We start from the raw sequence: 144,179 nt of genomic DNA, 5'->3' as shown, positions 1-144,179 counted from the left end.
AGTGATCCAGATATACAGAGGTCAATGAGAGTTAGATACCCTATTGACAGATTGAGATATGATGGAGATAAAGCCTATCATTATACATACATGGTAAAAGCAATACATGAGATTGAGTCCACTTGCTTTGACCAGGCAATTAAAAATAAGAAATGAAAAGATGCCATGGATGAGGAGATAACAGCATTGGATGCAAATGCAACATGGGAGTTAGTGCCTTTGACTAAGAACAAAAAGAAGACAATTGGATGTAAGTGGGGCGTATAAAGTCAAGCACAATGCTGATGGTTCAGTGAGCAGGTACAAGGCGAGGTTGATTACCAAGGACTATGCACAGACTTATGGCATAGACTATGAGGAGACATTCAGTCCGGTTTGCAAGAATGACAATCGAGAGAGCTGTCATTGCTATGACTGCAACGAAGAGTTGGCCTTTACATCAAATGGATATAAAGAATGCTTTCTTGCATGGTGATTTGCAAGAAGTGTACATGATGTAGCCACCAGATTATAAGTGATGCACATCCAGATTTTGTGTGCAGGTTACGCAAAGCCTTGTATTGCTTGAAATAGACACCCAGAGCATGGTCAACCAAGATCGAGGAGTATCTTAATACCTTTGGATTTCAGATATCTAATGTAAATTTTTCTTTATATGTGAAAAAGACAGATAGAGAGATCATGCTATTAGTCACCTATGTGGATGACTTGATTATCACTGGTGATAGTGATGCAGACATACATGATGTCAGGATGCTTTTGAAGCAGAAATTTATGATGAAGTATTTAGGTAAGCTATGGTATTTCTTGGACATAGAGGTGGTGAGATCACCTCATGGCATTTTGCTATTGCAGAGGCAATATGGCTTGGACATGTTGTCCAAGTATGATACGACAGGCTATAAGCCTATTTTAGTGCCATTGGAGCATAACACAAAGCTTTCCGCAGATACAAGTGAGCTTTTAGAGGACCCCACTACATAAAGGTGCATAGTGGGTAGTTTGATCTACATGACCATTACAAGGCCAGACTTGAGCTATGTTGTTGGAATTGTGAGTTAGTTTATGCAGGCCCCTAAGAAGCCACATAGATGCGGCTAGACAGATCCTTAAGTACATAAAGTCCATAATTGATTATGGACTTTTCAAAGGCTGGTACAGAGATACAGTTGCATGGGTACACAGATGCTGATTAGATTAGTAGTATTATAGACAGGAGATCTACCAGTAGTTTTATGTTCTCATTTGAGAGTGCTGCTGTGCGTTGGAGCAGTAAGAAGCAACCAACAGTTACCTTGTCGAGTACAGAGACAGAGTACAGGGATACTGCTATGACAACTTGTGAGGTAGCTTGGTTTCAGAAGCTACTTGACATGGGAGAGCCCATGGATAGGACAGTTGTTTTATATTATGACAACATGAGCAACATACAATTGACTAATAATATAATGTATCATGCTAGAAATCAGCACATTGAGGTACATTATCACTTTGTGAGGAAGAAGGTTCTAACAAGAGATGTAGATCTGATATATGTCAACACAAAGGATCAAGTAGCTAACATCTTTACACAAAGGCATTGGACATAGAGAAGCTCCAAAGGTTTAAGAGCTTACTTGGAGTCAAGTGTGTGGAGTTAAGCTCGAGGAGGAGTGTTGAGATATCGAGCTTAACTAGTGCTACAACGGACATTGATGAGCCGCCTGGGTGATAGCTTCCACATGTACACCACTGACATGATTAGTGAGATTATGAATGATATTCAGCCAGTGAAATGATAGGATGCATGATAGCCATTTTCGATTACTAGAGACTAGCATAGTTATAGCGCTAGCTCATTTAGTCGAGTTCACATTATGGATCAACCCTTGCATGTTGTAATAGTTGAGTACTAATCTATATAGTGTGTACTCTTATCTTTATGTTATGTTGGTTGAGTAGAAAAGATAGAAGAAAATTCAGCTATCCATCTCTCTTGTGTCTTACTCTCTCTTGTGTGTTTTTTACTTGCTAGGGTTTGAAGCTATCCCTCTCTCCCACATTCTCTTTATGCATAAAGACTCCGTATATAGTACATGTTACATAAGACTTCATGGATTAAGCTCTTATTACATAAGACTTATTAAACCTTATAGATAAGGCCCTTATGCTTAAGCCTTATGTATAAGGATTTAATGCATGATGGATTCATACATGAAGCAACTATACATTATGACTCTATATATAAAGCCTTTACGTATAATGCATCTATATATAAAGCTTTGAGGCTTAATTATTAATCCTCTATGCATACAACTTAAACATAATATTTAAGCCTTATAGATAAGCCTTATGTATAGAGACTTTATGCATAATGCATCTATGCATAAAGCTTTGAGACTTAAGCATTAAGCCTCTATGCATAAAGCTTAAACATAATATTTAAGCTTTATATATAAGCTTAAGCATAAGGACATTATGCATGAAACCTTATGCAACATATCTTATGACCATGCATGAAGCCTTTATGCATAAAAGCTTATTATAGAAAGCCTATATACTTAAAGCTTTATGCATAAAGAATTATTTCATTAAGACTTATGCATGGAGACTTTATGTATAAAGCTTTGAGATGTAAGCATTAAGCCTCTATGCATAAGGCTTAAGCTACAAGCATAAGGAATTTAATTAGGACTTAAACATAAGAACTTATTGCATTGTGCCTTATGCATAAAGCCTCTATACATAAAGACTTATTGCATGAAGCCTTATATATAAAGACTTAAACATAAGGCTTTATGCATGGGCTTAATGAATAAGACTTATGCTTAAAGCTTAATGCATATGACTTATGCATTAAGCTTATGCATAAGCTATATAATTAAAGCTTAATAAATAAATCATATAAATAAAGCTTATGCATAAAGTTTAATGCATAAGCCATATACATAAAGCTTTATACATAAGCCATATGCTTAAAGCTTAATATATAAACCATATGTATAAAGCTTAATTCATAAGCCATATCATTAGGACCTCAATGGAGTCTTCTTAGGCCCTTTTATTTGACAGTTTAAAGGAGTCAAACCTTTTCTCTTAAGAAGAAACGTTTTCTAATTTGAAGCTTCAGTCTTACCTTATAGTGTTTTATGTCAGTCTCATAACATTTCCTCCCCCTTGAAAGAATCTTTTTCGTCCTCGAAAACAAACTCAAGAAACCTTTTCTTCAGTGTAGCCACTCAACTTGGAATAAGTTCTCTTTTTTTTTGGACCAATAATAGTTATATATTTATATCAATAGAAAATGATCAAGTACACAAGATGACAAAAGACAAGTTATCTTTTATAACTTTCATTTATACAAACATTTCCTTTAGTAGAAGAATATTACTTCCTCATTCATGTGTTCTTAAACTCTCTTTTTACGAGAGAGTATATTTTTCTTTTAAAAATACCTACTGTCCATATAAGTGTCATTACACCATATAGATTTGACATAGTGTTGAACTTTAAGTTATCCTTAGAATAATGAGATTGCTCTAAGATGAATATTTTGTTTTGGTTGATGCTAAACATAAGGACAAACAAATATAGTTATGTCCACCAACTTTGCATGTGTCATTGATCAAAGGCTTATATGCAATTAATGACTTTTCATTGCTCTTTTTTACTTCTCGAGTGTTATGATCACTCAAAAGCTTTACTTAGTTACCATTAACCTTTTTCCTAGTGCATATTTATATACATTAACTAGAACCAATCTTACGGATAACTTCCTTTCCGTGAGAAAAAATTCCCAAATAAGATTATTTTAGTACCTTTTAGTACCTTACGTATTAGTTGACCGACCTTGCATACCATAAAGAATGAAGAGTAAAGTAACCATTTACTTCCTTGGCTAATTCCTTTTACTTCTCAACCGTCGACTCAATCAATAAATTCTTTTAGATGAGACAACTTCAACCTTACTCGGTCAACTCCTTTTGATTACTTGTACATTGACATAGCACAGATAACTAAGCGTCCCATTCCGCTTAGTTACATCCAAGTACCTTAAGTAACCGATTATTAACACTAGACCCTGTCTTTTAAAAGTTTGGACGTCCTTGAATTTGGATCTAAGTAATAACTTCTTTTTCGTTACACTTTAATAAGTGAAACAATGTCCGCATAGACATTTATTTTTATTTGTAGACCTTTTCAAGCAACTTATTTGCTTGATAACTTTTTATGCATATATGGAAACAATTATAAGGTTTCTTGTATCATGTCTACCATTATGAAGTTCATAACCACTTGTAATAATGTCTCTTTAATATAATCAACTTTTCTTTTCACAAATGAATACATGTCATTACTTTCTTTTACAATCACATACTCACATCTTTATGATGTGACCGAAGCAAAACACCACTTTATTATATCACCACCATGAGAATTTATAGTCTTCATCTTTTCCAAGGATTTAAACTCTTATTTATGGATAGATAGGCCTATTTTACCAGATATTAACTATATTTACGAAACATTAATGATCTTTTTCACTTTTGATTCTTCTTTAAGTGATTCCTTCGAACCACTATCTTTTTAAGTGATATCCTTTTATCACTAACAACAATCGCATTTTCTTATCTGAGAGTTCTCTTTTAATCAAGGAATTTTAAACTACTTGATAACTAGAGTCATTAGCACACTTTTCTTTCAAGTGAGCCAATAACTCACTTTTTAGTTGAGTTAAACTCAACTCAATTATCATGGGTGCTTAACTTAGAGTATCTATCCCCCACGACCTTAAATTTTATATCTCTATATCTAATTTAAAAATAAAACTCTTGTAAGATTTCAATCCATCTAACCTTCCTATCTTTTAACTCTTTTTGGAGTACTTAACCATTTAAGACTTTCATGGTCAAACAAACTTCTGATTGACATTATACAAATAATAACGCCACTTTTTAAAAGAATGCACAATTACAAATAGTTCTATTTCATAAGTTGAATAATTACTTTAAGCTTTGTTCAACTTTTACTTTCAAATAATTTATTTTTCTTCTATAATTGAAATACTTTTCTAAAGTGCTCAATATGTTCTTGTTCATTGTGACTAAAGACTAATATATCATCAATAAAAACCATCATAGATTTTTCTAAATATAAAAGTAATGAGAGCATTAGTTAGATCAAAAGGCACAACTAAAAACTCAAAGTACCCAAAAGATATCTTAAATACTATTTTTGACAAATGTTCAATTTTGACTGTTACTTGATGATATCTAGACTTTAAATCTATCTTAGTAAAATTTCAACACCTTTGAATTAATCATACAACTCATCTATCTTAAAAATAAATTAAATTTTTTTATTTATTGTGATTGAATTTAATACACAATAATATATGCACAAGCACATATATATGCATCTTTTTTCTTCACCAATAATATTGTTAAAATCTAGAGAGACTTCCTTGACCTAATAAAGCCTTATTCTAAATATTAAACCAACTTCTTATATTCTTATTAAACTTGTTCTAAGATGACTTACTAATTGGCTTTGAGTCCTTTAAAACTTATATGAAATGATCTATCCCTCTATCTGGAGATAAATCTTTTAATAATGTTTTCGAAAAAACATCTTTAAATGCTTCTAATAAATTGTCCAAAGAAGAATTAACTACTTCACAAATACTTGAATCAAACTTTTCACAATGATTTTTAAAACGAGACATTGCATAACATAAAAACATTTATTTTACTCCATTATCTTTATGAAGCTTTTAGAGCTCAATATTACATATCAAAAGAGAAGACGATACATTGTGCTCTCCTTGCAATGTAATAAAATTTTCTTTATGCTTAAATGTTAGTATATTATACATAGTTTCTTAAAATATTTTTTTTCAATGAAAATAATTTAAGTGTGCATTCCTTTAAGGTTATCATTACCATTCCCAGTAAGTTCTTGTCCTTGAGACTTAAGACAATTTCTTTTATCATATCCCAACTTAATACAAGAGAAACAAAGTTTTTCTTTAACTACTCTCTCAAAATCTTACTTTTTTAGAAACTTACTAAGATTGAATTTATACTTTTTAAGAGGTTCTTCCTTTTAAAAAAAACTTTTTTTTTTGAGAGTCAATTTTCTTTATGAGACTTATATAAAATTTGTTTATCATTTTCTTTACGATTACCATTACCTATAATATCATTTTCTTTACGATTACCATTACCTATAATATCATCAAAAAATTTTATAAATCTTATAGTCTCATCTAAGTTTCTTGGCTCTTTGGAACGAACTTCCTTCTTGTAGTCTCTCTTTAGGCCTCTAATGAAATCTCTTCTTTTTTGAAAATTCTCTATTTCCTTAAGCTTGAAAAAAATTTCTCTGTAACAAGCTATATGTTGAGTAAGATTTAAATTCTTTTATTTCATAAAATAATTATCCCACTCCTTCTAATTTTGATCTTCTTCATTTTCAAGAAGATATTTCTTTAAGAATAATTCCTCAAATGAATCCCAAGAATCAGATACTTCTCTGGCTTCTACTAATCTCATCCACCACTTATAAGCTTTGCCTTGTAAGAATAAGCTAGCTTCAATTGGGTGGTTATGATCAAGAATATTTCTTAAAAGATACAAATCTCACTATTTTTATTAAAAAATATAAACCACATCTTAATTTCTCTTCTTCTCTTCTCTGCTAAAAGTGGATACCTTTAAATCTTTAAATACTATACCTTAGTCTCTAGTTTTGAGACGGTCTTCAACTATGACTCCATTCAATCCTTTTTCTAGAATTTTTTTCTCTTCCTTCATCAATGTTTTTAGATATTTCTTTTACTCCCAATCATTTTCCTCCTTCCATCAAGGAGCTAGAAAGACTCATCATTTTCTCGAATTTATTCTCTATATTAGAGATTTTTTCTTTCATTTCTATATCCTTATACTCATTAAGATCTAAATCTTGCATATCTATTTCATTTGTTTTTGTAATATCCTTTTTTATATGGAAAGAGGACATTGAATTTTTTTCCTTCTTCCCATTTTCATTCTTCTCACCTTGTGAAAACATTTTCTCTAATAATAAGAAAAATGAAAAGTTTCTTACAAAACAAAAAATTACAAAAACACAACGATCTTAATTGAATAATTATGAATTATCTCTAATGATGTAAAGAACAATTTCGTTGATTCTTCCTTGTTGATATTAACTTCAATGATTCTTCAAGATTGTCATGTACTCCACTTGCTTCATGTAAAATCTTCAAACTATGACTAATTTATTAGACAAGAGATATACTCAATCAATTAGACAAGAGATATGCCCAATGTAACTCTAATACCAATGTGATGCTTCTTACATCAATAGCTTGAGGACTTGTTAAGACTAAAACTTTGATTCTCCATCCAACCATATCCCAAATGAACCATAAACACCTGGTTATATAAACCTAGGTGATGCATAACCTTCCAACTTCAACCTCTTGATCTTTCAATGACTAGACATGACCCTTTTACTATCCAATGCCTGCTCAACTCCCCTTAGAAGAGGGCACTTACTTCTGTAACCTTTGGGCTTCTCTTATGCAACATTTACATCCCTTTCCCATTGAACTTAGTGCCTTTTAATCGTTCCTTTAAGTATTTCAAATTTTAAATCCCTTGAACTTTATTTTATAAAATTTTTACGTATAAATAATATTTTCTAGTCTTATCTTGTAGTATTTTTTGATGTATAAGATCTTAGTCCATGAAGCCTTTATGCTTAAGCTTTATGCATAAGATGTTATTACATGAAGTCTTATGCATAAAGATTACCTCTATGCATAAAAGTTAATACATAAGGCTTATGTGTAAAGTTTAATGCATTATGGCTTAAGCTTATGCACACATTGAGAACTCTATGTTCTCTTTATGGATTATGCATAGACTATACATAATGTCTAAAGCTTTACACTTATGCATATAAATTAATACATAAAACTTTGTGCTTTTACATATGACTCAATTCATAAAGCCATATGCATAAATTATATTAACATATATATTTTCTTATACTTGTAGATTGTCTTTGCAACATAAACTCAACTTCACAACACATTACCTACTTATCTTCTCCTCAAGATAAGTATACTTGTCTTTCATAGTTCATTTCTTTACTTATTTATAATGCATGCCTGGATGCTTGGAAGTATTCTATTTCATTATACATAAAACATAAAGCTTATGCAATAAACTGAAAGCTTTTACATCTATAAATTATAACTTCATGCATGAAATCTTTATGCGCAAGAACTTATTATATAAAGCCTTTATGCTTAAGCTTTATCCATAAAGACTTATTGCATGAAGCCTTATGCATAAAGCTTAATAGATAAAGATTATGAATAGAAGCTTTATACTTAAAGCTTATGCATAAAACTTAATGCATTATGACTTAAGCTTATACGTACATTGAGAGCTCTATCTTCTCTTTATGCATTATGCATAGACTATATATAATACCTATAGCTTTATGCTCATGCATATGGATTAATGCATAAAACTTTGTGCTTTTGTATATAACTCAATAATGCTTTTCAGTTTATGCATCCATCAATGCTTAGTAAATGTAATATATTTGTACAAGTTTATTTTTAATAGCTAAACTCGAAACATTAATAACGATAATCAATAACATATTATTGCTACTCACATAACACAACAATGAAAATACATTTAACACTGCTCTTCGTAGAAAATAATATATCACAAATCTTATTCGCGATAACAAGTGCACTCAAGACGACATGAACAAAGCATAACACGTGCACTCAAGACATATAATAAATGTGCGACTATTGACATTGCTATGCATGTTATTGTATACGCACTTGTTTACTGCTATTGTAGCTGCACCGCTAATAGCCACGTAAATATTCTTTTCTATATAAAGATTCTTTTAAATTTACATGACTCTTGATGTGACTGTGCTCTTTGTTTATTGTAGTGTAATCTTTCATTATCTTAATAAGTCAAATCCATTTTCTACTACACCTTGCTACATATCCTCAAGTACAAAATCCTAAAAACTCATATGTAAGAATTTTAACTTTTTGCAATCACTGCTTCAATTCACACCTTCTTGCCTGTTGGATAAATGTAATCCCAACTCCTTAGTCCAATTTAATGTGTGGTGGTTAGACTACTGGTCAGTGGGGTTGGTGTAAAGCCTACAAATGATTGGTGCATATGGTTCATGTAACTCATGCAACTAAAAATAGGGTAGAGGGATCTCTAAATAAGATACAAGTCGTGATCAAGTGATTATGTAAGTTTGATTCACGCCGAATCATAATTAGTGTCTTCTTGTGTTAATCTCAAAGCAATTTTTTGCATATACTAGTTTTTGTCTCTCATGTTCATGATATTTTGTACAAGCTTTGATCCACCTTGAGTATGTCTTGATCAATATCCATAGTTGAATTATCATATCCAACATTTGATATCAAAGCATGATCCAATTAGGTTTAGTTTATTAGCAAAAACCCTAATCTTTCTCTTAATCACCATAGCTTGTTTTTCTCCGTTTGGACAGCATACTATAGATTGTCTCCATGCTTGCATCTGAGGTGATTATACCTCAATATTTTGATGTAGGCTTCTTGCTTTGCTCCCACGCAAGCTCTAAAACGAAGATCATAGGCGAATTTTGTTGCATCTTCACGAATTTGTCATCACCATCAAAACCGACTGTTTTTTGCTAATCGAGTTCATTCGGTGCCGTCTCTATGAATTAGTCTAATTCCTCTTAGGTGCTTCAAGTCTATCATGTAAGGATTCAATATATCAAATCTTGTAGTATTTGGTCCACAGGAGCTGCTGTACGAAGCGTTTTTTCAATCGCATGTTTTTTGCTTCTCTTGCTCCAACGACATGGTGCTTGTTATTTTGATCTATATTGATGATATTATTATTATTTACACTTAAATCATCTATATGAGCAAGTTATCAACATCAAGCATCATATTGCATCATCATGAGCTCTAAATTTCTCGACAAATTGAACGGAACTAGGTTTCATACTTGGCAAATCAAGGTGAAGGGCTACCTCATAAAGAAAAATATGTGGAGTACGGTCTAGCCACTTCCTGAAGATGAAGCAAGTATTTCTGCTACAGTTACAAAGCTACAACGGCTGCACTTCAAGTAAAAGATGAGCAAGCACTTGGTATTATCATTACTGCTTTAGAAGATGATTTTATTCATTATCTTGATAATGTTGAGTCAGCTATGGAAGCTTGAAAATTATTAGAACGTACTTTTAGTGTAAAGACAAAGCATTCCAAGATCAGTTTGAAGATGCAACTCTTTGATCTAACCATGGAGAGTAATAAAAATTTAACAACTGTGATTAACAAGTTGAAAAGCTTAATGACACAATTGATTTATGTTAAGCCTCCTATTCCTGAAGAGGATGCTATTGCTATATTGCTTAAAAGTTTACCTTCAAACTTGAGGCAAATTGTGATAGTACTTAAAGAGAAGGAGCCAGTCTCTTCTTTGAAAAGTATTATAAATTCTTTGCAGGAAGAAGACAAGAAGATTACAAAGGATGTGATAGATCCTTATGCATATACTATTACTTCGACATCGACAGCAAAGAAGAAGTGTACTATTTGTGGTCGTACAAATCATCTTACTAAGGATTGTTTCTCCAAAGACGAATCATCTATATGCAAAGTGCTACCAGAGAGATCAAAAGCTACCAAAGGCACATGTGGTTGAAGAAGTCAACCAAGAGGAAGAAACAAATCTTTGTTCTAGTCTTAGTATAAAAGATGTAGATGATGATTATGCTTTTTAAATTATGTCATGTATGTGGTTGAGTCAAGACTTATGTTGTTCCAACTTGACGAGTTGTAGAGGAGAGTACACCACCCGATGTTGTTGTTAAGGGGAGACTCTTATTGTGTCAAGGAGGTATGTTAGACTTGTTCATGTTCTTGTAAGAAGTTGGTCTTAAGGAGAGATTTTTGGATAAATGTAATCCCAACTCCTTAGTCCAATTTAATGTGTGGTGGTTAGACTAGTGGTCAGTGATTGGTGTAAAGCCTACAAATGGTTGGTGCATATGGTTCATGCAGCTCATGCAACTAAAAATAAGATAGAGGGGTCTCTAAATAAGGTACAAGTCGTGATCAAGTGATTATGTAAGTTTGGTTTATACCTAATCATAATTAGTATCTTCTTGTGTTAATCTCAAAACAATTTTTTGCATATACCAGTTTTTGTCCCTCATGTTCATGATGTTTTATACAAGCTTTGATCCACCTTGAGTATGTCTTGATCAATATTCATAGTTGAATTATCATATCCAACATTACCTAATTCTTCTATAATCTCTTGAATATCTAGGCTAAACCTAATTCAATCTTTGAGGTTACTTCTTCTGATTTGAGAATCTTTTTATTCTCAAGTGCCTGAAGATCCCTACTCATACCAAGTGGCTAACCATCCAAGGTATCCAACTTAATAACAAGCTCTTAACCCTTTAGGTCAAGTCAATCATCCTAAACCCTAAAACTCGAAAACATGATAAAAAGACATGCATTTTACAACCAAGACGCTTTTCTTGAAAGCTCAATAGCCTTAGAAAGAAGAAGTGTATGTATATTTTTAGAGGCTACCATGGCAATATCATTCCGATGGCATCCATAGTTGACATTACATCAAGAGACTACAATCGAAAATATATCATTCCATAGCCATCCATAGCTGACATAAAATATTGCTCGTCTTTACCTAAAAGTTGGAGCAAGGTTACTCATCTTCGACAAGATTGCTTAACATTAGCCACAAGGTGGCGAGATGAGGCAAGGTTGCTCATTTTGACCGAGTGATCGAACAAGGTGGGGTGAAAGATCTCTATGTATCCAAAGTAAGGCAATGCTTATATAAGCATTGCTAGGCAATGCTTATATAACATGGGGTGTTTTCAAAGTTCATAGATGGAAGGCGAGACAATGTTGCTAGTGAGAACAAAGGTCCATGGGCTCGCTACAAGCAATAGGGGTGTTTCCAAAGTGCACTTAATTTGAAAGATTTATAAAGCTTTTATAAATTAAACATGTACAGCGAAATAAATGGAAAAATAAAAAAAAGACGTACTTGGGGCTGGCAAACTCGAAGAGCTTGCCGGTAGCGGAGAAGATGATCAAGGCGAGTTGGGCGTCGCAGAGGACGGAGAGCTCGTACGCCTTCTTGAGGAGGCCGTTCCGGCGCTTGGAAAATGTAACCTGCCTGCTGGTAGTGTTCTCAATCCTCCGTATCTGGATTTTCCCACGCGTGTTGAGTTTTCCGGCATTCCTCTGAACCGTCACGTTATTGGGCGCGGCGCCACAATGATCCTCCTCATCGTCGCTGCTGGTCTGCTCCGCCTGAGGCGGCTCCTCATGATCATCATCGTCATCATCAGGATGGCTGTTGATATCAGGCTGATGGGTGCTCGGGATATCATTGTGCGCAATGGTGAGTGCTGCTTGGACTTTCTCGTTGCAGGTGGCCATTCGACTGTGATAGAATCAATGGAGGGTCAAAGTCCGCCGCTGATCGCCTTGAAGTGGGACTCTGACAAAACCAAGGTGAAATTTGTAAGACAGGTTAAGCCAGAAAGTTACAACAAGCCACGCAGAGATAGAGAGATGATTAAGGTGAGAGACCTCCACATTGATAACCCTAGAAAATTTAATTTACACGATAACGAGAGAGAGAGAGAGAGAGAGAGAGAGAGAGAGAGAGAGAGAGAGGGGCAGGGGGGGGGGCGGGGGGTTGTTCACAAAGACGAGACCTCCACGATTACCCTGGAAAGACTGATTATCAAGAGACGTGTGCGTGCGTGTGCGTGAGAGAGAGAGAGAGAGAGAGGGAGAGAGAGGTTCAACCACGAAAATGCAGTTTATAGTTAGCAAATAGAGAAAGACAGAGAGAGAGAGAGAGAGGGGAGACCTCGTCGCTGTAACCAATATGCAGATCAAAGAGCCAAACCTGTCTGAGAGAGAGAAAGAAAGAGAGAGATCAGAGCGCTCGTCGCTGTGACCAAGGTACAGGATCAGCTCCAGATCATGAGTATAAGAAGCAGATGATATATAACGGGGACATACACATTAATCGGTTAATCGGTATGCTATAGAGAGAGAGACACGAAGACAGAGGGATCTAGTCGCTGTGACCAAAGTGAAGACTTATGAGACAAACCAGAGCGAGAGAGAGAGAGAGAGAGAGAGAGAGACCTCGTTGCTGTGACGAAGAGACGACAGATTAATCAGCAAGTTACAAAGAGAGAGAGAGCGAGGGAGGGAGGGAGGGAGGGAGGGAGGGAGCTGTACACGCGGGGTCAAATCGAGAAAAGCGCCTTCCTTGCTTGCTTAGCCTTACGCTCGACATGATCGATCATACACACGCACAAAAAGGAAACCCTATTTACCAAAGTATTAAATTGTGTGGTTTTTTTTTGTAGTGGGTTTTATTTTTTGTATGTTTGTGTGGGTTTTCTTTTTTTTTTGGTTGGGGAGACCACGTGATGTTTCCCTTAGCTGTCCAATCAGCGGAGACTTTCCGGGCTCCGAAAATGCCACCTTTCCCCTCTGGCGTCAATGTGAACCCAGGTGCCCGCTCCTGATTGGCCGGCCTGTACCTGTACAGCGCGGTAACACCTTTAGTATAGGGTGGCCTTAACGTACCGGTACCTTTGATTTCAAATTTGTGAGGGGGTTGAAACATTAGCACGGCATCCTTCCGCTTCCTGGACACGACCACGCGTTTGATTTTGGGCCACGCCCCCATGGAGTCATAGAGTGTGTGCTTCTCTATCACCCAAAAAAAAAAAAGTTTGAAAAGAAATGAAAAGAGAAACCATTGGACCTTAATGTCTCGACCATTGTCATACCTTCCAAAGCATCTCAAGTTACTGAATCTCACAAACATTAATTTTTCCCTTTATAATTAACCTCAATGTTCACATGGATGGACCATGTGGCAAATGTTCTACTTAGTTTTGTGAAGACATAATTGGCTCCTTCTACAAGAATATCCTCTTAAGTAAACCTCCAACATTTAATAATCCAGCTAGCCTTTTGTCTAACAATCAAAGAACAAACTCCTTGGTAGAATGATAAGAATGTGTAAGTTAAACAAACCTATATCATTTGTTTTTATAGTCTCTATATTTGTTAACAATTCAATCTTATGGTTTCAAGACAAAAAGATACGACAAAAAGATGATGGCATCCACCATAGTATTTCATGCCTCAAAATACAAAGCCAATTTTTTAAATATTGAGAAACATCACCTTATAACCAAATTTTACAATCATAAAAGGGTTTATCGTCATCATGGCTAGCTTTCCCATTAATATTCAAGATGGAAAGCCTTAATAAGTGTGAAGGAGTTCCTTTTTTAGGTTTTACAATCACATTATTAATACTTTATTTTATGAATGTGAAATCATCTTTAGAGTCACCTTATTGGATTTCCTTAGCTTGTGAAAAGTTTCCTTCTTGTCATTCTCCCAGGAGCGTGTCACTCGTGAACCATGTTTGCCCTACGTGCCCTCTCCTCTCATCTAGCAGGCACACTCTGCGTCACTCATCACAAGCACCCTAGGATAGGGTTAAGCAAGAAATTAGCAAGAGGGTTTACACAATTGCAACACTCAATTATGAAAATGGGAGGGTCCTTGTATTATAAAAGAATTTGATAAATATACTAGGTGTTCACACTCACTCAGATTGTGTCCTTCACTATGAGTGCCCATGACATAGTTTGTCTCATATAGATGGCCTCATACAATTAAAATGGAAGTTCTCATAATACATTCTAAATATACTAGGTGTTCACACTCACTCAGATTGTGTCCACCACTATGAGTGCCCATGACATAGTTTGTCTCATATAGATGGCCTCATACAATTAAAATGGAAGTTCTTATGATACATTCTAAAGCTATAGTGCTCTGAAATTACATGCAAGCACATTGCCACATGCTCTGGAAGAGGGAGCTATAGACACAACTCCTTGACCATCTCACCGGCGCCCATCCTTCCTTGTTGTGGACATCATAGTGTATTTTCTTAGTGCTCTTATCTTTTAGTGTGCCTATCTTTACTAGTTGTGTTGGCAACCATGTTAACTAAATCTCTCTCTCTCTCTCTCTCTCTCTCTCTCTCTCTCTCTCTCTCATGATAGTGTGTTTTTCGAGAACCTTGTTTTTGCCATTGTGGAATTATAACATCAAGGGGCTCATCTTGAATAGCTAGAGAGAGAATATCTCTTTAACATTATTTTAAAAAACATCAGAATCATAATTAGGCAATTTATTGTAAGGAATGATCATTATAATTAGGTCATGCTCAAGGGCTTTTAATTCTCTCTCTCTCTCTCTCTCTCTCTCTCTCTCTCTCTCTCTCTCTCTCTCTCTCTCTCTCTCAAAATCCTTGAGCATGGCTTACCACATCCTTAAAGCAAGTCCCTTTGCCTTTTGTCCTAGTTTTCCACAGGAGTAGCTCAACCACCATGAGAGAACCATTCATTGCTATGGTAACCTTGCAACTAGAACCTTGAAACTAGGCGTTCATGGACAAAAAGGCATAATCAATGAAAATGATGCACTAATAGCACTACACTCATGAAGCATGGATATGTGTATATAATACGTAATAACAATGGAAGATTAATCTCTTGGTGATGTGAGCATACATGGAACATAAACTTGAGGCTACACTTTAAGCATAAAGCTTGCAAGCATTACTTCTTGTGGGAACCAATTCATCAAGTTTTAGAGGCACTACATGGTGGCTTTCTCTCTTGTTTTCCCATTCGATTTCCCTTACATGTTTTTATAAATGCATCAAGTTTTTAATGCACTATGTAGTGGCTTTCTCTCTTTCTTTCCCATGAGGTTTCCATTACAAATTCTTGCCGATTTTCATTTTGAATGTTTCTTTGTTCTTTAAGTTGTATTACCCTTTCATTTGAGTGTCTTTCAACACATGATTGTAATCCTGTGTGTGTGTGTGTGTGTGCGCGCGTGTGTGACCTTATAGTTAGTTGAATGACATGAATGTTGAAAGGATAAACATACATTTACAAAGAGTGAAAATAAACTAAGTGCATAATTTACCCATATATTTTCACTTTTTTTGTGCTAGCATGTCTCTACAAGAAAAAATCTATTAGTTTCCTCCTTTTTTCTTTCTCTTCAAATTAGCTGTATTTATCTCCACAAATAAATTAAGCGCTCTCTCTCTCTCTCTCTCTCTCTCTCTCTCTCTCTCTCTCTCTCTCTCTCTCTCTCTCTCTCTCTCTCTCTCTCTCTCTCTCTCTCTCTCTCTCTCTTTGCACCAGCCCCCCTGCCCTCTTGCTCTCTCTCTGCGCCTCCCTCTCTCTCTCTCTCTGTGCCTCCCCTCCTCCTGCCCCCGCCGCCAACCCCTCGCTCTCTCTGCTGCGCATACCCCTTTGCCCACTACACCCCCCCTCTTTGCTGCGCCTCTTGCCCTCTCTGCCCGCCAGCCCTTGTGCCCCCCCTCCTCTCTTGCCTGCCAGCCCATTGCCTCCTCTCCTCTCTCTCTCCCGCCTGTCCTCTTAGCCCCCACCTCCCCCCCTCTTCTCTACCTTTCACCTGTCCTGTGAGCCCCCGCCTCCCCCCTTTGCTCGCTACCCCTCTACCTATTACACCCCCCCTTTTTGCTGCACCTCATGCCCCCGCCTGCACACCTGACACCACCTGTGCATTCTCCCGCCCTTGCCTGCACACGCAACCCCGCCATTACCCTACGCTGAATATTTTCTTTACATGCCTTGACCCCCCTCCTGCCTGCTGCTGCTGTTTCGTGCTACGCGCAAGTGTCATGGATTAAATTCCAGTCCATTGGATGTGGGAAGTACTGCAAAAAGTCATGGCCAAGACCAGAGTTAAAGAGGAGCTTGTGAAGGTGGAGGACAAGCTCAGCACAATTATCAAAGAAAACAAGAAGATGGTCAACTCTTCTGTTACCGTAATCATAAACCGCCTCTCCAAACTCAAGAAGGGATTTGACAAAATCCAAGAGCTCGAAGAGAGAACATCCAGGCAAGAGGCTGAGATTTCAGCCCTAAAGGAGGAAGTAGTGAAGGCCAAATTGTATGCTAAAAGTCAAGCGGCTGAAATCTCAGCCCTCAAAAAGGAGTTGGAAGCCATGCAAGCTTGAGGATGGAAAATTTCAGCCCTCCTTAATTGAAGAGCTGAATACCATCAAGGAACAAATGAGGATCACTCGAGAGAGGAGGAGGAGCAACATAAAGAGAAGACATCTTCATGGGTGGAGGTGATCACAGAGACACAAAAGAAGATGGACGAGGCGGAGAAATGGATCGAGGTTGCCAAGAAAGGGAAAGGTAAAGAATGTTGAAATATACAAGTGAATAGGGTGTGTGTGGGAACAAGCTCTTGGATAGAGGCTGTAAAAGAGGAGATGTAATTGTGAAAGAACCTGTGAAAAGGTTAGAAGAATCTACTGGGAGAGAATAATGGGTAGCATGAGAGAATTTAGGAGTGTGGAGATATTCTGGGAGATATTCAGGGAAAAGAGAAGAGGTGGAGAGAATCAGGCAAAAGGTGGAGATATTCTGGGAGTGAATCATCGAGAAATCAATGGGATTAGATGCTTGATGTAAACACTATAAATTGAGGCATAGCCCTAATGAGAATTTGCTGGTTTTTGAGTATCCATGCCTACATTAATCTATGTGCTAATTATTCACTAATTACGTCTTAATCACTTGCTAATCACTTTGTTAATTATGTTGATTCTAGTGTTTGATCCACCATAGCTCATCATTTAGCTCAAATTTCAACATGGTATCAGAGCCATGCCTAGAATCAACCAGATTTATGAGCCTATTAGTGAATTAATCAGGATTAGTAGGTAATTAGCAAAAAATCAAGTTTTTTAGTGAGTTTTCACTCTTCCCCTTCACCCCCAGCCAGTGGAGGACTCTATTCTCCATGCACAGTCAACATTAGGTCACAAACTTCTAGCTTAAGCTAGCCAACACCCCTGGCTACCAGCCCATCTACTCCACGCAGCAAACCGCCAAAACGGAAGAAGCGAAAATCAACGTTTGAACCGGCGCGTTTTTTTCTCAAGAAAACTGCAGATTTCTCTTTGCTCCAATCAAATTACTTCAATTCCTCCTAGCCCAAGGGGTAATCAAGCATGCTCTACAAGCTGGTGAAGACAGAAATCAATTTCATCAAGTCTACAGTGAGATCCAAGCTCTTCATCAAATCTGCAGGTGACTTTGGTAAAACAGAGATTAAGCTTTCATTATTTGGTCAAATCTTGTGTTTCTTGGCTTAATCCTCTACTAGACTCATTGCTATTGATGCCTTTAAAAGCATTTGAGCTCATTTGAAGTGGAAGGCACCAGATCTGAACTCCCCGCATACTCTGTTTTCTGCACACAAACCAGAGCATTAATTTGCTAATCAGTGATTAATCAGTGCTAATCACTGTACTTTGGTGCAATTGAGGGTTCAAATTAACCATTAAGTATCTGATACAGATCCCTATAACTTCAGATTTCAAATCGGAGTTGGTTTGATATCCCAACCATCCCGTACAAATTGGTTACCCTTAATTTAGTGTAATTTCTGGGAAAATTGTGCTGATAAAATTGTGAAAATCATCATTTTGCATTTAACCCTTAGTTAATGCCTGTAAATCTCACAAGTCACTATTAGGTAATTTGGGAAAAATCTCACATTTTGGGAATCAATTACTCCATATAGTTTTGGACATATCTTAAACATACTAACTCCAAATTTGTCGGAGATCATAGATTTAGATTCTACTCTTCAAGATCTTTCCGATGATATGTCACTTGAGGGGGTTTTGACAAACTTTTGGACAAGTTCACCCTGCTCCCATTTTTCAAATGGGAATGGGATTTTTTCCAAATTATCTAATATGGAGTTTCACTCAAATTCAAGATTATTCACAGCCAGAGTTGCATTTGGAATGTGCATGAAAATGAATGCTATACGCATTATGTATTGGGCACATTGCATCAGTGTAAAAATGGGAACAGACACTGCCCTTGTCCAGATTAAGGCAAGAGGTAAGACCTCCCGCATAAATTTGGGTTTGCATTGCATAATGACAAAAGATAAACATAAAAAGCCCAAAGGAACTGTCAGCAAAACATTGAAACATGTTGCTCACATAGAGCAAAATGACCTGACGGACGAGCTCATGGCCCCAGCCATGAAAGAAGAAGAATATCTCTTCCCAAGAAGAGGATCCACACCAAGAAGAAGATCTGAAGGAAGACATGGACACGAGAAGAGAAGCTGCCAACAAGAAGAGAAGCTGCCCCAAGAAGACTGAAAGAAGAGACGGACGCGTGGAGAGATGCTGCCACGAGAAGAAGACTGAAGACAAGAGAAGATGTGAGGCTCCAAAGAGTGTGGAGCCATGTGAAAATCTCTGAGAGAGAGAGAGAGAGAGAGACCCCACAACCCAATGTAACCTGCCCCAATAAAGTAAAACCACCTCTGAGCCACCGATGATGTAGGCCACGTGGTAGATGTATGTGTGGGCACTTTAGTCAAGGTCGCGGGCAACTATAGTAAGCCTTGGACACATAGAGAGAGAGAGTGTCAAGGACTATGGGTTTAGGGATCTGAGGCACTCGTCGTCGCAGGCTATCAAGTAAGAGAGAAACTTGATATAGGGTCCAGGTGTGCTAAGGTAACTTGAGGGGAGGAGTAGACACTGGTCGCGGACTGCCAAGTAAGGGGAGGCAAACTTGGTATAGGGTCTAGGTGTTCTACGAGTATTCACTTGAGGGGAGGTGTTGAAATATACAAGTGAATAGGGTGTGTGTGGGAACAAGGTCTTGGATAGAGGCTGTAAAAGAGGAGATGTAATTGTGAAAGAACCTGTGAAAAGGTTAGAAGAATCTACTGGGAGAGAATAATGGGTAGCATGAGAGAATTTAGGAGTGTGGAGATATTCTGGGAGATATTCAGGGAAAAGAGAAGAGGTGGAGAGAATCAAGCAAAAGGTGGAGATATTTTGGGAGTGAATCATGGAGAAATCAACGGGATTAGATGCTTGATGTAAACACTATAAATTGAGGCATAGCCCTAATGAGAATTTGCTGGTTTTTGAGTATCCATGCCTACATTAATCTATGTGCTAATTATTCACTAATTCAGCTTAATCACTTGCTAATCACTTTGTTAATTATGTTGATTCTAGTGTTTGATCCACCATAGCTCATCATTTAGCTCAAATTTCAACAAAGAATCGCCACCCATCCCCACTCCCACCATCATCAACATGACCCTTGAAGAGAGGAGCAAAGGAGGAAGACCCGGGCCTTACATGTACGAGTGTCCGGTCTAAAAGACCGTGATGATGCGGAAGGGGAAACCAAGGAGCTCTTCTCTATGATGGGCATTGAATCCACCCACACAAAGGCATGGAGAGTGGGAAAGAAGAGAGAAGGTAGTGGCGAATCTTCTAAGGAGAGAGCACTTATCATTCGTTTCCCCTCCATGGAAGCGAAGGACTTCTTGAGTGAAGAGATGTCCTACACTCAAGAAGACGGGAATATTTCTTGGAGACGACCTCACACTCTCGCAGCTTGCCCACATGAAAGAAGTTATGCCCGAGATAAGGGCAGCCCGAGAGAAAGGGAAAGTGGGCTTCTATAGAGATGGTAGAGTGGTGATTATGGAGAGGCAGTCTTCATTACGGCGCGAGACCTATGGGACTACACTCAAAGTTGCTACTTGGAATTGTAATGGATCTCTACGCCTTGATGTCAAAAACGGCTAGAAAAGGGCTGTTTGTTAATCCAAGGATTAAGAAATTGTCCAATTGTGAATTGACACGTATACAAAAGTATGGCATTCTTGTCTCCTCCAAATGTCTTCTTAACGGTTCTATTTTAGTGGCGAACGGCTAAAACGGCTAAATTTAGACGTTTACGATGGCTAACATTAAAGTTTGGGTCCAAAATAGTGACATCTTGTTCCATTTTTTATTTCAAAAAATCAAGCATTAAGATACGAAATCCTCTTTTCAGGCCTTGAAAACAACGCTATTAATGACAAAACATCAGACGTCTACTTTTCGCCTTCCTTTCATTTTGGCATATGGTTTATTCTTTCTTCTTTGCACTTTCAAAAGATTCACTATTCAAAAGATTCACTATTCAAAAGATTTACTATTTTTCTCTTATCTGTGACCTTCTATGGCGTCCTCACGTCGTCCTTCTCATAATATAACTTCTTGTGATTTTCATAACACGAGAGAAGATGGTGTTTGGAAACCCATGTCTTTTCGTGTGAATGATTGGGTAACAATGCTTCCCTCTTGCAAAGGTGCCCACAGGGTGAAAAGAACCAAGCGAAATGAAGTGAAATCCCATTGGAAAGGTCGTGTTCTTGCATTCAAAGTGACCGACAATGGCTGGCTTGCAAAAGTTCAACATGTCTACATGGCCAAAGACATGGTGTTGAACTTGGATGAACATCCAATTCTCCATTCTTACTGTAATTCAACAAACCTTTATCTATTTGACACAACACAATATTTCTCTTTCTGATATATTTGTTGTTTGTTTCATTTCAGTTATCTTTCCGTCAACAGCTGTGGAGTGGCAGCCTGTTGAGAGCTTAAGTGGCACATTCAAGGCAATTCACAAGGGGATTGCAGATGTCATGTACGCAGACAAACCACCTTCATTTTACAAATCAGTGGATTTATTTGTGTATTTTGCAGAATACAGGGTTCCATCAAGAGAAGGTGTTCATGGAGAATTGTATGACATACCTATTCCCACAATAATGTCACTAGAATGGGAAGTTCCTGATCCAAATACCATAACAAGCTTCAAATCCAAAATCAAAGATGATATTCTTAAAGCAATGTCTCCTGGAAGGATTTCAAGAAGGATTAAACTTCAATGGTTCTTGCCTATACATGTCTTTGTGGCATGTTTCAAAACAATGGAATTGGAGAGGACAAGAACGATGTGGCTTAATAGAAGACTATCTCTGACTGATCTGGACACTGTACTTGGAGAAGGATGGAGTACCAAGGAAACTTTTCATATGGGGGACAATATCAGTTGTAGAGTAAGCCCAAATTCTTTGTCCATCTCATACCAACTGTGTCGCCAATCCTTAGTTTTGGGCTATGACTATAGGAGATGGAAAAGCAAGCTTGGTAGTTGGGTCCCTTTGGACTCTGAAGAGAATTGTCCAGAGTTTGAATTTAACATCATAGTCCATCCATTCATAGATCCTAGGAAACTCATAGTAACATCAAACTAGCGACTACAACATGTTAGAGAGTCGCTTGAGTTTCTGGATGAAATATCACCTGAATATAGATTCAAAGTAGATGATATTGTTATCCGTACAAGGATGGAGAGTGTAACCTCATGCATCACATGTCTCCCCCCAAAAAAAGTTGTATTTGAGCCACTTGCAAGGGCAAGTTTGTATAGTTGAAAAGGATAATGTAATCAATATATTCTGTTAGATTTCGTCTCGTCTTCTTCACAAAATTGGTTAACAAATTGTTCGCGACACAAAACAAGGTTTAATAGATTGATATCAAATTATTGATACAGAATTTTACAGAAAATTAACCCAAAAAGGGTGTGTTCATATGGACAAAATGAACAAAACAAAATCGAAAATGTGGAATCACTCTGCAAAATCAACTTTCCTTTTGGCATGAGATGACCCTGCATCTTTAGAGAATCTTTCTCTCTTCTGTTTGCTTCGATCAAATTTTGCTGATTGAGATTCAAGTTCTGGAGTTTTCAGCACTTGAGGTGTTGGAGAGGAAGACTTTAGAGTGGATTCCCCTAATGGTGGTAAGTTGGGCTCCTCTTTGAGACCTTCACGTGTTGCCGAGGGAGATTTGGCAGTGGGGTCTGGTTTTGGAGAAGGTTCTTTGGAGGTTGGCCTTGGAGACTTGGCAGTCTTCTTGGGGAACATGAACAAGAAATTTAATGGAGAGCCAACATTTGCCCTCTTACTACCTTTGTTGGACAAACGACGCTTCTGAATTTTAAATTTCACTGGTGAGTGAAAAGGAAGACCTTTAGCAGCACTCCTCTCTTTGACAGGGGTCTTCTCTTTGATAGGTGTCTTCTCTTGAGCTGGAGAAGAGCTCTTCTCTTTGGTAGGAGGACTAGGGATCTTCTCTTTGATAGGTGTCTCCCCTTGAGCTGGTGAAGAGCTCATCTCTTTGGCAGGAGGGCTAGGGGTCTTCTCTTTAGCAAGTGGGCTAGGGCTCTTCTCTTTAACAGGAGGGGTAGGGATCTTCTCTGTAGCCTGAGGGATCTTTAATTTAGAATGTCTCTTCTCTTTAGAATGGCTCTTTTTCCCCTTGGAAGACTTGCTCTTGGAAGGGCTCTTCTTTCTCTTCTTCTTCTCTTTGGCAGAGGTCTTTTCCTTCTTGAATGAGTCATCCTTGTCTTTGCTTTCCTTCTTCTCCCTTTTCCTTTTCTTTGAAGTTGTATCCTTGGCTCCAGGTGGAAAGGGAGAATCAGGATCATATGGATTGATGGATCTGCTCAAAACCATGGACACTGCCTTCTCCCTTACCCAACTTACCCAAGAATCTGAATACTCATGCAACTAAGACAAAAGAAAATAAGAAAGTAAGAAAACAGGTCACTCAATGTATTCACTAAATCAATCAATGGTTTTTATTCATGAACTTACAGGAAGTGTTGTCATTCTGAATCTTGACTCAAGAAATCTCCAAGCATTAGCAAGAACCATCCATCCACAAGATGTTGAGTCTTTCTGCAAGGGAACTTCCTGATTGAAGTACTTAAAATCTTCAAGTTTGTAGTCTACATAGGTAGAGGCTAGAAAACTCAAGATAAGTTTGGCAGCACTGCAAACATAAAATTTTGAGGATCAACCAAATAATTGAAATCATGCAAGAAATTTGAGGGTCAACACATGGCAAAATTGATTCTTACATTTTACTTCTCCCATGGATGGATGCCAAAGAGTTCATAAAGATCACATCTCTATCCAATAGATTGATAATAATAAGACTCCAATGGCCTCTGTGATAATATGAGTACTGAAATTAGTAATGAATACTGTCATGTCTATAATAGGCAAAAGGTAATTGAGAATGAGTCTTACACTTCAACATAAGGGTACACAATGTAATTGCAGGTAAGCATATCAAAGTTTTTGAGAAAACTTGCAAGATCCCCTTGCCTATTGAAAAGGCACTGTGTAACAAGGGGATCAAGAATTGTCACTTGCACAGCCATTGATTCATGAAGATCCCTCATAAGACATCTGGATACACAAACAAAACATGTCAACAAAATATGGTTCCTGGGAAATTCATCAAGAAAACAAAAGCAAATCCCTACAAACCTCAGGCAGATGAAGAGGACTGTGTCAGATATCTCAATATTAGGATTCACAAGCATGCTTGTGTCCTCAGGGGCAATGTCACAATACACCTCATCCACTCCAGGCATGGACACATCTACTATCATTTGACCTGTCACATTCTTATAAAGCTCTGAATTGGATGAATGGAGAATCTCAGCTTGCTGAGAAAGAAGTGCATCCTCTGAAATTTTCTCTTGCTCTCTCTCCATTAGGAACTCAATGGAGTCTTCTTGGGCCCTTTTATTTGGCAGTTTAAGGGAGTCAAACCTTTTCTCTTAAGAAGAAACGTTTTCTAATTTGAAGCTTCAAAACGGCTACTTTATTCGAATTTGAATTTTGGAGGGAAAATGGAATTTAAAATCTAGCGGATAAAACCATATCATGTAACATATCTATGGAAAGCTCTTGATGCGTAGATCACGGATCTGTAATCTCCGCTCAAATCGGAGCTTGCATGTAGAAGTTATGGAGGTCCGAAAATTGTAAAATTGCCCCCTCCCCTTTTTGGGGAAAAAAGTGCACCCTTTGACCACTCTTACACCTCTCTTACAAACCATTGGTTTTTGCTTACATGGCGGGCTCCTATTTGTCAAAAAGTTAAACGTTTCCATAATCTCATGGCAAATTAAAGGGCCCAAGAAGACTCCATTGAGTTCCTAATGTTTTTCAACTTCTTCTTTGATATCCTGAGCTTTTCTTGTATCATAAGGATGAGAAATATCTTCAATAACAACAGACTGCTTGGGTTGCCTTGCTGGAGGGATATTAAGAATTTCAAAAGCTCTCATATCTTGACTTGGAATAGGCTCCAAAGCTTTGTCAAACTTATATCTAAGTCTGGACACCAGCACAAAATCTTTGCTCATAAGAGTGATCCTATGAGCAAATGCAGCAGCAATGTAGCCATCATTCATAAAGTCGATTAAAAAATCTTCAGCAGCCTCTTGAAGACACATGAGGGCCTGGGTTTCCCATCGAACTTTCTGAAGATATGTGTTTCTCATTTTACCAACCAACCTTTCTGATATGTCCCTGACAACCCGTGTAAATGGCAGTCGAGGGATGAGGAGACTTGTAGATTTCTGTGCTGCTCTTATCTCTCTTAAGGACTTCACCTGATAATTCAATCTCTTTCTTGCTGTCGCCCTCGCACGAGGCTTTGGAAGGGGCTTTTCCTGTTCGGAAGGTCCTGGCTTGTCTTCAGCTTTTTCAGTCTCCAATGGTGGGTAAACTTTCCTTGCAGTCTGCTTCGTCCTTGCCATTGAAGCTAGAAAAGGAGACCAGATCAAGCAATTTGTATTATAGGACAAAAAAAAGAAGTAGCCCGAACGAAGCGATATAGGGAATCCAAAGATTATGGAAGGTGATAATCGCTTGATTCGGGCACGAAATAAAAAAAAGAAAAATCCCGAACGAAGCGATGATGAGAATCCTAGAGGTTCGGATGTGTGTTATCGCTTGATGCGGGCAGGATTTAATGAAAAATTGAAGACCCGAACGAAGCGATGAGGAGAATCCTAGAGGTTTCGGATGTATGTTATCGCTTGATGCGGGCAGGATTATTTGAAAACTTGAAGACCCGAACGAAGCGATGAGGGAAATCCTAGTGAATCGGATGTGTGTAATCGCTTGATGCGGGCAGGAACGAAGCGATGCGGAGAATGCAAGGATCTCAGATGTTCGTTATCGCTTGATTCGGGTAGGGAATTGAGAAAACGCTTGATATGGGAAAAGTGGGGTTGAGAAACAAAAGGTAGCCTGGTTTCGCTTGATACAGTGACGGAGAAAAAAATGAATATTTTTAACAATATTAAGTTTTTATACCTCGGATATGTCGTACAAAGTACTATTGAGTACACGTGGTATGTAATCATTACTGCCACGTGGCATAAACGGTCACTATTTAATGTCTTTTAGTCACGCGCTTTTAAATTTTTTCCCCAGTTTTGGACCACTCATTTGCGTCAGATCAAGCTGTGCACCGTTTTCTCTTCCACCAAACCCTATTTTGCAAAAATCAAAATTAATTTCGAGACCTTGGAATTGTCAAAGCCCGCACCAAGCGATAGAGTCATTCCAATTTTTTTGGACCTTTCATTTTCGCTTGGTTCTGGCACATCAGAATTTTTCAGGCATTTTTCTCAAATATCTCAATGAGTAAAGGTGTTGCGGGTCGACATGAGCTTGTTGAAGAAAGCCCAAGTGAGAAACTCTTGAATGCTATTTTGCAAGATGGTCATGATATGAAGGTATACTTTGATGCAGTGGAGATTTTCAATCCAAGGTTTTCTCTTTCAGATGTTTTGTTGAAGCTCAAGGACATTCTTGAAGATGAGTACAACCAATTTGAAATGTCAATTCAAGCTCATTGTTTTCGTATCGGAGACCATGATTTTTGTCACCTTACAGATTTTACACAGCTATCTGTGGTGGAGAAAGCCAAAGTAACAAAGAGGTTCAGTAGATTTTCAAATAGAACTTCTTTCACATGCCCTTCATCCATTTCTTGTCCTATCCATAAAAAACATTGCAACCTTGTCCCCAAGGATGTCTCCTTTCTTTTCTTCCTATTTTTGAAAGCAGAAATACAGGATAAAGAGCAATAACCAGAAATTGATGCAGAGAATGAGGAAGAAAACTTAATTGTCACCACAGTTTCAAAGTTAGAGAAATGTGAAATTTTAGAAGAGGAAGAAATTGATGTTCAAGCTGAGGAGAGAGAAAGTGCAAATCTTGATGTTGCAGAATTTAGGGCTTCCACTATTACTGAAGAGCCTTCAGAGGTAGCAAGTATATCTGAATCCTCTGTTACTCTTCCAAACCTTCCTTTCTTTTATATCAATGAGAAAGATTTTATTCCTCTTTCCTATCTTCAATGTCTCTTCAATATCAGAGAAGACTACTGTATTGCAGCAATTTCAGAAGCTTGTGAAGTGGCCAAAGACTTTATTGATACAGAAGTAGAGCCAAAGGAAGAGTTTTTGGCACTTGATTTGCAAACATCTGACAACTCATTTATCCCTGCTACTACTGATGCACTTGCCTTGTGCCTTAAAAAAATGGAAGAGGGGAAACCTTCCTTGAGTGATGAGGATTTTGAGGACAGGCTAATTGAGTTAGGTATTGAGTCTTTTGGCAGAGATTTCAAGCTTCAGGCAGATTCTGATAAAGTGGAAAGGGTTGGCTCTTGCAACTTGATGAAAGACAAAGTAGTAATTGAGGATGAGTTGCAGAAGGTAGCTTCCATTTAATCCTTTGTTAAATGTTATTGTGATTGTAATTTTTTTTAATTGAGGTTTTTGTCTTGCATATTGAATTGCTTGATAAGGATGATTTTCTGGGAAGAGCTAGAGGCACCAGAGTGAAATCTACAGAAACAAGGTCAAGAAGGCCTTCATCTGCTCTCATGCACTACTTGCCTACATTGGATAAGGCTGTGTTTTGTGCATTCCACATGAACTTCTCTGAAGATGCTGAGTTGCCAATATTTGCCTTCAAGGTGTTGTCAAGGTTTATGGGATATACTCCCCTTCAAATAAATGCTAACAAGGTTTTGCTTCTAGAGAGAGCTGCTGCTCTTAGAATCTTTGGATATGCTGCAGGTTTCAATGCCTCAAGAGCAGGATACTTTCTTTGCTACTCTAGCTATGCAGCTGCAGCTGAGGTGTCAGATATCAATCTCCTTGGAGGTTATAGAAGGAGAAAATTTTTGAGATACAGAGGTGACATGCCAAGTAGTCCCAAGAGAATCAAATACTAATGTACACAATATTTTGCAAGGACCAACTTTATTTCAGCAAAACTTTTTGTTAGAGGTACAAATGTGTTAGTAATCATTAGTCTCTTTCTTGAGGTGTTGGTGTAGTTTCAGATTGCTGGGTCTTTGATCTCATCCTTTGTAATTGCCTCCTGTAGAACCAATTGAATAATTCGTTTAGTGCATTGCTTCTTCTTTGTCCACCTCCTCCTCTTCGGGTACATCTAAAAAAGGAAGTTCTCGCTTGATAATGAGACTTTTCCATTCCTTGTGTATTCCATGTTGCAAGTGGTCCTTCTGTAGCAAAATATGGTCCATGCAAGTAAAGAATATGCTACAAAGAAAATTTTTGTTAGTACATTTAAGAAATTTCAAGTAATAAGTCTGGACACACCAATTTATAACTGTTTTGATAAGTCTGAATACTCACCAAGTAATAAGTTATGTCTTTTTCTCCCCAGGCATCTGTGATAGCTTTGATCAAAAGCTTTATTGCGTTTTTGAAATCATCTGCATAAGTATTTGAACCAACTTGTCGTCTAAGGACTTTGAAAAAATTGTCGAGTTTTTTCCAAACTTCCATACGTTTGTTGGCTACATCTGGTCTACTTTTGACATTTGTGGTGATGACACATAGCTGTTTCCAACAGTTCCACATTGCGTTGACTTGTTTGGTGTCATGGTTGCTCAAAAATCTTCTCGCTTTTGCTCCTCCCATTGAAACATCTTGCAGAACATCACCTGTACCTCCAGAAAGAACAGGATCTTTTTTAAGATGCACTTCCCCACCATGAAAACCCATTTGAGAGAGCAAGGCTTCGCACTTTTCTATGCACTCATCTGCAAGTTTAGTCGGCTTAATAGAATATGCATAGTCCAGATGAAGTCTGAGCAATTTGTCCAAGATTCTTATCTCTGCATGCAGTGTACATATATGCACATTTTTCAAATGTATTGGTAGAATTGGATCCCATATTTTAACAGAAGTTGGATAATCGACAACATTCACATTATTTCTGGATGGTGGTTTTCCAATCTCATTTTCTGCAAGCCATTCTTTTGTCCCTGTGCTTGCCATGCAATAAAGACATGGATATTTGGTATTTGCTCCTCCACATACACCAAACATACACTTCAACGCCTTGAGGTCGGCACTCAAATGCCATTCCACAATGAAATCACCTATGTCATCAACATGAAGGTGTTCACCTGTATTCTGGCTCTGAATAACTGAAGGAATGTCTGTTTTTGAGAAGAGCCACTTTAATGTTTCATGACTCTCTACTGGTACCTGAGCTGATCCAATCCACCATAGCTCCATTTCTGATTGAGTTTTGTGGTATGGAGAATCAAGCTTACCCTGACTATAGTCCAATGCTTTATTCATTAGGGATATAGATATTCTTTCCATTTTTTGACACTTTTGGATTTGAGCTTCATCTAATTTTAAAACAAATACAAGTTTTCCTTCACAATCTATTTCTCTTATGTTGTAATATCTCACCATAAAAGATTGGACTTTTCTAATGTTCATCCAAATATTATTATAAACGTTGTATTCAAAAGATGATTTTTTTTTGTCTCTCATATGGCATTGTTCCCTCAATATGGAAATACTCTCCGAAATGTTTAGAAATTTCCTCATTTAACATAGTTCTATATTTTCCAACATTGTGAGGTCTAGGCAACCCAAAAGCTTTGATTTTGTAATACTTAAGGACCCTGAACCAGGTTTTAGAGATGGCTCTGTATCCCTTTCTACTCACTCCCACTGTGTCACAAACTTCTTGCATTTGGGAAGGCTGGACTAATAAGTCCATATCTTTTAATAGATGTTGAAAGACCAGTTTTTTTTGAGTTTGATTTTCAGGAAGTTCTAAAAGTTTCAAGATATCCGACCTATTCATAAGCTCATTCAAAAATCTCACCCTTTCCTGAGCATTAGACATGTCAAATCCTAGAAGGTTAGTAACATGATCTCTTACAAGTTTTAACCTTTTTTTTCTTTGTCCAGATCTCTCTGTTAAGTTAACTACACCCCGCATTCGTTTTACTCGTGCTCTTAATCCTATTGGAGTTTCTTTTAAGGATTTCAATTGATCATTTTCTTGTTTCAAAGACACTATTTCGTTTTCAAGTTCTAAAATTTTTGTTGCATTCAAAGATGAAGTATTTTGAAGATATGTAGTATATTCTGCATAATTAATATGTGATTGAGATAGTCTTGAACTATAACCAAGTAAGCCATCCTCCCCATCACCAACAAATCTAATCAAATCATGTGGTGTGTGAAAAGAAGGATACCTTCCTGTTTTGGGATCCGGTGGATATAGACTTCCATCTGTCCATAGGTCAATATGCTTCTTTCCTTCGTTGCGAAGATGTTGAGCTTCATTTGCACATGATAGGGATCTTTGGTAGACACTCCATGTAGTTGCATACTCTTGGTTGAGCTTGATGTTCAAATGAAACTTACGATTAGATGTATCACTCATTACTAACCGAGCAAAAAGTATAAGCAGAGCTATTAGATCATGAGAGACACAGAAGAATGAGAATGAGATGTAGCTTGTGAAATTTTTAGAGAAGCAGAGGAGTGAAATTTTTTTGGAGAATGGATAAGAGCGCGTTTGGAGAGAATGGTCATTTTGCCGCGTAGTCACTGAAAGAGGACAAATTTCGAGACGAGCCATTAAAGAGTAGCATGAAAACGATCTATTTTTTAAGATTTTAAAATATGCACTTAGATACGTATTCAATCAGATAGATACGCTTTAAATACCCAAAACGGCTAAATTTGGAGCCGTTTTAACCGTCAACATTCTACTAATTAGCAAGTTAGCGAAATTCCTTACACAGCCCATTTTGAGACGTTTTTGGCCCTAATGTACAGCTTATACATAACCCTGATCAATATAAGGAGATCTTGGAATGGACACATGAGGGTATTGGTGGAATCCATGCATCAGTACTACTTGTGTGCGACATATAACTCAGGATGGGCAATGATGGCCTACCATGCATGCGGATACTGAAAAATTTGTTCGTAACTATGCTTCATGTCATATTCAACAGCCAATTCATAATGTCACATTATTCCAAATTTCAACTACACCAAGTTGAAGTAAGTATATTGTGGACTATCTTCAGCATGGTAATACTGATCAAAAAATTCCTAAACATCGAAAGCATGCTATTGAAGTTGAAGCGACAAACTATATGCTGATAGAGGGCCAACTCTACAAGAGGGGCAAGGATGGCAACTTACGCATGTGTGTATGTGAAGCTGACTACTTGAAAATCTTCACTCATGCACATGCAGGTGTTGGGGGTGGACACTTTTCGGGCAATACCACAGCTAAGTTGATTAGGTGGTCTGGGCTTTGGTGGCCAACCTTACAAATGGATGCCGAAGAATATGTGAAACGTTGTGATGATTGTCAAAGGACCAAGCCTCCCATCACAAAGGACAATATGCCATTGCGGCCTAGGTTAAGCACACGTGCGTTTGCCAAATGGGATATTGATTTTTTTGGTCCCATTAAACCTCCAGCTCGTCACACGCATGCCGAATATATTATAGTCGCAACTGACTATTTGACCAAATGGGTAGAGACAAAGGCTACAGTCAAAAATGATGCAAGAATCACACCAAGTTCTTGTATGAGTACGTGTTTACACGCTATGGCTTACCTATTGAAATCGTTAGTGATCAAGGTGTGCACTTTGTGAATGAGGTCATAGAGTTTTTACTTCAAGAATTTCTGGTAATTCACAAGCGTTCTGCACCCTATCATCCCCAGACCAATGGTCAAGCTGAGAGTACTAACAAGATTCTCTGCATAGCACTCACAAAGATTGTTGAGGGACATAAGACTGATTGGGAGCAAAAGTTGCACTCAGTTCTTTAGGCATATAGAATAGCCTATAAAACATCTCTGAACACAACCCCATTTGAGCTTGCTTTTGGGCTAGATGCAATTCTTCCCATTGAATTTCTTCTACCTACTCTACGAGTGACTAAACAATTAGACTGGACTGATCATGAGCTTTCTCAAAGCATTGATGAATTGGAAAAGCTTGATGAGACCCGCTTGTTGGCGGTAATGGGGATGTATGCCGAAAAGAGGAGACAAAAGCGATGGTATGATAAAAAAGTAACAACTGGCCGATTCAAAAAAGAAAACCTTGTGCTCTTGTACACACTTAAGAAGCATAAGAGAAAGCTCAAGAAACGTGGCCTAGGACCGTTTGTGATTAATGAGCTTACTCCAAGTGGTGCACTGCGTTTACAGACACTAGAAGGTGAGCAAATGCCTAACTTTATTAATGGAAGTCGTCTCAGGAAATACAATGAACCATGAAGCTAAAGCTAGAGTTACAAAAGCCAAGGAGCGTCGCAAGGCTTCTGTGTTGACCTTACAGTTGGCTACTGATGAACAATATGTCGATCCTTTCAATATTCACGTGTGTCTTCATCTTCATGAGACTACCTACTTTGTCTCTGCCTTAATTGACTCTGGTGCAGATTATAATGTTCTCTCATTTGACACATGGGTAGTCTTGGGACAACCAACACTTGTGCACATTCCTATTGACTTACGAAGCTTCTCGGGTGAAGATAACCCTATAGAGGAAAAACGTGTCATTATGATGTCCATTCAAGATCACCAGATGTCAGTTTCCTTTTTTATGGCTAGTAAGTCCAAGGCAGTGGTAGAGGTTATTCTCGGTTGGTCATGGTTAAGTGCTACCAATTATTCATTAGATTGGAAGAATAGACAATACAAATTACAAATTGATTCTGATTGCATCTTGGGATCTGCTGCTCCACGAGTTTTATCATGTCAAAAGGGTGGTAGTTCTGCCTTACACAACCTACTTTCACATCTGCTCTTGAAGCTCCAAGACAAATGATGTGGATAATCGATGAGTCCTCAAAGGAGAGCCATGGCTGGCATGTTCCAACTACTCTAGTCACTGCTCAAAGAAGGCCAAGCAAGAAGGAAGTGTCAATTTGGCTACCCAAAGATGCATACAAACTTGTACAATCTAGCCTAGTTGCTAAACCTCCTAAAAGCAAATCTTTTCCAAGCCTAAACCTCAGATTGTTACTCATTGGGTCCCAAAGCATGTTCTTAAAGCACAAGGCTATTATGAGGGTGCAAGAGCACTTTGGCTTCCCAAATGTCATGGTTTGCTAGAGGCAGAACAGTGTATCAATAAGATTCCAAAAGCCACTCTTCGTTTTCCATATCAGTGGGTGCAAAGGAAATCAACACAACCTCTTCAAGATAGGATAGGTGGTTGTGATAGCACCTACAAATCTCCTTGTGTTGACCTTCCCAAAACATGTATTGAATCACCAGTTGTCCCAACTTCTCCTTGTTACACACTTCCACCATCAACTTGTGTACCTAAGACAAATCCAACCTTATATGAGTCTCCTTTGAGCATAGATTCTAGCACTTCACTGCCTAAATCCTCTTATCTTGCTCAAATTCCTCGACAATTGCTAACCTTCTCACCTCTTAAGAAGGACATACCCAAAACCAAAGATAAGGCATTAACAGCTTCTTTTTCAACAGCTTCTTGTTTTTTATGAGATGAGCAGCTGGTATGCTGCTGAAAAAGAAGCTGTTGGGGTTGATGTGAGTGAAAATGTGGTTGCACAGAATGCAAGTCAGCAGTAATCACAGTCTTTGAGTGGACTAGGAGAGTCCTCATCTAGTGGTTCAGTTGTGATAGATCATGGAGTGGCAGGCTGCGTGATAATACCAGTCCTACAAATGTGATTAGTACATAACATAAAGGCAAAGAGAAAGTGGTTGAGCCCCTTAGTATGCCTGACATTTCTACAGGGCATTCTCATGTTGATGGAGAGTCTAGTGTACCTGCTTATGCTTCCATCACTGTTATGTTTTACTTTGTACACCCACTTGCATCCAATGGCTTTCTTTCCTTCAGGTAGTTTCACTAAATCCCAAGTCTCATTTCCATATAGTGCATCCATCTCCTTGTCCATAGCTTTCTCCCAACACACATTTCCAACAGCCTCATCAATGCATGCGGGCTCTACAACCTGCACAACTTTTGCCATGTATACATAGTGATGTGCCACATAACCATCATAGGTAAACCTTTGCACAGGATTTTTCACTCTTCAAGATCTTCGCAGTTTTGCATTCATGGCTTCCATAGCCTTCTTTACACCAGGTGTTCTCATAGCTGGTATCCCAAGATCCTCATCAAGGCTCATCTCTGAGGGATTAGTAGCCAAAGGATATGCGTAGACATATGGCATTGATTATGAGGAAACTTTTAGCCCAGTTGCCAAGATGGCAATAGTGAGAGTTGTGATAGGTAGTGGCTGTGTTAAAGCAATGGTCTTTATATCAGATGGATGTAAAGAATGCATTCTTGCATGGGGATTTGCAAAAAGAGGTGTATATGTTGCAGCCACCTGGTTATGAGGATGTGAGTCACCCCGAGCATGTTTGCAGGTTGAAGAAAGCCTTATATGGCTTAAAACAAGCACCAAGAGCATGGTCTAACAAGATTGTTGAATATCTTGTCACTATTGTCTTTCATGTAGCCAATGTAGATTTCTGGTTGTATGTGAGACACAGTGATAGAGGGGTTGTGTTTGTTGTCATCTATGTAGATGACCTGATCATTACGGGGGCCATGATGCAGAGATCTTTGATGTAAAGATCTTGCTTAGATAGAAGTTTGAGATGAAGGATCTAGGGGAGCTCAAATATTTCTTGGGCATTGAGGTGATTAGGTCACCACACATGGTATTAGATTACTGCAGAGACAATATGGCTTGGACATGCTATCCAAGTATGGTATGGCAGGCTATAAGCCTATCTCAGTGCCATTGGATCAGAATGGCAAGTTGAGTGCAGATTCACGAGAGATTTTGGAGGATCCTACTATGTATAAGCGCATATTAGTAGGAAGCTTGATCTACATGATGATCACCAGGCCAGATTTGAGCTATGCTGTTGGGTTGGTGAGTCAATTTATGCAGGTTCCTCGAAAGCCGTATTTGGATGCATTGTGACGCATACTGAGGTATGTGAGGTCTACTTTTGCATTGTGGACTATTTTATGAAACTGGGATAGAGATATGTGTACATGGGTAAACATATTTGATTGGGCTGGTAGTATCTTAGATAGAAGATCTACTAGTGGCTTCATGTTTTCTTTGGGGAGTGCTGATGTGAATTGGAGCAGCAAGAAGCAGCCTACGGTTGCTCTATCCAGTATAGAGGCCGAGTATACAGAGGTGCTGCTATGGCAGCATGTGAGGTAGCTTGGTTGAGAAAGCTACTTGTTGTTGCAGATTTGGGTCTATCAGTGGTGGGGATAGACAAGTTGTCATTTTCTGTGACAACATTAGCTGTATATAGTTGGCCAGGAACCCAGTTTTTCATGCTCGCATGAAGCATATAGAGGTCCACTACCATTTTGTCAGAGAGAAGGTTTTGGCAAGAGACGTTGACCTTGTTTATGTCAGCACACAGGATCAGGTCGCTGATATCTTCACCAAAGCATTGGGTACAGAGAAGCTCCGTAGATTTAGGGCTTCGCTTGGTGTACATGAGATGGAGTTGAGCTCAAGGAGGGGGGAGTGTTGAGATATCGAGCTCATCTCGTGAGACGGTGGACACTGATGACCCGCCTGGGGGATAGGCCCCACACTTATACCACTGGCATGGTTGGTGAGATCACGGGTGATATGCAGCCAGTGGGATGACAGCAGGCTGTGTGACAGCCATTCTAGAGACTAGCATAGTTATAGCGCCAGCTCATTTAGTTGGGTTCACACTATAGAGAACCCTAGAATGTATTTGGTTGAGTACCTTTTTGTATTGTGTGTACTCTTATCTTTGTATATGGTGTGTTGTGAGTGTTGTGTGAAGAAGAAGAAGATTTTCAACCTCTCACCTTGTGTGTTCTCTTTTAGGGTTTTGTGAGTGTCTGTGTGCTTGTTTCTAAGAGCTCAAGCTCTCTTCTCCCCTGCATCTTTTCATCCATTGGGACAAGTCTCCACACACACTTGTTATACCTTTATGATGAGGGAGACTGACACTGTGTACACGGATGAGATATACAAACGCTTATGTGCCGAGGAGCCGAGACGGCCATTAGATGAGCTCACTTAGATATTGATAGAGATGTTTCATGCTGCAGCATCAGAGGCATATCCCCATAGTCAGCCTACATGGAGACGATCTGGGAACACGCCCCAAAATAGCTGGTATGATGAGGAGTGCAGAGGGATGAGGATCAGATTACAGAGAGAGGTGCTCATGGGTGTTACCACTCACAGACAGTCACGGATTACCTTTCGGCGCCTAGTGTGACGGAAGAAGAGGGCTTATCTTGCTCAGTTAGAGAGGGATTTGTATTAGTTATTTATGAGTCAGGATTCAGGCAAGGCATGAGACTATTCCATGAGCATTCACCATCACCAGTCATTACCTCCACAGAGATTTGGGGTGAGTATGCAGCATCCCTATACACAGCACCATGACAGCCACCCCTGCCATTACCTCCATAGAGATTTGGGGTGAGTATGCAGCATCCCTGTACACAGCACCATGACAGCCACCCCTGCCAGACCCATCGGAGCCATGCCCAGAGACGTGCTTTCTTTACTGTTGCTGAGATGGTAAGGAAAGCTATTGATGAGAGGATGAGGATTGGGAGAGCATATGATCATGATGGTTTGGTAGCAGAGCACTTTATTCATGCCAGAGATATGCTTTCAGAGCTTATTGCTATGATGTTTAACTGAGCCATGTGTGAGGGTTTTCCTGAGACTTGGAATATGTCCACGATTGTGCCTATCTTCAAGAAGTCAAGGGATCCCATGCTTCCTAGGAATTATCGTACCATCATGATTGGTCACACATTGGCTAGATTATATGCATCTATTCTTGAGCAAGAGTTGAATAGATGGGCAGAGAGAGAGAGGGCATACGTGCATCAGGGTAGGCAAGGTTTAGGAGAGGTTTCTCCACTCTTGACCATATCTTGACACTCAGAGCTATTATTGAGGAGGGAAGATCATATGGCAGGAGGATTTATTGTTGCTTTGTGGATTTTCGCAAAGCTTTTGACACAGTACCGAGAGCAGACTGATGCGTAGACTATAAGAGATGGGAGGGCCCACAAAGCTAATTTGCAGAATCATGGCTTTATACAAGACAATTGTGGGGCAGGTACGTACTACTTAGGGTATATCTGAGATGGTTCACTCCACTATTGGGGTGAAACAGGGCTGCCCCCTTTCTCTCTCCCACCTTATTTGGGATGTATATGGATGAGGTTTCAGACTATGTAGAGCAAGAGGGTGACAGAGGAGTATAGCTAGCAGGGACATGGATTCCGCTGTTATTATATGCTGATGATATAACACCGTATTGGGGAATATGGGAATTTCCCATAAGTTTGGGACATGTGGTCAAATCTTTGGATTAATCATAACTTGAACACCGTTACTCCAAATTGAGTGCGCTATAGCTCACTAGATTCCATTTTCCAAGTGCTTTCCAACAATAGGTCACATGATATGGTTTTGAAAAACTTATAGGCATGTTATCCAGGTCCCACCTTTTTAGTATTCAAAAATTGGGAGTTGGGAAATTCCCAAACTCACGAATATAGTGTTATATTGTGTTGATGTCAGATTCTCCAGAGGGGATGCAGCATCATTTGGATGCATTGCACACGTTTGCACAGGACAGTGGATTGTCTGTTAACCTTGGTAAAACCAAGGTGATGGTGTTTAACACCACAGCACAGTGGGTTAGGAGGTCAGCACCCACCTTTACATATGGTCAGGAGACAGTGGAGTATACAGATGCATATACTTACCTTGATGTGGTTTTTAGTAGCCCACTATTTTCCTTGAGGAGAGCAGATTGACAGAGCTTATGCAGCATTGGGGAGACTAGAGAGGATCGCAGGTTCAGTTTCACGAACCTCGAACAAAGCTCTGGTTTTTAGTGGCCCACTATTTTCCTTGAGGAGAGCAGTGGAGACGAGATTGACCAGAGCTTATGCAGCATTGGGGAGACTAGGGAGGATGTGTTCGCAGGTTGAGTTTCAGGAACCTCAAACAAAGCTCTGGCTCTTTGACACTTTGGTCACTTCAGCCATGTTGTATGGAGTGGAGATATGGGGACCCTCAGTGGATCACCACAGCTGAGCTGGTAGCAGTGATGGATGGAGATGTATGGAGAGGCCCTTGGTTTCTATGATTTCCTGGAGGATTAGGGCCAAGGCCTCCATAGCACATGATATTATCTGTGCAGAGATGGCTGCCCCCCCATTGGTAGTAGAGGCACTCACTCGATCAGTCTCCTTTATACATAGCACTTGGGCTCTCCCTAGAGACAGATACAATAAAAGTACTTATTTATTATGCTTGCAGTATCGTAAGTTTGGAGCAATTTGGTCACACGGACGTCACTTTTGAGTAGAAGAAATAGATAAAAAGAGAACATTTGATTGCGGTGTGAAGGCTAATTTCACGCAAGAAAGTCGTTCAAGTGCAAGTGATAGCAATACTAGGTGGTTGCAATACTGGTGGGTGGTTGCAAGTTACCACACAATGCAAGAAGTCCTAATTTTTCCCAACAAACCCTAATGCCAAGAAATTGAAGCATTTAGGGATAATGGAACTTGTTAACATTAAGGAGAATTAATATTAAGATTTATGTGCATCCAATGTGTAAACATAAGGTCGAATCTCCATGAAAAATGGTAAAAACTGGTGCAGCCTCATGGGTAAGAAGAAACGTAGAAGTTAGTCAAGAGACACACTTACTAGTTGAATCTTAAGCTCATTTTGTGAATCTTGAGCTCCATAGCCTCCAAGAAAAATGCGCAGGTGGCTGCAGCCTCCTCATCACGAGTCAAAAATCACGCAAAAAATCATGCCATTACAAAGCTTATTGTGAATCTTATGCTTACTTAAGCCTTTTCCAAGCTTGATTAAGCCTCAATGTTAGCCATAAACTCAAAGAAATGAAGAAATCACGTGCAACAAACCAGCGGCCTCACAAGAAAAAATTCTCCACGAAACTTACCATTGCCTAGTTCTTTGTGATACATATGTCTTCCCTAATCATAACCCTAACTATGGCCAGTCTTTAGCCAAAGATTGAAGCACCCAAGAACTCTACAATCAATCAAGAAGAGGGATAAAAAAAAGAAAATAATTTTGATTAAGAACACTAATCAAGATTAGTAAAAGTTTCTCCTAAATTTGGTCCAGAGTTTGAAATTTTAGTGCGACCCCCAAAAAATTGATCCATAGTAACCCATAGCTCTAAAAACTTTGTAAATAAACCAAGAAAAAGAACTTTAACCAATCAAGGTCACCATAACCATCTTCTTGATCAAGAAATCAAAAAAATCAAGAAAATTAAGAACATCAAGAAAATGTAGAAAATTCAAGAAAATGGATCAAAGGCATGAGCTTTGATACCAATGAAAGAAAGGAGGAATAGGATAGCTCATTAGCGTGGAGTAGGGAACATGAAATGTCGTTTACATGGAGTCCAATACATGGGTGAAGGTCACCATGAAAGCTTGGGAATGAGCACCAAGAAGACGTAGATCTCTATAAAGTAAAATATGATAAAAAAGGTACAATGCCCCATGAGCCCTATGCCTACTATAGTCCAAGGACACCAAAAGTACACATGTAAATAACCCTAAGCCCAAGTGCCTAGGCCCCATCCCCCATGTGCATATGCATACCAAATCTACTTCATTACACTATTTTTGAGCAGCCAAGGCAAGTACCACCTTGATAGCTACTATCATACGAGCTATGGGGTGGGAGCAAAGGTTTTAGCAAATTCAAAACCTTCCACCTATGAAAATCCTTGTGCAACCAACCTAGCTTTGCATTTTTTAAGTGATCCATTAGCCTTATACTTAGCTTTCCAAACCCATTTATTATTAGTTACCTTTCTATTTGATGGTCAATCAACTAGCTCCCAGGTGTTGTTTTTTATGATACTATCATACTCAAACTACATCATGGATTTCCACTTTGGATGTGTTAAGAGTTCGTCCAAGGTGGATGGCTCCTTCACTATTCCCATTATCTCACGCACCATCAAGGCCATGTTGACAATGAGATCAAATGCTCTTATCTACTCCTCTTTTCTCCTTGATATATGTGCTCTACCTCGCTTAAGATTTTTGGCATCTTAGGTACTCTGTTGTGCTCATCAAAGAGCTAATGTGTCCACTTTGGAAATGGCTTTTTGTGTAGTGGTGTAGCAGAAAGTATCGTGTGTGAGTATTTTTCCTCTGAAAACTCCTCCTCTCCTTAAGAGAAAGTCTGGCTGGTGGGTTGGGCTCATGGTAGATTATTTCTCTGGTTGATGATAGAGTGGATAGTGTGGCTGCACCACATCTCATGATGCTTGGTGATTATGTTCTTCACCTCTGGATTATAGAGTTGATAAGCCATTGACTCTTGATGGTATCTAACAAAGATACACTTGTTACTTTTGGCATCAAGCATTTTCCTATATGTACATAACATTCACAAAAAAGAGACACTGAAGGTTTCTCACCAGAGTAGGCCCTTGTGGTGTAATACCCTTGAGCGCCTTTGTGTAGCTCTGATTGAGGATGTAAAATGTTGTGATCATGGCTTCAGCCCAGAAAGTGTCTCATACTCCTTTCCCTTTTATCTTCGTTTGAGGATGTAAATTGTTGTGCTCATTTCTTCAGTCTAGAAAGTGTTGGTAACCCTTTCTCTTTTAGCATGCGTTGAACCATCTCCAACAACATTTTGATTACGACATTCTAACATTGTTTTGTTGAGGTGTTTGAATAGTGGTGAGTTGGTGCTTGATGCCATTCTCCTTGCAGTAGGCTGATGGTTGGTGTTTGGTAACCCTTTCCCTTTTAGCATGCATCGAACCATCTCCAATGATAATCCGATTACGGCATTCTAACACTCTTTTGTTTGCTGAGGTGTTTGGTAACCCTTTCCCTTTTAGCATGCATCATGCATCGAACCATCTCCAATGATAATCTAATTACGGCATTCTAACACTGTTTTGTTTGCTGAGGTGTTTGAGTAGTGGTGAGTTGGCACTTGATGTCATTCTCCTTGTTGAGGTGTTTGAGCAATGGTAAGTTGGTGCTTGATGCCATTCTCCTTCCCCTTTTAACATGCATCAAACCATCTCCAACAGTCTGACTATGGCATTCTAACACTAATTTGGTGAGGTTTTTGAGCAGTGGTGGTGAGTTAGTTCTTGATGACATTCTCCTTGCTATAGCTTTCAAATTCTCCTCCTCAATATGTATGGAACTTGGGTGTAAGTCCTTAACCCGGAAAACAAACGGGGTGGTTGAGGAATCTATGGGAAGCCCTAATGATTTGGAATAACCCCCAATATTCAATTTAGGCTCGGTCCAAAACCCCTCGGACTGAATCACACTTTTTTGAAACTACAAATTATGTCAAATTGTCAATCGCCCGCAAGCAACCAACAAACTTGCAAATCAATGCATGTTTACATCCTGGAATATCCAAAACATCAATATGCATCCCATTAGCATCAATTCAAGGCATTTCACCAAAGTTTGGCAAAACTTTAGTAAGACCTTCGCAAACTTATGAGCCAATCTCAATCACTATATCAATACCAATGTGCCCAATAATGCCAACTATGCATCCTTGAAAAATCCCATTGATTGTTGTTAATTGCATTTCAAATCATTTTCACTTGTATACATAAACTATTTATTGTTAAGTTCATTTTAAATCATTCACTTGTATATATAAACCATTGCCCATTTAATTTGATGTAGCAAGTCGATGGAGAGCTTTTGCTCTGTTGATCTCTCGACCAACCCTTCTCAACCCCTTACCAAAGTGTGAAATCCAATGGGAACAAGGGTTGAGGCCATGTCTTGATCACCATGTACCTAATACCCCTCCTTACCACGTTTCCAAAATCACTCACGAAATAGAGAGTTCAAGCCATACTGCCCCTTGGTCTCTACACCAATGCCAAGGGTACCCTCTCAACATGCTAGATTTTAGTGGTTGTTTGGAATGAACTTGTAGAATATAACAATGTAAAGAGAGTAGAGTTTTTGATGGCTTACAATTCCAAGCATGTACTCATACTCATGCACATTACAACTTTAGCATGTAATCATGCTTGCATTCTACTCCTTGTACACTTTCTTCCTCAAAATCCTTTGATCCAAGGCTTGCAATAGTCATGAAATCAAGGAGAAACAAACAATGCCCTCACCAAGGCATTAAAAATGCAAGAAGTATCAATGGTTGCATTCTCTTCTCTTCTCTTCTTTCAATCCAATTAATGGCTTCTTTACATATATAGGGTAAAATGATTGCATACTCTTCTCTTCTTTCGATTCAATTGTTGGCTTATTTACATGTATAGGGTAAAATTATTAAGAAAATTTGTGGGAATGATAAAGAGCAAGTAGAGGTTCAAAGTAATGAAAGCTATATGCAAGGGAACAATGAGAATCCCATGATATGCAAGAATTTTTCTCAAAACCCTGCTTTCTCCCAAAACCCTAATTCCCTTGCCAAATTGATCAAGCAATGCATGATTTTATAGAGAAGATCAAGGGAAGAAGGATTGTAGATTGAAAACTCAAGAAATCCCAGCACAAACCCTAATCATGAAGGCAATTCCCAAAACCATGTTTCTCTCAGGATTGGACGATATTCCCAATTGTCAATCGCCCGCCGCCGCAACCAACTTGCAAATCAATGCATGTTTGCATCCTGAAATATCCAAAACATCAAATGGTTTTGGGAATTTTCTTCATGATTGGAAGATATGAGAGGGACACCTTATCCTTGATATCTTTGGAACCATTGGAAGAAGGATTCTCATGATGTGACTTGGCCTTTTGTGATTGCAGATAAGAATTGGTAAATTGAGCAAAGTCTTTGTACACCTTCAAGACAATTCCATCCAACTATCATGAGCTTCTACTTGTCTTTGTGCAAAAGACATGTGCTCCCATGATCGGCCCCATCCTTATCCCAAATCATCTCCTCATCTACCATGATGGACTGATTTGCTTTTGAATAATATGGTATTCTCTTGCCATGTCCATAGCATGAATCCATAGGCTTGAATGAATCTTGTGGTGGTTTACTATTCACTTGAGAAGTACAGGGCTGAAATGAAGAAGGCCTCAAATCCTTTATGAGAGGTTTCCTAGCATCCATCGTAAATCCACATGAAGGAGCCTTCATAGAAGCCTCTGTTGAATAGCTTGTTTACCTCCCTTGTATAATCACCATAATAAACTTCATGCATAGGTTGCTTTCCCTCATGAATCCCACCAGCTCTATCCTCAATAGCTGCTTCATGGTGCTGATTTATGGTGGATTGACCCAATTGATCTTTAATGGCTCCCATTTTGGTAGTTATAGACTCAAACTTTAATTCAAGGTTTGGTTTTGATGATATCCAATCTATCCCCATGAGTGGCTTAAAATCAAGTTTATTCACAAGAAATTCCAAGAGAGTATTGTGACACAAAGTTGGGGGTCTAACTTTGGTCACATCTCAAACCCAAAAGTTGAAGAAGGGGAGGCGGTCTCGGTGTCAAAGAAAGCAACATGAACAAACTCTGACCCTCTATCTCCCTAGAGAAAAACAAATACCTAGACATCGAATGTCATATTGTAGTCCAGAAGAGGAAATAGGAAAGGCTCTGGGGAAGCATTAATTTGAGCCAAGTGATCAGCTCCAAAAGTGAGGGCAAGTCTTTGCTAGAAGAAAATCTTTCTACTCAATACGATGTGAATTGAAGTGAAAGGGGTATATTGATACGGCTCATTTGGACGGATCGGGTGGTTGGACCGTATCATTATCAAGAAAGTAAAGATCATAAGATTTGAAGACTTTCTCTCAAACCCTCCCACTACTCTCCAATTCAGTAACACATTAGAGTACCCTCCCCAAGACAGAGTGCCACGGTATATACAAGTTGTCATTTTAGTCCCAAATCCAAGCCTCTTCATAATTCTTGCTACAAAAGACCAATGAACCTTATCATAAGCCTTTTCTAGTCAAGTTATATCATGATGCATTTCTGTTCATTTTTAATGGCGACATCTCTTCTTAGCATAATTACAAGAATGTTGTTATATATTGATCTACCCTTGACGAGCCCATGTTGTTTCTTAGAAATAACTTCTTTTAGCATTGGAGTGATTCTGAGGGCAATCACCTTGGCCAAAATATTATAAATCCCATTCAACAAAGTAATTGGTCTCCAGTGACCAAATCTGTTACAAGCAGCTTATTTTGGAGTTAGCTTTACAAGGCCTTATTTTAAGTCTTTATCCATGCTGTTGGTATTGAAGGCTTTCCTACATACTTCCCCCACAATATCCTTAAAAGAAGGCCAGAAGGCAATGAAGAATTCTGTAAAGAGACCATCCCAGCTAGGGACTTTGTCTCTTCCCAATTTCAAAAGAGCTCCCTAACATTGCTCAACATCCACATCTTTTTCTAGCCATCTAGCCTTGTCTAGATCCACATTCTAATTGATTATCCCCAACAATCTTTCTTTAGCTTGAAATCTTCTCTGGGAGCAGTCCTCCTTCAGACTTAGGGTAGATCCTAAAAATTCTACCCATTTTCGAGCCATCATTCCATTCTCAGAGGTTTCCCATCCTCATCCAAGATATTCCCCACCACCTCTCTATTATTCCCCCCTTTAGAAAGTTTAAAAAGGCTACTCTCTAGTCTCCTTCTATTATTGATAAATTTCCATTTAGCCCATTTTTCCTCCTCTCTAGCACATCTATCATCCTCCTCTTTTAGGCCAGATTGACATTTGAAGTACAAGTTGGTTTTCTCATCATTAAGTCCACCAGTTTGTCTTTTAATCTGTAATGTCTCTAGTTCTGTCGCCCATTTCCTTCTTTCACATCTCCTTTCCTCTGCTCTCAGTTTACCTATAGCTCTAATAATCCCTTGCATTTCATTGGCAAATTGCCTCCATGCACCCACTGACATCCCTCGCCGTTTCAGCCTTCTAATAGTTTCCTCAGTATATTCCACAAATAGAACATCCTTCAGGAGCCGATTATTGACTCACAGCTTCGTTGTGGGGTACTGGGAAAGATCAAGCCTATCCCTATCATTGACAGACCAGCAGTATTTCAAAGGCACATGATCAGATAGAGAAGAGTTGTAATAAATAAATACCCTCAGGGTGTGGGGAACCCACGAAGCTTGTTGGCTAAAGAACACTCTATCAATTCAAGAGGAAGAGGAAACACATTGCAAGCTAAAGTACATGTGACCTGGGTTATCTCTCCAATCTCGTAGAGAAGGGAGCTGGGTATGATAGATAGCTGGCTCTTATGAAGAGGTTCTATGCTCTAGAGACAAGTAGTGCCACTGCTTGAAAATCCAGTTTTTTGCAGTGTTTTTTTTATCTCTAGTTGAGATTTAAAATTCCTTTATTTTGAAGGGACAATATATAAAAATTATAGTTATATTCCGGAGATTTCTTTGTTTTTTTTTGGGGGAGCAAATTCCCGATTATTTTTTGACATTTAGTTATTTTGGTTGGTTAGAGAACCTTTATTGGGGAAAACTAACTAGCACGTGAAAAATACGAAATAAGGGTACCAATATATCAGACCACCACATGGCGCTGTACGTGTGGGGGGCAGCTAATTAACAGCGAGCGCCGAGCGCCACGGTCCAGATTGAAAGGTTGTGTCCGGAGGCTCCGTAGTCTCGGGTGAATAGATAGTCACGTGGTCCTGTGTACAATTTTCTTTTAATTACTTTAGTAAATATAGTGTTTCTTTATTTTCGCCTGTGCACGATTATGTGATCGCCTGCAGTTCAGCGTCAGGCATACAAGCAAGCTTGCACTTTCTCTGGTTTCTTCAGCTTCATCGCAGCGACCTGCAGGTATCCCTCCCTCCCGCCCGCCCGGCCGCCCTGGCTCTTCGAACTTCTGTCTCTCCACCAGTAATCTCTCTCTTTCACACACACACACTCTCGCGCCCTCTCTCTCTCTCTCTCTCTCTCTCTCTCTCTCACACACCCACACAATCTCTCTCTCTCTCTCTCTCTCTCTCCCTCCCTCCCTCTCTCTCTCCCTCTCCCTCTCTCTCTCTCTCTACTGTTGGCTCTTTGATATTCTTGCGATTGTCTGGTTAAAAGCCCTGTCACACACACACACATACATATATCTTGCTAACTAGCCTTTCTACGGTTAATGTGGAGGTCTCATCTTGGTCACCTCTCTCTCTCTCATATCAATTTTCCTATGTCTCCTGTGGAGAGCCCTCACCTTGCTCACATCTGACTCTCTCTCTCTCTCTCTCTCTCTCTTCACACAGGTTTGTCCCTTTGCTCTTGCAAATTATCAAGGCTGAAACTATCATATGATTCCGTTTTGTTTTGTGTTAAGACTCCCACTGCAAGGCGCGAGCCGCTAACTTTGACCTTCCATTGATTTTGTCATAGAATTATGGCCAACTGTAACGAGATAATGCAAGCTGATGCCCATCAATCTGATATCGATGATGATCATGAGGAGCTGCCACCTCAAGCAGCTCAGAGCAGCAGCGATGAAGAAGAGGATCATCGTGGTGCGCCTAATAACGTGGCAGAGCAGACGGTCAAGGCCGGCAAACTCATGAACGCACGCGGCAAAATCCAGATACGGAGGATTGAGAACACTACCAGCAGGCAGGTTACCTTCTCCAAGCGCCGAAATGGCCTTCTCAAGAAGGCGTACGAGCTCTCCGTCCTCTGCGACGCCCAACTCGCCTTGATCATCTTCTCCGCCACCGGCAAGCTCTTCGAGTTTTCCAGCGCCAAGTACGTCGCCCCCCCCCTCTCTCTCTCTCTCTCTCTCTCTCTCTCTCTCTCTCTCTCGTCTGTCAATTGTACATGTGATCAAAAAATGTTTATAAATCTTCCAGTAACATGTGATTAAAAAATGTTTATAGATCTTCCACTAACATGTGATTAAAAAATGTTTATATATCTTCCCCTATTCCCTTATTTTGGCCCTCCACCTCACCTTGTTCGATTACTAGGTGACCATGAGTAATCTTAGATCAAGACAACAAGCATATCACTCTATTTCTAGAATTCGAAGGTTTTATTGCCTCACTTTTGCTTTGTTTTGATAGTATGGTGTCATATTTTTGAAGATATGAAATTGTATGTTTTTTGAAAAGTCAAAATTTATAGCTTCTCACATGTGCTAGCATACCTAAAATACAATTATGCCACAAGGACTTTCAAGATGTTTATGGGTGTAGTTTATGTCTAATTGTGCTTTTAAAGCTGACCAATTAGACCTCATTAGACTAAATTGAGTCTAATTGAATCTCATTGTGACTTAAATAGATTTAATTTGGATAAAGTTATATCTAATCTTAATCTAGTTGAATCTCATTGTGACTTAAATAGATTTAATTTGGATAAAATTATATCTAATCTTAATCTAGTTGAATCTCATTTTGACTTAAATTGAGTCTAATTGAATCTCATTGCGACTTAAATAGATTTAATTTGAATAAAATTATATCTAATCTTAATCTAGTTGGGTTTAACTTGGGATATTAAAAAGTCATTCTTTGCATCATATTCATATATAGGATATCAAAAATATCGTAGTGTCATTGTGTTAATATACGTGACATTAAAACTCATCCTTATTATTACATTCAAATGTAGGGTGATAATTATTCATGACTACATTCTTGACCTTGCATCGATATTGAGAGAAATATTAGTTAAAGTAAGGACCTTAACTTGTCTAAGAAGTTTTGCATTATACAATAGAGTCTAATCGAGACATGTACTCTTTAAGGATAGCAATCTTACTAGTTTATAATGTGTGTTGACATGGTTACATTGGCTTATCTTCTAAAGCACGTAGAACTACTATCAATCGTATAATTATCTTATCTTAATTGTATCTTTTTAAGATTTTATTGTTTCCTCATACTTAGTTTGTCTTTTGAATGTTTTATTGCTCTAGATATGTCTTACTACTTACTCACGATTACTCTAGCTCTTTTTTTAAAAAAGATCTTAAACTTATCATAAAGGCTATAAAAAAATGTCACCTTTATCTCATTAATGTTTGCATGGGTCTCTTTTGAAAGCTACAAGGATGAGTTTTCTTTTAAGGTAATGAAAAGTTATTTCTTAGAACTAATATTTTTAATAACTAATATTTTTAAGACAATATTATATATGATACCTTTCTTATAAAATATACAATAAGTTTAAAAGTTGGATAGAGCATTTTTTAATAGTGTATTCATGATTCATATTTTTAGTCAAAATTATAGTTGATAAATCTATGAACTAGTTAATTCTTGAGAATAAATTGGATCAATCATTTAAAATTTAATTATATTAATTAACTTACTAAAATTAATTAATTAAATTAAGAATAGATTGAGATAAACTTGGATTTAAATGCGATCACATTGAATTTGATCATGATCTAATAAAGAACAATAAGATATCACTACAAAGAAAAGTGATCATAGATGTATTGATAGATGCGTTTGGAAATATTATGCGTGTTTATAATCATGTCTATAGATACGTGTTTATATGCACATTTATATTGATATAAACGTGTTTATAGATACGTATATAGACGCGCATAGACATTTTTATAATCGCATGTATAAATGTATGTTTGTATGCGTAAATAGACGTGCATATAGCTTTTGTTAGACATGTTTTGATTTTTTTTCAAAGGATAGTATGTGTAGATATACAATTGTATTTTTTACACATGCAACTATATTTTTTTACACAGGTAGTTCTTTGATTTAAGGTTTTGTTTACTTATAGATAGACGAATCAAGATCAGTAAAGATGTCAACATAAAAACTTAAATTAAAAATAGATATGTACAAAAAGATTTATCAACACATTTCGAATATTGATTTAAAAAAATAAAAAATTATATTTTATATCTAATTTTTTTTCATACACGATCGTAGTCATATAAGGCTTGAATATAAACATAGATATATAAAGAAGATGAAAATTTTTATCTTATATTTAAAAAATTATTCGTATATGATGGTAGTTACAAAAGGTTAAAAAAAATAGTTGCATAAATTGAGATTATACATATAAAAAATTTACAAGAAAAACTACTCGGAGGAGTCATCACTTTTTTTGTCTTTTTTCTTGTCTACCTTGTGTTTACATAAAGTAAAGATATATATAAATAAAAATAAAAAAGATTATAAAAGTTGAAACATGTTTTATAGATAAAAATAAAAAGTATCACTATAAGAAAAAACGATCGTAACTGTTTATAGACGTGCTTTGATAACTTGGTTTAAAATGTTATGGACGTGTTTATCAATGTGTTTAAAATTACGTTTATAGACTTGCTTATTGATGTGTTTATATAAGCGTTTATAAACGTGTATATATCGTTATAAATACGTTTATAAACGTTTATAGATATCTTTATAGATGCATCAATAGACGTGCTTATAGATGCGTTTTGGATTTAAAAAAAGATTTCAGAGAGTTGCTTGTGTACATGTATAGTTGTATTTTTTGTACATGCAGTTGTCTTTTTTGTACAGACAGTTCTATGGTTTAAGGTATAAAAACAAACTTATAAAATAAATCTTTAGTATTCGATTGTAAGTGTGTTTATAGACGCATTTTGATAACGTGGTTTAAAATGTTATAGACGTATATAAACGTGTTTAAAATCACGTTTATCTATAAGTATTTATAGACGTGTTTATTGACTTGTTTATATAGACGTTTATAAGCGTGTCTATCATTATAGATGCGTTTATAGATGTGCTTATAGATATCTTTATAGATACGTTAATAGACGTGTTTATAGATGCGCTCTGGAGTTAAAAGGAAGCTTTCAGAGAGTTGCTTATGCACATGTACAGTTGTATTTTTTGTACAGATAGCTTTATGGTTTAAGGTGTAAAAATAAACTTATAAAACAAATCTTAAGTATCCAAGGATGCAATAATAATAGAGGAAAGATAGAAACATTTATTTGTTTTTCGTGATATTGAAAGAGGATTAGAAGATCTACAAAATCGAGGAAAGGATGAAGAAAAGATTAGTAATGTATAGATACAAAAGCTTATACAAGTTATGCTGAAGTTTATTCAAACTATATCGTTATGTAAGTTTTATACAAATTATGTCGTTATGTAAGTCTTATGTAAGCTATGTTAAAGCTTATGTATAAAACATGTATGAGGTTTTATGTATAAAGCTTTAAGTATAATATTGTATGCATGAGGTCTTATGTATAAAGCTTATACAAGTTTTATGTAAGTTATGTTAAAGTTTATGCAGAAAGCATGCATGAGACCTTATGCATAAAGCTTTAAGTATAATGTTTTATGCATGAGGTCTTATGCATAAAGCATGTATGAGACTTTATGCATAAAGTTATGCATGAGATTTTATGCATGGGGTTTTAAAGCATTATATGTAAGTCACGTTAGTTTAACTTAAATCGTATCTCGGTATTATGTATTAAGCATGCACGCATAGAGTTTAATGCATGTATAGATTAAGTTTTATGTATAGAGCTTAATTTATGTATTAAATTTTACGAATAGAGTTTAATGCATATATTAAGTTTTATGATTAGAGTTTTATTCATAGATTAAGCTCTATGTACAAAAGATTTATAAAATATTTTTTTTTGATAAATTATAAGAAAAATAAAAAAGTTAAAAAATATTTTTTTTGGGGTGATATTGAAAGAGAAGATTAAAAGACTTACAAAATCAATAAAAAAGTTCTAAGAACTTAATGCATATATACAGAATCGAAAAGATTGAGTTTTATTAATGTATAGATACAAAAGCTTATGCAAGTTATGTTAAAGTTTATGTAAGTAATGTCGTTATGTAAGTCTTTACGTCACTGTGCAAGTCTTATACAAGTTATGGTAAAGCTTATGTATAAAATATGTATGAAGTCTTATGCATAAAGCTTTAAGTATAATGTTTTATGCATAATGAAATTTAAATATAATGTTTTATGTATGAGGCTTTATGTATAAAGCATGCATAAAGTTTATGCATAAATATGTAAACTTGCAAAAGAAATTCTCTAACATTCAAGAGTGTAATAATAATAGAGAAAAGAGACGAAAGATAGAAAAGTACTTATTTCGTTTTTGTGATGTAGAAAGAGAATTAGAGGATCTACAAAATCAACAAGAGTCAGGAAAAGATTAGTAATGCGTACATACAAAAGTTTATGCAACTTATGTTAAAGCTTATGTCGTTATGTAAGCGTCATGCAAACTATGTCGTTATATAAACTTTATGTAAGTTATGTGGATAAAGCATGCATGAAGTCTTATGCATAAGGTTTATGTATAAAGCTATGCATAAACCTTTATGCAACATAAAATTTTAAGCATAATGTTTTATGCATGAGGTTTTATGCATAAAGCATTATATGCATGAGGGTTTATGTATAAAGCTTATATATAAGCTTTATGCATAAAGCTATGCATGAGGTTTATGCAAAAAGAATTATACAAGCCACGTTAGTCTAAATTAAGTCATGTCACAATATTATGTATTAAGCATGTATACAGAGCTTAATGTATGCAGAGATTAAGCTCTATGCATGTATAGAGTTTAACGCATGCATAGAGGTCTATGTAGAGCTTAATTTATGTATTAAATTTTACAAATAGAGTTTAATATATAGATTAAGATTTATAATTAGAACTCTATTCATAGATTAAGCTTTATGTAAAGAATTATAAAATAACTTTTTTTGGTAGATTAAAATAGAAGAAAGATGATAAAAAGATGAGAAAAAAAAGATAGAAAAATATTTACTTGTTTTTGGTGATGTTGAAAGAGAAGATTAGAAAACTTACAAAATCAACAAAAGGGTAAAAAAAGACTAGTAATTTATATATAAAAAAGTTATAAAAACTTAATGCATACATACAAAATCAAAAATATTAAGTTCTATGCATGCATTAAACTTTATGTATAGACCTTTATGCATGTTATGAATACATGCATGAGGCTTAATTTATGCATTAAGCTTTATGAATAGAGTTTAATGTGTAGATTAAATTTTATGATTAGAGGTCTTCATAGATTAAGTTTTATGATTAGAGATTTATTCATAGATTAAGCTCTATGCATACAAGAGTTACAAAATAAAATCTTTTTTTTGATAAATAAAAATAAAAGAAAAATAAAAAATTATTTATCTTTTTTTGTGATGTTGAAAGGGAAGACTAGAAGACCTGCAAAACAAAAAAAAAGAGAAAAGGATTAATAATTCATACATACAAAAGTCTGAAGAATTTAATGCATGTTTAAAAAATCGAAAAGAGAATAAAGAATCATTTACTTTTTTTTTGGTGAAGTTTGAAAAGGATTATAAGAGTTGTAAAACAAAATAAAAAGTTTTAAAAAAATCATTAATATAAATCTTAAAAATATAAATAGCATGGATACACAAGGAGATTTAAGCTTTATGCCTAAAGAGGGTTAAGTATAAGTCTCTTAAGCGATGTTTGTGTATAAGAGATCTCTTATGCATAAGTCTCTTAGGTTTATGCATAAGAAAAAGAGAAAAGAATATTATTGAAAAATTTTAAACATCAGAAGTTTATGCATGAGATAAAGAAAGAGAAGATAATATTAATCAAAAATCTTAATTTTAAATATATCATTAAAAAACTATGAATATATAAAGAGGTAAGAGACAAGTGAGATAGAGATAGAAAGAGTGAGGTGTAACCATCACGAGGAAGAGGTATAGCACAAAGAGCAAAGAGGAGAAAAGCTAAGCGAAAATAGTTGTAACGTTTACGAGGATAAAATTATTTATAATTTTTTTAACAGAGCGCGTCTATATTGACGTTTATACCAGCGTTTATGGACGTATCTATAGACGTGTTTATAAGCATGTCTATAGACACGAGTATAGATGCGTAACTAGTCACGTAAATCTTACCAAATTATAAATTAATCTATGGCTCTTAGTTTTATCTCTCTATTTTGTGAGTCTACGTTCTCATTCACTTGTAATATATTATGTGTATTTGTGTTTTCCTTACTCGATTGTATTGTTCGTTAGAGATCTCTTTATCTTGAAGATAATCTCATGTATTTTCTCTATTGTGATGATGGTGGTAGTCAGTCTCTGTTGGGGTAGAATTTTTATCAATGTCACGTTACATCACAAGATAAATATTATAACATAACTCAAATAGAAAGAATACAAAGAAAAGATATGAAATTGCACTACATATACAAACTCAATCTTCCATGATGTACGATCTCTAGATCCAAAGTGCGACGAATCTTCATATCGCTCCATTTGTATTTGTCGTGCTTGTCTTTGTTATTGGTTCAGTACTCCTTCTAGGAGCTCTTTCTTGGCTTTCTTTCACCCGCTCTTATGAGCAACAGTAGATGATTTGCTTTGTTCAGTTTGATCCGTATCTATTCGAGCTTTCTCTTTTTGTGCATATTTTTTTACTAGAGATCTCTTTTTCTTACATATGTCTTTGATTTTTTGTGTTGTGTCTATATGCTGTGAAACCTTTGGTTGTGAGGATTAGGATACTTTTTGTAGACAGCTTTAATGCAATCATCCATTATAGTCTTCCTTTGTTGTTTAAAATGTATAAGACAGTCTTTATAGTATGCAAAAATTACTTGGCGCGCAAGTAGTTTACCATCTCTTTCTCATGAGAGTCAACTATAACGTTCATATCTGTCTCTAATATCTTAATATAATATATCACCATGACGTGGTGATGACTCTGAAGAACTATCTCCATCCGCAAAGCATTGACTTAAATATCCTCTCTCTCTTCTATCTCTTCTATCTCCACTCTTAGTGCTAGTGCGGCGTGAGGTACGACTGTCACTATCTCCACGACTATCCTTATTATGACGACGATTGTCGTTCTCCTGAGAGCCATGATGATTGTGGTCATATCTCTTGAAGGTATAGGTGTAGGAGATGTAGAACTAACTGGGGTTGACAAGACAAGTGAAGTGCCTAGTAAGGATAAAAGTGCTTGGCAAGGGACTCTACTCTGTTGGTGGACTTGATAGTAAAAGATGCAGTTACATAGGTTACCAACTGTTCGGGGGTGGAAGCATAGTCAAAGATGTTCTTTATCTCCCTAGCAAATCATGTTTGAGACTCGATAAGAGCCTCAACTTGTAGGTATGTGAGATAAGAGGATGAGGACCTAGACAACATTTGTACAAACAAAAAAAATATTATGAAGTGAAGATTTCTCGGTTCTTTATGTCAATTGATCCCAGGAATTATCTTATTTTTCAAAATATAAAATAAATAAATACCATTATGCAAGCTGGGAATCATCTCATTCGTATTATGCAAGTCGTTACGCAAGCCTTGTGCAAAGCATTATGCATAGGCCTTATGCATAAAGCTTTAAATATGAGGCCTTATGTATAAAGTATGCATAAAATATTATGCATAAGATCTTAAGCATGAGGCATTATGCATAGTTTTTGCATGAGGCTTTATGCATAAAGCACTATGCATAAGACCTTAAATATGTATGAGTATTATGCATAAAGCTTATACGCAAACCTACAAAACAAATCTCCAACACCCAAGGGTGTAATAATAATAGAGAAAAGAGAGAAACGATATGAAAGCACTTATCTTTTTTTCGTGATGTTGAAAGAGAGGATTAGAGGATCTGCAAAACCAACAAAAGGGTGAGCAAAAGATTAGTAAAGCTTATGCATAAAAGGATGCATGAGATATTATGTTTAAAGTATTATGCATAAGCTTAAAGTACTGTCTTAAGAATAAAGCTTAAGACATAAGCATAAAGCTTATAAGCTTTATGCATAAAGCTATGCATGAGGTCTTATGCATGAGGCTTTATGCATAAGACTTATGCGCAAATCAATAAAGCAAATCTCGAGCATACAAGGGTGCAATAATAATAGAGGAAAGTGAGAATATATGAAAGCACTTATCTTTTTTTCGTGATGTTGAAAGAGAGGATTAGAGTATCTATAAAATCAATGAAAGGGTGAGCAAAAGATTAGTAAAGCTTATTCATAAAGCGATGCGCATGAGGTATTATGTTGAAAGTATTATGCATAAGTTTAAAGTATTGTATTAAGCATAAAGCTTAAGATATAAAGCCTTATGTATAAGGTCTTAAGCATAAAGTATTATCTTAAGTATAAAGCTTAAGATATAAAGCTTATGTATAAGATCTTAAGCATAAAGCTTATGTATAAAGCATAAGGCTTATGCATAAAGCTTAAATCATAAGGCTTATGCATAAAGCTTAAATCATAAGGCTTATATATAAAACACTATGCATAAGGTCTTTAGCATGAGGTCTAAAGCATAAAACTATGCATAAGGCCTTAGGTCAGAGGTCTTAAGCATAAAACTATGCATGAGGTCCCATGCATAAAGCATGCATGAGATCTTGTGCGTAAAGCTTATGCATAAGGCCTTATGCATAAAGCTATACATAGGTCTTATGCATAAAGCATTATGCATAGGCTTTATACATAAGCCTTATACGCAAAACTACAAAACAAATCTCTAGCATCCAAGGATGCAATAATAAAAGAGGAAAGAGAAAAGATATGCCTAAACTAAACCGTATCTCGACACTATGCATTAAGCATGCTTGCATAGGGCTTAATGCATGTATATATTAAGCTTTATGCATGCATAAATCTCTATGCATAGAGATTTATGCATTCATAGAATTTAATTTATGCATAGATCTCTATGTACTACGAATGCATGCATAGAACTTAATCTATGCATTAAGCTTTACGAATAGTGCTTAATACATAAATTAAGTTCTATGATTAGATATTTATTCTTAGATTAAGCTCTATGCTTAGAAGATCTACAAAATAAAACCTTTCTTTTAGAAGACCTATAAAACAAAATCTTTCTTTTAAGTAGATAAAAATACAAGAAAGAGAGGATAAAAAGATAGGAAAGAGAAGAAAGATAAGAAAGTACTTTTTTTTGGTGATGTTGAAAGAGAAGATTAAAAGACTTACAAAATCAACAAAAGGGTGAGAAAAGGATTAGCAATGCATAGATATAAAAGCCTTAAGAACGTAATGCATATATACAAAATCAAAAAAATTAAGCTCTAAGCATAGATACAAAAGCTTATGTAAGCTATGTCGTTATGCAAGCCTTATGCAAACTACATCATTATGCAAGCTATGTAAAGAGATAAAAGATATAAAAACACTTTTCTCTTTTTCTTGACGTTGAGAAAGAGGATTAGAGGACTTACAAAATTAACAAAAGGGTGAGGAAAAGATTTGTATGCATAAGCTTATGCAAGCTATGCTATGCCTTGTGCAAACTATGTCGCTATGCAAGCAACATGTATCATTGTTGTCTTATTCCTTTACTCTCTTTCTTTCACTCTTTGTGCTTATTGTAAGTCTTGTTGAAATTTGAGCAAAATGATGAGCTATGGTGGATCAAACACTAGAATCAACATGATTAACAAAGTGATTAAGACGTAATTAGTGAATAATTAGCAGATAGATTAATGTAGACATGGATACTCAAAAACCAGCAAATTCTCATTAGGGCTATGCCTCAATTTATAGTGTTTACATCAAGCATCAAATCCCATTGATTTCTCCATGATTCACTCTCTGAATATCTCCACCTTTTGCCTGATTCTCTCCACCTCTTCTCTTTTCCCTGAATATCTCCCAGAATATCTCCACACTCCTAAATTCCCTCATGCTACCCATTACTCTCTCCCAGTAGATTCTCCTAACCTTTTCACAGGTTCTTTCACAATTACATCTCCTCTTTTGCAGCCTCTATCCAAGAGCTTGTTCCCACACACACCTTATTCACTTGTATATTTCAACATCTTCCCTCAAGTGAATAATCCTAGTACACCTAGACCCTATACCAAGTTTGCCTCCCCTTACTTGGCAGTCCGCGACCAGTGTCTACTCCTCCCCTCAAGTTATCTCAGCACACCTGGATCCTGTATCAAGTTTCTTTCTTACTTGACAGTCCGCAACCAGTGCCTCAAGTCCCTAAACTCCATAGTCCTTGACACTCTCTCTCTCTATGTGTCCAAGGCTACTATAAGTGCCCGTGACCTTGACTAAAGTGCTCACACATACATCTATCACTTGGCCTACATCATCGGTGGCTCAGAGGTGGTTTTACTTTGTTGGGGCAGGTTACATTGGGTTGTGGGTTCTCTCTCTCTCTCTCTCTCAGAGATTTTCACATGGCTCCTCACTCTTTGGAGCCTCACATCTTCTCTTGTCTTCAGTCTTCTTCTCGTGGCAGCATCTCTCCACGTGTCCGTCTCTTCTTTCAGTCTTCTCGGGGCAGCTTCTCTTCTTGTGGCAGCTTCTCTTCTCGTGTCCATGTCTTCCTTCAGGTCTTCTTCTCGGTGTGGATCCTCTTCTTGGGAAGAGATATTCTTCTTTTTCCATGGCTGGGGCCATGAGCTCGTCCGTCAGGTCATTTTGCTCCATGTGAGCAACATGTTTCAATGATTTGCTGATAGTTCCTTTGGGCTTTTTATGTTTATTTTGTATCATTATGCAATGCAAACCCAAATTTATGCGGGAGGTCTTACCTCTTGCCTTAATCTGGACAAGGGCAGTGTCTGTTCTCATTTTTACACTGATAAAATGTGCCCAATACATAATGCGTATAGCATTCATTCTCATGCACATTCCAAATGCAATTCTCGCTGTGAATAATCTTGAATTTGAGTGAGATTTACAGGCATTAACCAAGGGTTAAATGCAAAATGATGATTTTCACAATTTTATCAGTACAATTTTTTCAGAAATTACACTGAATTAAGGGTAACCAATTTGTACGGGATGGTTGGAGTATCAAACCAACTCCGATTTGCAATCTGAAGTTATAAGGATCTGTATCAGATACCTAATGGTTAATTTGAACCCTCAATTGCACCAAAGTACAGTGATTAGCACTGATTAATCACTGATTAGCAAATTAATGCTCTGGTTTGTGTGCAGAAAACAGAGTATGCGGGGAGCTCAGATCTGGTGCCTTCCACTTCAAATGAGCTCAAATGCTTTCAAAGGCATCAATAGCAATGAGTCTAGTAGAGGATTAAGCCAAGAAACACAAGATTTGACCAAATAATGAAAGCTTAATCTCTGTTTTACCAAAGTCACCTGCAGATTTGATGAAGAGCTTTGATCTCTCTGTAGACTTGATGAAACTCAATTCTGACTTCACCAGCTTGTAGAGCATGCTTGATTATCCCTTGGGCTAAGAGGAATTAGAGAGCTTTAACCTGTGGAAGTTGCAATGTCACAAACATCTCAGAAAAAAGGCGCCGGCGAAAATCGCGATTTCTCCTAATTTCTTTGGCGGTTTGCTGCGCCGTTTCGATGGGCTGGTAGCCAAGAGTGTTGGCTAGCTTAAGCTAGAAGGGCATAGCCTCATAGTGAGTGTGCATAGAGAATAGAGTCCTCCACTGGCTGGGGGTGAAGGGGAAGAGTGAAAGCTTACTAAAAAATTGATTTTTTGCTAATTATTTTACTAATCCTAATTAATTCACTAATGGGCTCATAAATCTGGTTGATTCTAGGCATGGCTCTGATACCATGTTGAAATTTGAGCAAAATGATGAGCTATGGTGGATCAAACACTAGAATCAACATGATTAACAAAGTGATTAAGACGTAATTAGTGAATAATTAGCAGATAGATTAATGTAGGCATGGATACTCAAAAACCAGCAAATTCTCATTAGGGCTATGCCTCAATTTATAGTGTTTACATCAAGCATCAAATCCCATTGATTTCTCCATGATTCACTCCCTGAATATCTCCACCTTTTGCCTGATTCTCTCCACCTCTTCTCTTTTCCCTGAATATCTCCCAGAATATCTCCACACTCCTAAATTCCCTCATGCTACCCATTATTCTCTCCCAGTAGATTCTCCTAACCTTTTCACAGGTTCTTTCACAATTACATCTCCTCTTTTACAGCCTCTATCCAAGAGCTTGTTCCCACACACACCCTATTCACTTGTATATTTCAACAAGTCTCTTGTTATTATTTCATCGACACACATATGCATGGACTTTTCATTTAATATAGATTTCTAAGAATTTAGAGAAAGATGTAGAAGTCCAAACTGTGTAGACGATTACGAGTCATGTGTAAGGTTTTTTGTCAATGCAATCAAGAAATATCATGTGCAGAGGAAGCAAGAACAACGTGCAAGGTGAAGCTTAAGTTACAAAAAGAATACGAGCATAATATAAGTCATGGTGCAAACGAGCAGAAGCATAAAAAAATTATACGATATTATGTAGTACTTTAATCAATGGAGTAAAGGTCTAGATAAAAAGATGAGGTTTGATATATTATTTTAAGTTTTTTAACATCGTTTCATGATAAAATTTTTTAATAGTTTTTCATTATGGAATCAAACAAGTCTAATAAAGGATATACAAAATACACTTGAACCAGTGAAAGTGTTTGGAAACTCTAAGGACTTATTTCTTAAAAGGTCTATTATAATGATTTTTATGAATTGCATCCACATAAATGCATTCCATCTTAACATTGCAGATGATTTAAGGTACTTGAATATATATAGACATAATTTTTATGTAACTACAGTGTTTGTAAATCTTTGTTGATAGTTTACTATTATTTTTATGTTATCGATAATCTTGTGCAGTAGGCATAATCAGTGATGAGATGAAAGATCATTTTTTATTTTTGGTTAAGCCATACTCGCATTTCATCTAACCAAAAGGATGTAATCCAACAAAAAGGATGTAATCTCAGATAACAGCAACAATTCTTGCTTCAACACATATGTTGATTTGGTGTGCTTTTATATATTACATATTCTTTTAGTAAATATTCAAATGTTTTGTGATGATGTCAAATACTAGATTAGATATTTTAAATCGATATATAAATAAATGTTAAATTTTATACTCTTTTATAATTCTATCATCTTGGTCTATGTGTTTTTTCTTTCTTTTATTATGTGTCTGTGTATTATGTTTGATTGTTAGATTTTTATTGAGTCAACTTATAGCTCTTGGACTACTTGAAAAAGTTCTTGAAAAAGTTTAGATTTAAAAAATCTAGTACATAAAAAGAAATCTTTCTCTCACAAGGCATGGCATGGTTCTAAACGGTTTTAAACTTGGGATAGTAATACGAAAAACCAAGGAAATTGGTGTAAAAATAATAAGAGATTGGTGTTAAACTAGTAAGATATCTGATGGGAAACAAGATATATACACTTAGTATAGTAAAAGCAAGCTTAATAGGCGTTTCATAAGTATCATATGGGTTTTGAAGCATTCAAACTAATATGATATTGGTTGTGGAATGATAGTTGTATATAACTAACATTACTGATAGAGAAAAAATCAGTTGTTGGTTAAACATTGCTATCATATTGGTTTAAGAGCATGGTCTCCTCTTATGTACTCTGCAATTAGCAAGTTTTTTAATCAATATTATATCGATTGAGCATTAGTATGATATCGGATAAAAATCAGAATGAGAACTTGGAATGTACATATGATATCAATGTTTTGTATTGGTACGATATCGTTTGGAACATTAGGTCTATGCAATATGCATTAGATATAAGGTACAGATCAGCTTTGTTTTAGACTATCGATTTTGAAATAATATGATATCGGTGTTAAATCAATAAGATATTGGTTGGTGAACTAGTTGGATACACTTAGACACTTATAACTACGAACTAGTTTCAAACCAAATGTTTAACTTGTTACGATGGTTTTGTATTACAAGTTAAATTATATTTGTTTTTTAAGGAAATACATCTATATGCATCAGTTCAATGAGCTTTTGAGAAATGAAAGTCATAGTTTATACGTAAGCTTAAGGATTGATATACTAGTTCTTGCGTAATATATCTTTGGATGTTATTCTTAGAAGATACTTTGAATTAGATTAGAAGATGTAATGTTGGGTTGCATGGAAAAGTATGTCAATGTGATTGTTATTTTTAATGTGGGTTCTCAGCCAAGTGTGTGTAAGGTTGTAAAAACGTCTTACAAGAGCATCACAAATGCATGGGAGTCAATATTATATTCTAAAGTTGACGGTACTATTTTACATTCCTTTAAGTGTTTGATAGGGAGTTGTATTGTCTGTGGTCCTTGAAATATAGCAATTTGTCCAATTGAATTTGCATATGTTGGTCGGTGTATTACCGTGAAGATCTTTCAAGACATAGAATGTGGAATCACTGATGATAGCAAGACAAAGAAAACGAAAGAGTTAATACATAAGGAAATTTCATGCAAGGCATTGAATCCAATGTTCAAAGATTAGCTTAAAAAGTTTATGAAACATAATTTTGTGTAGAGGTCGTAGGTTGAGCTATACAAAGAATGCTTGTTTAATTTTCTCGAAGATGTAATATCTGCTGTAGTAGACTTTGTTGAGAATTACTCTTTTAAAGAGTAAAATGAGATATATTACATACTTTCATATCATAGGTGACATTCACAAAACAATACTTTTATATTTATGATGAAAAGAAGCATGATATTCATTTTGTTTAACATTGTTTCATGCTACATTATAATTAGGTATTATTCTTTAATATTTTTTTATGTCATTAGGTTTAGTCTGATGGTGCTTCATCTCAATTCCATGAAAAAAGATATTTTTACTTTATTTTTAAGTATACTACTATTTGGAGAGGTTCACCATATGTAAGTCCTTCATATCAGGTGCGTTAAAGGTCTAATTAAAATAAATTATTTGTGATTTTTTAAAGGAATAAAACACATCCTTTGTCTATTCAATCTGTAAATATTCTAAGTGGTACTATTTTGTATGTAAAAAATATGTAAAAATAATAATTTAAAAACTCATTATGTTGAATCTACGTTACGCTTACATGTTTATGAGTGATTCTTGAGATTGTCATAATAGGGTTATAAATGACATAAAATTTCTTTAGCTTTGATCATGAAAAGAGAGCACAACAATGAAGGGGTTGTATTGAAGAGAGCAGGAAGTCATCCACAACTCAAGCTTAATGATTCTAAGCTCTAATATATAGTTGATGTAGTAAAGTTCTTGCAAGAAACGTTCATTGTTGGAGTTGAGTTCACATATGCATCACAAGCTCGATACGTGAGTAGAGTCTTTTGGGAGATAAATTGGGAGATATAGATAGAGATGAGGCATGGACTATCAAGGTTAAAACAAACATAAGATCTCTACATTCGGTCTTTGCATACTCTTAGCATGATCCAACAGCATTGAGAGTGCGTCGGTAATCATGTTATTATAGTAATTGTATGAAACACTTATGACGTAGATATAGTAATTAGTCTTATATTCATAAATGAGATTACATTTTCCTTGAGCCATTAGTAGATGGTATTGAAGAAAATAATATTGACATTGATGTTAACATTGCAAATATGGGCACCAAGATACTCTTAGTGATGTTCTTGTAGGAGATAATTTCATGGTGATAGTTGAAAATGAAAATATAGAGAATGTGAGCTTCTACATCTTAAAATGCATAAAGGAGAAGTTTTTGTAAGAGACCTACAAAGGACGGATGGAAAAATGTTATTCCACGAGGTTGTTTTATTGTGAAAGAATTTATATTGAGAATTTTAGTTTTCTCAACTTTGTCTGTATATAACTTGAATACTAAGACAAGATCTTTGTTATTAGCCATTGATTTAAAATTAGGATTAATTATTTTGGTTTCATAAAGATGGTTTAGAAACATGGTTTCAAAGTGTAAATGATGATGAATTTTTAAACTAAAGGAATTTTCCTGGGATAGCCATTTCGAAGAGATAGGTTTGGGGACACCATTTCGATGTGATCTACTTGTTGGTGATTGGATTGGGTACTCTCCATACCCAGGGCAATCGACTCTAGAAATACTTAGAGTAGAGATTGGGACAATTGCCTTCATTGGGTAACCCAGCCTAGGATGGATAAGGGTTTTTCCTAGTAGTTACAAGCCTGAGCTAGAAAGGTCTTTCATAGCAGGAAGAGGGTGATGAGGAAACTTCTCATTATACTATGCAAGTGATTTTTTCGTCACGACGGTGGTTGGAAGCTCTAGACTATTTTGTGACTTGGTGAATCGAGGAATTGGAGATGGATGTAACTCGAGATACGAAGGTTTTGAAATTATTGTTGTTCTTATGATGCATTTCTTTTTGTGTGTGGAGTGACTTGATTGGAAAAGATATATATTTATTACGGAATATAAAGGAACATCTGCACAAGAATAAATAAATGAATCATATTATAACTTGCATTAGTAAAAGCAATGTACTTAATAACTTGGGAAAAACCTCATAGATGAATGGTTTTAGTTATTGGGGAGGAGTGGTGTTGAAATGCAATGAAAAATAACACTTGGGTTATTCGGTTGAGTATGTCAATGCACCTTAGAGTTGCAAGATATTTTTAGAGATGTGGAGAGAGAAGAATCTCACATGAGATATTGTGTGAATGATAGGAGCCACATAAAAGAATGTGAAAAAGAGCTTGCCACATGGCATAATGATCCGTCAAGGAGATTGGGCTAGAGTTTATCTATATTAGAAGCCTTTTATTATATGATTTATAACATATTGCAAGTACAAGGTGTTGAGTGTGTTTATCTTGTATACCTATGTATGATTATGTCTTATACGCAACTACTTACGTACATGTTTTTGAAATAAGGTTGTATGTTCTCTCTCATTAGTGTGTAATTAACATTATGGACTTTCTTGATTATTATGAGTCTTCTTAAGCATATGATCAATATGTGATTAGCACTAGGCTCTGCTTATTTGTCATTTTCTTAACATGGTATTATAGCAAGGTTTAGCTAAGCCTAGATTATGTGTTTTTATTTTTGGAATGTTGGTCTATGTAATGGTTTGTGTATAGAGAAAAACAATTATTGTACACTCATTATCTTAGGGAGTATTATTTATGTGAAATCAATTCCTTGCTATGGTTCATTTAAAGATTGGAGGTCACTTAAAGCTATATACAAAGTCAAGGAGTGTAGATTTCAGCAATATCCAGAATATGGAGTCTACATCAACAATAAAGGAGCTTCCAAGAAGTTTTTTTGTGTCAAGAAAAGGTTAGTTAGTTATGGACTTTGTCTCGTGAATTTTGATTTGAGGATAGATGGTATTATGATTAATGTGTGAAGGGTTGCTATGGGAATGAGATTCGGATGTCACGGTTCCTTGTATTGGCAACAAAAAAACATGTTAAGGTGAATAGATGCCTGGCTACAAGAAAGAAAGTTTGTGAACTCAATTTGGAGTCCATAAACATGTTAAGGTGAATAGATGCCTGGCTACAAACAAGAAAGTTTGTGAACTCAATTTGGAGTCCATGTGTGTGCATCAAGCACTGATGGATGTTGCTCATGAAGATGAGTAAAGTTGTGAAAGTCTTGGTAACTTCCACATGTTTATACACCTATAGTTTCTCAACAAGAGAAACCTTATAGAAGCATCCTTAGAAGAAATTGCATGCAAGGATGGGAATCATGTAAGTTTTGAGCTCAATGGAGCGTTTACTGAAGCCATATTAATGGTTGGAAGCGTGATGAAAGAGGCTTATTGAGACAAAAGCAGTACTACAAGAAAAGGTGCTACAAATTAAAGTTCATGGAAAGAAAGAGCTTGCGAGGAACATTGGAGAGTAGTCTTAGATATGGTCAATGAAAAACAAACAAGATGCTATGAAGATAGCAAAAGTAAGCTACAATAGAAATAGCTATGGTAGCCAATCATTGAAGAGAAGCTTGACTAGAGAAGAATGTTTGATCCATATGGAGCACTATGAAGCTCAAGTGAGTCCTTCAAGAGAGTTCTCGCAGAGGAAACAATTAAAACCAAAATTTTTTTATGGAAGCTCACAACTGTAGTGGAGCTTCAGCTATGGTGTTCACAAAAAAATAGCCCAAAATAAAGAAGGTAGCACAACAGTTAAGCAAGGTTGCAAGAGGAGGACAAGAACGTGAGGCTTACGAAGGGTTTGAACAAGGTGGTGATGAGATCTATAGGCGGCGAGTTCATCTTGTGAAGGACTTGAGATAAGACAACCACATGTTACGTGGGTCTACAAAGAGCAAAAGAAAACATGCAAGGAAATGCACGTGATAATCAATGACAGGAGTAGGAGCATCGCCTCAAAGGAATTGATGGAAAAGTGACAACTACAGAAGGGAGCAAGAAACATAACCACAATTGACTAACACACACGCAAAAAGCCAATTGGGTGATGCAGTTGTAGTACTTCTAGCATGCTATACATATAGTGGTGGAGTAGAAAGATGTAGAGAAGATAGTGGGGGTGGATAAGAGACACACCACGGCAATAGAATCAATGCATAAAGTATCTTATTTTGTGCTTTTTCGTCAAGTATAGCAATAGAGACGATGGCATACTCGCATAGGGAATTACCATTGCTTGTGTGTGCATGTGGTTATACTTCAAACCCTAAGAGTTTAGGGTTTTTAATGGGCAATGTGAAGAGACCAAAATGAATCTCCTATTCATATGCACTTTATAAAAATGTACATATGATAGCCATAACTAGTATGCAAATGTCCAATTGAAGGCATATGTAGTTGTTTAGTGACTATGGAGAATCATCATGATTTCTTTATCACTAAATTTGTTTGGATGGACTAAAGGAGTTTAATGTATGATGCCCAAATGGAGACATACATGATATTGTGGTGGATCAAGAATCACAATGATTGTACGTTTTTCTCTCTCCTTAGTCCTGATATAGCGAGAAAATATTGGCTTCACAAAAGCCAAGGATCTTGATCAAATTTGATGGATGACCTATCCTTGCCTTGATGCATAAAAGGGATTGTATGTTTTCTCACCTGAAACTATGAGGGTACCATGTCCAAGCTTGGGGAGCTCAAATTGAATGTATTTATGATGTGGGTTGAGTTGTGCGGGCATTGGCAATGCACTTTATGGATTGGTTCCTTTCTTGGACACATGGGTGTCTAAAAAGTACTTGAGTAGCTCTATTTGAGCAAAATAGTGCTCGAAATGGACTTGAGGTGTCTAGGTTGGCTAGACATATGGACAACCTTGGTGAACACTCCAATTTGCATTGAGGGGGAGTGTTGAGATTAGCAATGCTAAATTGTTAAGGCTAAGAGGTGAGTTGATCAAATTCATTAGAGAGACGGTTAGTTCACACACCTAATTTCATATTGAGGAGGGGTGTTGAAATATGCAATGTGAAATAATGCTCGAGATATTTTATTGAGTGTGTGAATGCACTCTCGATGTACGTGATATTATCTTGAGAGTTGTAGAAAGATAAGAATGCCACATGAGATTTTGTCTGAATAGTGAGAGCCACATAAAAGAATGTGGAAAAGGGATTACATGGCATTTATAGATTAGGCTAGAGGCTATCTATATTAGAATTCTTTCATTGTACGATTCATAACATATTACAAATACAAAGTGTTGAGTGTGCCTATCTTTTCCACCTCTCATTAGTGTGCAATTAACATTATGGAGTTTCTTGATTACTATGAGTCTCCTTAAGCATATGGTTAACATGTGATTAGCACTAGTCTTAGCATGATTCTCACTTTCTTAACAAGCAAGTGGTTGGATGGACCCAATGAGTGGTGTTTTTTTACAAGACTAGAAATTGAAATGAGATCTTTTGACATATTAGATAGGATCCTCAACCTTGTGGAGATTGGTTATAAATCTGATCATCCAGAAGAGACAGTGATGAGATAGTTCTCACAATGGATTGGGAGTGATCTTACCAATTAAGGTGCCTCCCTATCCTTGGTGACGGGATGGGTCATAACCATGGATGTTGGTTTTGATACTGTCATGGAGTGAAAATAGTTTAAAAAATGAGGAGAGACATTGAAGTAGAATAGGGAGGTGAAGATATATGCAAGCTTAAAGAATGGTAACACCACAACACACAAGTATCATTATTCACCACTCTACATACAGAATGTTTTAGAACGCGTGGGTTTGTTTCATTGTCTTTGTGTCCAAGAAGAATGAAAAATTGAGGATATGCGTAAACCTAAGGAATGGAAATAGTGCAATACAAGAGCACCATTATCACATAGAGCATGTTTTAGACAAGTGATCAAAGAAGAATCTTATGGCTTCTTGGTTAGTTTTTTTGGTTACTATCAAGTGTCTATTATTCTTGAATATCAACGAGAGATGACATTTAGTGGCCTCTTGTTGTTGTTGTTGTTGTTGTTGGAGAGTACGCTTTGCTTTGTGTTGCAGTCCTTCTCTTCATGTCCATGATGGTGGCAATACGTGCATTGCACATTGGAGTAAGGGGTATTTATAGCATGAGAATGCCATGGGTTCCCTCCTTAGGGTTGAAGTGATGAGGTCTACGAGTGGTGAAAATCACTTTTGTGATAACCATGCTTATGAGCATTGATAGAAGTGGCTAGAGCCACTATTTTGATGTAGTTGGAGTGAGATGTTTGATCCCTTAAGGTCTCCTCTTGTTGAATCTTTGCCACTAAGCTTTTAAGATTGAGCTCTATTGTTAAAGCATGGGTTGTTATGAATTCCCTACATGTTGATGGTAAGTGTGAGGCAGCTCAGGAACACAAGAAGGCCGCTATAGCTCGCCGACTCACCACCTTCGGAACACTCACAAGCACAAGGGGCACCACCAGCTTCTCTAGCTGGAAAGAAAAATCTCTCTTTATCTCTACCACCCAGAGATACCCAAAGAAAGGCAGTTTCAACAACTCACATATCTCATTATCAAAGCCTTTTATCTGTCAGCAAGGCTAAGCCACTCATATATCATCAACACAAACCCTATTGTCCATTTACAAAGGGTCATCCATCGCACATAAATTTATAAATTGACAAGATTCAACCACTCTTCCTCGCACTCTCCTTTATCACACACTCAGAGCAAACAACTCACACACACTGCCCAAATCTTTCTTTTGGTCTCACACCAGAGGCCTCGAAACAAGACGGCCACCTCCCAGTAGCAAGCCAGCGGTTGCACCAACACTAGTCATCTCTGAGGTGGCACCCCATGCAGCTTTCCACGCGAATGTCAACCCTTTGGCAGCCTCTTTGCCTTCGCTCGATCACTCGATCTGCCTTTTTCACAAGGCAGCCACTCTCCAGCTGTTGCCAACTTCTGTAACAAAACCAGTCTCACCACCTTTCACAATATTCCTTCCACTCTCGCCAACCACTGTCTCTCCTTCGCTATCACGAACCCTGCAGGCGGTCTCTCCAGTCACCTCTCCACACTCTTCTCTCGCTGCGATTCACCACCACAGCCTCTCTGTCCTGGCTCTCGCACGCCCGTCTGCTGCTGTTGTTAGCCACGCACCAGAGTGCCTTCAGCTGGTGCTCTCTCTTCGCCAGCCTCTTCAACAACAGCAGCGCCACAGCCTTCGCACAAGTTGCCCTTCACACTCTCGTAGCCAGTTCATTGCCTAGTCGAATAGCAGCAGCCACACCCTTTGGCGCCTTCTGCGCTACCCTTCTTTCGCCAGCAGCTCCCGTCTCTTTTCCACAGGCAGCGCCCCACCAGCCTCTGCCTTCTCCAAGACGGCTCGCAGCCACTCTGGCTCTCTCTCCTGCTTGTGGCCGCACACAGCTCCCCAGCTAGGCGATCCCTCTCTCTCCACGCCTTCCTCTGCACAAGCGCCTCTTCAAGGGTGACTCCCTTTCTCTATTCAGCAACCCAATCAATCTATCTTCGAAGCGGCCACCTTTCTCCTTCTCTCCAGTCTTCTAGACGTTGAGTTGGCGGCCCAAAAAGACTTCCAAGTGGTCATTTTTTTATTGGCCACGTATATTATGTTTTTAATTTTATTTTTTTTAAAGCTTCATAATAACCACACCCCTCTACATCACCTTGTGTCTCAGTTTCACGTGCAGTACTCATGATCTTTCAAAACTGATAAGAGCTGTCCACGGCTTTGAATCATCGGCATCATCATTACCAAGATGGCCAATCCAAAGCTGAAAGGCTCTCCAAACTCAAGCATAAGAGCAATTCATATTTAGCTGGCATCCCTTGTAAATTTCAATATTTACAGTCTAAATTGGGCTCTTTCCACATAATCAGCTTATCTACATCCATTTCCACTAGAGGTTCATCAAAACCCCATCATTGACATCCTCATGCTCTTCCACCTCTTATTTACATACATCCCAGACACCTTCTTGACAACTAGAAAGCTCATACAAATAAAAACTTCAAGTCTCCAGTAGCTGCTCCAAAGGAAAATGCATGCACTAACTCACTCCAAAGCGGTTCCATCTGTACACTTGCCAGGGCATTCAGGGCAAAGTTTTATTGCACACCATGCATCCCATATGTACACGGACTCAAAACACCTTTATAGAAAAACGCTTGACAGTAAGGCTACCAACAAGGACATTGATTGAAGAGTCTCTGGGATTTCAAGACCAAAGAGAAGGGTTTCATCTAGAAGACCCTACCAAGAGTCCAAGAACTTGGTGGTTTGTTGATCTTCTTGCATGTTGAAGTTGACAAGTTTCTTCACTAGAGACACTTGATAAATCAAGTCAGTGTGTAGATAGCAATCTTTGAAGAATTGCCATATTTCTTGTGAGGACTTTAAGCTTCTCACCATTTGCACTTGTTGATCTCCGTAGTGAAAAATGATCTCCATCTACGCCGTGATGTCTTGTTACTTACAAAGCTTGAGGGCTTCGGGTTGCTCCTCATTGGTTTTTCCATTAGCCTTGATATACTCCCATAATTGAAGTTGCTTGAGATATAGCTTCATTCTTAGCTTCCATAGTTGTTGCCATTGAGCTTGTTCATGGAGAATAACCTTGGCTTGGTTGTTGCAGTGCGGAAGATGAGACTACCTCCATGATTCTTTGATTGAGAGAAGGAGCTTTGAGATTGAAGGTAATGTGGAGTAAAGCTAAGATATGACATCTCAGGATGATGAAGGAGGCTTATTGATGGCTATGGAGTTCTCAAAGCTCTGATACCATGTGAGAACTGTGAAGTTGGTGAGAAGAAAGAAATAGAGTAGACAAATATAGAGAGAGAGATACGGAGAAAGTGAGAAAGTGATAGAGACACTTAAGTGTGTAATGACTTGCTTGTTGAGCTTGAACTCAATTGTAAGAGTGTGGCTCTTTATACAAAGTTGGATCACTACAAATAGTAGTGACTCTTGGCAAGTGCTATTACATATTTGAATAGAAATAGCAATATGCTTTCCTAGAATATAGGAAAGCATCTCCTAGGATCATGGATAGAATAAAACGAATCCTAGAACATGAGTCCATACTCAAATGGACACGTAAAAGCCTTAACCACTTAAACACATGTAGTAGTTGGGGATCATAGCCGCCACCTTGCAACCTATCACACGATCGCTGTTGTAAGATGATGGTGTAGTTTGAGGAGCTGCTTGACTCAAAACAGAAGGCTATGAGGGTTGCAATCTCTCACTAGAACGCACTTGTGAAGGAGGCCACAGAAGAATCCCAATTCTGGTTTTCACCCTTCCCTACCGACCTGTTCTTCGGGCTGATTGCATTGCAAAAGAAGGAACTAGACCTGCTACATTTCACAATCTCCTTTCACCAGGAGGTGAGGATGTTGCTACCAGCTTGGTCTGGTGGAGCTTGCCATTCATATTATCTTATAAGAGAAGTTGCTACCTAATCATTTATATTTAATTATTAATAGTGAATCCACCATTGATGTCGATGAAGACTTGTTGTGTGCTTGTTTAGTCAAGTTGGATTTGGTATCTAAATGGAGTGATGGGATATCACGATTTATTGCTTATAGTTTTTTGCAAGAGCGTCCATTGAAGAAAAATAAGATACAACATCTTACCAAGCTAGTTGTATCTCTTATCAATTGATGAAGGGACAAGTAAATATGATCAAAAAATATGATGTGTTGAGGAGATGCTTAAGAGTGAGTTTGTAAAGGTTTAAGAGTCACACTTCAAAGTAGTAAAAAGACATTTTATTGATGATGTAAGTTCTCATAAGGTTGTACAAGTAGAACATTGTTCAGTTATGTCATAGAATTTGTTAAAAATGTCAAGAGTTTTGTTGTAACGTAGTAAAAAGATAGAATTCTCTCCACAATCATAGTCACATAATGTTTTGATTAATGGAGACTTGATTTTGTAAGACCTATCAATCCTATTGCATGACAAATCTAGGAACATTATATAATTGTGGCTATAAACTATTTCAACAAGTAGAACATTGTTGAGTTATGTCATAGAATTTGTTAAAAATGTCAAGAGTTTTGTTGTAACGTAGTAAAAAGATAGAATTCTCTCCACAATCATAGTCACATAATGTTTTGATTAATGGAGACTTGATTTTGTAAGACCTATCAATCCTATTACATGACAAATCTATGAACATTATATAATTGTGGCTATAAACTATTTCAACAAATGGCCGACACTGGAGTCTCAAGGCAACTACACTGAGCTTTTAGCACTACCATTGATACCAAGCATTGTCTAATACTCCTTTCTTTTCAAGTCTACCCTTTGTGGTTTTGGCTCATATTGGGGGTCTAGTTATTGATGTTGAAGTTTACCATGTGTGGGGCCTTGCTTGTTGAATTAATGGCGACTTCTCTTGCCTTGGTATCCACACCTTCATTTTCCCTTCATAGTAACCTTGACCTTGAAGGAGCTGTTTTTTTAATCCATTGCCTTTGAGATAGTTGGTTTTTTGACTTAGAAGGTTTGTTTTCATTTGTAGGCTCCTTCTTTATAGGGAAACATCTTGCATATCCTTATTACTTTGGTGTTTGGGTAAAAGTAGTGACCTTGCAAAGTGAAAGGCTCCAGCTTACATTACATACTTCTTTACTTCATACATTGTGATATCCTCTCCCCTTTGATTACAGTACATACTTCGACTTTACTTCATATGTTATGATGTCCTCTCTCTCTATCTGTCTTAATTACATTACATACTTATTTACTTCATGATTTTAGGAAACCCTAAACATGAAAACATCCATCATGACAATGTATACACGATATTACTTATTTCATGATGAATATGACGGCTCAACTAATCTTATAAAAATGTTCTCCTCAAAACAATCATTGATATGCTACATTGTGAAAATGAGTTAAGTTTTTCACAATTAATTGCTTTTTCACACCTAACTATTTTTTCTCAAAATTGTTTGGTAAATGAATTGCATTCACAATTCTATAATTGGAGCATTCAATTGACTAATAGACGTGACGTGAAAAAATTGAAGTTTTTCATGTCCATCGCATTACTTTTGTTTTTTATGCCAAACACAAATCACGGAAAATGTCATCAATGATCTTGTTTTGTTAGTATGTAATATCACACTATGCCATGGGTGTTGGCATAATGGAAAAATTCATTTTTCCTCAACCTTAAAAAGAAAAAACAATTATTGTGAAAATCATGATTTTTTAATGTCTTAACTTACTGACTTTTTAAGCACCTAATAGTGTTTCATTATAATTACTAACATCAGCTAGCTCATTGATACACTAGAAAGATCAAGAATCTATGTCATATAAAACTTAGGCAGTTTTTGACGCTTGTGAAAAAGACTTGATTTTTTCACGTCAAAGAAAACTTCACCCAAAAAAGTGTTCAAAGAGTTATGTAGTACTTCTAGCTTGTTCTAGTTTCTCAGTGTAAAAAATAGACCATGCTTAGTAACTCTAAATAACTAGTATTTTTAATATACGTGAAAATCATATCTTGGTTTTTATGCTTATTGTGAAAAACTCAAGTAATTTTTCATGCCTATGGTGAAAAACACTATTTTTTAGGTGTAAAAAACTTTACCAAAATAGTGTTCAAAGAGATGTGTAGTACTTCTAACTTGATCTCGTTATCCACCAAGGTAATGAAATACACACCATGATTTGGTAACTCTGAATAACTCATGCTTTTCATAGACGTGAAAATCATATCTTGGTTTTTGTGCCTACCATAGACCTTTGAAGAGAGAGCTAGGGTGAGTCTTAAGTGGCGGAAAAAATTTCATCAATACCTCATCGTGAAAAACCACTAGTGTTTCAGGATGTGAAAAGTAATTTTTTAGGACACACTAGATATTGGCAATACATTTGAATTGACTTTATAGCCTCGAACTAAAATCAAGATACTCATAGAATGCTAGATCAGCGAATATACATTATTTGTGTCATCATTGTGTGTGAAAACTTTGGTTTTCCTCGACATATAAATAGAGAATTAAAATGAAGGTAAATATATCATGCAAAGATGTGTGAAGATTCACAACATACTTAACAACTTTCTAACAACATAGGAGAAATGTTCTCTAGCATGGAAACCAATCAAGCAAGCCTCACCATACTAATACAAGAACAAAAACATGGCTTGATGTTTATAGAAAGATTCACCTAAATTGTATATAAAGAAATATGGATCCCAAGAAAGCACACATAGATTTTTAATATGAGTCTCTATTGACTTTAGAGGAAGAGGTCACAACACAAAACCTTACAAGGCAAGGTGGAGAAATGAGGACTGCATCCATGTCTCCTAGAGAAAGACACTTGGTTCCTACATGGACGAGGTGGTAGGATACATTGTGTAAAGTATGTGAACACCCCTAAAGGCAAAGTGCATTCTCAATACCGGTTCAAAGAGTACATGTTGCATTCTTAGATTACCCATGGACATAGTTGTCAAGTACAAAAAGTTCAATTCGACACGATATGTTCAAATATGGTCTTGGAATGCACCGCTAAATTTTGAAAATAAAAATACCATCGAGGTATCCTTTATTTAAAAAATACTTAAATAAAAAAATACAGTACAGGAAGAGGGAGATGATTGAGAGAGTCTAGAGGGGAGAGAGGCTTGAGCCTTGAAGGAGAGGTCAAGGGAGAGGATAGGCTTGAGCAATGAGCACTTGTGAGTGATAAAAAAACAACCCCAAAAAATGGTCAGAAAAAAGGACAAAAAAAGTCAAATCCTAGTCGATCGTACCGAGCCGTACGTATTGACTGTATCGAACCGTACCTCTTGGGCGGTTCATGACCGGGTGTCACTATGACCATAGATAACTGCATTTGCCACTACCCTAAAAAGGACTTGCCTTTTGACTACATGTAAAGGAAAGAAAGTTTGACATGAACAGGATAAAGTATAAAACATTAAGGAAACAATGGTAGAAGAGGCATGTAGATCAGGTTGTACATGTTAATACAGTTAAAGACAATATAGTAGGATGGATCTACATAAGTTACAAAAGATACATTTGGTCTTGGAGGGCAACTGGGCTTATTATATCTACAAAGAGCTAAACAACTATTGCCAGTCTCATTAGAGTAATATAATCAATCCCTATCTTCTTACCAAGATTAACTATCATATTAGTGAAATTCCTTTTCCAACTGAACCTTTGATAAACGAGGAGCCAATAAGATAATATAATCTAAAGGCTGAGGAAGAAGCTATACCAAAGTTGATCCACTTATTTTTGAGATGACAAGGAGGGGCTGATTGTGAATGTCTAGCCTCTCCTTGATGCATCAAGGAGGGGCTAAGCACAAAACTCTCTACAATATGTAGAATGAGGGATTGTGAATGTCTAGCCTCTCCTTGATGCATCAAGTTGACAAGTTTCCAGCCAAGTTCACACAAGGGGTATTGATATACATGCTTGAAGGTATATAGAGAATTGTATAACCTCACCATATGAAAACTTTGAGAGTTAGCACCACACATAATAAGTGTAAGAAACCAAGATCCATGAGAATTGGACTATGGATTCCCAAAGTAAATAGTTTGAAAATCTTTGACTACTAATAGCTCGCCCTCTTAATCAAACCCAAGGATCTACACTTATATTAAGTATGCCAATCAAATATTAAATCATTTGATTAATTTATTTAATATAAATAATCACATACAGATAATTAATCAAGATGTTGAAACCAATACTGTCAAGCATATATGGGCTCACTATTGTATATTCAAAAGGTTACGATTGCCCAAATTTTAGAATGGTATCCGAAGTGAAAGTCATCTAGGAGATTTTATAATCAATAAAAAACATGTGAATATAAAGTTTATGAATTACTCATAATACGTTTCAATAAATTATATTGGTACACTATGAGAAGTCCTAAAGATTTTATATGCTTGGTTAGGTATGTAGACCCTTGAATGCATTGTATGGGATGAAACATTTTATGAGTATTTATATTTTTAAAAGTATGCTGGATGGAAAGCTATACATTTTCTCTCTGAGCAAGGAAGGTACATGCCTTATGTGTGAATGACCTCATTTTGACACAGGGAGCCATGTACATGGCCCGGTTGGTTGGATTGTTAGGTAGAAAATCTTTTGAGAACACATTGTTTTTGGATTGTGGGACCGGTTTGGATACTTAGATGACCTCAAATGCATTTGGAAACTACACGAAGAATGTAATGTAATAGTGAGGGGATGTGGTTTAGTTTAGACTATTTGGACCAGCTATAGAAGGGTGGTTCAGTAATCGTATATAGACTAGTTTGACAATCTTTATTTAATCTTGTTCTACAAAAGCTAAAAACAGCTCCAAATCTGAACGTTTTGCTTTCTGTGGATAAATCTAGCTCAAGATCAATATCTTTAGATCTATCCTTATTACATTATATAGCATTATATGTGCATGACATTCTCTCTCTAGAGTCTATCTAGATCACCATCAAATCTCTTTAATAGAGTATATAGGTAAGTAGATGCTATCAGCTTGTGACTTTGGTTTTGCAACAATACTATATAAAAAATAAGCATTATACTCCATATTTCTTACTTCAAATTGTTTATTTTGGAATCTAGCTTTTCTTATTATATTTTTTTACACTCAAGTTTCTCTTTTAGAGAATGAGAAATAAGGATTTTCTCTCCTTTTGCATAAAGAAGCACTAACATCGACGAATTCCAAGAGGTAATGGGTTGTAAATGGTGATGTAATAGGAGGAGAAAACATATTTGGCTCTACTTTAGTACATAGTAGCACTTTTATCATTTTTGTGAGGAATTTCAATGTGTGGATACATTGTTGTCAATTAATGTGACATATTAGGTCATAATAATCCACTCTCTTTTTAGCGAAACCTTGGAATGCATTGGGATCAAGGACAAAAATGTACATTTGCATGGGTCATATTTGAGTATAGAATTTGCATGAAACTCTGACACATGGTTCTCTTATGTCATAGGCTACTTATAATGTAAGAATTATAAGAAGTGAGTGTTAGCTTGCCAAGGGTTTCCCAAGCTTTCAAGAATGTGACATTATGCTGTGTGTTGAAATGTATATGAGCTTACTATATTAGAAATAATGGGTAAGACTTTGATTACTTTATTTTCTTGTTTCCAAGTCTTTAGCTAGCATATGATTTTTTTGGCTATCTCGATTTTTTTGGCTATCTCGCTTTAGTGTGTTTAGTGTTTTATTATCCATTCTTTGAAATTATGCTAAGGCTTGGGTTGGTTTTTAATAATGTGCCAATGATGGATACTATAAATTTCATGGATAGAAAGAATATTTTAATAACATTTTCTTAGTTTATATTATTTCTTGTCAGTGTTGTAATTATAATGGTGTATGAAATTCTTGAGACGGTATTTATCTAAATCCCATATGACTTAAATTTTAAGAGTAATTTAAATTTTTTGAATGGATTTTATAATATATAATCAACTCATCATAAAATTATATGGACTTTATAATATATAAACAACTCATCATTAAATTGTATGGAGTTTATCATATATAAATAGCTCATCATAAAATTTAAAGAGGATAAAAGTATGTGTCAACTTTTTATATTTTAAAATGACTCTATTGAGATAGGGAGTCTCTCCCAAATCTCATAGTGCATTGCATACCTATGGAGGTACTGGTTCTTTATCTTGGCCTTCCCTATTAAAATAGTCTACAAATCTATTTCTCTTATGGTATATCCTATGCCCTCTCAATCTACATTCAAATGTGGTGTGAAAATATATCCTTAGATGTCACCAAATGGCATTTCTCAAGACATGTCTACGTAATGTATCTTGAATTCTCAATGAAGTCATTATCTGTGACTCATATTTGGAGAATATAATCTTTTTGGGAAGATTCATCGAAGGTAACCATATTTTAACTGCGTAGAGGTGAGCTAGATTGAGGAATATGATGTGGTTTATATCTTGCCAAGATAGTTCCAGAAGGAGTGACATATGGCATGCTTAAACTAGAGGAGTTGGTCCTTTAAAAAACTATATAGAGAATGCCATCTAGTAATGTGGAAATCAACATATTCTATATCTAACGTGTCAACCGGGATGGAAAATTTGTGCAGAGGTGAGCTAGATTGAGGCATGTGATGTGGTTTATCTCTTGAAAAGAGACGAACAAAAAGGTTAAACATATGGTATACTTAAACCAGAGGAGATGGTCCTTCTAATGCATGTAGAAAAAACCACCTAGGAATGTGGGAGTCCACATGTTCTATATTTGGTTTGTGCTAACTTCATGGATGGACAACTCAAGTGACACCCTTGGGAGATGGTAAGGTGGATGCATGTGATAGTCTAGAAGAGGGCATGAAGGACTAAAGTTCTTTCTCTAAACATAGGAAGAATAATATCATGTCACACCAATGGCTACTCTTGATCATGTGTAAGTATATCACAATCTTTAGTGTATCTATTTATCTCAAATGTACCTTCCCCAAGTTTAGTCTTTGAAACAAATCCCCCATGGCATCATAGTCAATGTCACCAATATGTTCGATAGCATGCTTTTCATGCTTGGTGCCTAAAACCAAGAACAATATCATGTTACACTAATGGCTTACTCTTGATCTTGTGGAAGTATATCACAATCTTTTGTTTCTCTATTTGTCTTGAATCTACCTTTACCAGCTTTAGTCTTTAGAAAAATATTCCATACATCATAATCCATGTCATTAATGTGCCAAATAGCATGCTTTTCATGCTTGGCTCCTACAAGCAAGGTTAAAACACTCTCTCTAGTTGAGATATTATGGTAAATCCTCTTACAAGGGAGCGTAGATGGACAACATCATGGAGAAAATTAAGGAATTGAAATTGATCCCAAGATAAACATATAAGGAGACATTCACATATTTGTAGAAAAGTTAGACTCTTGTGCTAGAGGTCTTGAGTCTATTCCTTCTTGCTTGAGTAGATGGACACTCGTCCTTTAGTAGTTGATAATGGTCTCTTCCATGCTAGTGATGGGTTAAGTGAGAAATGAATCATCCTTAACTACATAGAAAGAACTATACATAGGGAAACAAACATATGATGAGAGAATCTCAACAAGATCACCTTTATACATGGAGGACTATTTGGATGCAACTTGATGAGAAGTGTTAAAAAAAGTGAAAAAATTATCTTGGAACTAGCAAGTTCTTGCAAAAATTTTGAAGTTCATGAAGAGTTATTTTCATTACCTCTATTGAAATTGATATAGAAACTATGTCACTGGCATAGTAGAGGATAGGTATCACTATCTAATCTTGTTATGAGCTTATGCCTCCTAGTTTAGCAATGGAGAGAGAGAGAGAGAGATTAACTCATGTCTTTATTTTTGTACTAGCATGAGGAGGGTTCTTGAGAGATATCAAAGATGCTCATCAAGCTCATTACAAAGTGGTGCAAATGCAAATACAACACAAGATCTAGAGGTATTCTTAATGGTTAATTTATAATGATTGGAATTATATATAAGTAAAACTTTAATTTAAGTTACAAAGTTGAATAACTTAGTAAGTGAAAAGATACTAAGAAAACTTACACTATTGTGAATAAATAGAAAACATGTGAAAGGTTGTAGGAAATGATAGTGTACTTTTAAAAAAGCATCTATGCTATTTATGCTATGCTTACCAAAATGTTATTCTTTTGCGTTTTTGTATCTGTATCTGTAAGATATCCGCGCATGATGTCGTCATCAAGGATAGGGAGGCGTTGTGAGGTGATGAGCGGCAATAAGTCTTTGTCTCTATAACTAATCTTTGGTCTCTCAACCTTTAAAATATACTCACGAAGCACTAAATGACTCTTTACTAAGCTCCAATCATAATCATGATAATCCCACTCCCAAAAAAGCTTGCAAAGCATAAAGCTCTGGTAGTATCATATTATCCACAACTTGTAAAAGCAAGAACACCAAAGATACTTCAACTTGATTAGTTCATCGAGGAACCAAAATATGGGAAGACAAAATAGAACTTGGCCTCTACCACATCCAAATCATTGAGAACATCTAGCTCAAGGCACTCAGAAGTCTTACATCTATCCTCTGATTCTATATTCATATAGTTGGACACCTAATCATACTCAATCTAAATCAGCTAACTCACCAAATTTTTCTCTTGGGTCAGATCTGACTCTCAACAACCTTGATCTTCAATGATAACACCTCAGTTGACGATCTTCAATAGCCAACACATTTTTGTTGAGCTTATAGCTTATTATTCTTTTGGATAAGTTAATGTAGAAGGTGCTCCATGAGTACATATCCATACTCATGAGCTCGAGGACATTTACACCAAAGTCTCATCATTGACAACTTTCTAGGTACATCTCTAGATGGGGGAGGGGCCATGGTGGGCGAAAGCCTCGTGAATGGTACAACCCATCGCCTAGAATTTTTCTTCAAATTGCAAACTTCTCCAAATAAAAACTTAAATATTCACAACACATTGATATCTAATCTTTAGTGAAGATATCTGTATTATTCTCGCAAGTTGATGTAATTCTTTCATGCCTTACCAAATAGTGGCTACTTCAACAAGCAGCAACTTAATAATAGTCCATTTGACTCATTTAATGTACTTCATGATGATTATCTTCTTCATAGAGTACTTAAATATACATAAAAGTATAAAAAACACATGGTAACAAGCATGCAAGAACAAGTCTTAATAACATTTGACAAGAATCTAACTACAAAAAGGAATATCATCGAAGGTCAAATTCTTCAAGTGATGAATGTCATTTCAATGAATCAGATGATGAACTAAGAATCACAATCTCATTCTAATGATGTTATCTAAGTTTCTATAGATCCTTTCTTCTTTTCTCTCCCATCATTAACATCTATTAGTTTTTCAACTAACACAAATCACATGTAATTCTACTTGTTATTGTCAAAACCAAAGTTAGCAAAATATATAACCTACATAAAAAATGCTCACAAAAAATATAAACATGCAATCACTGAAAAATCCCCATCCCATTTGGAGTTCTTGCTAATCTCTAGCGTTGTCATTTACTAACTAGCCTTTCTTATTGCTTCTGGAGGAACAAGGACCATTGAACATTACTCAACATTAAAAACCATCAACAATGCTTGGCAATCTCCTCACACAAAGGTCTTCCACAAGAACATGATTGGCATAAAAAAGGGGGGAATGTTAGTCCATTCCTAGGGTTAACAAAATCTACTACCATTATCTTACATAAAGAAGTGAAGGTAAATACACCAAAAGTTCATACATTCAAGATAGGAACCAATGTTGTCCAAATGAACAACTTGGATGGGTGTCCCTAATGGTTTGATGGAATACTTATGGCAGTTTCCACTTCAAGAGTACACATGTGGTAGTAAGTTAGGATGATGTACCAAGTGATTTACTTCATGGATATATTATGAGAGTAGTCATTGTAATAGCATTAGGTCTCTTATGCTCGACCAGCCACACTCTAAGTGTGTGAACACTTATGGACATGTCTATAAGTGTATCTTTTATAATACAAAACAGTCTCCCATTGTGCAATAGAGTCTTGGCTCTTGCTAATATCTCTCTAATACATGCTAGTGTGTGTGTGTGAGTGAAGGAAGGTGAGAGGAGGGACGAGCATACGTAGTGCAACACGATGGTTTGACAGCACTCACGGGAGGTGCAGTGGAATTGCTTCTCAAGGAGGTGTAGAGCTTGGAGACCTCAAGAGTTACGAGCTCAGCCAATGGACAGATCCTCTCGCGATCGTTGCGATTCTCAATTCTTCATAAAAGCTTGCAACATAAGCTCATGTGAACTTATAGCATGCTTCATACATGTCTTATGATATATCTTAACATGGGAATGGCTATGAATGGCATTTATAGCTTTTCAATAACATGTAGCAATACATGTATACATCTTAATGGCATAGGTTGAGCCATAGAAATCATCAATTGCAAAACAATGCCAAAATGGATCACAATTTGTAAATATTACTTTAGGGTTTTTCTAGTGCATTAATTGAAGATATATGGTTGCATATGGTTATCATTGAGGCATGTGAATGGCATGAGGAATTGACCAATTACATGAAATTAGGATTTTTGTTATGAAATCTTCATATGCTTTCAAAAGTGCCATGAAATGCTTCAAAATGTCTTGTAATAAGGTTTGTAACAAGAAGATTATCCATTCAATTTTCTCATGAAATCCTTGATTAGGTAGGTATATCTTGTTGTTTTTTTCATGATGAGTAAATGTACTGCTAATCACAATAATAATAGCTGCTTTATGCCTTATAACAAGAGAAAAAGACATTGGAAACAAGATATAATGATTGAAATGTTTAGGGCTTGGAAAAAATCACCCAAATGTAGGTGACACATTGTGGCGCAAAGGCTATGGAGAAACCAGCTATAGGCAACACCGTTTTTCTCCATAAAAGCTTGAAAAGCTTGCCAACATCATCTTGGTGCCTGTCCTTACTCTAATGATAAACAATCTTGCTATAAAACCACCATAGATTCACAACGTGAAGAGGCCTAAAAAGATGGGAAAGAAGTTGTGCAGGTTCACACCACATAAATCTTGTCCATCGTACACTCACTTTGGCCAAAACTTGTCTGACTCTCAAAAATTGGTCTAAATGGCTCAAATTTGGGAACAAATCATGTCTTAATGCCATGGCCAGCACTCAAGATCACCATTGTCTTGATTGTTATCATAAACTTGAGTGATTTTTTCATGTTTGTACTAAATTCTTTAAGAAAAATCTTGAAAATTTTAAGAAACTCAAGAAAGATCAATAAAATCAAGAAATCCAAGAATTCCTCAAATTTTCTTGGAACAAAGCGGAAGATGGATCAGAACTAAGATCTGATACCAATGATAGAAAGAAAAAACTATATTATCTTAAAATTAGTGTTGATTAGCTTAGATTAGGGAGATTAGCCTAAGTTTAGAGAGAAAAGAGAGTAATATCTTATATTTAATTGATTAGTCCCAATTATGGATTATTTTGGTATATACACATGACCATACTTTTTACACCATCATTAATATTATCTATGGGCATGGTATATGGGCATTGGGTCCATTAATTATATGAGACCACACTTTTTTACAATACCATTGAATGTACCAACATGGTTGCAAGGTAAGGTGCGAACTAAAACAAAACTGCCAATGTTGAAACTTAAAACTGGGATGAGAAAAATGTTATAACACATTAGACCAACAAGAATTCAAAGCTAAAGGTTGAATCCCAAAATTAAAAATAGAGACCCAACATAGATAAACAAGCCTCAAACCAACCAAAAGCTCAATCATAGAAAAAGGATCTAGAACCTTAGAAACAAAAAAAACCAAGGGCAAGAAAAAGGTAGAGGTCAAAACAAGCTCAAATGAGGATAGGAAAATCAAAAGGGTCTCACCAAAAGAACTCAAGTCAACTCTCAATGCAAGGAGATATCCATTGTTCGAAGAAACATCAAAACTTAAACAAGACACTAGGAGGCAAGTGCTTCATGGAGGGACACAATAAAAACTTCCTTCATATGCCATCACATGAAGAAACAAGGCAATAAAAGCACCCTTCCAACTAAATGAAGAAGAATTGATCTCACAATTGACTATTTTGAAAATGAAATGTAGAACAGCATGGTAAGAATGGTTCAATGGTGGACCGAGTCACTCGCCATTGAATCCTCCCTATTGACTTACACAAGAGAAAGAATACCACATGGAGGATTATCAAATTTCCTTTGAAAGTGAGCAAAATTTGCCAAATGAAACTCATCCAAGAGAGCTCATAGTGTTTTATGGAGGTAAAATAATGTCAGTCTTATTGTAATGATAAGGTAAAAGCAAAAGAAATCAAAAGCAGCTATGCAAATGAAACACAAATGTCAACAAAACCAATGGGATATGGTAAACAATTGATTGCATCTCTGTACACATTTAGTGTTTTGGATCAAGGTAACGACTTTCAAACTCTTCAATCAACCTTTCACAAATAAATGTAGACCTGAAAGTGCTCTAGGGAAATATGAGAGGAGGGCTAAAAATCAAATGAAGGAATCTGGAATTGAACGGACATGATTCACCAAAACATCTATGCTACCTCTTGACGATCCAATAAACATTTGGCTAGAATTCGTAGTAGGCAAAGATATTGAACAAAAAGAAAGCAATGATTAGTCTCAGTGCTACTCACAATACTGTTTCAAGAAGAATTTGGATATCTATAGGACAACCCACACTCACTCCTAGGCAAATGAATGTGCTATATGTTGAAGGTCAAGACCTCAAAGTTTGGGATTGTTTCTCATATACAATTCTTACTTGGGATAATTCCGTCGAATACGATTTTTAAGTTACCCTTGAAGAACTAGAAGAGGTTGTCCTTCGTGGTGATTGGTTGGTCAACACTTGGTACTCCATTGATGAAAGAAAGCAAACCATCTTCTTGAAAACCCTTGAAAAATGCTTCAGATTCCTCCTATGCAAGAAGCTCTTACTTGAAAGTGAGACTATAGAATCTGAATCTCTTGCGAGAGTTAAAATAGTTGGAAGATCAACAATTTGAAGCTTCAAAACATAAGACTCTAGAACTTGAATCATTCTAATGGATTCCCAAAATATAAATTGGCTTTGAAATGATCTTGGGAGTCAAAACTATCCAATCTCAAATTTATCCTTACAAACAAAACAATCTCGTGGCATATGAGCTATGTCATTGTATAGGCGAGCCATGCTTGTAGGCTTATGAATAGATTCCATGGATTAGTAGGCAAAGGGTGCCATGTCTAGGATATTTTAAATGCACACTTTACGTGAAGTCTAACCACTTTAAATGTAATATTTCTAACCACTTTAAATGTAATATTTGTCTTAGACTTTGTGTTGGAAGCAAATTTTAACCTAGGAGGGAATCGGGCTATCTCGGTGCAAGATGTACAGAACTTCATTAGCCAGGTGTGTGCCATGAAGAAGTCCAACAAAGAAGTGGTGGTGCCATTCTATGACAAGAATGAAATAACACTCAATGTTGTTCATCACCTTTTTTGAAAACGATTAGTCTCTACATCAGAAATCACTCTTGATGAAGACCCACCTTCTTCATCAAATATCCTTTGTGATTAACTCTCTAAATGAGATATAGATTACTCATGCTTGGCATATAGTTGGGTGTGTCGAGCCTTGTTAACCATAAAATGGATCAACATTCCTCCCTTCCTAATGTTGATCACGTCCTTATGGTCAGATTGAAGACTTTGGCGAGGGGTAGATGGGTGCTTGGTGTTGATAAGTAAATATTGCATGTCATTGATTATCCAAAGAAATTAAAAAGCTAGTTAGTAAATGAAAATGTTAATAGATGGGATCCTCACTTGGGTGGAGGCCATTACGTGTTTGTTTTTTTTTTTGCAATCACGTGCAAAGTTACAACCCCGGGGGATTCACAAGCCATATCTTATAGTATCATTTCAAAGCCAATTTGGAAGGGCAGTTTTTGGAAGGGGGGACTTAGGCTTATAAGTAAGGGGTGAGTGGATTTATGGTAGCAGGGGGAGAGACAAAGGCTTAGGGGAGAATGAAAGTACGTGTTTTGTTTCTTTTTGTAGTTTACAATATGTGATCTAGTGGTGTAGTTTGAAAACTTGATTAGTTTACTACTCTTTTAAGCTAACCACACATGGAACAAGAAGATGCTATTAATCAAAGAGGAGCTTGCACTCTCTAGATGCTGATATAGGCAAAGTCAAGAAATTTTATAATTAAATAGTGGAAGTATAGCAAAAGAGTAGGCAGCAATAACACAAAAAATCCAAACCAAAGAAATTATCAATATTCTCTAGCATCAAAGGAGAGTTTTCTTAAAACAGCAAGGTGGGTCAGTCATATAAGCATGTGTAAACTAAAACTATCGCTTATTGAATCGCTAATGGCACAAAAGCAAAAGACCCACCAGTCAACACACAATAGGAACCTACACCAAAGAGGGAGAGAGTAAAAGGGGAGCCTACTAGAAACCAAGGTAACTATAGTAGATGCTACTAGCCTAGGTGGCCATATAATGTTTTTATAGCAAAACTAGAAGCACATGTTGCTTGAAAGGTATATAATGCAGAGGCTTGAAAATATCACTCCTTAAGAAGTGGGTGAGGCTTCCTCTCCAAGACTATATGGCCGCTAGCACCTGATCTAGGCTCCTTAATGAGGATTAGCCTTGAGGGTTCCCCCATGTTGGAACAAGGGGGTCTCGGTTTGAGTATCCCCAAACCTCCTAAACCCTTAGCACGAAAACCTAGGAATGTCACACAACATCAATATTTTGAGTAGGAAGAGGGCTCTTCTTCCCAAGAGCTTCCATCATCACAGGGTATGCAAGGAGCCTAGGGCGTCCCATGCGAAGAGCACAGAGGTTTCCTGATGGACATCCACCATGTAGAACAAGCATTGCATGAGTAAGACGTGGCACCCATGTCCTTCTCAGGTTTAGATAAGATCTTGTTTGGTCGTCTCCAACCTTGTTGAGAACAATGTGGTCCACGGACTTTTCTTCCCTTGTCCCAAAGCCTTCTTCAACCGGTGTGGGTGGAGCTACCCAATCTACACTTACAACTTTGTCCTCTTTTGAAACTTATAGTTAACCCGCCAGTAGGTAGATTACAAGGTACAAGACCCTTGGATCTCTCAATCCACATTGGCACCCTCAGGTTCTTATAATATTCCATTGACCAGCCCTTGGTCTACAAGAACCTTCAAATACATGCTTTCACTATGTAGCAAGGACCATTTTATAAAAAATTATCCTATCAAGTTTTCTCCCCAACCTTATCCTAAATAAGAGGAATATAAGCATAATATAGTAGTTGACAACCATGAATTTCAAGCTGTAGGCAGGAGAAATAAGTGTCGGAATAAAAGTTGGATCCCAAAGGCTAACCTCAAGATGAAACAGAATAATATACTTACTCCTCTTTTGATGGATATAGGAAAACCCTCTCAACCAGGGTATGAGATTCCTAAAGAAGATAAGGACTATGCCACCCCAAGTACACAAATATAAGCCAAACTAGGAGGGTTTGATCAAAATGTGGATGATATGGACTTTTGAGAGAATATTCTAGAGGATCAACTTCTCCTCTTGTAGGCAAAAGAGGAGATTATCCCCGGGGAAATCTTGAAGAGTGTCTCCTTGGCCCCACTAGAAAACGAGAAATTAGGAATGGTAACTTGATGGAATTAGGATCCTTTAGGAGGAGACAGTCTTAGGTTGGGGGTATGCAATCCCCAGCACCTAATGGGAAAAGTTCTCAGTCCTACGGAAAACCATCCTAAAAAATCCCTAATGTGAAAGAACTTTATAGCATTTTCCTTTAATACAAAAGGTTTAACTGATGATCTAAGACCTCGAATTATTAAAGATGACTCTAGCACATACCCCTTAGAAATTCATTTAAATGTCTCCAAGAGATCAAAGTGAATGGTAAAGCTTTGCAAAGAAATCTTTACATAATATCAAATAACTATAAATGGTTTATTACCAACCATCCTCAAGGCAATGGGAGAATTGACCTGGGAATGGATGTAAACTTGGTTCCTTTCACTAAGAGTGTACAAATTGATCCTCTCCATATATGGATTGTAGTGCATGTGGACATGGGTGAGGATTCATTCACAGATGGATTGCAGTGCATGTGGACATACGTGAGCATGCATACACAATGGTGTCTCTCTGTGCTTCTAGTCCCATGGGATTTAGGCCTGGCTTATGGTCTTAACTTATGAGAATCGACTCCCAATCATTATTCTAGGAGAATTTAATATGGTACAGTCTCATCTTGATAGATACATAAAATGAGGATAGACAATCAGAGGTCTAGAAAAAGAACGAATAATGTAAGATTTTTCATGCACTGCAAGATGTAGCCACTTCTAATCAATTTACATGGAGCAAAGGGAGGTATGACATGTTGACAAGAAAGGCACCACTAGACAGATGCTACATTTTAGATGTTCTTATCCAAAAAATTTTGAAGTCTAATGTTTAAGTCTTGAAGACTATTGCTCTATCATATCATTATTCAATCCTTCTTACCCTCAAAGATTCCTACCAAAAAATTAAATCAGGATGGAACCACACTGACCCCAAACTTTGTAAGATGCGAGCAATCCGGCAAGGAGTAACCAAAATTTGGGAGGCCTCCTTCTCCTCTTTTTGAGCTCCTACTAGATCTTGGACTAGAGCAATAAGAGATACCCAGAACTTCATAGTGTCAATCAAAAAAGAGGTTACCAAGTGTTAAAACCCTAAGATCTCTCTAAATAATTGTTATGCATAAACATGCATAAATCAGGCATAAAATCATCCATCCGACCACCTCTGAGTCCAACGGCGGATGCACATATAAAATATAATGAAATACATCATATCTCTACCTTGATGTCCCATACCATCAATGCCAACTAAAAGGCGTTCACACGGGCAAGAGGAAAATAGAAGAGAAATTCAGATTTGAGAGGCGAAGAGGGTCCCATACACACGGGAGAGCATTTCATGCATCAACATGCTACTCTCTACTACATTCCAGCGAAAAATTTACAAAAATTTGATCACATATCTATAAAAAAACTCATAAAAATGTATTAAAAAAATATATATTTTAACCATAAAAAAGCTCAATTTAAAAAAAAATATTTTTTAAACTAAAATTCTAGAAATTTAGATAATCCATTCTACCAAAAATATCCATTATAAAATATGTGGTATTTTTGTAAAAATTTTCATTAATGCTTATTTTAAACCATAAAAAATAGAAAGAAATAGCATCAACCTCATGGAATTTTCTCGTAACGTCGAATCGTCCATTGAATAGTAGTAACACGTGTTTCAATTGTCATATCGACGATCCACCAACAAAATAACATTTTTATTAGTAAATATTAAAATTTATTTTAAAAAAATATCAAAAATTATAATAAAAAAAATAACTTTTATGCATAAGCATATATAAATCAGGCATAAACGCATCCACTCGACCATCCCCGAGCCCCAAGGGATGCACACATGAAATATATTGAAATACATCATACCTCTACCTTGATGTCCCATACCATCAAGAAGTATACCTCCAATCCAATAGCATGAAGCTATAGTGTGAAATGGTAGGTGAGTAGATATGATCCTCTACACAAGAGGATAACATAACCAAGCCTCAAGCCCTCAAGCCTCCCTTGAGTGTGTCCCATGCCCCTATTATATAGGAGGGCCCTCAAGTGACTCGACCCTCCATTTCTCATGTGTGACCCTTGGATGCCTGACCCTAACCTTAAACCTTAAGGTTAGTCCTAACCCATGCTCCACTAGAGCTTGTTCCCATGCTTCCATGCTCACAAGATTAATGTGGGTTAGCCTCCTAGTATATGCACACATAATGTGCATATAACACTAAGGTTTCAGATCATAGAAGTATTAGGAAATACAACCAACATAAAGAGCTAGAAATTAGAGCGTCCTCCTCATAAGATGGTCTGAGCCAAGAAATCAACATGAACATAATCAGAAAGTACTTCTCAAATATCTTTGGTAATCTTACAAATATGAGTGAGAAGGAGGAGAGAGCATGTAAGATTATCTTATCATGCAAGTAAAAAACCGTTCCCAAATCCTTGGCATGCAGCTCTGGAATTTGATGTAGCGGAGGGTGAAATATCAAATGCCATTGATTGCTTGAAAAATGGAATAAGCCCTGGGATAGACAGTTTACCAGTATAATTTTTTAAACAATTTAAAGAGGGTGAAATATCAGATGCCAATGATTTCTTGAAAAATGAAAAAAACCTTAGGATAGATTGTTTACACCACCAGTAGAATTATTTATACAGTTTAAAGAACTTTTGATCACTCCTCTCCTACAAGTTTGGAAAGAAATCCTAGACTATAACTCATTACTTATATCTTTGCATGAACATATTATCAAACTGACCTATTAAGAAATTGCAGATTATGTGGAAACAAATTTTGCTGAGGACTTTTATTTCATATCTGACATGGGATCGGGAGGTTGGGGGGATGTTAACCTATGGGTTCACACCTAGGCCAACCTTGAGCTTCACTACAATGAGGCAGGGCCATTATCCACGCTTTCTTCGATGCTTTAGAACTAAGCTTAAAATCCTTGAAACGTCGAAATACGCGTGTTGAAAAAAGCGTCAAAATGGAAACATCGAAATAAGCGTCGATATATGTGTCAAAACAAGCGTCGATATAATTATGTTTTTCACGCTTTTTTGACGTCCTTTTCGACACTGATTTTGATTGACATTTCGACACCTATTTCGACAGATGCAGGAAACTTTTGATGCTTTTTTCAACAGTTATTTTGACGCGTGCAGATATTAATTTTGTTTGGCATAATGGTGCATCCAGCTGTAGTCTTGTACCATGATGCACCATTATGTCAAACTTATAGAGTACCAAAGGTGACTATACGCTATGTGAAGAAGAAGTGAATTTGTTGAAAAAGTTAGAGTGCCATAACGTTTTCGACATTACAAAGTAGGTACACAATTCACACAAGTGCAAACAATGGCAAAATTATATTGCAAGATGTGAAATTTACATATCAAGCTCTGACGAGTTAAGCCAAAATTGTATAAAGTAGTTGCATAAAATTAATTACATACAAGCTCTACAAGCTATACTCGATGACCAAAATTGCATAAAGTAGTTGTATACAAGCTATACAAGCTCAAACAAAGATGTGAGTTGACCAAAATATGTATGTACAAGAGGAAAGACATGGGCAAGGCCTCACTCAAGGTCATACATTAGTCCCTGTGAAAACCATACAAGATGCGTTTTTAAAAAAAATACGAAACAACGATCTAACATGACATGGCAAAGCAAGTATACAAATCATAAGGTTAAGGCTTGCGTCCCCAATTGAGGTTGGTGCCTTCTCGCTCAAGCTTCTCCAAAAGAAAGTACATGTTATGGCAGCGAGCAATGTGCTCTTCTCCCATTGTCAGCCGACCAACCACACTAGCACTAGATAAGGAAGGACGCTCATGTGGGAGCGTAGATCCATCCGTGCCTCCACTTGGACCACAACCGTCTTCGCCTCACCTCCACTACTCGAGCATTGTCCTGCAAGTGGACGAGTGACGTGAGGGTGGGGTTCTGGGCGGCTCTTTGTGGGGTTTCTATAGGTGAACTAGGGTTAGCAGTGGTGGTGCCCGCTCGATGGTGCAGTCGAAGTGCCCGCCCCTCTCCCAAAATATTGTTGTGCCATCGCTCTTTGCTCGGGTGTGGCTTGTGCTAAAAAAATCCATAAACTGGTCAGGTGACATGGCATATGGAGAGAAGGATGGAGAGTAAGACGGTGTCTTATCTGGAGTGCAAGACATGTTTCTACACACATAACAAAGGCCACATAGACAGTTTAATAAGAACATACACATGAATAAGAGCACACATCTCACAACACACAACACATGCACATGCAACCAAGAAGAGAGAGGAGGGAAGGCAAAGGAGGAGGCAAATCTCCTTGAATGGTAAGGAGGTGGAGAAGAGCTTGGGAGAGAGAGATAAACTTCCAAAACATAGAATAAAAAAAAATAAAAACATTCATTATCCCTCAACACACACACACACACACACACACACACACATACACACACACCTCACAACCAAGAGGAGAGGGGAGGGAGGGCAAAGAAGTAGGCATACCTGCTTGGAAGGTAAGGAGGTGGAGAAGAGTTTGGGAGAGAGAGAACCTGGAAAACAAAGAACAAAACAAAAAACAAAAAACAAAAACATTCATTGTCCTTCAACACATACACACACATCTCACAACCAAGAGGAGAGGAGAGGGCAGGGGAGGGAAAGGAGGGCAAAGAAAGAGGCGAACCTTCTTGGAATGTAAGGAGGTAGAGAAGAGCTTGGGAGAGAAAGAACCTGCAAAGTAAAGAAGAAAACACAAAAACAAGAAAATAACCCTTAATTACACACAAATAGACATTTTATATAACACGTACATGTAACCAAGAGGAGAGGGGAGTGAGGAAAAAAGAGTCATAGCTAGTGAGGAAGCAAAACACACGTGTGCGAACAAAAACGTAAAAAACAGAGAGGTTCTATTTTACTATAAAAACCTGTACCGTCGGTATATGCGTTGAAATAACCATGGAAAAAAGCATTGAAATCAGGGTGGAAAAAAGCTTGGAAAAGTCCGTGGGGTGGAAAAGTCCATGGAAATAAACGTCGAAAAAATAAATTTTCCACGTCCTTTTCGACGGATATTTTGATGACCTTTTCGACGCTTATTCTGGCGATCGCTACTTTTCATTCAAAATCAAAATCTTTCCAGATCTTGTGCACCACGACATTTCAAATTACCTATCATCGACTACCGCCCTCCACAAATACTTAAGGGAGGATTCCCCTCCAAAAATAAGCATTCATTCCCATTGTAAAGCAATATGGAGACCATGGACGATGCCACACCCTCAAATTTTGTTGATTTAGAGGAAAAGACACTTTGTCCATGTACTCACTTCAAATACCAAGTGGCTCGACGTCAACGAATTTGCAATCATAAAAAAAATGAAAAATATTTCCAGTGGAGTAATTGGAACATCTAATTAGTGGTAATGCATGCTTCAACAATGACGAACCAGTGGAGATCCAGCCTAAACGATGGAGACCAACAAGAGTAGCCACAAAGGAGGTGATCCAACAACCAGAGGAACTTGAGGCAGATTGGGAGCAAATGCTAGTACATGACATGGATGAGTTGATAAATGCCTTACATGATGGAACAAAAGATCGAGGTTTGGAACACAAAGAAGTAGAAGAAAACACACAACGTGTGGAATACGCTTCCCAAGAAGGAAAATAGCTATGCAAGCTTGCTCGTCTTCCACTATATTGTGGAGCACATGTGTCTATTTTATGCGCTTGCCTATCCATATTCAACTTGCAATCGATTTTTGGATGGTTTGATTACGAGCGTATCAAAATTTTTTGTGTAAGTAATGATATCATATGCAATTAGTGAGTTATGTACCTTTATGTGTATTTTCTTAGCATTACTATTTTATGTAACAGCTTATTGAAACATCAAATATTACTAGAAGATAATGAGATGTCAGTGGACCGTAGTCGAGCAAAAGCAATGTTGCACTCGATTCGCATGGACTACAACACATACTATGCTTGTCCAAATGATTGTATTATTTATCGACAAGAATATAACAACGCAGTACAATGTCTGCATTGTGGTACATCGAGATATAGACAATATGTGCAAGGAGAAAGGGTACCAACAAAAGTTCTACGACACTTTCCCATCATCCCTCGGATTAAAACAATGTTCAAGTGCAAATCGGCCATTGCAAGATTGATAACTTGGCACCGTAACACTAGGTCCACGGATGGTGTTATACGTGTGCCTGCATTTTCCTCTACATGGAAGCACATTGAAGAGAAGTCGGTAGACTTTCACGAGGAGGCACACCATATTCGACTCGGACTAATGATGGATGAAGTGAATCCATTTGGTCTACGAAGTTCATTCATGCAGTACATGGCATGTTTTCTAGTTAATTATAATCTTCCACCATGGCTAGCGATAAGAAAATGACATCTTTTATTGTCTTTGATAGTTCCCTGAAAGTACGAGGTGAAGAATATGGATGTGTATTTAGCCCCTTTAGTTGAGGAGCTTCGTGTTCTATGGGAGGACATTGAAGTTCATGATATTTCCAAGAGGTTTGGACGTGCGCTAGCATTGAGAGGAATACTTATGTGGACTATGCATGATTGGCTTGGCTATGGAGAGTGCTCAGGTAATATTGTAGCTTATTAACATATTATGTTAAGTCATGATTGTCATCCAAACTTACTTGCTACAATCTTTTTTGCTATTGTACAAGGCTTTTAGTGTCAGGGTATAATGGATGTCCATTATGTGGGTCGCAACTTGAGGCTCGATACTCAAAGTCTATGAAGAAGATAATATACGAGGGCCATAAGAAGTATCTCCCAGTGGACCATCCTTTACGTGAGGGATTTCTAGGGAGGTCTCCATGCATATGGAAGAGCAATGATTGGAGGACCTTATGGGAGTTGGATCCAACCTGTATGCCTCCAAGAATAAGACGTCTATCCATTTTCCATCAACTTCCATATTGGAATGACCTCCTAGTGAACCATCTTCTTGACCCAATGCACATTTTCAAGAATATAGTCAAGGTGCTTTGGAAAACCATCACAAGAGCAAAGGAGAGCAAGGCACAAAGAGATGATTTACAAGAGGTTCAATGCATGCACCACTTATGGGTCCAAAATAGAGTAGATGGAAAGGTGAAGCTACCAAAAGCACCTTGGGTCATGACAAAGGATGAGCAACGTGCCAACGGCATGTAAAGAAGTGCATTAGTGAGTTTCGTACCCCTATAGGATGGATGCATTGCTTGAAGGGAGCATTTACAAAGAACGATGAGCTTAGTGGCTTGAAGAGTCTTGATTAGCACAAATTCTTCCAATTTGTGCTTCCTATAGCCATCAAGGATTGCCTCAACGATGACATTAGAGCAACAATTTACAATATTGGTGTAGTGGTGCATTGGATATCAAGGAAAAAGATTAGTAGAGACACATTGGAAGCAACATAGTTAAACTTCATCGAGGCTATTACAATGGTTGAGAAATACTTTCCAACAAGTATTTTAACCATTCAATTGCACTTGCTAGTTCATGTGGTTGATGAAGTTGCTGTGGATAGGGTTGTCCATAGCCGATGGATGTTTTTTTTGGAGAGCTTTATGAAGATACTTAAAAGATTTGTTCATCAAAGAGCTCGTCTTGAAGGTAGTATGGTAGCGGGATGGCTTGTTCAAAAATCACTTGTATATATAACTGAGTTTCTGAGTATGTCTCATCCCGATATACCAAGATTATGGACACAAGAAGAAGATGATCGACTAGTTGGGGAAGAGCCACAAGGGAAAGGCCTTGTGGAGAACAATGGATGTAGCATTGCGTGAAAAGATCAATAAATTTTGCATCTTAAAATCACATTGTATGGAGAAATGGATTAAGAGATACAACTTGGTGAAGACTGAAAGGGACCAAGTTCGTTTGAGTTTTAGGAGCCGAACAACCCGTACACTACCGTACCCAACAGAACTTACACTTCTAGACTTTCCTTCTAATAAATGGCTTGAGCAAACCATACTACAAGCTAAACGTAATGGTGAATCAATAAGTGATAAGGAGGAGAAGTTTGCATATGGTTGTGATTTCCATGTATGTGTGTTAGAGATATCAACGCATTGTCTTTTATGTTGTGCTTTCGTGAACTTGTACAATAAAAGTACTTATTTCTTGTGCTTGTAGTATCGTAAGTTTAGGGAAATTTGGTCATGTGGATGTCACTTTTGAGTAGAAGGAATAGATAAAAAACAACATTTGATTGTGGTGTGAAGGCTAATTTCATGCAAGAAAGTCGTTCAAGTGCAAGTGATGGTAATACTGAAGTAGGCATGCTAGATTATTGTGGAATAATCCAAGGTATTATCAAGGTTGGATTCAAAAAGCTTGATTTGTTGATTTTTGATGTAAAATGGTTCAAGTTGGTAACTCAAGGGACGCAAGTAACTATACGCAAAGACAAGTGTGGATTTCTTTAAGTAGACCGCACAAAGATATGGACTAACCAAAGCGACACATTTGTGCTACCAGAACACTGTGAGCAAGTCATCTTTGTGGAAGACCCGACAGATCATAAATGGTTGTTTGTAATTCATATAAATCCACGTGGAAAACAAATATTTGAAGAGGTGAAAATAGCAATTAATTGTTTGCCAAATGTTGAGGAACTCTCCTCAAATCATGTGATGGTTAAGCATACACCACTAGCATCTATTGAACAATAATAAGAACAAGAAGAAGACATACCAGTTGAGGAAGTAGGTGAGGATCACACGGGATTAGGATCGGATGAAGGTGTGCTCATTGAGCAAATACATCTTGAATGAGAAACAGACACTAGAGATCATCCAGAAGGAGAGATTCAAGCTGAGTATGATCATGATGCATCAACAATTCTCATGCTAGAGCTAGAAGAGGTTGACGACATGGATGAATTACCTTCTAATACTATGATCATCCAGAAGAAGAAGAGATTCAAGCTGAGTATGATCATGATGCATCAATAACTGTCATGCTAGAGCTAGAAGAGGTTGACGACATGGATGAATTACCTTCTAATACTATAAGACAATCGGTTCCACCAATTAATTCACAACCGAATGATTCCTCAATTGACTCTTCATTTGTTTGAAGTGACAAAGGGTTTATGGAACATCGCCAACAATGATGGAGTATTTTTAAAAATGGATTTATTTAGAGCCATGGATCTCGCTGAGGATGAGCAAGTTGATGATGAACTTTAATTTCATTGTAAAATAGAGCACTTTCTTAATTGCACCTTAGTGATGAGGAGGAGGAGCTAGCACTTTTCTCCTTCAATGAGCATGATGGAAGTTATACCCTCCTCTCTCCATAGCCTCCTCCCCCCCCCACACACACGCTCTCTATCTTTATCTCTCTTTCTCTCGGATAATCTCTCTCTCTCTCTCTCTCTCTCTCTCTCTCTCTCTCTCGTAAACACATATGGTTGCAAAGATGTAAAAAGAGAAGGCTAAAACACACCCCAGGATGGGAATAGAAAATATTATATATATATATATATATTTTTAAATTCGACTGTTATTTTGACGCATATTTCGACTACTGTTTCCATGTGTATTTCGACATAAATTTCAATGTCTTTTTCCATGCATAGTTCAACGCACATATCGACGACCCGACGACCAGGCATGGAAACTAAGCGTCAAAAAAGAATGATTCTCTTGTAGTGCTTCATTATCCAGTCTAGGTGTACATACACATTGCGCACATTGTAGTATTTATTTGGTGCACATAGTCTTACATTATGGGGTTGATGGGCTTGTCCACTCTCATTGGTTGTATTTTGTGTGTCTCCTAGGCTTTCCATGTGGCATATGGGATAGCCTAGTCTTTTCTATAGATTAAGAGCCTTAGTGAGGGGGAATATTTTTTTAGCGAGCTTGGGGTTGCAAGCTTTGTGAAATTTTAGCGAACTTTTTTACACGTTTAGGTAAATTTTAGAGTAAAAGATTCACATTTAACCTATCAAATGTTCAGGTAAATGACTCACACTTAACAAGCATTTAACCAACCAAATCTAATTAAACTTTAAATATGCATGTTAGTTGAAATTAAAAGGGATAGCTCGTATATTTGTTTAGCCATCATGGTCCAATCATTTATATAATAGATTGGTCGAAACAATAATTATATATGTGAAATCAAGGTGGTTTCTTGTACCACAATATATAAACCTAAAAACATAAGTGCGCATGTCCAAAAAGCCTTGGGTGTCCATAAACATAAGCAAGCACGTCTCTCATCCTTGAGAAGATGAGTAGGATATATGGCCTCAAGTGTAGGTTCTAGTTTTGCTTAGAGCTTTAGAAATATCTAAGCTAAAATTGGTTGGTCAATGCATAAACATTATTTTCATTTTGATGTAGTCCAAAGCGTGCAAAAAACTTGAAATAGATATGCTTACAAGCAAGGTATGAGTTATTCCCCATAACTCTTTTTTGAGAAGCTGGGCATGTGCAGTCATCATATTGGACACCAGTTACTCTAGAACTTGTAGATTTGACATGAAAGATCACATTGTTCATGGGTTATATAATCGTCTCACCCATGGATAGTACACTGTCAATTCGCTTCCTTGTTCCATGTCACCATTTAGATCTTTGTTGCATAGATGAGGTGGCTCCAAAATCTTCTCTAATGCTTTTATAATTCTAGAGTCTTTTATCTATACTACTCTTATTACTCTCTAGTGTGCTGATGCTTCATTTTCAATGATGAATCCATAAAAATTTGCGAGAGAGAGAGAGAGAGAGAGAGAGAGAGAGAGAGAGAGAGAACATTTTCAACAAAGAGAATCCAACAAATATGGAGGAGAGATTCTTTGACATGCATCAAGAAATAGTTAAGGAACATTTGACTATTAAATATAATTCCAAAAGAAGGAAAACCATAAGTGACAGTAGTAGAGACACATTGGAAGCAACACGGTTAAATTTCATCGAGGCTGAGAAATACTTTCCAACAAGTATTTTAACCATTCAATTGCACTTGCTAGTTCATATGGTTGATGAAGTTGCTGTGGATGGGGTTGTCCATAGCTGATGGATGTTTTTTTTGGAGAGCTTTATGAAGATACTTAGAAGATTTGTTCATCAAAGAGCTCATCCTGAAGGTAGTATGGCAGTGGGATGGGTTGTTTAAGAATCACTTTATATATAATTGAGTTTGTTAGTGTGTTTGATCTCGATATACCAAGATTTGTACATCAAAGAGCTCGTCCTGAAGGTAGTATGGTAGTGGGATGGGTTGTTCAAGAATCACTTTATATATAACTGAGTTTGTTAGTGTGTTTGATCCCGATATACCAAGATTATGGACACAAGAAGAAGATGATCGACTAGTTAGGGAAGAGCCACAAGGGAAAGGCCTTGTGGGGAACAATGGATGTAGCATTGCATGAAAAGATCAATAAATTTTGCATCTTAAACTCACATTGTATGGAGAAATGGATTGAGGGATATAACTTGGTGAAGGTTGAAAGGGACCAAGTTCATTTGAGTTTTAGGAGTCGAACAATCCGTACACTACCGTACCCAACAGAACTTACACTTCTTCTAAACTTTCCTTCTAATAAATGGCTTGAGCAAACCATACTACAAGCTAAACATAATGGTGAATCAATAATTGATGAGGAGAAGTTTGTATATGGTTGTGATTTCCATGTATGTGTGTTAAAGATATCAACGCATTGTCTTTTATGTTGTGCTTTCGCGAACTTGTACAATAAAAGTACTTATTTATTGTGCTTGCAATATCGTAAGTTTAGGAAAATTTGGTCACGTGGATGTCACTTTCGCGACGAGTAGAAGGAATAGATAAAAAGAGAATAACATTTGATTGTGGTGTGAAGGCTAATTTCATGCAAGAAAGTCGTTCAAGTGCAAGTGATGGTAATACTGAAGTAGGCATGCTAGATTATTGTGGAACAATCCAAGGTATTATCAAGGTTGGATTCAAAAAGTTTGATATGTTGATTTTTGATGTAAAATGGTTCAAGTTAGTAACTCAAGGGGTGCAAGTAACTATACGCAAAGACAAGTGTAGATTTCTTTAAGTAGACCGCACAAAGATATGGACTAACCAAAGGGACACATTTGTGCTACCAGAACATTGTGAGCAAGTCATGTTTGTGAAAGACCCGACAGATCATAAATGGTTGTTTGTAATTCAAATAAATCCACGTGAAAAACAAATATTTAAAGAGGTGAAAATAGCAATTGACTGTTTGTCAAATGCTGAGGAACTCTCCTCAGATCATGTGATGGTTAAGCATACACCACTAGCACCTATTGAACAATAATAAGAGCAAGAAGAAGACATACTAGTTGAGGAAGTAGGTGAGGATCACACGGGATTAGGATCGGATGAAGGTGTACTCATTGAGCAAATACATCTTGAACGAGAAACAAACACTAGAGATCTTCTAGAAGAAGAAGAGATTCAAGCTGAGTATGATCATGATACATCAACAACTCTCATGCTAGAGGTAGAAAAGGTTGACGACATGGATGAATTAACTTCTAATACTATAAGACAATCGGTTTCACTAATTAATTCACAACCGAATGATTCCTCAATTGACTCTTCATTTGTTTGAAGTGGCAAAGGGTTTATGGAACAGCGCCAACAATGATGGAGTATTTCTAGAAATAGATTTATTTAGAGCCATGGATCTCACTGAGGATGAGCAAGTTGATGATGAACTTCAATTTCATTGTAAAATAGAGCACTTTCTTAATTGCACCTTAGTGATGAGGAGGAGGAGCTAGCATTTTTTCTTCTTCAAAGAGCATGATGGAAGTTATATCCTCCTCTCTCCCTCACCCACTCTCCCCTCCCCACACACACACACACACGCTCTCTCTCTCTCTCTCTCTCTCTCTCTCTCTCTCTCTCATAGACACATATGCTTGCAAAGAGGTAAAAAGAGAAGGCTAAAACATACCCCAGGATGGGAATAGAAAATATTATATATAAATTTATTTTTTTAAAATTCGATTGTTATTTCGACGTATATTTTGACTATTGTTTCCATGTGTATTTCGACATATATTTCAACGCCTTTTTCCATGCATATTTCAATGCACATATCGACGACGTGACTAGGCGTGAAAACTAAGCGTCAAAAAATAATGATTCTCTTGTAGTGCTTCATTATCCAGTCTAGGTGTACATACACATTACGCACATTGTAGTATTTATTTGGTGCACATAATCTTAGATTATGGGGTTGATGGGCTTGTCCACTCTCATTGGTTGTATTTTGTGTGAGTCTCCTAGGCTTTCCATGTGGCATATGGGATAGCCTAGTCTTTTCTATAGATTAAGAGCCTTAGTGAGGGGGAATATTTTTTTAGCGAGCTTGGGGTTGCAAGCTTTGTGAATTTTTAGCGAAGTTTTTTACACTTTTAGGTAAATTTTAGAGTAAAAGATTCACATTTAACCAATCAAATGTATAGGTAAATGACTCACACGTAACAAGCATTTAACCAACCAAATCTAGTTAAACTTTAAATATGCATGTTAGTTGAAATTAAAAGGGATAGCTCGTATATTTGTTTAGCCATCATGGTCCAATCATTTATATAATAGATTGGTCGAAACAATAATTACATATGTGAAATCAAGGTGGTTTCTTGTACCACAATATATAAACCTAAAAACATAAGTGCGCATGTCCAAAAAGCCTTGGGTGTCCATAAACATAAGCAAGCATGTCTCTCATCCTTGAGAAGATGAGTAGGATATATGGCCTCAAGGGTAGGTTCTAGTTTTGCTTAGAGCTTTAGAAATATCTAAGCTAAAATTGGTTGGTCAATGCATAAACATTGTTTTCATTTTGATGTAGCCCAAAGCGTGCAAAAAGCTTGAAATAGATATGCTTACAAGCAAGGTATGAGTTATTCCCCATAACTCTTTTTTGAAAAGCTGGGCATGTGCAGTAAGGCTTCTCCTTAATATGGACATCATATTGGACGAGTCTTTGATCTTGACGAGCTTCTTTATTAATCGACTTTTAACAAGGGTGTCGTCCTTTGTCTGGCATGTCCTCCACTTTTCACAAATGATTGAATTCTCTTATCTTGAACCTTTCTTTATGAATTATTTGTGTTGTAGTACTTCCCTTCCCATGAAAGAGACAGGACCTTTCTCACCCCCTCCATATAACTTCATGAGGATCTCCATTGTATACTGCTCTTATTGCTCTCTAGTGTGCTGATGCTTTATTTTCAATGATGAATCCATAAAAATTCGCAAGAGAGAGACTAGAGCTTGTAGATTTGACATGAAAGATCACATTCTTCATGGGTTATATAATCGTCTCACCCATGATAAAAAGATCCATGGATAGTACACTGCCAATTCTCTTCCTTGTCCCATGTCACCATTTAGATCTTCTTTGCATAGATGAGGTGGCTCCAAAATCTTCTCTAATGCTTTTATAATTCTAAGAGAGGAGAAGAGAGAACATTTTCAACAAAGAGAATCCAACAAATATGAAGGAGAGATTCTTTAACACGCATCAAGAAATAGTTAAGGAACATTTGACTATTAAATATACTTCCAAAAGAAGGAAAACCATAAGAGACAGTCGTAACGGGGACAAATCACGTGCAAAAAGCGCAGATCCCTTCAGGTCAGCAGGTCTGCAAAGCCCTAGCTTGTGTTATAGAGCAGCTTGTTCATTGCGCTACTCTGCATACAATCTTGACTCCATAGCCTGCCTGGCTCGAGAAGACTGCCTTTGAATAAATATAGAATTCCTACGCAGCAGCGTGGGTTGCCCAGAACCTGCCGCTTCGCTTCTTCCTTGCTAGAGAAGACCAGGGAGCTGCTGCCGCTAGAGGTGGCCACGCAGCGTGAACCTAGCCCGCCGCCCTCATTGGGTGCCACAGGGGGGGGGGGAGGCCACAGGGCGGGGGGGGGGGGGGCCAAGACCTGCTGTAAAACACAAGAGGGACTGTGCGTTGCAAGGGTGACAGATCTCTTGTCCCTTTTTCTTACCATGTAGCTAGTAAGAAGGTGTGAAGTCGGTGGCGCAAGCGGGAGGTTTGTGTGCTTCAGGGTTTGCATCTTGCTCATAGGAAGACGGGGAGAGTGTAACCATCCTTTCTTAAGGTTCCTTGCATGTGGAATGGTGAGAGCACTCTATGTGTGAGTGAGCCCTTCACCTTATCCTTGGCATTGTTCATGGTGCTGGAGAGAGGGTTGTGTCAAAGTATGTGCATATACACGTAAGTTTCGATTGTGTGGTTTATGGTTACTTTCTTGTTTATTCACTGCATCTAGACCATTGGAAAGATCGTCATGATTGTTGTCTTGTGAATGTGTTTCTAGGAGTTTTTGAAACATGCCATAACATATCGCTAACGTCGACCATTTTTCATGCCATGAAACCTACTAAGTACTTAGCTTCCATAGGCATTCCCCCAACCCAATACATATATTGATGGCAACAACTTGAGCTATGTAACCAAGTATATTGATATATTTTAATGGTTGGCTTGAGATTTTTTCTCGGACTTTAAAATGTTTTTTATTAGCATATACACTTATTGTTGTTGTTATTGTTATTGTTGTGTGTGCATATAAAAATCAACATGATCTTCATAATAGTATAGAATTATTTTCGAATAGATTTTGAATGCATTGTTGTCACTCTAATGAAACACTTATGTTTGCTTGGTTTTATAGTATTGGAGGCAAGAGGCTAGACGATGTAAGGAGAAGTTAACATACATGGAGGAAAGAAATAGGTACTAAGGTTTGATTGATGAATATTGTCTAAGTTTAAACCCGAATAACCAAATCCTTTACCTAATGTTTTTTTTTGGAAACTTAAATAGGCATGTAATAACTTTTATCTCGTTTCCATGTCTTCTATATCACATATTTTAACATATATATTACTTTCATCACTTCTATGTGCCTTATATATATTAAGGCTTTTATCATATAGTACTTCATTTCATATCTTCTCTTTCATTACTATCTTATCATGAAGCACTTCATTTCTTATCTTCTCTTTACTTACTATCTATTTATTTTATATATATCTCATGACTTCTATCATATAGTATTTTAATTCGTATCTTCGCTTACCTACTATCTTATCTTTACTTAATACCTTATCTTGTAGAAACATAATGGGAGAAAATCTTATGGGATTTGAAATCAAAGATTTACAAAAGCTTGAAGTGCAACTTCAAGATGGAGTAAGTCGTGTGAGAGCAAGAAAGGTACAAGTTGATGTCCTCTTACTCTCAAAAAATGATTAGAAGTTTACTTTTTAAAAATTATAAATTTTCATTTTTCTAAAATTTACCCTTGAGCATATGCATGCCACGAAGGTTTTGATTTTATAACTTATCTCTTTTTTTGAATTTTTCATGCATTGTATTTTTAATTGTGAAGTTAGGTTTCACTACCTGATTTTTGTTTTTTTTCCATTTAGGAGCATTTACTTTTACAAGAAAATGAGATATTGAGATCTAAGGTATTCTTCTCTTGACCTATGTAATCCACATTTCTACATATATGCATATATATCTACATATATTTACACATATGTAGATATATATATTTAAATATATATATATCTACATGCACGCATGCACACATGCACACATACATATGTATGTATGTATTTATGTATATACATATACACACACATACATATATATGTGTGTGCATATATATACACATACATATATATCTATCTATACATGCATATATATATATATATATATATATATATATATATATATACAAACACACACACACATATGTATTTAGATATACATATCCATACACATACATACATGTACACATACATATGTATGTATGTATATGCATACATACATACATGTCTAGATGGATTCTCTTTTCTTGATCAATCATTTTACATACTACAAAAAGCTTTATATTATCCCTTTGATTTTTTTGAATTTTAGCTTGAAATATTTTTGTTTTGCTATTGCAAAAAAGGCATTTTGAAACCTTTTGTGAAATTACAACCTTACATTATTTCCTAACATGTATATAATGTAGATTGTGGAAGCATCCTTAGTGCAATCAGGTAGTGTCATCAACGAAACAATCTCTCAAGACATCCAAGATAGCTCAAGTATAAAGACTTCCTCAAGGCCAGTGGGCTTTGCACAAGAAAATGAATCAATGAAAAGTGTAGCTGAAACCACCCTCCAACTTGGATGTCCACGGATGTGAGCCACATAACAGCTTTGTGCAGCTTTGTAGAATTGATAAGAATCACTATGCTTGTGATCCTAACATGAAAGGAGTTGTTATCACCATGGTAAGAAATAAGGGAAGTGAAATGATAAAAAAAATAAGATGGTCACAACTTCTTATTAATGTAGTCTTGAAATGAACAAGTGAATTCAATATACTCAATGATTATGCATGGAGTAGGAATTTGACACAATTTTAGTAACATGTTATGTTCTTCATTGTGAGATCAAGGCCACATCTTCTCCATTTTTACTAAATCATGATTGTAGCAAAGTCTTAATTTACGTAAGGCTTGATTCCTAAAAGTTCCCTTGGCTCTATCAATCTACACTCATGCATAGGTTATATGGATGTATGTACTTGTATGCATATATATGTGTGTGGAGAGAGAGAGCACAAACAAGAAATTGGTTGGGTAATGGAAAAATTAATATGCATACTTATATATTATCTTGCACTGGATAAGGATAATCTATTTGTTAGCTTTCTTCAAAGCATAAACATATCGATATATTGATTGAGCTAGTTTTTTTGGTGTATTCGTGAAAGCCAATATTGTTTAAATGATTTTGGAACAAGAATGGAAATTATTTATTAATTAGAATAAGAATTATTTGATTAATTTAAGGTGAATTAGGACTTTAAGACAGTAAATCTTCCTTACGTTATCAATAATTATAGTTATTGATGATGCAAGCACTACGCTTAGTGCATTTGCCAACTTGGCTGAATTATTTTAAGGCTACTTAACACTTTGAGACGTTGAACATTACAAAATCTTCCTTACATTCCTAATTAGTGTTGTTCATGATGCAAGCACTACACATGGCATATTTACCAACTTGACTTTTAATAAATCGATGAGACTTACATTCTCAATTAGTGAGTTTCATGATGCAAGCACAACACTTAGCATATTTACCAAATTGACTTTCAATAAATGGATGAGACTTCGAAGATTTTTTTTTGTAGATAAATTAGTTAGATTGTAAGGGTTTTCAAGGAATGTTGTGAGAAACAAAAGTGATCATGATCTAATATGACACACATTCATCAGTGTGGGTGGTGATCATTAATCAAAATTGGACACACTTTGATAGATTCCTATGGTTCTTGTATATTAAATTTACAGAAACATATAATTCAATGTCAATTTGGACCAATCAAAATGTTAGAGAGATTAAATTTAAATGATAAATAGAGGTTTTAGCTCTTTAGGCTTGAATTCAACTTGATGTAGATGTAAATTTTGATGAAGATGAGTTGTGCAGTATGGTGGAAGTTCATAATGTTTTCTACTTCTCCCTAGGTACTTACAATACTCCTAATGTAATGAGATTTTGGTACTTTTGAAGAGGTTTTATGGCTAGGAAGGGAGCTCTACTAGTTGAGGTGAAGTACTTGGAACATAAAGAACTAAAATGAACTCACAAGAACCAAGAGAAATCTTTTGAATTCATCTTGAGATAAGGGGGATTATTTATACAAAAACTTGATGGATAGGATCGCCACCCACCACATGCTATTATTCCTATATAGTCATGTCATAATTACCATGGAATAGTCATGCCATAATTACCATGCAACTCTTGCACACCATAGAAATCGAAGGCTAAACTTAACTTTAGACTAACATTCATACACTCTATCTAAAGTGAACTAATAGAAGGTTAACTCTAGTCTTGTATAAACAATTTACTCTAAACCTTCAACTAAATACTATAGGTAGGTAACCCACCATGTGTCAACCCAATCCACCTTCGTTTTTTCCAAACCTTAGAAAAATTACCCTTTATCTCACTAAATTAATTAATGTGCACATACATATGGGTATGCATATTACATCAATTTATCTAAGGGAAATATTTTAATTAAATTCTCTAATATTTTAATTAATCTTTTAACACTTGAGGTATTTGTTTATTTTCTTTTTATAAGTCTTACTTTTTTATTTTTGGCTAGCCATAATGTGAGCATAAGGTCTTGGTATATATAATTCAATTTTACTATTACAATAATAACTCTTATGCATAATTTAAAACACTCTTGGCTTAACTTGTGTGTGTGAGAGAAAGAGAGAGAGAGAGAGTGCGAGAGAGAGGGAAAGCCTCTGTGTGTGACTATGTTATTGCTTCCATGTGTGTGTGAGAGAGTTAGAGTGAGAGAGGGACTATCTATCGGAGTTACATAACATGGAGAGTGTGACACACCATAGGAGATCTGTAGAGGAGAGAAGTGATAAAACAAAAGTTGTGCTTTGGATCTTGGTAACACGTAAGTTCTCTATGACAAATTTCATTAATTATAGCATAGGCTTAGTGGGTGGTTGTAAAACAAACACTAGTCCTTAGGTTAGGCACGTAGAGTGAACAAGTCAAGTGTGTTCTTGACAAATTTGCTAAATTACTAGTGTTATATTGTATAACACGACTATTCAACCCCATGTGGCAATAGAAACCATGGTTGAGAACAGAAAGAAAGGAGGTTTTGATTTATTATTATTGGGACAAGATACTTTATTCTCTCAAAATTGAAGTGATGATCTTATAGAGCCAATGCATATTCCATATTTGTTTCAGGTCGTTGTCCACCTCCAAGTAAGAGCTTGTACAAACCGAGGGATATTGCTAGACTTTTTACCTTCTTTTCAGAGGTAAGAACTCCCATAGGCACCTTGTTGGAAACCCATGCCTATATATAGGGACTTAAAGGATTGGACAAAAGGAAGGAGATGAAAGGAAGACTCCCTGCTAATATAGATGAAATAATAGAACCTATACACACACTTTAACCTAGTCAAATCACTCATAATATAAAGGAAAAGAGAAACCTACCAAAGTTATTTGAATCAGCTCTAGTACTTTGAGAGAAACAATATACTAATGCAATGATCCCTATTATATACAAGGGAAAGAAAGTTATAGTTATGTTGGATGATGGCACTAGAGGCACCTTTAACAAAGGAGATTTTGGGAAACTTTGGGTAAGCCATCCACAGAATAAACCAACATAATAGTGATGAAGGGACCACAATAAGACCGTTGGGGGATCTTGTAAAACCTAAAGATCAGAATATTTTGCATTAATAGACTTCCACCAATAGTTGAACTCTTATAATGACATCTTAGGATAATTTTTACATGGGAGTGGCAAGGTTAGTTTATGATTGAGATACCAATCATATTGACCTATGCAAAAATACCAAATGCCAAAAGTGAACCTCCAAATTTGGAAGACACATGTAATAAGGGGAGAAATCCAAGGGGATAATAGCTTATGATTGAGATACCAATCATATTGACTTATGAAAAAAGACCAAACTCTAAAAGTGAACCTCCAAATGTGGAAGACACATCTAATAATGGGAGAAATCCAAGGGGATAAATCACCATTGTGTTTTCCACTTACCAAATACCTTAACCACCAAGTTTCAACACATTTAGATCATGGGAGTGCAAGTGGTGGACCAAACTATCACTAGTTAACTTGCAGGAAAAAGTCAAAACAGAGGAATATATAGAAGGTTGATTGAACCAGAAGTGACATCATAGCTTTCCCCTTATCTTAATACCTTCATAAATAGCACTAGAACACCCAAATCCAACACTCCTACATCATCCTATTGTAAATTTTCCAAAACAATCTTATTATGACCGGTAAGCCGGGAGGTAGACCTAGAAAGCTATCATTGGCAATGGAGGATATGAAAGGGGAGGAGCTGATGGATTAGGGCACACTATGGACACAATTGAAGATCTTGAAGAGAAAATGGTTAGGGTAAGCACTCATAAGAATTTCTCTCAATCCGTGGCTCTAAATTCAAAGGGAGTTGAAGAGGATGCTAATGTGGGAAGTGCCCCCATAAGTTCACAAGACATTTCAAATGATACTGTGAGACAACAAAATTGATATATTTTCTTCAAAATAATAATAAGGTGGAAACTTGTGGGAGAATGTTGTAGGGCCCACAATGTGCTGTAGAAGCTAGCCATGGACACATGGGACCCGAAAAGCGTGAGATGGAGAAGCTGGTGGCGGGAGACGGCTTTTGGCGACTAATTGCGGCTTGTCAATCATTTAATGATGACTACTTTATCTCATGAAATAACAAATATGGGCTTGATACTAATTAGAATAATTAGTAGAATGATTGTAGATGTTATTATGAGTGGAGTCATTCATTTCTGAATTATAAATACCTTGGTATGGAAAAAGAGTGGTTTGAGAGTGAAATATTATTGGATTGTATTGGGGGGAAAATAGAAATGAGTCATGTATTTAGGGTGAGCCAAATGTCTACATGGACTTAATAAGATACTTAAATAATATGGAGACCACATGCCAAGCACATGAAGGGCATGTGGAGAATTGTGGAGAATTGTGGGATCAAGAGGATTCCTTCTAGAAATCCTAAGTGGAATATGGAGGATGTTGATATGTGGAAAAGAGGGGGTCACTATGGGCTCCATGTGAGAGGACTCTTGACTTTTTCAATTTTAAAAGATTCATGAGCATATTTAGATGGGAATCTTGCCAAAATATGCCTAAAAGGACAATTGATGGTGACCCATGTCCTTATGTCACCAGGGGTGAAGGAATCTACTGGTTGGAATTGTTACAAGGTGAGAGTTTGTCCATAAAAGAGGACTCTCTTCTCCCTCTCAAGCACCTCATTTTTCTCCTTGTAGCTATGCCATAGCCTTGTATGCAGCTGCTCCTATGATTTTTCATCTCCTTTAAGCATTAGGCTCTCCTACTCTTTTAGTCCTCTCCAATTGGAAGTCTCTTTTGGTTCATGAATCATGTTTTTGCTTCCTTTATCTTTTCGCTCTTCGCTTCAGAGCTTAGTGTGTCCACATGAGTAGCTTGTTTTCAAATCTGTTAGAAGAGGGTCCTTCCCTTGGGCGATCTCAACCCACCATGCAGATTGGAAATTACTTCTCTAGTGAGGGAAATCGTTGCCTCTCCCCATAGCTGTAGGCGGGTATAGACAGTTTTGGTACTCTTCACTGCGACAGTTTATAACTTTGTGCTCACTTCTTTGTTTTTGATGAAAATTATATTAAAATGTTTGTTTTTGTAACCTCTCTCTATTGATGTTTTTACACGGAAGAATTCCTCGCTGTCTGATCAGAGCAGACTGTGTATTTGGGGAAGTTTTGACACTTCTCACTAAATTGGTCCTAACTTTGTGATCACTTCTCTAATTTTTATGAAACTTATATCAAAATATTTTTCTTTTTAATCTGTATCCATTGATGTTTTCAATACTCTACTCTGCATAGCACAGAAAAAGTTATGGGTGTCTGATCATAGCACATTATTCACTTTGGGAAGTTTTATTGGTTTGTGAGAAAGTCTTTAAATCTTTTGATCTTTACTTTCTTGATAATGATACGTCCCAATCATCCGATCCATCCAAATGAGATATATCAATATACCCCTTTCACTTCAATTCACATCGTATTGAGCCAAAAGATTTTCTTCCAGGAAAAGACTTGCCCTCACTTTTGGAGCTGATTGCTTGGCTCAAATTAATGATTCCCCGGAGCCTTTCCTAATTCCTCTTCTCGACTACAATATAACCTTCAATGTCTGTATTTTTTTTTAATTTACGGAGATAGAGGGTGAGAGTTTGTTCCTGTAGCTTTCCTTAACACCGAGACCGCCTCCCTTTCTTCAACTTTTGGGTTTGAGATGTGATCAAAGTTAAAACCCCAACTTTGTGTCACAATACTCTCTTGGAATTTCTTGTGAATAAACTTGATTTTTAGCCACTCATGGATAGATTGGATATCATCAACCAAATATTAAATTAAAAGTTTGAGTCTATGACTACCCAAATGGGAGCCATTGAATATTAATTAGGTCAATCCATGAATCAACACCATGAAGAAGCTATTGAGGATAGAATTGGTGGGATTCATGAGGGAAAGCAATCTATGTATGAAGTTCATTATGGTGATTATACAAGGAAGGTAAACAAGCTATTCAAGAGGCTTCTATGAAGGCTCCTTCATTTGGATTTACGATGGATGCTAGGAAACCTCTCTTAAAGGATTTGAGGCCACTTCATTTCAGCCTTGTACTTCTCAAGTAAATAGTAAACCACCACAAGATTCATTCAAGCCTATGGATTCATGCTTTGGACATGGCAAGAGAATACCATCTTATTTAGAAGCAAATCAGTCCATCAAGGTAGATGAGGAGATGATTTGGGATAAGAATGGGGCCGATCATGGGAGCACATGTCTTTTGCACAAAGACAAGTAGAAGCTCATGATAGTTGGATGGAATTACCGTTGTTAAGAAGGTGTACAAAGACTTTGCTCAATTTACCAGATCTTTTCTGCAATGACAAAAGACCAAGTCACATCATGAGAATCCTTCTTCCGATGCTTCCAAAGATATTAAGGATAAGGTGTCCCTCTCCAAGTTCAAGGGGTAATGTTATCGCTTTGCATGACTTGGAGGCGTGGATGACTAAGCTAGACACTTGTTTTCAGCTCTACTAAAACTCAGCAAGATAAAGTGAAATTTGGCTCCTTCACTTGCAATATTATACTTACCAATGGTGGATACATATGGTTAAACATGGGAGTGTACCACACTTATGGGATGATTTAAAAAGGGAGATGAACTCAACTTTTATCCCACCTTTGTTGCTTGATAGATAACATAAGATATAGTATGAGCTTTATCAAAGGGGCATGGTAGTAAGGGAGTACATAAAACGTTTTATGAAGTTATCCATGTATGTGGAAGGCCTAAGATCAAATGAAGATGAATAATTTCATACATCGGTTGGATTCTTCCATCAAGGCGGATGTGTCAGCTCAAAGACCTAAAAAGATGCAGGGGAGAAGAGATCTTGAGCTCTTGCAAGCACAAACACACTCACACAAACCCTAGACGAGAACAAACAAGGTGAGAGGTTGAAAATTCTTTTTCTTTATCACACAACAAGAGGTCTACAAAGAAGATAAAGTGACTAACACACATAATAGAGTATATACAAGCGGTCCATAATGTGAACACGCTAAGTGGAGTGGGTAGGTGTGGACTAGTTAGTGTAGTCTAGCTGTAGAATCTGTGGGGCGAAGATATGTCAGTGTGTGCCAGCTACCAAACCGCAAGAAATATGTCGAATGGTCATGTAGGCACGTCGTGAGTGTGAGCTCATGTTTGTAAACAATCTAGAAATGGGATTGATCATGGTGGAATACATAGATTAAGCAACATAATTAAGGTGGGTTATACCACACTAGAAACTCCATGAGAGAGAGAGATTGCACACTCAACACTATTCCCTTGTATTGCATATCACAATGAACCATAGAATGATATAGGCTCTCTAGCCTTATCTCACTTTACACATCATCATCCATGTGGCAACTCCTTTTCCACTCTTTTGGTCAACACTCACACACCATACAATATTACATGTGGCATTCCTATCTCACCACAATATGTTGCACCTCTAGGGTGCTTTCCCACACAACACAACACCACGATTATATCTCTCAACACCCCCTCTTAATCGAGGTGTTCCACAACTCACCCACATCATCCATCACTCATATCAATGTAGCATTGCACAACTGCAATCGCTACCTCTCAACACTCCCCCTCAATGATACATTGGAGTGTCCATCAACCAATCATGTGTGTGCATGTCTACCATCTTAGACACCTAGTCCATTTTGAGTCGACTCGCTCATAGCGGAACCACTGAGTCTGATTTGAACATGGAAGTTCGGGTGGGAACCAACCCATGCGCATGCACCTCACACGTGCATCGCTCATGCACACATCACAACAACCATTTTGAGCTTCTCGGTGAGCTCAGGCATGGTTACGCTCATACCATGGGTGATTTACAAAATTTTGTTGTTTTCGGGCACGCATGCTCGTGGACGATTGTCCATCATCATGTTTGGGTGAAATAAAAAATTACAAAGTTTTTTTTTAAGCCAAGTTTTCTTTGGGGAGTGCTGCTGTGACTTGGAGCAGCAAGAAGCACCTACGGTTGCTCTATCCAGTACTACAGAGGCCGAGTACAGAGGAGCTGCTATGGCAACATGTGAGGTAGCTTGGTTGAGAAAGCTACTTGCAGATTTGGGTCTATCAGTGGATAGACAAGTTGTCATTTTCTATGACAACATTAGCAGTATACAGTTGGCCAGGAAAGCTTGGTTGAGAAAGCTACTTATAGATTTGGGTCTATCAGTGGATAGACAAGTTGTCATTTTCTATGACAATATTAGCAGTTTACAGTTGGCCAGGAACCCAGTATTTCATGCTCGTACGAAGCATATAGAGGTCCACTATCATTTCATCAGAGAGAAGGTCTTGGCAAGAGACCTTGACCTCGTTTATGTCAGCACAGAGGATCAGGTAGCTGACATCTTCACCAAAGCATTGGGTACAGAGAAGCTCCGCAGATTCAGGGCTTCACTTGAGAGGTTGGTGTACATGAGATGGAGTTGAGCTCGAGGGGGAGTGTTGAGATATCGAGCTCATCCAGTGAGGCGGTGGACACTGATGACCCGCCTGGGGGATAGGCCCCACACTTACACCACTGGCATGGTTGGTGAGATCATGGGTGATATGCGGCCAGTGGGATGACAGGCTATGTGACAGCCATTCTAGAGACTGGCATAGTTATAGCGCCAGCTCATTTTAGTTGTGTTCACACTATAGAGAACCTGTGTATGTATTGGTTGAGTACCTTTCATATTATGTGTACTCTTATCTTGTATATGGTGTGTTGAGTGTTGAGTGAAGGAGAAGAAGATTTTCAGCCTCTCACCTTGTGTGTGTTCTCTATTAGGGTTTTTTGAGTGTGTGTGTGTGCTTGCAAGAGCTCAAGCTCTCTTCCCCCTTGCATCTTTTCAATGTTGAGCTTGATATCTCAACACTCCCCCTCTAGCTCAAATCTAGCTCATGAACCCCAAGCATATCTCAAAATATGTGGAGCTTCTCAGCTCCCAAGGCCATGGGTTTGAAGTGGACCAAAGTTTAGTCGGAGCTACATGAAAATTTAAATCTCAAGACCAAAATTGGGGGACAATCTTACTAATCAAGATTAGTTTTGCTAATCAAAAGTTTACCTTTTTGCCCTCTTCTCTATGCTTGATCTTGAGAGCTACATGGTGATCCAATCATGAGATTTGATCTTGACATAATATAGGGCTTTGAAAGAGGAGAGTATATGCTACATTTCAAGCACAAAATCATTTTTCTTTTGCTCACAAATTGTGCAGTTAGGCTGCCACCATTTTTGTCCCTTTTCTTGGGATTTTAGAACTTCAATGCTAAGCTTAAATTTTGTCAAGACTTGAAATCTTCAGTAAGTATGGTTTAGGGTTACATTTCAAGCTTTTTGATGTCTTTAAATGCCTCTTTTTTATGCGTTCTCACCCGTGGGGAGGCTACATCCATTTTTCACTTTATTTCATGATGTTTAGATCTTGTGGTTCACATTATACTTGGCTAAGCTTCCAAATGTTGTTAAGCAAGCACAAGCTTCATTTCAAGCTTTGTAGTGGTGATCTTCTTGGTGATTTTTTCCATGAGGATACTCGTGGTGGGGTTGCTCCCATTTTTACTCAAAGTGGAGTTTATTAATCACCATTAGATGATCACAATGCTTGGTTAAGCAAGTACTAAGAGCAAGCAAGCTAATAATTGTATCAATGCGTCAATTTCTCCTTCTCTTGTCAATTGGGGATTCCATGAAAAAATTAGGGTTCTTCCTTTTCATGCTTGGCTTCATTCATATATGTGATCAATTATTGCATGAATAGTGGATTTCATGAAATTTTCATTTTCTTGTATTTTTGAATTTTCTTGGGAAAGTTAGGGTTTAGGATCATCTTCTTCATGAAATTCTTGCATAATGAGGCCGTCCAAACTTTCCTCTACCGATACATGTGTTCTATGTTTGATTCCAATCAAGATTTAGGGTTTCTTGGTCCTCTTGAATGATTTGGGAGTTTTCTTGAAAATTAGGATTTCCACTTAAACATTTTGAGATCCAAGGTGTTAGTTCTCTTCTCCTATCTCTCCTCTACCTCTCATATTATTGATTTGCAATAATGATCACAATTTTAGGGTTTCTTGAGAGACGCATGGTTTTGGAAATTACCTTCATGATTATGGTTTGTGGTGGGATTTCTTGAGTTTTTAATCTACAATCCTTCTTCCCTTGATCTTCTCTATACAATCATGCATTGCTTGATCAATTTGGCAAGGGATTGAGGGTTTTGGCAGAAAGCAAGTTTTGAGAAAAATTCTTAAATATCATGGGATTCTCATTGTTCCCTTGCATATAGCTTGCATTACTTTGAACCTCTACTTGCTCTTAATCATTCCCACACATTCTCTTAAGAATTTTACCCTATACATATAAATAAGCCAACAATTGGATCGAAAGAAGAGAAGAGTATGCAATCATTTTACCCTATATATGTAAAGAAGCCATTAACTGATTGAAAGAAGAGAAGAGAAGAGAATGCAACTATTGATACTTCTTGCATTTTTAATGCCTTGGTGAGGGCATTGTTTGTTTCTCTTTGACCGGATGACTATTGCAAGCCTTGGATCAAAGGATTTTGAGGAAGAAAGTGTACAAGGAGCATAATGCAAGCATGATTACATGGTAAGAATTATAAATACCTTGGTATGGGAATAGAGTGGTTTGAGAGTGAAATATTATTGGATTGTATTGGGAAAATACAAATGAGTCATGTATTTAGGGTGAGCCAAATGTCTACATGGACTTAATAAGATACTTAAATAATATGGAGACCACATGCCAAGCACATGAAGGGCATGTACAGGAGTGTGGAGAACTGTGGGATCAAGAGGAATCCTAAGTGAAATATGGAGGATGTTGACATGTGGAAAAGAGAGGGTCCCTATGGGCTCCATGTGAGAGGACTCTTGACTTTTTCAATTTTAGTGGTGACCCATGTCCTTATGTCACCATGGGTAAAGGAATCTAGTGGCTAGAAATGTTATAGGGTGAGAGTTTGTCTATAAAAGAGGACTCTCTCCTCCCTCTCAAGCACCTCATTTTTCTCCTTGTAGCTATATCATCATAGCCTTGTATCCAGATTCTCCTATTCTTTTTCATCTCCCTGAAGCATTAGGCTCTCCTAGTCTTTTAGTCCTTGAATTGGAAGTCTCTTTTGCTTCATGAATTAAGTTTTCACTTCCTTTCTCTATCTTTTCACTCTTTGCTTCTTCAGAGCTTAGTGTGTCCGTATGAGTAGCTTGTTTCCATATCTATTGTAAGAGGATCCTCTACTTTCTTGGGCGACCTCAACCCGCCATGCATCTTGGAAGTTACTTCTCTAGTGAGGGAAATCGTTGCCCTTCCCCTCAGCTGCATGGTGCGTATAGATAGTTTTGGTACGCTTCACTAAAACAGTCATAACATTGTTCTTGCTTCTTTGTTTTTAATGAAACTTATATCAAAATCTTTGTTTTTGCAAGATCTATCAATTGACATCTTCAATACTTGATTCTGAGAAGTAGACAAAAAGTTGTGGTGTCTCATCAGAGCAGACTGTGTATTTGGAAAAGTTTTGACACTTCTCACTAAATTGGTCATAACTTTGTGCTCACTTCTCCAATTTTTAGGAAACTTATATCAAAATATTTATTTTTTCAAGATATATCCATTGATATTTTCAAGACTTTTCTTTGAGTAGCACATAAAAATTTATAGGTGTCTAATCAGAGCAGATTATTCACTTTGGGAAGTTTTATTGGTTTGTGAGAAAGTCTTCAAATCTTTTGATCTTTACTTTCTTGATAATGATATGGCCCAACCATCCAATCCGGCCAAATGAGACGTATTATCAATATACCCCTTTCACTTCAATTCACATTGTATATTGAGTCAAAAAATTTTCTTCGAGCAAAGACTCGCCCTCTTTTTCGAAGTTGATCTCGCTGGGCTCAAATTAATGCTTCCTCGGACCCTTTGTTATTTCCTCTTCTATACTACAATATCAACTTTGATGTCTACGTATTTATTGATCTAGGGAGATAGAGGCTTGATATTTTCTTCATGTTGATTTCTTTGACACACCGAGACCGCCTCCCCATCTTCAACTTTTGGGTTTGCAATGTAACCAAAGTTAAACCCCCAACTTTGTCTCACAATACTCTCTTGGAATTTCTTGTGAATAAATTTGATTTTAAGCCACTCATCATCGATAGATTGGATATAATCAACCAAACCTCGAATTAAAAGTTTGAGTCTATGAGTACCAAAATGGGATCCATTGAAGATCAATTGGGTCAATCCATGAATCTCTACCATGAAGAAGCTATTGAGGATAGAATTGGTGGGATTCATGAGGGCAAGCAACCTATGCATGAAGTTCATTATGGTGATTTTATAAGGGAGGTAAACAAGCTATTCAAGAGCCTTCTATGAAGGCTCCTTCATTTGGATTTTTGATGGATGCTAGGAAACCTCTCATAAGGGATTTGAGCTCTTCTTCATTTCAGACCAGTACTTCTCAAGTGAATAGTAAACCACCACAAGATTCATTCAAGACTATGGATTCATGCTATGGCGATGGCAAGAGAATACCATCTTATTAAAAAGGAAATCAGTCCATCATGGTAGATGAGGAGATGATTTGGGATAAGGATGAGGCCGATCATGGGAGCACATGTATTTTGCACAAAGACAAGTGGAAGCTCATGATAGTTGGATGGAGTCGCCTTCTTTGTTAAGAAGGTCCCTACAAAGACTTTGCTCAATTGATCAATTCTTATATGCAATCACAAAAGGGAAATTCACATCATGAGAATCCTCCTTTCAATGCTTCCAAATATATCAAGGATAAGGTGTCTCTCTCCAAGTTCAAGGGTAATGGTTCTGCTTTGCATGACTTGGAGAAGTGGATGACCAAGCTAGACACCTACTTTTAGCTCTACCCTAAAAGTGAGAAAGAGAAACAAAATTTGCCTCCTTCAATTGGAATATTATACTTACCAATGGTGGAGACATATGGTTAAACATGGGAATGTACCACACTTATAGGATGATTTGAAAAGGGAGATAAACTTAGCTTTTATTCCACCTTTATGTTGAAATTTGAGCAAAATGATGAGCTATGGTGGATCAAACACTAGAATCAACATGATTAAGAAAGTGATTAAGAAATGATTAAGACGTAATTAGTGAATAATTAGCAGATAGATTAATGTAGGCATGGATACTCAAAAACCAGCAAATTCTCATTAGGGCTATGCCTCAATTTATAGTGTTTACATCAAGCATCAAATCCCATTGATTTCTCCATGATTCACTCCCAGAATATCTCCACCTTTTGCCTGATTCTCTCCACCTCTTCTCTTTTCCCTGATTATCTCCCAGAATAACTCCACACTCCTAAATTCCCTCATGCTACCCATTATTCTCTCCCAGTAGATTCTTCTAACCTTTTCACAGGTTCTTTCACAATTACATCTCCTCTTTTACAGCCTCTATCCAAGAGCTTGTTCCCACACACACCCTATTCACTTGTATTTTCAACACCTCCCCTCAAGTGAATACTCCTAGTACACCTAGACCCTATACCAAGCTTGCCTCCCCTTACTTGGTAGTCCGCGACCAGTGTCTACTCCTCCCCTCAAGTTATCTCAGCACACCTGGACCCTGTATCAAGTTTCTCTCTTACTTGACAATCCGTGACCAGTGCCTCAAGTCCCTAAACTCCATAGTCCTTGACACTCTCTCTCTCTATGTGTCCAAGGCTACTATAAGTGCCCGCGACCTTGACTAAAGTGCTCACACATACATCTACCACGTGGCCTACATCATCGGTGGCTCAGAGGTGGTTTTACTTTATTGGGGCAGGTTACATTAGGTTGTGGGGTCTCTCTCTCTCTCTCTCTCTCTCAGAGATTTTCACATGGCTCCTCACTCTTTGGAGCCTCACATCTTCTCTTGTCTTCAGTCTTCTTGTCGTGGCAGCATCTCTCCACGCGTCCGTCTCTTCTTCCAGTCTTCTTGGGGCAGCTTCTCTTCTTGGGGCAGCTTCTCTTCTCGTGTCCATGTCTTCCTTCAGGTCTTCTTCTCGGTGTGGATCCTCTTCTTGGGAAGAGATATTCTTCTTCTTTCATGGCTGGGGCCATGAGCTTGTCCGTCAGGTCATTTTTCTCCATGTGAGCAACATGTTTCAATGTTTTGCTGACAGTTCCTTTGGGCTTTTTATGTTTATTTTGTATCATTATGCAATGCAAACCCAAATTTATGCGGGAGGTCTTACCTCTTGCCTTAATCTGGACAAGGGCAGTGTCTGTTCCCATTTTTACACTGATAAAATGTGCCCAATACATAATGCGTATAGCATTCATTCTCATGCACATTCTAAATGCAACTCTGGCTGTGAATAATCTTGTATTTGAGTGAGATTTACAGGCATTAACCAAGGGTTAAATGCAAAATGATGATTTTCACAATTTTATCAGCACAATTTTACCAAAAATTACACTAAATTAAGGGTAACCAATTTGTACGGGATGGTTGGAGTATCAAACCAACTCCGATTTGAAATCTAAAGTTATAGGGATCTGTATCAGATACCTAATGGTTAATTTGAACCCTCAATTGCACCAAAGATGAATAATTTTATATGTAAGTTGGATTCTTCCATCAAAGGAGGCGGATGTGTTGGCTTAAAGACCTAAAAAGATGCAGGGGAGAAGAGGCCTTGAGCTCTTGCAAGCACACACACACTCATAGAAACCCTAAGAAGAGAACACACGGTGAGAGGATGAGAATTCTTCTTCTTCTTCACATAACAAAAGATGTCTACAAAGAAGATAAAGTGACTAACACACATAATAGAGTATATACAAGCAGTCCATAATGTGAACATGCTAAGTGGAGTGGGTTGGTGTGGACTAGTCAGTGTGTAGTCTAGTTGTAGAATCTCTGGAGAAGATATGTTTGTGCGAGCTACCAAACTCGCCCAGTGATATAAATGTCGAATGGTCATGCAGGCGCCTCGTGAGTGTGAGCTCATGTTGAGCCTACCTTCTCAACACTCCCCTGCAAGCTCAAATCTATGTCATGAACTCCAAGCATATCTTGAAATCTGTGGAGCTTCTCAACTCCCAAGGCCATGGGTTTGATGGGGACCAAATTTTTTGGGGGAGCTGCACCAAAATTTAAATCTCAAGACCAAAATTGGGGGAAAATCTTACTAATCAAGATTAGTTTTGCTAATCAAAACATTTTTCTTTTGCCCTCTTCTCTAGGCTTGATCTTGAGAGCCATGGTGACAATCATGAGCTTTGAGCTTGACACAATATAGGGCTTTGAAATACGAGAGTATATGCTACATTTTAAGCACAAAATCATGTTTCTTTTGCTCACAAATCGTGCTCTTAACCTGCCACCATTTTTAGCCCTTTTCTTGGGGTTTTGGAACTTCAATGCTAAGCTTAAACCTTGGCAAGGCTTGAAAGCTTGAGTAAGTATGGTTTAGGGCTACATTTCAAGGTTTCTGATCTCTTTATCTGCCTCTTTTCTATGCGTATTCACCCATGGGGAGGTTGCATCCATTTTTTGCTTTATTTCATGATGTTTAGATCTTGTGGTTCACATTATGTAACATACCTATCTTCACTAATAAAGAAATGTCGTGAATTTATGAGGTTTTATGGTATAAAAATCAATGATTTTATTAAATGATCCATTTCTACTTAGAATCTTCAAATTTTGAGCCCAAATTTGGAATCTGTGTGCGATTTTACCCTAATATAGGATTTTATAGCATCTAGAACGGACACCGGATCAAGCTTATACGTAAATTTTGGTTATTTTTAGTTAAAAAAGATGACCTTTAAACCTTAATAAATGTAGGACCGGGCATCCGATTTATGAATGGTCTACACCCCAACGACAAGGAGAACATCTTGAACAAAAAAAATCACCCCTCGGTGCAGTCCAGTACGCAAATCGAGGTCAACACCTCAAATTTGGGGATCCCGTGCCAAAATTTGGACTGTACACACTTACCAGGGTACCCGTACGATGGCCACACAAGAATCAAAGGATAGTCGCCCACTATGTAGTCCACAAGCACCGCTACGTGGACACCCATGCTGCCCCTAATCAGATAAGGTACATGCGTATAGTCCTTTCCCTGTTAACCGACATCGTACCTTTCCCCCTGAGCCATGCAGGCCACCACTGATCTACAGTTTTTGCTAGTACACCGTCCTTTTGTCCTTGCTTTGCACAGTGCCCATACCCGTACCCCACAATTATATAAACCCCCGGGGTGCTCCATGGGCAGCATGCATTTCTGCGTAGCCTATGCTCTGTTGTGCTGCCGTCCGTACCATTGTCTGTCCCTGTGCAGTGTATTTGCTGTAGTACAGCCACCCCTTGTAGCCACCCCTCTCCACACCCCCTCATTTGCCACTTTTCAGATAAGGAAATTTTCCTCTATCCCCCTCTTATTAGAAGAAGGCAGTGTCAACTCTTCTCCCCCTCCCTCCCACCCCATTTGCAGGGACTTTAGCAAGAGGTTTTAGCCTTAGAGATGGTTCATGCGCTGTGGTCTTTTGCTCATACGGTGAGCAAATGATCTCAGAATTGAGATCCGACTGGAGTGTTTCGACCGCGTTAGTGAGCTCTACAAGATGACAGTGATCCCTACAAGACGACAGTGAGCCCTACAAGACGACATCCAAGATGGCCCCATCCCAAAAACACCAAAATATTGCCTCAGGAGGAGCACGCAACAATGAGATTAGAGAAGATGCTCCCAATGTGGCCCCGACCCTCTTGTTACAAGCTCCTCAAGGAAATGTTGGCCACGTTAGGACGTTGGTTATCTTTTAAAGAAGTGTTTTTTTAAATATTAGTGTTAATAAATGTGTATCTTTTGCTTTTAAAATATTAGTGTTAATAAATGTGTATCTTTTACTTTTAAAATAATGACATAAAATTGTATAAAGCTACGAATTGAGTGATGCTGTATTCAATGAATTGTATTGAAATTGTTATCTTTAAAGAGTGCAAGTTTTTCTTGGCTTGGATGCTAACTCCGTTCCGTACTTGTGTAGCCAGGCGGCATTGTTAGCAAAGCCCGCGAATGGCCCAAGGCATCCCTCATACCATTGGGAGAATAAGGTTTGTTGATTGAGGCGAGACATTATGATGCTGTCTAGTTCTGAGGGCCCAGGCTAGTGCGGTGAATAAGCCCACCCTAGTGTGCAAACATCCCTCTAAGGGGTGGGAGGATCGAGCGATGGAGCCTGAGAGGGCGACAGGCCGGCTTGAGTCCTTGCCACAGCGACGACCGTCGACGATGAGGTGTATGGTCTCGTAGGGTTTTGCCCAGCATGTAGAGGCTGGAAGGCCGAATTCTAGATCATCAGCGGTATAAAGGAAAATAATAAGAGAGCTGGTTTAGCTTGTATGAAATTGATTCATGTATAATTTTTTTTCATAAATCTTGTCTTTGGCATTATTGTATTGTGGAAAAAGACTGTTTTAAAGAACCTTGTGAAAAGTGCCTTAATTAAGGAACATGTTTATTTATGTCAAACAGTGCGGTAGGATTAATTAAAAAACAAATTGACGCATGAGTAGGGTGGAAAGTGGGAGGATGGAATGCCCCGATGACACCATCCTACGGACGGGTGGATGGGTAGCTTTCCTACGCTAGATAAATAGGTTCTTGGGCAACTCTATTCTAGAAGACTAGGCCAGCGGCGGCGGCTGTGCCTTGCATGGATGAGGAAAAAAGCATTGCCTCTAGAAATCAAGTCTAGTAGTTGCCTAATTCAAGATCAATTATCCTATGGGTGATTTGATTTTTAGAAGATCATGCTCCCCGTGCGGGATAGGACTATGTCTTACCTATGAATCGTATCCTTGAATCTCTACATGGTCAAGGTGTCGATGAATAGGAAATTTTTTGCAAGTTAAGACTTAGTGGACTATCGTAAGTTTTTTCCCTATTTTGGAAGGGAGGAACCTTACAATTGGTATCAGAGCCGATCTTAGCTCCTAGGACTTGCCATTTCAGGACTGTTCTGCAATGTATGTTGTAATGTATGTTTTACCTAACATAATGCTAATTAATAAAAACATCCTACTAAAAAAAATCAGTCTATGCTTGCATGGTTTTGCCTCATCGGAGATGCTAAACTCTGGTCAAAACAGCAGTGCTGTGACAAGGGATTCATCGAACGTGGGAAGACATCAAGCAGGCTGTGAAGGAAAGATATCTTTCCCCATCCCATGAATCCATAAAGATGAATGAGTTTTTTAGTCTTAGGCAGTGTAGCTTAACTCTTGAGAACTACTATTCCAAATTTATCACTCTTCAAAAGTATGCCCCAGCTATGACTACTTCCCAACAAGTGGCTTGTTTCTGCCAAGGGTTAAATGAACCCTTAGATTCCCACTTTGAAGCAATGAGGTCAATCACATTACAGGATGCTCTCATATGAGCAAAGCCCCTCGTGAAAGAAATGAGGACTGACAAACCTAAGCCTCAAAAGAGATCTTACCCTGAGGTAAATCCTAAAGATCAACCCTACTAAAAAACCCAATAGAAATTCTCCTACTACAATAGAGGGCAACAATGAAACTCTTTTGTCCCCTGCTCATATGTTGCTTCTTCCAAAGAAAGCCCTCTGTGTTTTGAGTGCAATGAGCCGGGACACTTTAGGGCCAACTGTCCCAAGATGGCAACATCATTTCCCCAAGGTGGTAGAGGAAATCAAGGTTGTGGAACCCCTATCCACCAAGGTGCAAGAGGCAGTGGACGTGGTAGAGGTCTCGCGGAGGAGCAGTTGCTAGGACCGCTTGTATTATAAGTGAAGAACCGACCTTCGAAATGGCTGAAGAAGAGCGTGCCACCATCCATGTGGCAGGAGAACACCAAGATCCAAACAAACAATTTGGTGTAATCCAAACCCCAACCACTCATCATGTTAAGCCATTCCAGGTTTCGATTGATTGTGGCAGTACCCATCATTTCTTTCTCCTAGGTGTTTGCAAAAATTAAACTTGGGTCAAAAAACAGCTAGAAGAATGACTGTAAAGTTAGCCAGTGGTGGGGAAAGAAGTAGTATCTCGCCACTTTGTAGGAAACCTTGATTTTGAGCTGGGTAATGAGCGAACTCATGGTGGCCACAGAGTCTTGCCATTAGGAATTTATGATGGAATCCTTGGGATGGATTGGTTAATTGTGAACAAAGCTAGCATTCATTGTAACTAGGGAAGTATCACTTTTGAAAATTAGCATGGCCAAGTAATATCCGTTCAGGGGGATAATAGGAAAACTCGGGGGGCGGGGGGGGTCACTATATGTAAATCCTCTATATCACGTGCGTTCAAGGCCTATTTAAAAAGTCCCTTATCTGTGAATTTTTTAGTGAATATAATGTATCCTTTCCTATTCAAATCTGTAAATTTTTTTTTAAAATACAATAAATAAATCCCCTCTGTAAATATATTTTTGTAAGTTTTAAACATTTAAAATGTCCTTCTGTTGAACCCATGTGATACTTATATATTTATACGAGTGACCCCCCCCGAGTAAGAAAACGTAAATCTAGGGTAGTCAAGGCAAAACATCTTCTCAAGGGAACACGTAAGAGTCACCAAGTTTTCTTAGTCAAGCTCAACAAAGCCATTGAACCTAGTAAGGAGACAGAACCCTCTTGGCTCCAAGAATTCTCTGACATCTTCCCTGAACGAGCTTAGAGGGCTACCGCCTCCTCTAGAAGTCGATCATTAAATCGAGGTGATCCCTGGAGCTCAACCCGTCTCAAAAACACCCTACAAAATGTCCCTTCCTGAAGCCATTGAACTTAAAGAGCAACTTTCCCAACTCATTGATCAAGGATTCGTACACCTCAGTAGCTCTCCTTGGGGGACACCTATTCTTTTCCAAAAAAAGAAGGACGGAACTCTCCGCCTCTACATAGATTATCGAGGGCTAAATCAAGTCACTATCAAGATCAGAATAAGTATCCTATCCCTCACATCGACGAACTTCTTGACAGGATTCATGGGGCCAAAGTCTTCTCAAAAATAGATTTGAGGTCTCGTTATAATCAGATCAAAGTCAAGGAAGCAAATATACCCAAGATAGCCTTCAATACCCGTTATGGCCACTATGAGTTTACTGCTGTAATGTCATTCGGGTTAACCAATGCTCGTGCAACCTTCAACCGCCTAATGCAAGATATATTCCATCCTTACTTGGATGAATTTGTGCTTGTTTTTTTTTATGACATCTTAATCTACTCCAAATCAATGGAAGAGCATGAGGAGCATGTGCGTAGAGTTCTGCAAATTGTTGCGCAGACACAAACTCTATGCCAAGAAGAGCAAATGTACCTTCTTTACTCATCAAATTGAGTATCTTCGGTTCATCATCTCCAAAGATGGCATCTCAGTAGACCCCGCCAAGGTTAAAGATATTTTGGAGTGGCCACCCCCTAAATGAGTTCATGAAGTTTGTGGGTTTTTGGGAATCACGGGATGGTATAGAATCTTTATCAAAGATTATGCCTTGGTAGCTGCACCTTTGATGGATTTTCTTAAGAAGGATTGCAAAACAATGTGGCTGCCAATCCATTAAAACAATTTTGATCAGCTCAAGGTCATTATTACTTTTGTCCTAGTCCTGAAACTTCCTGATTTCACCTAGGAATTTGAAGTGGTTTACTGATGCTAGTAGTCTAGAACTTGGTGGTGTCTTAGGCAAAGAAGGAAGACCAGTCGCTTATACTTCCCGCAAGCTGAAGAAATATGAAGCAAATTATGCCACCCATGATTTGGAGCTCTTAGCAGTTGTTCATTGCCTCAAATTATGGAGACATTATCTCTTGGGCGGCAAATTCTAGCTTGTAATAACTGACCACAAAAGTTTGAAGTGGATCTTCACCTAGCCTAACCTTAACATGCGGCAAAGGAGATGGATTGAAATTCTACAAGAATATGACTTCGACATCAAATTCCACCCTAGGAAAGATAATGTGGTAATAGATGTACGTAGTCGCAAATCTTTCTTAAGTGCAATTTCAATGCCAAATAATCCCATACTGATCAAGGTGGAAGAAGTCTCATCTCATGATCCAGATTATCAGAGGATGATGAAATTAGTAGAAGAAGGGGAAAATTCAGAGAAAGAGAAGAATCTAACCAAGGGATACTCCACTCATGAAGGAAACCTTTACTTCAATCACATGCTATGTATCCCTAAGGATCCTGCTTTAAAGAAACCAATCCTCCATGAAGCTCGTGATAGTCCTGCTGCTGCAGGACATCTAGGCTATGCAAAAACATTAAATACCGTAAGAAGAAGCTTTCATTGGGCAGGCTTGAAAAATGATATCCTTCGATACTTGAAGCAATGTCTCTCATGCCAAAGGATCAAAGCTGAAAGGGTCAAGATGCCGGGGAAACTTCAACCCTTGGATATTCCCCAAATAAAGTGGGAGTGCATTAGCATGGATTTTGTCACAAGTCTCTGAAAAGATGCAGGGGGGAAGAAAGCTTGAGCTCTTGCAAGCACACACACACTATCACAAAACCCTAATAGAGAACACAGGAGGTGAGAGGCTGAATATCTTCTTCTTCTTCACTCAACACTCAACATACCATATACAAGATAAGAGTACACATAATATGAAGGGTACTCAACCAATACATACACGGGTTCTCTATAGTGTGAACTCGACTAAATGAGCTGGCGCTATAACTATGCCAGTCTCTAGAATGGCTGTCACACGGCCTGTCATCCCATTGGCCGCATATCACCCAAGATCTCACCAACCATGCCAGTGGTGTAAGTGTGGGGCCTATCCCCCAGGCGGGTCATCAGTGTCCACCACCTCACTAGACGAGCTCGATATCTCAACACTCCCCCTCGAGCTCAACTCTATCTCATGTACACCAAGCGAAGCCCTGAATCTACGAAGATCTCACCAACCATGCCAGTGGTGTAAGTGTGGGGCCTATCCCCCAGGCGGGTCATCAGTGTCCACCGCCTCACTAGACGAGCTCGATATCTCAACACTCCCCCTCGAGCTCAACTCCATCTCATGTACACCAAGCGAAGCCCTGAATCTACGAAGCTTCTCTGTACCCAATGCTTTGGTGAAGATGTCAGCTACCTGATCCTCTGTGCTGACATAAACAAGGTCAAGGTCTCCTGCCAAAGACCTTCTCTCTGATGAAATGGTAGTGGACCTCTATATGCTTCGTACGAGCATGAAATACTGGGTTCCTAGCCAACTGTATACTGCTAATGTTGTCACAGAAAATGACAACTTGTCTATCCTCTGAATTTTTGAAAAAGAATGGTATTCGGAGACAGTTTACATGTAGATACACTCCACAGCAAAATGGAGTTGCTGAGCAGAAAAACAAGCACATTGCTGAGATTGCGCGAGCATTGAAGGAAGAGAAGAATATGCCGTATAGCTATTGGGCTGAGACTGTTTCTACAGATGTATACATCATGAACATGACTCCAACTGCAGCCATACTGGGCTGAAAGTTTCCTCATAATCAATGCCATATGTCTGTGCATATCCTTTGGCTACTACCAATCTAGCCTTGTACATGTTTATGCTTCCATCACTGTTATGTTTTATTTTGTACACCCACTTGCATCCAATGGCTTTCTTACCTTGAGGCAATTGCACTAAGTCCCAAGTTTCATTTCCATATAGTGCATCCATCTCCTCATCCATGGCTTTCTCCCAACACACATTTCTAACAGCCTCATCAATGCATGTGGGCTCTACAACCTGCACAACCTTTGCCATATATGCATAATGATGTGCCACATAACCATCATAGGTAAATCTCTGCACAGGATTTTTCACTCTCCCAGATCTTTGCAGCTTTTCATTTATGGCTTCCATAGCCTTCTTTACACTAGGTGTTCTCATAGCTGGGATCCCAAGCTCCTCATCAAGGCTCATATCTGAGCCACTAGACTCTCCATCAACATGAGAATGCCCTGCAGAAATGTCAGGTATACCAAGGGGCTCAACCATTTTCTCTTTTCCTTTACGTGATGTACTAATCACATTTACAGGGCTGGTATTATGATGCACCCTGCCACTCCATGGTCTATCAACAGACCCACTAGATGAGGACTCTCTTGGTCCACTCAAAGACTATGATTGCTGACCTGCATTCTGTGCAACCACACTTACACTCACATCAGTCCCAACAGCTTCTTTTCCAGCAGCATACCAGCTACTCATCTCATCAAAGACAACATCCCTGCTTACCCTCAACTCACGTGTAGCAGCATTATAACACCTGTATCCCTTTCAAGAGAATATCCAATAAACACACATTTTTCAGCTTTCGGATCTAGCTTAGTTCTCAGCTCATCTGGCACATGCACATATGCAATGCATCCAAAAACTTTCAGATGAGACAAATCAGGTTTTCTGTCCCAGTAAACCTCTCCTCTGGAGTTACATCATGTTGTTGCCAAGATGGCAACAGTGAGAGTTGTGATAGCAGTGGCTGCATCAAAGTAATGGTCTTTACATCAGATGGATGTAAAGAATGCATTCTTGCATGGGGATTTACAAGAAGAGGTGTATATGTTGCAGCCACCTAGTTATGAGGATGTGAGTCACCCCGAGCATGTTTGCAGGTTGAAGAAAGCCTTATATGGCTTAAAACAAGCACCAAGAGCATGGTCTGACAAGATTTTTGAATATCTTGTCACTATTGGCTTTCATGTAGCCAATGCAGATTTCTCGTTGTATGTGAGACATGGTGATAGAGGGGTTGTGCTTGTTGTCATCTATGTAGATGACTTGATCATTACGGGGGACCATGATGCAGAGATCTTTGATGTAAAGATCTTGCTTAGACAGAAGTTTGAGATGAAGGATCTGGGGGAGCTCAGATATTTCTTAGGCATTGAGGTGATTAGGTCACCACATGGTATTGGATTACTGCAGAGACAGTATGCTTGGACATGTTGTCCAAGTATGGTATGATAGGCTATAAGCCTATTTCCGTGCCATTGGATCAGAATGGTAAGTTGAGTGCAGATTCAAGAGAGATCTTGAAGGATCCTACTATGTACAGGCGCATAGTAGGAAGTTTGATCTACATGACGATCACCAGACCAGATTTGAGCTATGCTGTTGGGTTGGTGAGTCAATTTATGCAGGTTCCACAAAAATCGCATTTGGATGTAGTGAGACGCATACTGAGGTATGTGAGGTCTACTTTGCATTGTGGACTATTCTATGAGACTGGGACAGAGATATGTGTACATGGGTACACAGATGATGATTGGGTTGGTAGTATCTCAGACAGAAGATCTACCAGTGGCTTCATGTTTTCTTTGGGGAGTGTTGTTGTGACTTGGAGCAGCAAGAAGCAGCCTACGGTTGCTCTATCCAATACAGAGGCCGAGTACAGAGGAGCTGCTACGGCAACATGTGAGGTAGCTTGGTTGAGAAAGCTACTTGCAGATTTGGGCTCATTGGAGAAGTACTCTCCCTCTCCATCTGACCTTAGGCACTTTACATATTTTCCTATTTACTTTTCAACCAAAACTCTGAAATTCTGAAAGTGAGTGAACACCTCACTCTTCTCTTTCATGAAATATACCCACACTTTCCTTGTGTGGTCATCAATGAAAGTCACATAATACCTGCAACCTCCCATAGACATGGTCTTCGTAAGACCCCATACATCTGAATGCACAACATCTAGTGCATTTCTACTCACATATCTGTTATGTGGAAACACATGCTTTGTTTGCTTCCCAAATTGGCATGCTTCATATATTCTCTGCATACCTTCCACTTTAAATTTTGGCAGCCCTGTCACAATTCCTTTAGTTTGCATAGACTTTATTTGCTGCACATTCACATGTCCAATTCTTTTATGCCAAATGTCTGTGTCTGCAACAACAATCCCTGAGCCATTTGCAAACATCGCAACACTCATTTCAGGCATGTCTACATTCAATGTAAACATTATGCCCACTCTGTTGCCTTTTGCAACCCACCTGCACTTGTCTTTAAAGTCTTCAACATAATAACCAATCAGGATTAAACCGAACCTGCAAACCCTGCTCAATCATCTGGCCAACTGAAACCAAATTTTTTGTTATGTTCGGTACATGAAGTACATCTGCAAGGTACTTCACTTTGCCATCTTGCATAGACAATGGCACATCTCCAACATGGGCAATTGGATGAGCAGTGTCATCCCCTGTTTCCATAAAACCTGGTATTTCCGGGTTTTTCATCTCCTTGAACCACTCCCCATGACTTGTCATGTGGTTCAAAGCACCTGAATCCACATACCACACATCATCTTTTTGTGGTGCTTCAACATTTTCAGACATGGCATTCATGACATGCTGCATAACGAACAACCTTTCATTATCCTCATTATTTCTGCTTGAGGATGCATAGTTGTTTTGCTGCACTTTCCCATTTTGCATTTCAGCCTGCTTCTTATAACATTCTGCCTGCACATGTCCAGGCTTACCACAATAATAGCATTCACGTGCATCATTATATTGACTTTGCCAATTTCCACGGCCTCTTTGACTCCCCCTGCCTCTGAATTTGCCTCTTCCACCTGTGTGTTGTTGTTGTTGTTGTTGTGTATTCTGTGACTGTTGTTGTTGCTGCTGCTGCCCATAATTCTGATTACCTATTCGGCCACCTCCTTGACCACGTCCACATCCTCCTCTACCTCGTCCTCTTCCTGAACTTGTGTAGAAGGCGAGATTAGAGAAGATGCTCCCAATGCGGTCCCACCTTCTTGTTTCAAGCTCCTCAAGGAAATGGTGGCTAGGTTAGCTTGGTTATCTTTTAAAGAAGAGTTTTTTTAAGAGTTTTTTTTAATATTAGTGTTAATAAATGTGTATCTTTTTCTTTTACAATAATGACATAAAATTGTATGAAGCTACGAATTGAGTGATGATGTATTCAATGAATTGTATTGAAATTGTTATCTTTAAAGAGTGCAAGTTTTTCCTGGCTTCAACGCTACCTCCGTTCCGTGCTTGTGTTGTCGGGCGGCATCGTTAGCAAAGCCCAAGAATGGCACCAGGTATCCCTCATACCATTAGGAGAATAAGGTTTGCCGATTGAGACGAGAGATTACGATGTTGTCTAGTTCTGAGGACCCAAGCTAGTGCAGTGAATAAGCCAACCCTAGTGTGCGGACATCCCTCTGAGAGGGGCGAGAGGATCGAGCGATGGAGCCTGAGAAGGCGACAGGCCGGCTTAAGTCCTCGCCCCACTGGCCCCGACGATGAGGTGTATGTTCCTGTAGGGTTTTGCCTAGCATGTAGAGGCTGGAAGGCCGAATTCTAGATCATGTGGTATAAAGGAAAAGAATAAGAGCGCCGGTTTGGCTTGTAAGAAATTGATTAATGTATAATTTTTTTAATAAATCTTGTCTTTGGCATTATTGTATTGTGGAAAAAGGTTGTTTTAATAAACCTTGTGAAAAGGGCTTTAATTAAGGAACATGTTTATTTATGTCAAATAGTGTGGTAGGATTAATTAGAAAACAAATTGACGCGTGAGTAGGGTGGAAAGTGGGAGGATGGAATGCCCTGACGACACCATCCTATGGACGGGTGGACCCAATTAGTCGGGTAGCTTTCCAACAAATTAAGTGAAAGCCCTATGCTAGATAAATAGGTTCTTGGGCAACTCTATTCTAGAAGACTAGGCCAGCCGCCGCTGTGCCTTGCATGGATGAGGAAAAAAGCGTTGTCTCTAGAAATCAAGTCTAGTAGTTGTCCAATTTATGATCAATTACCCTATGGGTGATTTGATTTTTGAAAGATCATGCTCCCCTTGCGGGATAGGACTAGGTCTTACCTATGAATCGTATCCTTGAATCTCTACATGGTCAAGGTGTCAATGAATAGGAAATTTTCTCCAAGTTAAGACTTAGTGGACTATCTTAAGTATTTCCCCTATTTTGAATGGGGGGAACCTTACACATTATACTTGGCTAAGCTTGAGAATATTGTTAAGCAAGCACAAGATTCATTTTAAGCTTTGTAATGGTGATCTTCTTGGTTATTTTCACCATGAGGATACTCACGGGGCTGCGCCCATTTTTGATCAAAGTGGAGCTTATTAATCACCATTTAAAGATGATCACAATGCTTGGCTATGCAAGTACTAAGAGTAAGCGAGCTAATAATTGTATCAATGCATCAATTTCTCTCCTCTACCTCTCATATTATTGATTTGCAATAATGATTACAACTTTAGGGTTTCTTGAGAGACGCATGGTTTTGGGAATTGCCTTCATGAATTAGGGTTTGTGGTGGGATTTCTTGAGTTTTCAATCTACAATCCTTCTTCCCTTGATCTTCTCTATACAATCATGCATTGCTTGATCAATTTGGCAAGGGAATTAGGGTTTTGGGAGAAAGCAGGGTTTTGAGAAAAATTCTTAAATATCATGGGATTCTCATTGTTCGCTTGCATATAGCTCAAGCATTTATTTGAACCTCTACTTACTCTTTATCATTCCCACGCACTTTCTTAATAATTTTACCCTATACATATAAATAAGCCAATAATTGGATCAAAAGAAGAGAAGAGTATGCAATCATTTTACCCTATACATTATGTAAAGAAGCCAACAATTGAATTGAAAGAAGAGAAGAGTATGAAATCATTGATTCTTCTTGCATTTTTTATTCCTTGGTGAGGGCATTGTTTTTTATCTTTGATTGTATGACTATTGCAAGCCCTGGATCAAAGGATTTTGAGGAAGAAAGTGTGCAAGGAGTATAATGCAAGCATGATTACATGCTAAAGTTGTAATGTACATGAGTATGAGTACATGCTTGGAATTGTAAGTCATCAAAAACTCTATTCTCTTTACATTTTTAGATTCTCAATCAAATTCTACAAGTTCATTCCACACAAGCACTAGAATCTAGCATGTTGAGAGGGTACCCTTGGCATTGGTGTAGAGGCCAAGGCGTATTTTCGTGGTGGGGAGTGATTTTGGAAACGTGGTAAGGAGGGCTATTAGGTACATGGTGATCAAGACATGGCGTCAACTCTTGCCATTGGATTTCAAACTTTTGTAATTGGGTGAGAACGCTTGGCCGAGAGATCAGCAGTAGCAAAAGCTCTCCACCATCGACATGCTACATCAAATTAAATGGGAAATGGTTTTTGTATACAAGTGACAATAATTTGAAATGAACTTAACAATAAATGGTTTATGTAAACAAGTGAAAATGATTTGAAATGCAATTGACTAAAATCAATGGGATTTTGCAAGGATGCATAGTTGGCATTATTGGACACATTGGTATTGATATAGTGATTGAGATTGGCTCATAAATTCACCAAGGTCATACTAAAAGTTTACCAAAATTTGGTTAAAATGCCTTTAATGGATGCTAATTAGATGCATATTGATGTTTTGGATATTTCGGGATGCAAACATGCATTGATTTGCAAGTTGGTTGTTGCTTGCTTTGGTTGACAATTTGACATAATTTGTAGTTTTCAAAAAAGTGTGATTTAGCTCAAGGGGTTTTGGACCGAGCCTAAATTGAATATTGGGGGTTATTCCAAATCATTAGGGCTTCCCATAGATTCCTCAACCACCCCGTTTGGTGTCTGAGTTAAGGAGTTACACCCATTTCTTTACCGCATACTGTGTTTCGATAGAATTTGAACCAAGTCTCAGATCATAAATTTTGTTTCACCGTTGTCTTTTCCACTTAACAAATACCTTAACCACCAAGTTGCAACACATTTGGATCATGGGAGTGCAAGTGGTGGACCAAACTATCACTATTTGACTTGCAGGAAAAAGTCAAAATAGAGGCATATAGAGGGTTGATTGAACCAAAAGTGACATCATAGGCTTGCCCCTTATCTTAATACCTTCCTATGGAATCCTAGATCACCCAAGTCCAAGACTCCTACATCATCCTATGGAAGGGGAGGAGCTGATGGATTAGCGCACTATGGACACAATTGAATATCTTGAGAAGAGAAAATGGTTGGGGTAAGCACTCATAAAAATTTCTCTCAATCCATGGGTCAAACTTCAAATGGAGTTGAAGTAGATGCTAATGTGGGAAGCGCCCCCATAAGTACACGTCTCAAAGTTTGCAAGACATTTCAAATGATACTATGACAAAAAATTTTGATATTTTTTTTTTCAGAATAATTATAAAGTGGAAACTTGTGGTAGAATCTTGTAGGGCCCATAATGTGATGAAGAAGCTAGCCATGGAGACATGGGAGCCGAGAAGCGTGATGGAGAAGTTGGCGATGGCAGGAGACGGCTTTTGAATGGCTAATCTCATCGCGGCTTGTCAATCATTTAATGATGACTACTTTATCTCATGTAATAACAGATATGGGCTTGATACTAATTAGAATAATTAGTATAATGATTGTGGATGTGAGTATGAGTGGAGTGAATCATTGTAAATACCATGTGTATGAATTATAAATACCTTGTTATGGGAATATAGTGGTTTGAGAGTGAAATATTATTGGATTGTATTGGGAAAATAAAAATGAGTCATGTATTTTGGGTGGGCGAAATATCTATATGGACTCAATAAGATACTTAAATAATATGGAGACCACATGCTAAGAACATGAAGGACATGTGGAGGAGTGTGGAGAAATGTGGGATCAAGAGGAATCCTTCTAGAAGTCCTAAGTGGAATATGGAGGATGTTGACATTTGGAAAAGAGAGGGTCCCTATGGGATCCATATTAGAGGAATCTTGACTTTTTCAATTTTAAAAGATTCATGTGAATGGGACACTTGCCAAAATGTGTCCAAAAGGACAATTGATGGTGACCCATGTCCTTATGTCACCAGGGGTGAAGGAATCTAGTAGTTGGAAATGTAACAGGGTGAGAGTTTCTCTATAAAAGAGGACTCTCTCTTCCCTCTCAAGCTCCTCATTTTTCTCCTTCTTGTAGCTATGCCATAGCCTTGTATCCAACTCTTCCTATGCATTTTCATCTCTCTTAAGCATTAGGATTTCCTACTCTTGTAGTCCTCTCCAATTGGAAGTCTCTTTTTGCTTCATGAATCAAGTTTTTGCTTTCTTTCTCTATCCTTTTGCTCTTCGTTTCAGAGCTTAGTGTGTCCACATGAGTAGCTTGTTTCCATATCTGTTATAAGAGGATCCTCTACTCCCTTGGGTGACCTCAACCCAGCGACCTCAACCCACCATGCATCTTGGAAGTTACTTCTCTAGTGAGGGAAATCATTGCCTCTCCGTACAGCTGTAGGTGGGTATAGACAGTTTTGGTATTGTTCACTAAAACAATACTATAACTTTGTGCTCGCTTCTTTGTTTTTTATGAAACTTATATCAAAATCTTTTTTTTTTTTGCAAGCTCTATCTATTGATGTCTTCAATAATCTATTCTGAGCAGCACAAAAGAAGTCATATCTATCTGATCAGATCAGACTGTGTATTTGGGATAGTTTTGACACTTCTCACTAAATTGGTCATAACTTTGTGCTCACTTCTCCGATTTTTAGGAAACTTATATCAAAAAATTTATTTTTTCAAGCTCTATCCATTGATGTTTTTAAGAGTCTGCTACTATGAGTGGTGGAGAAAAAGTTATAGGTGTCTAATTAGAGCAGATTATTTACTTTGGAAAGTTTTATTGGTTTGTGAGAAAGTCTTCAAATCTTTTGATCTTTACTTTCTTGAAAATGGTACGGACCAACCATCTGATCCATTCAAATGAGTCGTATCAATATACCCCTTTCACTTCAATTCACATCGTATTGAGCCGAAAGATTTTCTTCTAGTAAAGACTTGCCCTCACTTTTGGAGCTGATCGCTTGGCTCAAATTAATGCTTCCCCAAACCTTTTCCTATTTCCTCTTCTAGACTGTAATATCACTGTTAAGATTCCTCCCTCTAGCTTTTGAGGTGTAAAGGTGTAAGAACCTCCCCTTGTGTTCTTGTAATTATTCCCCTCTCTGAAATAGAAAAAAAATCTTGTTTTACCCTGTTTTGGCCTAGAGAGAGAAAATGTCTAGATAGAGATAATCCAAAATTGAGATATCTTTGGATATAAACTTCCTCCTAGTGCTAAATTGAATTCCCCTGAAACATAAGTTCAAAATGAACTTTCCAATGTGCATTAGGAATTCATTAAAAAATGGTATTAGGGACCTTAGCCTAAGGATCTATATTTTCAAAAAAAAAAGGATTATGGTCCAATTAAGGTTCCAATGGACCAACTGGATTAATCCAAGTGTTAGGATGAGATAAATCCAAGAGAATAAAAGAAAATACCCAAAAATGAGAAAATTCTCTCATAAGATGAAGAGTTGACTGAGTACAAGGTTTATTAGTTAAAAATTATGAGATATTACTAAAAAAATAAGATATTTTAGAATAATGATGAATTTTTGACACCTTGGTAAGGAAAAGGGGACTCTTGAGGTAGGTGCCTCTTTCACATGTGTGGAAGGGTTTCTAATTCAAAAAAATTGTGTTATTTTTAGCTCTCCTCTCTCTAGATCAAACCAAATAAAAAAGGGAGCCAAACTGGTCCAAATCTTGTCCAAATCGAGTCAAACTGAACCTGGAAAATTTATGGAACCCAGTTGGACTTGGTTAGTGGCATCCCTCACCTATAAATAGACCCTCAGTCATTTGTAATGGAATATTGGAGCTATACTATGAGACCCCACTGCCCCCTCTGCGCACCAGATTCCCAATTGCTAATAGTGGAAGTAGCTTCCTCTTGCGCCAGGCAGGGTTTCCCACTCGGGGCCTCACCCTTGAATGTCCGGACACGAGACTAAACTGGTGGTCATTCCAAAACCAAAACCGAGAAAATTTCCCTTGCCCAAAAAACGGGGACGATTCCACCTTTTTTATCTTCTTAATGAATTTTCTAACGGGATCAAGAGGCTAAACTATCCTTCACTTGATTAAACCAGATAGAAGAAAAACTATTATAGACTTAACTTGAAGAAATCAACGCTTTTTTCCTAACCACAATCAGGCACAGCCGTTGATCTAATCATTTGAGAAGTCTTCAGGTTTTGATTTAACTACTCAAGTTCTAAGCGTATTCCTATTATTCAATTTCATTATTAAAACTCCATTGATTCCAGCCTACCATCTGGCCCATGGGTTAGCCACTACTACCCAACCACTCGAATCGGTAGAACCAAACAATTACTCACCCACCCATAATTGAATGCCTTTCTTAATTTTTGCTTTAGAATACAGATACGCACACACTCCTCTTTATAACTTTAACTTATAAAACAATCCATTGACAAATAGTTATTGATTACAGATGTCATAACTCAAAAATTCCATCCAGTCCTTTGTTTCTCAAAAAACAGAATCACTTTGGACTCTCCATTGAGACAAGTTGGTCAGCAAAAAACGAGATCCAGTAATAATTTGCAATAATCATTTGTCCATCATACATATCTTCCATGACATACGCATGGGTGTCTTAGGCACCACCGCGAGCCCGTGCATCGCCTAGTCAGAACCCTCCAGGATCCTCCTTAGGTGTCCTGGCACTTCACTAAGGGACCGCTTCGTTGGCCCTCGTCCATTGTACCGGAAGCGCACCATTTCAACCGTACCGAGGCAAACCACTTGGGCAGGCTTTGTCGTGTGAGCTGTCCTTTGAACACTCCCCGCCAACTGTTGCAACCGAACTTCCCTTAGAAAAACATATATACCAAATGCTCCCTCCAGCATTCTGGCGTAAGACAGCTCTTTAAGAAAACAGGGTTTCTATGCAAGTTTTCAGTTTGATTTTCTTTTGAATACAATGAGTATATCTTAATTCAGTATCCCCAAAACTTCTTGATCGTAAGTATGAATTCCATAATAGAATTCCTCGAATTCTGTAACTTGATCCACAGATCAATTCAAAGGGTCTCAAACTTAGTTTTAGGTTTGGCGGGAGATTTGAGTGTATTTTCTTGAACTGGTCACATCTTCTTTCCTCAAAACTGACGAAGAGTTTGGTCTTGGTCAATGATTTTATATTCACGTGATCACAAATTTTTTTTTGTTAATAACATGTGTTAACATGTTTCCAAAAAAGCCGGTGGGAGGTTCCCAGCTAAAATCCCGCTGCGGGATTTTTGCATTGCCCGGCGGTCCCGTCGGGGTCGTCATTTAGCCCGGCGGGCTATATTTTTGTATATATATGGGCCCGAGGGCCCCTTTGGGAGTTCATTGCTGACAGTATATACAAGTAATGATAGTTGTGGGTTTGTGGGTGTGTGTGGATGTGTGTGTTCGTGCGGGCAACCACCCATGGTCGCAATGCGCGGTAGGATGTGGGTGGTCTGCCACACGAGGGGTGTGTGTGTAAGGCCATTCTTCGGAATGGTGCTTATAGTGGGGCACATAGTCGGTACCGCGGACATATGGTCGGTAACGCGGCCAGTGTATGTCCGTATCCTATTCGTATTCCCATAGATTCGGGCGGCATTTTGTCATTAACGCGGCAAGTTGGTGTCGTCCGCTAGTGCATATATTGTTTTTTGCATATTGCGGCATTTGATCGTTAACCGGATCAAAAAAATGTCGTAAATTTGCTTGATGCAGCTTGTATTGTTTTTATTGTGTGTGATCCATGTAATACTTGGTTGGTAACGCGGCATGAGTATTTCATGGATCAAAGTTTACATCATATTGTCTTTAAGTTTAATTTCATGATATCGTGACTCGTAAAAATGAATATCTCTCTCTCTCTCTCTTCCTCGCCCCTCTCTCTCTCTCATGATACACTTCACAACTCTCTCTCTCTCTCTCTCGATACACTTCACAACTCTCTCTCTCTCTCTCTCTCTCTCTCTCTCTCTCTTCCTCCCCCCTCTCTCTCTCATGATACACTTCACAACTCTCTCTCTCTCTCGATACACTTCATGACTCTCTCTCTCTCTCTCTCTCTCTCTCTCTCTCTCTCTCTCTCTGTCACGATTGGTGTGTAGATGAGGAGTTCTTTTTTTTTCCTCTTAAAATATACATAATCCCTAATAAATTCCCTTTCTCTCTCTATTTTCTTAAAATATAAAACAATACTAAACATTATTTTCCTCTCTTTAGGAACTCACAAAACTATTGAAAATGTCATCTAATGTTTCCTCTCTCTCTATCTGTTCATGACTCTCTCTCTTCCTCCCCCCCTCTCTCTCTCTCTCTCATGATACACTTCACAACTCTCTCTCTCTCTCTCTCTCTCTCTCTCTCTCTCTCTCTCTCTCTCTCTCTCTCTCTCTCTCTCTCTGTCACACGATAGGTGTGTAGATGAGGAGTGCTTTTTTTTTTCTCTTAAAATATACATAATCTCTAATAAATTACCTTTTCTTCCTCTCTTTTCTTAAAATATAAAACAATACTAAACATTATTGTCCTGTCTTTAGGAACTCACAAAACTATTAAAAATGTCATCTAATGTTTCCTCTCTCTCTATCTATCATGCCTCTCTCTTCCTCCCTCTCCCTCTCTCCCTCTCTCTCTCTCATGATACACTTCACAACTCTCTCTCTCTCTCTCTCTCTCTCTCTCTCTCTCTCTCTCTCTCTCTCTGTGTGTGTGTGTGTGTGTGTCACGGTAGGTGTGTAGATGAGGAGTGCAACATGTATGCACTTGATAAGTAATGATAAGTAATGATGCACTTGTTGCGGTTATTTCACGTTCGATAATGTATTGCATGATGTTGAGTTCAATAATATTGTTTGATATTCTATTTTTGTTTGATCATTGATAAGTAATGATACACTTGTTACCGTTGTCTCACGTTTGATGATGTATTGGATGATGTTGATTTTAGTAATATTATTTAATATTCTGTTTTTGTTTGATCTTTGATAAGTAATGATACACTTGTTGTTATTCTCTCACGTTTGATGATGTATTGCTTGATGTTGATTTCAGTAATGTTGTTTAATATTCCGGTATTTTCCTTGGTCACTTATCATCTCAAAAGGAAAACCGAAGTGGGGTAATGATATTGTCATAAAGAAACCTAGCTATTACCACAGCATCTACTTTTCTTAAAGCTCTTGATTTGGCCCATTTTGTGATATAATTCATAGCTATTAAAATGTACCTTGCTTGGGTGTACGTGCAACCGGACTTATGGGCCCCACAAAATCAGTGCCCCACTTCATAAGGAATTTTTTCTTTGATGTAGATCTCCCCACAGAGATTCAATGACCTTGGCAGTCCGGGGGCACAACCTCCTCAATGTGCACAACATCCTCGACATGCATTTCAACCACCACCAGTTAGAGATGACGATATTGATTGGGTGTCCTTTGATAGTGACTAATCTCAAACTAGCTAGGTTAGCCCACTGTGTTTAGTGATATTTGCTAGATTTGCGAAGACGACCACCATGCTTTCCCCTGAAGAGCATAAAATCGTTCTACGAGCAATTCGCATTGAAGCAGTCATCGCAGTGTCATAATGTTCAGAAGACATCGTCAACAAAAAGATCAATGAGTCTGAAATACTCATGCGAGATCTATTAGAGCAGATATGGGAAAATGCACACCGTCGACTTCAAAGAGGAGGCAACGCTGAGTTGCTTGATAGACAAAAGATAGCAGACTTCAACCATCAACATATAACACGAACTATTTTGGGGAGCATGCATGTAGCATGCAATGATCTTAGAGATGCTGCCCCGCCTGAAGTTAATATGCATCGTTTACAATTATGGGACGTTGTATGGAGCGAGCAAAGAGCCAAGAGCAAGCGCATGAAGGCGCTGGATGCAGAGTCACTCCCAAAAGAGTGCGCATTGCCCAGGAGTCGCTACAACGTCCAGCCAGCCAGATGCGAGTGGGACGGGTGTCATTAATCGCACAATCTACAATTCTATGTGCACACACCTCATTGGCATCCCACGCACGAGGCTCTGCCCGAAGGGTGACCAATGGGCTGCTCTGGTGTTTTTGGCATAGTAAAAGAGTATACAGTTAGAGGTATATCATTTTTGCTAGAGCACATTACTTTTTGCGGAAAGCACTACAAAGGAGAAGGCAGCGCTAAGTTTGAGAGCTTCCAGGCAGAGCAAGGCATACAGGTTCTACACCCATCAATTGTCAGGTGTATTGCCTTCACAAAAGAATCTCCTTGGATCACTATTTTCCCATACTATAATGGCGGCTCGCTTGGTGATACTCTTCTGAAGGTCCCCTTCAGATTTAGTGAGTTCACCAGAGCAATTTTCCGTTTGGATCGAGGATGGAGAAAACCCCCGCCCGATAATTTCCTTTAAGTCATCTAGAACTTTTTAAAATAAAACAAACAGTAATAACCATGCCACATATTATGCATGCCCTGGTGGAAGGCCTAGCGGCAGCACATTTGGTAGGAATTGTACATACCGACCTACATCCATTCAATGTAGTGTTGGATTTTACAAAAGATTTGAAGCCACGCGTAGGTATTATCGATTGGGGGTTACTGCTGAGAGTACCCAAAAAACGGATGTCTCTCAATTTTGTATTTGAAGCAGACAAGAACCCTGAGAAGGTGGCATAGGCGGTCTCCTACATAGACAGAGATATGCAGACAGAGAGCGAAATAATCGGCCGTGGATAGCCCCAAAAATTTATGATCCATTTTTGGCAGATGCATACACTCCTGCATCTGATTTTTTTGCTTTAGGGTATTTATTACAAATTTTATATGACTTTTGGCAGAAAGTACAGAGTTGTGGATGGACAATAGGTCCTACATCAAAGTTACCATGAATACTATTATTTATAGAGTCAAAAATTGGATGTGTCTACCTAATCGTGAGACGAGCAAAAATTTGTTTTGCAAGTAGTGGACTTTTTTAGATCACTAAATACTGACCCAACGAGGGCACAACGTCCTCTTGTAGAGCTATCGGTGTCATTCACCCCAATTTTGTAATTTAACAGTATTAGGAGATTTAGTTTCAAGAATGGCTCTTTGTTTGTCTCTCTTCAAAATTTGATATGTGCGCACTATTTGAAATATTTTCTCATTGAGTCTTTGCAATATCTCTCTCCTCTTGTGGTGTTTAAGTTTATGTTTTCTCTTCAAAATTTGATGTGCACGCATTGTTTGTCATTGAGTCTTTGCAATTCATATCTCATCTTGTGGTGTTAAACTTTAAGTTTTTGAGGGTCAATTTATCTTACGTTGATCTTTATAGTTCATTTAAATCCTAAAGTCATTTACGTTGATCTTTATAGTTCATTTAAATCCTAAAGTCATTTACGTTGATCTTTATAGTTCATTTAAATCCTAAAGTCATTTACATTTATCTTTATAGTTCATTTAAATCCTAAAGTCATTTACGTTCATGCAGATATGGCAGAAGCACAAGCAAACGAGCATCAAGAGTCAGCCAAGAAGGCATATGAGCAAATGAAAGCCGTTGCACATGGACTGACAGCTCGCAAAGCTACGAGAACAGCATGCAGGTTGTCGAAACGGACAAATTCTACTTATGTCCAATGGAAATACATAAATAAACACGTAACCACAGAGATGATCAAGGAAATATGGCCATGTCCAGATGGCGAGATTAAGAAGGGAAGATGGAAGGTTTCGCATTGCACTCATAATGATATCAAAATTAATGTTGAGCGCATTTTCTTGGAGGTGTACGGTCGTCCTCTCCATAACGCCGACGCTCCACTCTATTTTTCTAAGATGCTATATGCACAATTTATCCTAGAAACTCCAGTGGACTTCACCTCTAGAGAGGCCACTGTTAGCACCCATGACATACGTGAAGAGATAGTGACATTCACAAGGGAGAAACTTGCTCTCATGGTGGAGGGCGCTGGATTGGAGTTAAACAAGGTCAAAGAAAGCTTAGGGGCACAGCTAGCAGAGAAGGAGAAAGAAGCTATACGATTATCTCAAGTGTCAACTCCTCCCCTGGCCAATAGAGGGATTCAAGAGTAGCTCACAAAATATCAGCCAAGATGTACAGACCATCTCTTTACGTATAGCTCCTGTGCACCAAGGGAACCACATCTTTCATTTTTTGATACATCTTGATCTTGTGGGAGTTTCTGCTGAGGCTACTAGTTCCTCCACCCCCCAATGTCTTGTATGTTACAAAGTATCCGATGGGTGGAGCGGCCAGTATATACTGCCCTGTGGACACTACTACCACTTAATATGTTTAGTGAGGCAAATGCAAAGTATTTCCACATGTGCATTGTGCAGTGTCCCAATAAATCAAGGTATACTTTCTTTAAGTAGATCTCTCTCTCTAAAAGAATAGCCATCTTTATGCTTATTTGTAATGCTTTCTTTAAGTAAATCTCTCTCTCTAAAAGAATAGCCATCTTTATGGCTAAATCCCTTGAAAAAGGATGATTCTCAATGATAGTCTCTTAATTCAAAACTAAACTCTAGGCTTGATAAGATAGAGGTTAAAAAATTGATATTTTCATGATTTTGTGCTATTAAAATAATGGTAAATTCTTTTAGATTATTTATGAGTAGTTAAAAACTAATCTAATTTCATTCTAAATGAGAAATGGATCATCCTAACAAATTAGAAAAAGAGGAATGTTAAAATTAGATTAATCTATTGGGATAATCATAGTTATGTTTAATTTTAATTATGATTTAAATTTGTAGTTTGATTTTAAGCATAAAAGAGGAATTGCTATCATATTTTCATTACAAGCTTTTATTCTTTTAATTTTTTTTGAGAATTATCAGTAATAGCAGAGCGAAGCTATGGTAAAATTTTTAGAAAAAAATACATATCTTATTTTTATGCATAATGCTAAAAGTGGACTTCCTACTATATTCTAGGATTGGACATCCTATGCAAAAAGAATGATTTTCATCCTATTCATGAGAAATAACTTTTTCTAATTATTCATGATTAATTGATTATGGGGGGTAGACTTGATTTTTGTAAATCCCATGAATCTTTTACTCGAAAAGAAGAATATTGAATATATTTTACTTGAGAAATTGGAGAAGAATATGAAAATATCCATTGAGAAAACTTGGATAATTCTTATTTAGAAAAGAGAATCTGGAATCCTTGGGAGGATCACAGATCCAATGAGTAAACGGAAGTTTAGAATTAATTCTCATTAATGAAGCTTAAGGAATAAAAATATAAAAATTAAATGCTCTTTTTGAATTTTTACTATTCAATTATTCTGATAAGGTTTCTTTTCCCTTTTTAGACCTTCAATAACACTCTGATACGTAGATTCAATGGGATCGAGAAAAAGTACCTTTAACTAGGCCAAGCAATTGGCAGAAACTTAGAAAAGTCCTATCAGTATTATCGAAAGTAGAAAACGGTACTAAAAGTGGATGTGATAAGATGTGATGTGGATCTGAATGAATGTAAATGAATGTGATGGAATGTAAATGGATGCGATGTGATTAGATGAGATGTGAATGTGATAAGAGGAGATGTGAATGTGATGTGATAAAATGTGAATGTGATGTGATGAGATGTGAGTGGATGTGATGAGATGTGGATGAGATGTGATGTGATCTAAATGGATGTGGATGTGAATGTGAGGAGATGTGATGTGATGTAAATGGATGTGGATGTGAATGTGAGGAGATGTGGATGAGATGTGATATGATGTAAATGGATGTGGGTGTGAATGTGATGAGATGTGAAAGGATGTGATGTGATGAAAATGGATGAGAATGAGATATAATGTGATAAATGTGCATGTGAATGAATTAATGGATGTGGATGAATGTGATGAGCGGTGAATGGATGTGGTGTGATATGGATAGATGTGGATGTGATGTAATCTGAATGGAATGAATGTGATGTGATGTGGATGGATGTGAACGAAATATGATAAGATGAGGATGGATGTGATGAGATGTGAATAAATGTGGGATGTGAATTGGTGTGATGGATGCGATGAGATGTGAGTGGAT

The 144,179-nt window shown here is 37.7% G+C and overlaps 2 protein-coding genes across 7 annotated transcripts in view; one reads left to right on the top strand and one right to left on the bottom strand.

Annotated features, from left to right (window-relative positions):
- The window catches only part of LOC147623426 (agamous-like MADS-box protein AGL11), a 105,604-nt gene extending 92,218 nt beyond the window's left edge, over positions 1-13,386 (bottom strand). The window contains exons 1-3 of one of the 4 annotated variants that reach the window (XM_086821563.1): positions 13,250-13,292; positions 12,966-13,004; positions 12,129-12,587 (exon numbers count right to left, since the gene is read on the bottom strand). In XM_086821563.1, the coding sequence (XP_086677689.1) occupies positions 12,129-12,526 (398 nt within the window). In that variant the 5' untranslated portion in view covers positions 12,527-12,587; positions 12,966-13,004; positions 13,250-13,292. Of the gene's footprint in view, positions 1-12,128; positions 12,588-12,965 lie in introns of all 4 variants that reach the window. The other 3 variants (XM_086821565.1, XM_086821562.1, XM_086821566.1) reach the window with 3 other exon arrangements.
- Positions 13,387-46,090: 32,704 nt separating this feature from the next.
- Positions 46,091-104,489, top strand: LOC147623425 (MADS-box transcription factor 23-like). Of its 3 annotated transcripts, none has more exons than XM_086821869.1 (7): positions 46,091-46,204; positions 46,766-47,122; positions 79,034-79,121; positions 102,631-102,692; positions 103,076-103,175; positions 103,391-103,432; positions 104,045-104,489. In XM_086821869.1, the coding sequence occupies exons 2-7, from the start codon at positions 46,770-46,772 to the stop codon at positions 104,066-104,068; spliced, it is 669 nt and encodes a 222-aa protein (XP_086677995.1). In that variant the 5' UTR covers positions 46,091-46,204; positions 46,766-46,769; the 3' UTR covers positions 104,069-104,489. The 3 variants fall into 3 exon arrangements, with proteins under 3 accessions (XP_086677995.1, XP_086677993.1, XP_086677994.1); XM_086821867.1 differs by having other exon boundaries at positions 103,987-104,489; XM_086821868.1 differs by lacking the exon at positions 46,091-46,204 and adding an exon at positions 46,408-46,638 and having other exon boundaries at positions 103,987-104,489.
- Positions 104,490-144,179: the final 39,690 nt, after the last annotated feature.

Source organism: Cibotium barometz, chromosome 27, assembly GCF_041138505.1.
Source record: "Cibotium barometz isolate CiBa-2024 chromosome 27, ASM4113850v1, whole genome shotgun sequence".
Classification (NCBI taxonomy): Eukaryota; Viridiplantae; Streptophyta; class Polypodiopsida; order Cyatheales; family Cibotiaceae; genus Cibotium; species Cibotium barometz.
Note: the sequence above shows the minus strand (reverse complement) of the source record. Positions and strands in the feature narration are given on the sequence as shown.

Coding starts and splice junctions, on each gene's coding strand:
- LOC147623425 (XM_086821867.1), top strand. CDS start 46,770: ATGGCCAACTGTAACGAGATAATGCAAGCTGATGCCCATCAATCTGAT. Junction 47,123..79,033: donor TTCGAGTTTTCCAGCGCCAA/GTACGTCGCCCC, acceptor TTTTTGTACTAG/CATGAGGAGGGTTCTTGAGA. Junction 103,176..103,390: donor GTCGTGTGAGAGCAAGAAAG/GTACAAGTTGAT, acceptor TTTTCCATTTAG/GAGCATTTACTTTTACAAGA.